General features: G+C 38.9%; 5 protein-coding genes across 7 annotated transcripts; 3 read left to right on the forward strand and 2 right to left on the reverse strand.

The window, feature by feature from the left end:
• Positions 1-2,377: 2,377 nt before the first annotated feature.
• LOC131426637 (putative vitellogenin receptor) lies at positions 2,378-11,665 on the reverse strand. The gene is made up of 6 exons (XM_058589497.1): positions 11,305-11,665; positions 10,989-11,245; positions 10,178-10,930; positions 9,368-10,114; positions 6,009-6,425; positions 2,378-5,948 (listed from the first exon to the last, which is right to left on the reverse strand). Exons 2-6 carry the CDS (start codon positions 11,212-11,214, stop codon positions 2,515-2,517), a joined length of 5,577 nt encoding a protein of 1,858 aa, XP_058445480.1. The 5' UTR covers positions 11,215-11,245; positions 11,305-11,665; the 3' UTR covers positions 2,378-2,514.
• Positions 11,666-29,431: 17,766 nt separating this feature from the next.
• Positions 29,432-41,689, reverse strand: LOC131426638 (ras-related protein Rab-40C). 3 transcript variants are annotated; one of them, XR_009229136.1, is made up of 5 exons: positions 41,241-41,689; positions 40,817-40,915; positions 40,544-40,738; positions 38,620-39,516; positions 29,432-30,837 (listed from the first exon to the last, which is right to left on the reverse strand). XR_009229136.1 is itself a non-coding variant. In XM_058589498.1 (4 exons), the coding sequence occupies exons 3-4, from the start codon at positions 40,665-40,667 to the stop codon at positions 38,816-38,818; spliced, it is 825 nt and encodes a 274-aa protein (XP_058445481.1). In that variant the 5' UTR covers positions 40,668-40,738; positions 40,817-40,915; positions 41,241-41,689; the 3' UTR covers positions 29,432-38,815. The 3 variants fall into 3 exon arrangements, 2 of the variants coding, with proteins under 2 accessions (XP_058445481.1, XP_058445482.1); XM_058589498.1 differs by having other exon boundaries at positions 29,432-39,516; XM_058589499.1 differs by lacking the exon at positions 41,241-41,689 and adding an exon at positions 41,052-41,186 and having other exon boundaries at positions 29,432-39,516.
• A 5,225-nt stretch (positions 41,690-46,914) lies between these two features.
• LOC131426639 (casein kinase I-like) lies at positions 46,915-91,802 on the forward strand. The gene is made up of 2 exons (XM_058589500.1): positions 46,915-48,458; positions 89,523-91,802. Exons 1-2 carry the CDS (start codon positions 47,635-47,637, stop codon positions 89,692-89,694), a joined length of 996 nt encoding a protein of 331 aa, XP_058445483.1. The 5' UTR covers positions 46,915-47,634; the 3' UTR covers positions 89,695-91,802.
• Positions 91,803-97,593: 5,791 nt separating this feature from the next.
• On the forward strand, positions 97,594-102,534 carry LOC131426640 (gastrula zinc finger protein XlCGF57.1-like). Its single transcript, XM_058589501.1, has 4 exons — positions 97,594-97,781; positions 97,846-98,535; positions 101,192-101,443; positions 101,507-102,534. Exons 1-4 carry the CDS (start codon positions 97,699-97,701, stop codon positions 102,426-102,428), a joined length of 1,947 nt encoding a protein of 648 aa, XP_058445484.1. The 5' UTR covers positions 97,594-97,698; the 3' UTR covers positions 102,429-102,534.
• Positions 102,535-106,208: 3,674 nt separating this feature from the next.
• On the forward strand, positions 106,209-108,858 carry LOC131426641 (zinc finger protein 436-like). Its single transcript, XM_058589502.1, has 3 exons — positions 106,209-107,376; positions 107,451-107,891; positions 107,957-108,858. The coding sequence occupies exons 1-3, from the start codon at positions 106,409-106,411 to the stop codon at positions 108,603-108,605; spliced, it is 2,058 nt and encodes a 685-aa protein (XP_058445485.1). The 5' UTR covers positions 106,209-106,408; the 3' UTR covers positions 108,606-108,858.
• Positions 108,859-110,777: the final 1,919 nt, after the last annotated feature.

The following is a 110,777-nucleotide window of genomic DNA, read 5'->3' on the forward strand; positions in this document are numbered from 1 at the left end:
TTTATAAAACTGTCCTAAACTGCCACTCTAATTTCTAGAATATAAACGCAATCTTCCGAAACCGAATGGTTCTTTTCAGGACTCCTAGTTGTTTACATAGCACAAAAATGATTTAAAATTGCTCAATTTCAGGACCGGAAGTGGTTTCGTGTGAAACGATTCATTATTGTAAGTGAACTTTCAAGACATGGTCTCCTTTCTCGGACTCCTTCATAGACATGTAGTTTCATTTATTATGCTGGCGTACGGAAATTGATGCTAAAATTCATGTACAAACAATTATATTGCCAAATAAATAACTAAATGAATAAATAACTAAACCTTATTTTCCAATTTCAACTTCGAATCAAAAGTAAACCTGATATAAACATTCGTTTTTAAGACTGTGAACTATTTCGCGGGTAATTTTAAATTTTGGTTAAAATCTGACACTTGAGCGGTTATTTTGTGCCGAGTAGTTAAATTTAACTAAAACTGCGGCCCATTTCAAAATTTGACGGACCGAAAGTTATTCGGGTTAAATTTCCACTAAAGAATTAGTATTGGAATTTTCATTGCAAGATTTTTTTCAGTGTCGGAAAATAACCATCGATTTGTCAAAAATAACCATGCTCTCGAGCAGGGTTATTTTTGACAACATGAAATTAACCGCTCGAGTGTCAGATTTTGACTAAAAGTAAAATTAACCGCAAAATGGTTCACAGCCTAAGGGCATATTCAGTAGTGTTCTAGTTCTAGATGCATAATTTATGTCAGTTACAAAATTTAAATCTTGATTTTATAACAGGAAAAACTGGCAGCCCCAGCAGTGTTTTACTCGTGTTTGAAATATACAAAAAACTAAGACAAGACCTGACAACTGGCTTCTTATTCTTCCTTCCGAATCATCCTTCTCGTCATTTTGGCCCTGTGGGATAAATACCAACGTATCGGCTACAGTGTAACCATATCTACAGATTTTTTTTTAATAATTTCATGCTGAGAAAAAAATATTTATTTAATTTAAATTTTTAGACTCGGTTTTTAATTTGCAAAAAACATGAAAAATGTTTTGGTGAATGCATTTTTTATTATATATTAACACTTAAAAACAATTAATTGAGCTTTGATGACAAAACACAAGATATTTCATGTTGAACGCATAACCGAATCAATTGGCGTGGAACACAACAGTTCATTCTACTTGTAAAACTAAACTCACTTTCGAGTTTACACTAATTTAACAAATCTTTTTTGGTTACACTTTAATTCACTAAAAAGAAAAACGGCTTGATGCTGATTTTTATTACACAGTTCTGCCACTATAAACATTTATTACAAATAAGACTGAAAAAAGTGAAACATTCTCTTGAAAATTTTCTGGTGAGGTCAAATTATACAATAAACTTGTTTTCTGATTTGCTGATTTGCTGATTTGATGATCATTGCTCGCGTACCCTACAAAAGTTTTTTCTTTTCACAATGTGCGGGTAGCAACATCAAAATCAGCCAATCGGAAACTGGTCCATTTTGGAACAAAAGCAGCCCCCCAGTTGTCAGGTCTTGTCTTAGACAAAAAATAGAACCGCACCGTAGACCAGAAAATGGTTTTAAATTTGACAGAAAAACTGGTCGAATAAATAAAACTAGAACGGCTTGCTGGGGATTCGTTCCAGCGCTGCCAACTATACCGATTTCTCGGTATTTATACCGATTTTTGGACTCGATACAGGAATACAGATATGCTCTCTCAAAATACCGATATTTCAATTTTCATACAGATAAATATCGATTTTCAGTTTTTGTGTTGGATTCCGTAGGGGTAAACCAGGTCGAGTGACCCTTTTTTTTTTTGGTCGCAAAATCAGTTTTCGCACTAAATCGATGTTTGATTTTTCGAGAAAGATATTGTACATATTGATATTATTCCGCCAAATACAGATTTTTGGAAAAAAAAACAGTTGACAGTACTGATTCGTTCGTTCCAGTTTCTGCTCTATTATTGATCTTCCATATAGAACTTCTAGCTGCTAAATTTACTCTTATCACTCTATATTTACGGACCCAAAAGTTGGATTTCGATAAAAAAAATGCCTCACAGAACAATAATACCTTTCATTTGAATATAAGTTCGTGAAAGCAATATCTCCATTCCGACCTTTTTGAGTGCCTTTTCCGTTGCTTCCGAAACTGGTGAAGTCAACTGGCTCTTTCCGAAACGGATTCCTGGGCTAGGCCTGTCCACAAGCCTCAGTAATTGGTAGAAGTTTCCATTTTGTACTATTCAGGAAACAGTTGATGAACAAGCATTATTTCGATATCATAGCTAGATTTGGAAAAGTTAAATATCTGAGATGATGATCACGAATAAATACTGTCATTAAAATAAAACGAACCGTTTCACATTGCACAATTAACAATTCTATTTGGCGTAATCAAATAACAAAACATCACTACACACTACAAAACTATCTACTAATAACTACAAAACCATTTGTACATAAACTAAATGACCTTTCTTCGAGGGGGCGGTCATCACATGATCAATCTCTGTTTGGGATCATCTTCGCAGGAGTACGCATCCTTCATCGAGTCGGCATCGGACATGGCCTCCAGTTCCATTGCCGTGGTGGTCACGTCGAACTGACGGGACGTAATTTCGGTGCTGTTCAAGCTGGGTTCGGTTCCAGCTGGGCTGATGAAGGTACCACCGCAACCACCGATCGCTCCGTGAAGCCGCGGTGGTGACGTTTCCAGTGTCAACTCCGTATGGGTTGCCGTTTCGTTTAGCTTCGGTGGAGCACCCTGGAACATTTTAACCTGCGCCGCATCCAGAGTACTCAGTTCCGGATTGTGAAAGTGCATACCGACGTTGAACTTCCGGCTGTAGCGACGCTTGTAGTAATATCCGGCGGAACCGACCAGTAGCGCTACCAGTATCAGTGTTACGAACACTTTGGCAAAAGACGAACCTGCTGACTGATCGCCGCCCGGATCCGACAGAGATTCGATGGGAGTTCGATGATGTGGATGGATCAGTGGCTTCAGGTCGGATGTTTGGGGACATTTTTCTCCCTCACGAACCTGCTCGCCGTTTTGGCAAATGCATTTGCCTCCATTTTCGGACGATATACATATAAGACTACAGTTAATTTTTTTTGCATCACAGACATTTTCAACCATCGGTTGGCGCGATTGTTGAACGATCAGCAGTTGGTTGGAGTTGTGTACGTTCAGTTCTAGAAGTTTGCACTCGTAATCACCGTACAGTTTGCATTGCCCTACGGTGGACGATGCCATGTTCAGAACCAAGGCTTGGTTTTCATACAGCGTTAATCCGATCGGTTGATTGATTGCTACGGTTTGCTTCTCGATCACCGTCCGGAGATTCTTTCCATCGTAATCGACCATTTTAATCGATTTTGTGTTCAAGTCGGCGATGTACAGTATCCGGTTTTCGGTGTCACATTCAAGTGCGGTTACGTGAGGTACATTCTTGGTGACAATTTGCTGATGAGATCCATCCAGATTGGCCCGATATATGATGGAGTGAGGTATCTCGAAGATCCAGAAATGCATCTGTGCGTAGAACAGAACATGGTTGATGGGATCGACGGTTAGTGCCTTGATCAGCACTTGAGCCGGGAACGTTATGATTCTGGCGCAAGTTTGCCGTTGAATGGAGCACAGCTTGATCGATGGTTCGGAATGGTCGAAGAAGTACAAATTTCCGGTGATCCAGTCGACCGCCAGATGATTCGGATGACCCACGTTACGCAGCGTTAGAGTGGTATTCCGGGCCAGGTCATATTCGTAGATTACTGGGTTATACTCGTCGGTATAGTAGAGCATCTGACGACGGACGTCTACATCCATATCGATAATACTGGATTCGTTGGTTTGCAGGAGAACCCGAATCGAAGGAGGTGTCACTTCAAGCTTCCGAATTTGATTGAACGAAGTGTACAGTACGTATCGATTTGGTCCAACGGCTTTGCAGGAAATTTTATCGGAACGAAGCATAAATCCTGGGTTACAAGAACAACGGAACGATCCCCGCGTGTTCCGACAAATCTGAGCACAAGGTTTGCCCTCTTTGCACTCGTCAACATCCAGACAAGATTTTCTATTTCCCGCCAAGGTAAAGCCCAGCCGACAATCACAAACCGGACCGCTCGGTGTTTTTATGCACTTCTGTTCGCAAGGATTTCTCAAACACGCATCCGCACAACCTTTTCCTTCGTCCTTTCCATCCGTACAATCCTTCTTTTCGTCGCAAACTTTGTTCATAGGAATACACACTCCCGGACTGCACTCAAACGAACCCTCACCACATGCGATGTAGAAATGTTTGTCCCTTCCGACGGTTCCGTTCACGCAGTCCACCTCGTCACTGCCGTCATCACAGTCCACTTCCTTGTCGCACTGCCATTCTTTTCGAATGCACGTTCCACTCTTGCACTGGAATTCATGTATGCCACAATTGGTACAATCGGCTTCATCCTCCCCATTCGGGCACTCCGAAGTTCCATTGCACCGAACCGCAATATCCAAACATTTCCCCGAACGGGAACAAAGAAACTTCGTAGGTTTTTCGTCGTCGAAGCCAAGGCACGGTTCCGCTTCAACTGTGCAGTTCCGTTCATCGGAATTATCTCCGCAATCATCGTTTCCATCGCACACGAACCGATCCTCAATGCAGTGGCCCAGAGCACACTTCGTGAATCCTTTCGCGCACTCAGCCTTCGTCGAACACTTCCCGTGTTCGTCGGAACCGTCGGTACAGTCCGGATGGCCATCGCATTCCCACCACTTCGGAATACACTGCCCAGAACTGCATCGGAACTGCAATGGTCCACAGGTAGTCGCATTGTGTTTCTCATTGTTCAAATTGGTACAATCCTTTTCGTCCGATCCGTCCGAACAATCGGGGAATCCATCGCACAATGCATTCAAATCAATACACAGCCCATCCGGACAGGCATGTTGATTCTCATGACATCCCTTACCAGCGTCGTAACCCTCGCAGTTCTTTTCGTCCGATCGATCCGGACAATCGTTATGCTTGTCACATCGAAACTTCTGATCGATACACTTACTCCGATCGGCACACATGAACTGATCAAATCTACACTCCAAACTGGCCGCTCTATCCCGTTCATCGCAGCCCTTCTCATCCGACCCATCCGCACAGTCCTTGTTCCCGTTGCACCGTTTACTGATGGTCAAACATTCGCCACTCGTGCACCGGAACTCACAATCGATCGCATCGATGCAGGTGGTGTTCTTCGGCGAATTAAACACCATCCCGGTTGGACAAATACACGCACTGGCGTACATCCCGGCGGCAATGCAAATGTGCGAACATCCGCCGTTCTGCTTCTGGCACGGGTGATCGTACCGTTGCAGTGTTTGACTAGCCAGCAGTACAACTTCATCCGGGAACATACCGAACGGTGGCTTTTCAATGTTAATTTTCTTCGTCAGGCCCAGATTGTGCTTGTCGGACCAGTACAGTCGCCGGGATCGGTAGCAGGTCCAAAACAGATTATCCTCCACGATTGCGATCGAGACGGGCATGCGAAGGAACTCCCGGAACAGATTGCGCGTGTCACCTTCGTAACTGGTGAACTCGATGCGGCTCAGTCCCATATCGTTCCAGTAGATCGACCGTAGATCGCGATCGACCACAAAATGGAGCGTTCCATTGCCGCTGAGTTTCTCTTCGATGATGTGATTGTGCAGACCACGTCCGGTCATATCCTGCCGGTCGATGTGGGTGTGCGGATCCGGTGGAGCCGAACGAAGGGCGATGAACATTTTACCGATTTCCGGCACGATGGCCAAGCCGACCGGAAACTCCGTACCGAGATAGTGCTGGATTATGGAACGATGATGGGTTTGCAGGGAGAAAACTTCGATCGTGCTACGCTCGCTGTCCGCCCAGTACAGGTTGTTGCCGAGATAATCTATGGTGAAAAGGTGAAGAAAAAATGTGAAAGAATACTAAAATAAACTCAAGCAAATACCGAAGGCTAGTGCCGATATGTTTCCGATTCCGGTGCTGATCAATTTGCGGGATGTTTTCGCTTTGATGTCCACGGTGAAGATCGCTTTCTGGGTGTTGTCGGCGACGAACAGTTCACCGGTGATCGAGTTGAACACCATTCGGCTGATCGTGAACTGGAAGGCGTCACTTTTACTGGTTTCGTGTCGACCAAATGCAGGAATATCCAAGCGAACTAGATAGTTTCCTATGCCCATGAGAAGATACTGTCGCTTGACCGTTTCCTGACAGGAATGTTTGTCCGGTTTCAAGGCCATTCCGTATGGACAGCCACAGCTGTAGCTGTTGTTCGGGGTCAATAGGCAAAGATGTGAGCAGGTGTGACCAAGGCAGGCATGTTCACCCTTCGGTTGGAAACTCGAATGATAAACATGCACATCTGAAACGATGGAAATGCGTTATTGTGAATCACCGGAACTCATTCTCTCAAGAGCATTTGGCCAGAACAGTTGTAAAACTACTAGCAAGTGTATCAGGGAATCCAATATAAATCGAAAAAAAACATCACAGTTACTCCATCTCGCAACGGAGAAGGTTACTAATTCAATATTTTTTTAATAGTTTGCGTTTAGCATGCAGCCAGAACCTGTCAGCTTGGAGCGAAATCAATCTTCAGTTTAGCAACGCCATCGCACGGTGTCACATTCAACTTATCATGTCAATTACACTCAGGCAAAAAATATATGGAATTTCATAATGATGTCGTATGGTTTTTAGCCACAAGAATATTATATGCGAATCATAAGATTGCCTTATGAAGTCACGAAAATTGGAATTCCAATAGAACGCCTTATGAAATTCATACGAAATTTTTAGGAACATTGTGCGAAATTTCAATGACAAACATAACTTCTCTCATATACTGTGGAATTCATAAGTTGTTCGTATGAAAACTATAATAGTGATAGATGAGATGTATACTGCAGAGGTATATTTTTCATATTAATCTTCTGAAATGGTGATTTTAGTGATTTTTGATGCATCATAAGATTTGCCTTATGATTTTCACTACTCAATTTGCCTGAGTGTATATGGGTGCGCAGTGCTGCTATTTTGGCGCACACGAGTTTGACATTTCTCTCCCCTACTTCTGTGTACAAGATTCGATGCGGACTCGCTTGAGGGCGCCATGCTCGCAAAAAATGTTGTTGCCAATAATTTGTTCGGGAAATGTGAGAGCTGGATATCTTGTTAATATGATGTCTTTGATGCAGCATAATCTAAAATGTCAAAACTAAATGAACATGATGCACACTTAGAGGTGAGAACTTTTCTATATTTTAAGTGTTGTTTTTTTCTGATGAAATGAAATATCGCCTATACACAATACTACAATCATTATAACAAAGCGTTCAAAGTTCTGTGCAGAACTGGAATTTAACTTATCGTCTTCACATTCAAAAGTGATGAAGTGGTGTTCAACTTTTCTGAAAACAAAACGACCTGATATAGTGTATTTATACCACTGAAATCGGAAATCATCATCATCATAAACCTGAATAAGTGGATTTATTTCTTAAATCAAGAAATTGTAATATTTTTTTCGAAAATGTTGGAGAAATTCTGGAATTATTATTACGATAAATTCGTTTTATTCCGTGTTAGCATTTAGAGTTTTACATAGATTTTAAATTAACTTCATAATGATATAAATACACTTATTTCAAAAGGGATGTTTGATTCAACTATGTACACGCAGAGAAATAGAACACATTCGATTCTAATGTATTGAGTCTTTAAGTCAATTTCAAACAATTGTTCGAATCAAATACAACTTTTTCTTAATTATAATTTGAATCAAATAAAACTCTTTTTGAATCAAATTTAGTGTGACAATGCATATTAGATTCAAATATATTGAGATATGAATTCAAATTTGAATCAAATCAAAAATTTATTTGATTCAAATGCTTGTTACAGTACATTGAATGTTTTTGAATCAAATATGTCGTTGGATAAATTCCAATAAAAAAAAATATTGACTCTTGAATTAAACTGAATCAAATATACTGAGTATTAGCTTCAAATTCTGTGATGTTTATTAAAATTTTCTTTCTATATGAATGTAACACACACTTTTCACACTATTTTTGCAAGAGAAAAAACAACAACCGTTCCAGCAAGTTGAACGAATATTTCGTGCAGTATGTCGTTCAACAAGCGCTCAAGGGCCAACAAAATAGAACGGCCTGCTGAGAGGGATGAATCAGTAGCAGAGTTGCCATTTCAACTTGAAAAATCTGTGTACCATCTGTGTTGTATATTTTCGGTCATAATCTGTGAAAAACGTTTTGAAAATCTGTCATTTTTATGAAATATTCATAAAAATCTGTAGAAATCCGTGAATTTTGAAAAAATCTGTGTTCTATGACACAGAATCTGTGTGGCAAAATAGGCAAAAATATCTATGGTTTTACAGAAAAATCTGTGAATATGGTAACTCTGATCAGTAGGTCTGAGCAATTTACCCATCAAGCAGGGGGCCTATTGAAGAATCCAACCAACTCTTTTGCGATCGCTGCGCTGCCCGAGTGGCGAGCTTTGAACTAAGCGATGGTGATAATTTTCAGATTTTGCTTGAAGATTCGAACAAAATGCAGGGTTTTTATTTTTTTTCCTATGAATCGAATACTAACATACAAAAACGTGTGAACATTTGGTAAAAAATCGATCAATAATGATTCAGTAACTTTCCGTGGTATGTTTGATTGATATTTATGGAGAAATCGTAAAGTGAGGTTGGGTACTGTTTTTATATCTGGGATATTCTTTGTATTTTTTAGGTTGGATTTTGAGATTAATTGATAAATTATGATCAAAAGTTTTATGACTAGTCTATTTACTCATGTTTTATCATCTAAATCAAATCTGTATGTGAACTGAAAATTTCAAATTTCATCCGAGATTGTCAAGAGTATAGGACAATTTGAAATCATATGTTTGATGACAACACGTGAATAATCGTTTTTCTTACCCACATTTGTAAGGTTTTGCCATCTGCATTCTTTCAAACTCAAGTAAATTGAAAAATTCGTCAAAAATTTTTCTAAATACATGGGATATGTCAAAACAATCACCATAACGCTATCTCGTGGTGACCACGCTGATTGGATTGAATAATAGGCCGCCTATTCGAATCGGATTACTATGATCGAATGTCAAAATTTGCATACTGTAATTCGATCGAGTGATGCTTTTGTATGGAAAACTAGAACTCGATCGAGATACAAAATGCAACATTTTGCATTCAATCGAAAGAATCCGATTTGAACGAAATTCAAAAACGGGATGATTAAAGAGAAAAAAATTATAGAAGCTCACCGAAAATCTGCCGATCGTGAACCAGCATCTTGCGATCCTTTCCGTTAAATTTGTCGCACGATTGAATGCTTTTGGTATCCCAATCGGACCAGTAGATCCGATCGTTGAAGATTGAAATCGAGAAGGGATGTTTGACCACGTCGCCGATTACTGTTTTCCGTTGACTACCGTCCAGCCGAACGCTTTCGATTTTCTTCAGTTTCGCATCAACCCAGTAGAGCCGTTCGTTCGGCCAGTCCAAACACAACCCGTTCGGCCAATGAATGTCCTTGTCGATCAGCGTCCGCTTGTTCGTACCGTCCATGCTGGCAGTCTCAATCATCGCTTTGACGCCCCAATCGGAATAAAACATGATACCTTTTTGTGGGAGCAGTGCAATCCCTCGAGGCTTATGAAGATTTTCCTGAATCAGCATCTTACAGTGGAATCCATTGTTCGAGCATACAGCTATCATCATGTGGCCACTGTCGCTGAAGTAGATGTTGCCGGTTAGCCAGTCCAAAGTCAAATCTTCCGGTGATGCGAGTCCAGAGGTTAGCAGAAGTTCTCGTTTACTTCCATCTTCCTCGGCACGCTCGATTGATTCAGTTTTAAAGGAGATATCCGTCCAGTACACGTGACTACCATCGTAACTAACGCCGATCACCTGGGACAGATCTTTTGCAACGTAATACTGATGTTTGGATGTTAGATATAAACCGCCAATGGATTTTTGCGTCGAGTACAGTAGCAGTGCTTCTGTGGCGTCTGAAAAGAATAAATACAGTTTGAATCTGACACAAACACTAACCACTTAGATAGAGCACTTACCAGTCAATTCACATGTCCGCCCATCTTTTCTCAGTTTAAACTTGTTCACACATGTGCAGTTAAAAGATCCCGGAGTATTTTCACAGCCCTGCGAGCACAGCCCATAACGATCGCATTCGTTGATATCTTCGCAAGTTTTGGTTAGCCTGTTAAAAACGAAGCCTTTTTCACACAGACAAACCGCTCCCTGCGGTGTATTCTGACAACCTCCCGAACATTTCAGTTCTTCGCAGCCCTTCGAGTTGCACAACGCACCCTCATCACTCCGATCGCCACAATCACCCGTCCCGTCGCAAACTTTCTTCAGATCGATACAGGTGCGATTATCCGAACACTCGTACTTCCCATGCTCCAAATCACATGCAGCGTAGCAATTCTCCTCGTCCGAGCCATCCCCACAGTCGTCAATTCCGTCGCAAACCCAATCATGGCTTTTGATGCAGTGCTTGTTTTTGCACAGAAATCCTTTGCACTTACTCTCGATATCCATGCAGCCGATTGTTTCGTCCGATCCGTCCAAACAATGCTCCACACCGTCACACACCAGATCCACCGGAATACACATCTTATCCGTACAGGTAAACTCAAACTTACTGCACGGGACCGGAACGTGCGGTACTTCAAAACCTTCGCAGTTTTCTTCGTCATCTCCTAGCGGACAATCGTCATGTTTGTCGCACAGGAACGACGCACTTATGCAGCTATTATCGTGCTTACACCGGTACCACATCGGCTCACGACACAGGAAATAATCTGCGAATCAATGGAAATCGAAGGAACCGTGGTTTTATTCGATGGTTTAGCTACTCACCACAGCCACGCTCGTCGCTGCCATCGGTACAATCCTTATTGCCGTTGCAGCGACTCGCCTTCGGAATGCACGTTCCGCTATCGCACTGAAACTCCTCCTTAGTGCAGGAGGCGGTAGTGACCTTGGAAGAAGACCCCTTGCGAGCCGCTTCGACGATCATCAACGCAAAACAAATCAATCCACCGACCGTGATCAATCGTACGATCACACTACTCGATCGTAACATGATCGTTTCCCGACAATAGCGGTTGTTTTTGCTGCAACAAAACAAAGTGAGGTTAGGCTGCTACTTCGACACGTGGTTTCATTCGACTACCTCTTAAAATATGTTATTGTCGTTTACTAGCAAATTTAAAGTTAGCTAAGTAAAACCAATTTATGCTTTCAAAGTCACTGTTCGAACATGCTTGTAATACACTAAACTAGTCATGCACAGCAAGCGGAACGGGCGGAAATACCGATCTTTCGATCGACCAACGAAAGCTGCAGTTGACGATCGGTACTTAACGACACAGAAACGATCAACACCGAGACCGTTCCATTGCAAAAAAAAACTAAGTCCAGCAAACAAAATTTAACAGCTAAATCTAAAGCAGCTGAACACTGCGGCTGGACTAGGAGGGGAAAAATACGCAATGGCGATTGCTTTCGATCGCAATTGTGGTTGATCGAACGAATCGAGTATAGAAAAACTGCTCGAAAAGTGAGCACCTGACGTTTCTGCGGTAATGCCCCGTTTACACTTCTGCTGGCTGCCAGCATGCTGGCGTCATTGTACTGCCCTCTTAGGAAAAAACGTTCAACTGTGGTCCAATGATCCAAAGTATTAGACCAACGAAGGACCATCGTTGAACGTTTTTTTCCTCAGAGGGCAGTACACTGACACCAGCATGCTGGCAGCCAGCAGAAGTGTAAACGGGGCATAAGCTCAAGTGCGGTCTCGATCAGCGATGTCAGATCGACAGATTGCACAGCTGGAGTTTTCGAGGAAAATGTCAATCTACACACTAAGAAAATTTCGCAGGGTTCGGTAATTTTTTATTTTTTATTCCTTGTTGATAGTTTAGTTGGTCAGAAGGAGTTCGGAGTGCACCTCGATAATCCAAGAAAATTTTCAACATTGCCGTCCTGAACGTGGTTCGTCGTCAACGCGTTCTCGACCCTCTTTGAACAACTTGTGCTAACCAAAAACGCTTGCTAGAGACATACAATTATCAATTTGTTACCGTACACAAAATTCAAAGGAACTTCTTTGTTGAATAAATTCACTCATTGTAAAAATCGCCGATTCAGTAAGACAAAAGTATACTAAAAACTAATGAATATTTTGACATGACACTTGACACAGATGTCACTGACAGTCAGTCTTACTACTTTTTGCCCACAGTAGTATGTCAAGTATGTTCTCTTTTTGCTGCACACCGTGTTCGTTTGGGTGTTCACTGAACTTCAGCTCGCTATTATTTTGGTTTACCGCGGTGAACGATGGGATTGCAGACAAACCTGTACAAACAAAGTAGACCCAAAATTACCGTAATTTTAAACGCAGGTTCGAAAACATTTAACTCAAACGAGCGTAGCTAAAGAATTAGTTATTTATAATAAGTACTTTTAAGAAATTAGATTGAATCTACTGATGTTTGTGATAGTCAACTAGGTTGAAATTTTTAAAATTTACCATATGGTAACTAAACTTTACCATAAACATAGATGTAATGTGAATGTTCCGAAAATTGATTTTATTAAATATAGCGATAACGTTATATTTGGCTCCGGTTAATCGATAATGTTTCAAAATTTCGCAGGATTCGGTAATTTTCTACTGAATTTTCAACAGCTGAACGTTCGGTAATTGAACTGACTACAGGCTTTCGGTAATGCATATTTTGATGACCTGCAAAGCACTACCGAACTCTTCGGTAAACTCAATGATATAAATTAACGCGGTTAGAACGGTAAATATAGTATTTATTTTTAATCAACAATGGAATGGTTTTTTGAATTTTTGAGAATTTGTTTACGCGATTGCTGAGAAGTTTCTTTAGCACGAATCTCGGTGATATTCTTAGCAAATTATTTTCTAAGAAGAAACCTGTTAATATTAATTATGCATTAGAACTAACTAATAATTCTAATAAAGCGTTCACCTCTTTCCTAAAGTTGATTGATGCTGTATTACTTATAAAACTTTAAACCTTCAAACAATTACTACAATAGCTCACTCGTAAATGACGTTTTTAAATCAACGCCGTGAATCACGTTAGAAAGCAATTTACCGAAGTTCAGCGATTAAAAGTTGATTTAACTATATCTTCGGTATTCTTTACCGTACTCGGCAACTATTAGGGTTTACGGTAGAAATTGTAGCTATCTACAGAACTCGACAAACGAACACCAACAACAGAATTACCAAAATTTAAAATTTCAAAACAAATTAAATTATGGGTATTTTGAAACAGTTTCTACGAGTGGGTTCCAAACATTGATGCTTCAAATCACTATTAAATCCAAAATGAGAGCTTCCACAATCAAGGTTATTGCAAATTTTTATTGGGAGTACAAATTAGTTCGGTCCGTTTTCAAAAGATGGCTCTGGCTGTTATGAATATTGAACCACAACAGCTGATGCTGATATTTTCAAGAGGTTAGACACTTGTTATTAGTATTCAGTTCGAGTTTTTCACTGTGTTATTTATGAGCAATTTTGTGATAACTAAGCAGTATTTGTGGGAGATTGTAGTTTTCTGTTTTAATTGGAAGAAATGTGCAACTGGAGCGCCTCAAATGCTTGTGGATGTTTAAGGTGATAATTTTTCAACCGATAAATCAAGCAGGCAATGGTTTCGACGTTTCAGGAATGGAAATTTCAGTGTCGAAGACAGGCCTTGTTCTGGACAACCAAAAAAATCGAAGACAAACAGTTGGAGGCATTACTCAGCCTTATGAACTCAAAAACCACAAAGCAAGGGTTTTTACATCGAATTGTTACTGGGAATGAAAAATGGATATTCTAAGAAAATAACACTACGCTATTTCCGGTCAGTTGTTACCATCGACCTCAACATCAAAGTCGAATTCGAAGGTCATGTTGTGCATGACCTTTCGGTGGAACCAAAAGGGTGTTGTGTACTAAATCAAGCTGACACTGGCGAACTGCACATAGTGCAAATCTGTTTAATGAACATGCCTCAGTGCAGCAACGCTTAAAATTGTCACACATTCTCAGTGAAATAATTCAAACCAACAGCCTGATACTTTTACTGTCTCATTTACATCGCATCCAAAACAAACAAAGAGAGACGAAGCATTTTCGTCTCTCACTGCAACAAAAGAGAGTTTCAATGACAACACGTGACTAGTTACCCTACGACAAGACGAAACCAAGATAGGAGGAAGCAGTCAAATATCAATTCGCATTCTTTCATCGCCATAATAAAAATCTGGTTAAGTATTGCTATAAAGTTTGGCTATAAAGAGTGTCTAGAATATGATAAATCGAAATAATTAACGCCTTTGGAGACCAAAACTATTATAGCTTCAAGCACCAACAGGTAAAGATCATTGTGAATCGTTTTCTGTCATTATCTATTCTCGAATCTTCCTGTTGAATATCGACACTGCAAAGCAAAGCAAAGCCTTGGTATTACATTCCTGTAGTGGAATTTGACCTTCTGTTTCAACAGACTTCGCAGCCAATTCAGAGTGTACAGAACCATTGCATGGCTGGTGCTACGATTCTACTGACACTACGAATCCTCCCAGGTCTGGGCTCGAACGTACGACAACTGGTTTGTAAGACCAGTGCCCTATGCAATGAACCGTCAACCACTGCACAGTATACAATTTTCACTGAGAACCGAAAATGACCGAAAAGGTAAACGAAAGAAATTGACACAATTTCGAAACTACTGTTCCGCTTAAGTCGTTGACTGGACATGGATCTCGTTCTCATAATTTGCAAGCGGAGCTGAGAGAGACATGTATTTCTCGTCATTTTTGTATGTTTAGTCAATGAAAACGACTTTTATTAACTCTGCTTGATAGTGTTTTTTTTTCAATTATCTGCTTACCATATACTGTTACCAAGAAAAGCGGAGCCAACGTGAGAAGAACGTGAAGTCTCCAATTATTTGGCGTTGATGGCGATTTTTTGTAGTTCTATGATTGTACATTTTTTTGCAGCTGTGACTATTTCTGATAGTTAGTGATGGTGATATAAACTAGAAAAATGAGCAGACTGAAAATTAAATTTATTTCGAAATCTACCTTACATAAAAATTTCATCAGAAACTGCTAAACATGTTTATAGTTGTAAATAGTCCGAAACCTATCATTTCACTATTTGTTTAAAGGTAATCTTCCAAAAAAAAAAAAAAAAAAGGTTAACTGTCCCTCGTAGTTTTAGGAAGAGGAAAAATATATCATCTCCTAAACTCCCTAGAAAGGGTTCGAAGATATCTCTTGAAGGCCCTCCAAAAGTAACAGCAGAAGGAAGTGTTGGTAAAAAAAACGAAAAGAAGAAGCCAAAAGCTCCTAGTTCCGGAGACTTGAAATCGGAGAAAGAATATCCAACACTTCCGGGGACACCCAAAACCCCGAAAGTCCCCAAGGAACCAGAAAACACATCAAGTGCTGGACTTGTAAAATTCAGTGACATTGTGGACTTTATATTTTCCGTCTTCAACATTTCTGACCCCCTAAAAGGTATTTTGATGACTTTCCTGCCAAAAGTTAAAATGTTTTTGATGCAGCTGACTGCAAAATGGCCCCTCCTCGCAGCAATCGTTTCCTTCGATGGCTAATTTTTCGAACGAGGTCAAGGATTCGATCACTGTTTTACAGTGGAACTGTAGAAGTATCATCCCGAAAATAGATCCTTTCAAATACTTAGTAAATAATCTGAAATGTGACGCATTTGCATTGTGCGAAACTTGGTTAACTTCTGATGTATCACTAAACTTCCACGATTTTAACATTATTCGCCTGGATCGAGATAATCCTTACGGAGGAGTACTTTTGGGGATCAAAAAGTGCTATTCCTTCTTTCGAATTAACCTCCCCTCGATATCAGGTATTGAAGTTGTCGCATGTCATGTCACAATTAAAGGCAAGGACATTTGTATTGCTTCCATCTATATTCCCCCTAGAGCCTCAGTTGGGTACCACTGGCTCAGCAGTATCATGCAACTTCTTCCCGCACCGACGTTAGTTTTAGGAGACTTTAACTCTCACGGTGCGGGATGGGGTTGTCTTCATGATGATAACAGATCAGCTATGATCCATGATATTTGCGACAACTTCAATATGACAATCTTGAATACGGGAGAAATGACACGAATTCCCGCACCACCAGCAAGACCAAGTGCGTTGGACTTATCCCTCTGCTCGACATCGCTACGGTTGGATTGCACGTGGAAGGTAATCCCTGATCCCCACGGTAGCGATCATCTGCCTATCGTAATTTCAATCGCCAGCGGATTAAGACCATCGGAAACAATCAATGTTTTGTATGACCTCACACGAAACATTGATTGGAAATGCTACGCAAATTTGATATCTGAGAATCTAGAAACAACACAAGAACTTCCTCCGGAGGAAGAGTACACGTTTTTGGCTGGCTTGATTCTCGACACCGCGACTCAAGCTCAGACGAAACGTGTACCCGGCGCGAAAACTAACATCCGTCCCCCCAACCCGTGGTGGGACAAAGAGTGCTCAGAATTAAACGCGGAGAGAACTTTATCATTTGTCGAGTTTAGGAAAAACGGAACACCTGATAATTTTAGAAACTACGCGGCATTAGACGCTAAAATGAAAAGCTTGATTAAAGCGAAGAAAAGCGGTTATTGGCGTCGATTCGTAGACGGATTATCGAGAGAAACATCAATGAGCACTCTTTGGAATACAGCCCGACGAATGCGCAACAAAAACACCACAAACGAAAGCGAGGAATATTCTAACCGCTGGATATTCGATTTCGCTAAAAAAGTATGTCCTGACTCTGTTCCGGAACAGGCAATCATGCGCGTCGCTTCATCAAACAGAAACGAAACACCTTTTTCGATGGTCGAGTTCTCACTTGCGCTTTTATCGTGTAACAATAAATCTCCGGGGTTAGACAAAATCAAATTCAACTTGTTGAAAAATTTGCCTGACTCTGCCAAAAGGCGCTTATTGAATTTATTCAATAGGCTTCTTGAGGATAATATTGTCCCACATGACTGGAGACAAGTAAGAGTTATTGCCATTCAAAAACCAGGGAAACCAGCCTCCGATCACAATTCGTATCGGCCGATTGCTATGCTTTCCTGTATCCGGAAATTGTTCGAAAAAATGATTCTGTTTCGTCTAGACAATTGGGTCGAGACTAATGGCTTACTTTCAGATACACAATTCGGCTTCCGCAGGGGCAAAGGAACGAACGATTGTCTTGCGTTGCTCTCAACCGAAATTCAAATGGCATTTGCTCGTAAAGAACAAATGGCATCAGTATTTCTAGATATCAAGGGGGCTTTTGATTCAGTTTCTATAAATATCCTATCTAAGAAGCTGCACCAGCATGGTCTTTCGCCGGTTTTGAACACCTTTTTACATAATCTATTGTCCGAGAAACACATGTATTTTGCACATGGTGATTTGTCGACAATACGATTCAGTTACATGGGTCTTCCTCAGGGCTCATGCTTAAGCCCCCTTTTATACAACTTTTACGTAAACAACATTGATGAATGTATCAACACATCTTGCACGCTAAGACAACTTGCCGACGACAGCGTTGTGTCCATTATAGGACCCAAAGCGGCCGATCTCCAAGGACCATTACAAGATACCCTCGACAACTTGTTGACATGGGCTCTTCAAATGGGTATCGAGTTCTCTACGGAGAAAACTGAGCTGGTCGTATTTTCAAGAAAGCGAGAACCAGCACAATTACAGCTTCAACTAGGGGGTGGAACCATAGCTCAGGTCTTCACATTCAAATATCTCGGGGTCTGGTTCGACTCCAAAGGCACCTGGGGATGTCACATTAGGTATCTGAAACAAAAATGCCAGCAGAGAATCAATTTTCTTCGCACAATAACCGGAACTTGGTGGGGTGCCCACCCAGGAGACTTGATCAGGCTTTACCAAACAACGATATTGTCCGTAATGGAATATGGATGCTTCTGCTTCCGATCCGCCGCGAACACCCATTTCATTAAACTGGAAAGAATTCAGTATCGTTGTTTGCGTATTGCCCTAGGTTGCATGCAATCGACTCATATGATGAGTCTCGAAGTGCTCGCGGGCGTCTTACCGTTGAAAAATCGATTCTGGGATCTCTCATACCGATTGCTTATCCGATGCGATATCTTGAATCCGATGGTGATTGAAAACTTCGAAAGGCTTGTCGAACTCAATTCTCAGACCCGTTTTATGTCCTTGTATTTTGATTACATGGCTCAGAATATTAATCCTTCTTCGTTTGTTTCCAACCGTGCTCATTTCTTGGATACTACTAATTCTACTGTGTTTTTCGACACATCCATGAGAGAAGAAATTCGTGGAATTCCGGATCACGTGCGCCCTCAAGTGGCCCCAAATATTTTTTATAATAAATTTAGAACAGTCAACTGTGAAAAGATGTTTTACACTGACGGATCAAACATCAACAGGTCCACAGGCTTCGGAATCTTCAATCAGAACATCACCGCTTCGTACAAACTCAGTGATCCGGCTTCAGTCTACGTCGCAGAATTAGCTGCTATTCAGTACACCCTTGAGATCATTGAAACCTTGCCCAAAGACCATTACTTCATAGTCACGGACAGTCTAAGCTCAACAGAAGCTCTCCGGGCAATGAAGCCAGGAAAGTATCCCCCATATTTCCTGGGGAAAATACGGGAACATTTGAGAACTTTATCTGAACGGTCTTATTTAATATCGTTAGTCTGGGTCCCTTCGCATTGTTCCATTCCAGGCAATGAAAAGGCAGACTCATTGGCTAAGGTGGGCGCATTAGAAGGTGATATTTATGAAAGACCAATCTGCTTCAATGAATTTTTCAGTATCTCTCGTCAGAAAACTCTCGAAAGTTGGCAAACTTCATGGAGCAATGGCGAACTGGGACGATGGCTGCATTCCATTATCCCTAGGGTATCGACGAAACCTTGGTTCAGGGGGATGAACGTGAGTCGTGACTTCATTCGTGTGATGTCTCGGCTCATGTCAAACCATTACACCTTCAACGCACATCTCCGGCGTATTGGAATCGTGGAGAGCGGTCTCTGCGCTTGTGGTGACGGTTATCAGGACATCGAGCATGTCGTATGGACGTGTACGGAGTATCGTGACGCCAGGTCTTTATTAAAGGACTCCCTAAGGGCCCGAGGTAGACCACCTGAAGTTCCGGTCCGAGATGTGTTGGCTAGTCGGGATATCTCTTATATGCTTCTTATATACCAGTACCTCAAACACATTAATATCCAAGTGTAATCTGTTATACCTCGCTCAGAAAGTATAATCTCCACCTACAGGTTCGACACTAACATCCGCTCGATTCTCTCGATCACCGTCCCTGTCCACCATCTTCATTGGAACTAACAAGATCTTTTTTTGTCACTAACTTTTCGTTCCCCCCTTCCATGTCTCTTCACCATCTCGATGGCAACTAATTAGATCTGTGTAGTTTTCAAACATTTTGTTTCCATACCCCCTATTTACCTCGGTTTTCACAATATTTACTTTTTTTATTTTCTCATCTCTTCGTAACATCACCATCACCGCCTACGGTCCTACGCTCCAGACGATGACCAGCATGCGGGCCACCCGCCGGGCCTTCGTAGCCTGGGGGTGTTTCCCGCGGACCCACACGAACCGAAAGGAAGCGGCCATATATAGCACCATTTGGAATTCATGCAATATTCAATTCACCGACACCTGCCGAATACCAGCTAAAAGCTTTTTTCAAAAATTCTAGACGACATAATCTAATGATACTATTCTAGTTTTAAGTTAGTCGTTAATTAAGATTAGGAAATACCCTTGGCATCTTAGAGCTTAAGCAGTGTGCCTGAAAATATATATTATACTATTGAAAAAAAAAAAAAAAAATCTTCCAAAATAACTTTGCTACCGAAACAGCGGCGATCTTCCATCTTCAGTTTTTCTTTTCACTCATCAGTTAATGACACGACTCGCAGCAAGCCTCCTCTTCACCGAAGATGCTTTCTTGTCCAATCGGTCAAGTAATTAGTGGTTATTTTTTCCCCATGAACAGCAGTAGGCTATGCAGTGCAAGAGTTTTATGGGCTTTTTTTTTCATCGCCGTTCATCTTATCCGGTTTCTTCCAAGGCTATTGCGATGGAAGTGAACGGGAAAAAAAGCAATACTAACTAACCATAAAACGTCACCAATTAGGACTCATTAAGTGTAGTTTGATACTAGGAATGAAGTTCTCGAAGAGATATCGTCTTTGACTGGTGGTCATTTGTCCGCTACTCCGGTGATTTCCTACTGTACAGCTTTTGTTTTTCTTTACCGTGGTATCTGCCAGAAGAAATTGTGTCATGCATAAAATTTGCATGGCTAATTACGACTCTGCACCGACCGAAACGCTGACGTCGTCGAGTGGCTACTCATTAGGCACTTGTTCTACCAGGCGACAAGGACTACCGAAGAGAGTAATCTCCTCCTAATCTCCTTCAAATCGAGCCACCAGAAAAAAAAGGTCCGCTCCGACACAGAAGCTGATGAAAAAAAGAAACAACGTCCCCCCTCGGACGATCGACGAACCGAAAACCATACCAGCGCACACATTCTAATTGAAGTAATTAAAATGGAGCTGACCATGCGCCTCCAGGAAAACATCCCCTCCGACATTCGATACGAGGTGGACGAAGCAGGAAGTGAAAGTATTTCCCGCTATCTTTGCAACAAGTAGCACAGGCACCGTAACATCGAAATAAAGAATACGAAAAACACTTCAAGGCCAACTTCCTGTTTCGTGCGATTTTTTTTTGGTCTGCTATTTCAGGTATTTCACCCTCTAACGGATTGATGGCCTTGACTACGGAACAAGTAGGAGGCTGGGTGTTTGGGGTGTGAATATTTTTATCATGGCCTACTATCCATTTCGACGTTATTTTTTTTGCTCTCGTATAGGCATAAATTGCTCGAGTTGAAGGATTTCCAAGCTGTTGTTGTTCGAATGTTGATTGATACAAGGTGATAAACCAAAACAGTTCGTTTTCAAGGAAAGGTCAGTTGCCGGTGTACACCTGTGCCGATACAGTGAAACATGAAACGGGTCATTCGCCTGATTGTATGCAATCGTGTCCTCACTTCACGCACGGTTCGTGAGAGTGTGTGAATACGACTGTTTTGGGTTATGACCAACAGGAACGGGTATTTACTATCCTTCGTTCCGAGCTCACGTCTTTCCTCAAACAGGGGAAAGTGTACATCCTTGATAACTTCCGCTCGTGAACCCTATTATGTCGGAAGGGGGCGGTATCTTTCGGGCGCAATCCAGTGGGTCGAATATTGGCGTGTCCGAAGGTAGTAACACTGGCAGCCTGGCGTGCGATGTTTACAAATGCGGACACGCCAGGATGTGAATTCAAGGAGCTTACCGGGTGAATGTAGTGTTGCAAATACATACGGTACGATGTGCCAATTCAGAACCGTGATCCGCCTGTCCAGCCGCGCAATCAACTTGAAACGAAACGCAACAAGCGTCTTCTGGTGACGTCAGGCTGGTAGTACAGGTAGTAAATTCTACTTCTTTTACATGATAATGAGGAACGATCTGGAATTACCGTAAGTTGAAAAGGTGTTTTACTGTAGCAAATTACGGTTATCCATAGGTTATAGATGCTAGTAAACCAAACGCTAAATTCAAAAACACCACTGTTTACCTTCAAAGTGCAGTCATTCATGCTTCCAACTAATGGCGTTGCCAACTTAAACAGTAAAAACTTCGTCACTTTTGCTGGTGACGTGAACCCACACTTCTACGTTGCCTACTTGGATAGAAAGAAAAATCAAAATGAATCTGAATCAAAGTAAGGGAGAGTGTTCGGTTACCGGCACCCTTTTCTTTTTAGCTCATAACTTCTAACTTAGTGCACATTATGCGGACATCTATACATCAATGGAAAGCTAAAGTCCCTGGCTAACAACTGATTAAGAAACTAAGTTGATTCAATTGATTGAAAAAAAGCGTAAAGCGATAAATTTTGGCCATTTTAAAAAAGGTGTTCGGTTACCGGCACCCCAAGAAAATCCGCTAAAAATGGAAAAATATAAGTAAAGACTGCAGCTCTTCAAGGAAAAAACATTTTTTGATTTTTTTTTTTGGATTGTGACTTTGCCTTGGCTCTCTTGGTCGAATATTTGGATGGTGACGCCTTTGGTATTAATTTGGCCGGTCTTCAACGTTTTTTCTTAGCCGGAGCATCTGCTGTATGAGCAGCTAGATGTTTACCTCGACAGCAGCCTGAATATCACTGACAATTTTTCACGATTTGCCGAAAAAAAAATGGGGTGGCGGTAACCGAAATTGGTAGACATTTTGAAAATGATAAAAAATCTTTGGTTGCGAAAATTTTGATAGCATCTGGTATTAAATCACGAAATAGATCTATTTCACCTCATAAATACTCAATCCACACACCTTTCCGATTGATGCTCTTCAATTCATGATACTCTAAAAAAAACCCAGAAAAAACTTTTGTGTTGATATTCACGTAATTAAAAGTTATTTTGAACGCAGCAAAAAGAACAAGTGAATGTTTGCTTCGCAATTCGGCACAAAAATAACGTGCTGCTATTACACACACATGACATTTGTCGGATTGACGCTATCTGCTTTCTGGTCAAAGTTACGGTGGGGTGCCGGCAACCGAACACCTTCCCCTATAAGAAATGGGTTCCTTCTCGAAAAAAGGCGAGTGAGTAATGTCACAGACATAACTTTTAGAGTTTCGCTGCCAGAATTGTAGCGGTACATTTATACTAAAGATTGAATTATCGGCGACAAATATTTTCTACCACACAAAGAAATAACGCGAAACAAATGAGAGTAAAAATAAAATTGCAGCTTACAGAATTTTGATGTCGATTATTACTTTTTGGATTTGCATATTTCAGTGAAAGAAATTATCAAAATGACAAAACAGCGATCGCTCGTAGACATCCAAAGTAAAAACATCGATGCTACATTTGTGAGCAAAATGTGGTCTATGCATTACAAGAAAATACATAGCTCCAATTTTCATTTTATATTTAAAACTAATGCATTGAAAATTTTAAAGCAATTATTTATGTATGTATGAAATAAAATGTGGAGACGAGTCGAGTACGGACACTTCATTTGTTTATTATAAACGTATTATTGAATAAATGAGATAAAATGTTTTCATTTACATAAACCAAGTAGCTGGACAGGTATTCTGGGATAATATCAGTTTAAATTTTTCAAAAGTTTCAATAAGTTTGCAGCACAATTTTTGTATTATACTTGTTGTTCGGCTTTCGAACGGGTAACCTGAAAATAAACAACTATTCTAGAAAGCTCTCGTAATGCATATTTTATGAATGCCTTACCTAGAACTGATAGTCATTTTTTCGGCTAGGATTATTTTTTTTTTCAACAGAACAACATTGGTAACTATGGTTCTGTTATTCGAAATAAACAATTTTTGGCTCTTGTTGCCAGTTTCAATATTTTTTCAAGCGATTTAATTTTGACATTATTAGTTACTGAGGGGTAGTTAAATTTGCGATACAGTTTTAATAGACGAGTGGCAGGTCGTGTCGTCGGTCAAAGTGTCTGTCAAATAAGATACTCGATAGTGCTATGACCAAGTAGAAGTGTATATTCAGTTAGAGACAGACGACTTTTTTGTTTTCTCTCTCATTCTCCTATTCCCTGTTGAAGTAAACAAATCCATGAGAGTACTAACATAAACATAAATCGATAAAGTTAATTGTTCTTTGAAAAAAGTCTTCGGACTTCGGAGTTTATTGGTGTAAATTAATTTAAGTCAATGTTTAGTTGATTAATATTTAGTCACATCGTAATCAAGCAGCGACAGGAAAAATGAAGATAATATCAATCGCATCGGCAATCAATGAGCGTCCTGGTGAGTGTAATATCAAGAGAATTTAAGTTATGACAGATTGGCTCTCAGACACTCAATATATGATGAATGGTAGAGTCTGATTGGCAGCAGTCCAGTGACATAAACTTTCCAATCTTCGTCGTGCAAAGTGACATTTAGCAGCTCTGGCCATTAGAAAGGCTGATTTTGCATAATGTTCTCCTTCGCTATCCACTTTTCGTTATATTTTGCTCCAATGCAAACGACCAGCAGCAGGATGACGCAATCGATCTTCTTCAGAGGGAAAACTGGCTCTGCGAACGTCCCACAATTGATTCAATACTGAACTGAGTTCTTGATACTGGACCTGAACCAACCGGAATGATGCACTTGCATTACTTTCTGCTCAATCATCTGCGCAGGCTAGAATAAACGAAATATATCAAGAGTTAACCTTTTTTTGATTTTTTTGAGGTTAGGATTTTCATGCATTAGTATTTGCTCAGATTTTTTGAGGTTATGATTTTCATGCATTATTATTTGCTCAGTATGCTCTGACATTTCATCATGAATAGACTTACTAACGAGCAACGCTTGCAAATCAGTGAATGGGCCCTAGACAAGTTGGCAGAAAATCCGCTTTTTTATCGACAAATTTTGTTCAGCGATGAGGCTCATTTCTGGTTGAATGGCTACGTAAATAAGCAAAATTGCCGCATTTGGAGTGAAGAGCAACCAGAAGCCGTTCAAGAACTGCCCATGCATCCCGAAAAATGCACTGTTTGGTGTGGTTTGTACGCTGGTGGAATCATTGGACCGTATTTTTTCAAAGATGCTGTTGGACGCAACGTTACAGTGAATGGCGATCGCTATCGTTCGATGCTAACAAACTTTTTGTTGCCAAAAATGGAAGAACTGAACTTGGTTGACATGTGGTTTCAACAAGATGGCGCTACATGCCACACAGCTCGCGATTCTATGGCCATTTTGAGGGAAAACTTCGGAGAACAATTCATCTCAAGAAATGGACCGGTAAGTTGGCCACCAAGATCATGCGATTTGACGCCTTTAGACTATTTTTTGTGGGGCTACGTCAAGTCTAAAGTCTACAGAAATAAGCCAGTAACTATTCCAGCTTTGGAAGACAACATTTCCGAAGAAATTCGGGCTATTCCGGCCGAAATGCTCGAAAAAGTTGCCCAAAATTGGACTTTCCGAATGGACCACCTAAGACGCAGCCGCGGTCAACATTTAAATGAAATTATCTTCAAAAAGTAAATGTCATGTACCAATCTAACGTTTAAAATAAAGAACCGATGAGATTTTGCAAATTTTATGCGTTTTATTGTTTAAAAAAGTTCTCAAGCTCTTAAAAAATCACCCTGTATTTTTTACAAAATTTTCTACTGTCCAACGAGTATAAAATAGAAGTTGGAAAGGCCGGGGCTGATTGACTAAAAGGGCAGGTTGGACGAGTTTTTTTTTATAAACAGGTTATTATGCAAGGTGTTTGTCCAGTAAGTTTGTTGTTTTTTCTTCTCCGGTTTCCCTAATTTTCAACCGACCTTTCAGCGGCTGCGTAAAAAACTGCTTCAATAATTCTCGATTGATTTTTCATTAGGGCGTATAAACAAGTGACAGTTTCTCTTTATTTACTTTCTCTTCTCTTACTTAATTATCAAGCAGTTTCCACGTTTTATCACTAATCTCTTTGCATAAAATGATACCCGAAACTTTCAAACAGAGTATTGAAATCAAAGAAAATCTTTTTAATCACATCACAATAATCGAAAGAGAGTGATTAAAGAGAAACTGTCAGTTGCTTATACGCCCTAATGAAAAATCAACCGAGAATTTCGATTCACAAAAATGGTAACATTTTGTATTCGCTAATCGGCGATAAGAGATCGTTCATAAACCACGAAGAATATGGAGATGTTGCATAGTTTACGTTGACTCTGTTTTTTTTAAAATGGGCTCAAGGAAAAATATATTCAAAAAAAAAATGCGGATCTACAATTTTACGAAAAATACACCAGACTGAACGTTAGCATGCAAACTATCTCTTTCCCGTTAAATTGTTTTTTTTTTTATATCATTTATTTATACCCGACTTTAACCTAATTTTGGTCGTTCGCCGGCCGTTAAATTGTTCATTTAATCTACTTTTCGAAGAAACCCAATTTCGTTTCCCAATTTTCTGTAATAAATAAGAATTCAAGGCACCACCGACTTTTTAAGCTGAGAACGCGCAAAATAAACGAAATAACTTACCTCTAAGACAAATAGTGATGGGCGAGCGCTCACGGCCCGTTCATTTAAACCGACTCGTAGCAATGAGCGAACGAACCACGGCTCTTCACAATTGAACCGCGGCTCTCAAGAAGAGCCTTGGCTCTCAACATGAAAAGATAGCCAAGCTGCGAACCGTGGTTCATCCGTGCTGCCGCCCAAATTTGACAACCGTGGCCTTCTAACAACGGTTCGACATGTAGCTTGCGTTATTGTGTAAACGATGATGTTTTCTAATGAAGCTGTTAAAAATACATAGGAACATTTATTCTCCAGTGAATTTCGGAAAAATTCTGTTGTAATAGGAGAAGAAACATAATTTTTTTTCCAAATGGAATGTGAAACACAACTTTAGATCGCTCAAATACCGCTCATGCATCTGATGTATCATGTATACCGTGGCTCTCACACTCACTCTCTCGAACTGCTTCTCCATATTGACGTTTATTGAAAAAGAGTCTTACGAAAGAGCGTTCGCCTCAGAGCCGCTCATTGAAATGAGCCGTATTGCCCATCACTAAAGATAAATAGTCTATTGTTGCACTCGTTATATGGCATGTAGTCTCATCTTGTCGAACAACAAAATTTGTCTAGACCACTTTTTAAGTATTTCTATCAGGTGTACAACTTTGCTTCCGCTGTTTTCCGATAGGTGGCTGTACCGGCTGAGGCTGGTCAAAATGCATAGATCATAATGCCTTTAAAGTGAGTGTGTACAGTGCCTAACGAATTGTCATCGCCGTTTCAGTGACAGTTGTTCTTGTTTTCGTATTATTCACGCTCGAAAATGTCTGTTTATGTGCCCAATTCTCGCCATTTGCGGGAAGTTTTACTTTTCTGTTACAATGGTGGAAGAGAAAAAACCTTCACAGATGAACAACTAGAAGCATTGCTTGATGAAGATTCGTGCCAAATCCGAGAAGAGCTTACCGAATCGTTGGGAGTGAGTCAGCAAGCCATTTTAAAACGTCTCAAGGCCCTGGGCATGATTCAGAAAGAAGGAAACTGGATGCCGTACGAGTTGAAACCGAGGGACATCGAGCGCCGTCTATTTGTATGTGAGCAATGCTGGGTTTAGTCAAGTGATGACACTTCACTAGAGTGATAAACCAGCATGTACGTTTTATACACTGAGGATGCAGCCGACGAACACCACACAAAAAGGATGGCGCACTACACTCAGTGTTGAACACACACTTTTAAAAAAAACCCTGTGATTTTACATCTTATTAGATGCACATAAATGGAGGAGCGTCGCATTTCACGCAAATTTACGTCGAAGAACATTTAACATTGTGTCTAAGACTTCATGAAATGAAATTCATTGAAATAAAAAAAAAGAATACTGATAGCAACCGCCGCGACTTGAAGCAAGAATCATTGGATCGCAAGTACGTCTGTTAATCGACTGAGCCACAGAAGCAAGCATCTTTGAGTGCGCGCTTTAAACAAGCTGTTGCGAGAGAGCCACATTATCCTAACATGAATCGCTCTCACATGTTCTCGCCTTAATACACCCAAGTGTGCACTGGTGAATGAACACTTCTGTGATTTTTATTAATTTACAGAAGGAATCCAACGATAAATTCTATTTTGCTGAATATGCTTGCCTCACGTTACTTTTATGCGAACTGTGCACCAAAGTGCAAACCGGCGTGTACACTATGGTAGAAATATTTGCGTCCATCTCCGAGAATTTGAGAGTACCGCTCTAGCACTTTGGTGTGATCCGGTGCTAGAGGTGAAAGAAAATTAACATGAAGCGTGTACACCAGGGTGCCCATTTTTTTCGGTAATCTCTAATTTCGGAAAGCGGTAGTGCTCAAAAGTTTAAGCACCTCAAAAAAGTCTCTATGCAAATTTTGAGCAAAATTAGATACGGGTAAGGGCTGCCGCCCGGTGATTAAAGTTTGATTTTTTTATCTTGACAAATACATGAAATTTCTGCAGTCGAAAATTTGTTCTCCACATTTGACATTTCTAAACGTGTTTTTGAATTCCAATTGTTTTTAATTACTGTTTAAACAATGTTTAAAAATTATCCTTTTTACAAATAAAAGCACATATATTGGGCTTCATGGAAATTTTATATTTTTCTCGATTTTTTCATTATGGCGTCTTTAAAATCAGCTGCTGAAATTAATTCTATTTATTGGTGGGTGTCATCATTTCTTGGAAACCAATCATCGGAAAGTAAAACAGTTTCATTTTCTGTATCGAATTGGCTATGGTCGAAACTAGAAATAGAATTAAAAATTTCCACCGAGAAAAAACAAAATGGCGGCACTTTTTCGATTTTCTACCCATTTGTTGCACTTTGAATTGGTTATAACTTTTTTAAATAGCAATGAATATTTTCGGTTATACGTCCGACGAAAGAGAGAGTTCTATCGAATAAAATGCCGCTTGGTTCATTTTGATACGGGCTATAGTTTTGGAATACGAATCGAAAAAACGTGAATTCGAGAAAAAACCGAACGAAGTCTTATCTGACAACTTCTCGGTCGCGCGTAGCTTCGGGGTGAATTCTATATCATTTTCAAGAGTATTTTCTAGCAATCCATGGGAAAAAAATTGTTCGATTTTTTTTAAATTGTTTGAAGAAATTCTGATAGCAAAACTCGGCCCATCAGCTCCGATCTCCCCTAGAGTTTTGGTAGAATTCTATTATGATCTTCTGATCGAATTCTCTTGAGAAAACTCCCGAACCCGATTTGAATAACAAATTTGGAGAGGTTTTCGCTAAGGGTCTCAGTCGAAGTCGAACGTGCACCGAACCATTGAGACGTACTAGAAACAGTAGATCCATGAATGTCAGCTGCTGGTGATCCTAGCTTACCTGAGTGCTTCCGGATTTATCTACTTTGACACAAAAACAACAACGTTGGCTTCGTACCACTCCCTCGCCGAACTCGAGTAACGGCACGATGCCAGATCTTACCAAAACAGTTTATCACCTTCTTGGGCAGAAGGTCCTTTTGAAGGTGCAGGTGTTTTCCTTATAAATACGGCCATTGCCAGTTGGGAAAATTTCGGATATGAAAAAAAATTGAAACAGCGCACGCTTTGAGAATACTTGCTTTGTTCAATATTTTCTGTCATTTTACATAGTATATATGTACAAAGTAAACTGTACTCAGTTCAATGCGTATATATTACAAAATATATACGGGTTGGGTTCGTTTGTTCCAACAATTTGAACAAAACAAAAACTGTTATTGTTTAGTTATAGCGTTATGCAAAATGGGATTAAGTATGTGAGTTTTGCCTTCGTTTGAATGAATATACGTGTTTCAGTGTATGTGTGAATTCGTGGCTTAAATTTAACATTACATCAGTACCGGATAGGGGGGCGGGATGGGGGGAATGAAGAATATATATACCAACTATCGAATAAGATTGTTGCACAACTCTGCGTTTTGTTCTGTGTTTTCCTGAAACTGGAATAACTCATTTCATTCTCAATTGATGCACTGTGAGTGAATAGCGCACATATTGATAAAAAAAATATGTTCCGAACGCACGCATGTGAATATGATGATAGATAGTAGTAGTAGGCTATGAAGTCGACTATGATGTAAGTGCTTGCACATTTTCTAAATGTTTCTTTGTATATAAATTGTTGAATTTCATTCCTTGGGACAGGTTTCATCTTCCAGACTTATTTTTTTTCGTTTATTTTGAGATTGCGAACCATTAACTCCTAACGCAACAGAAATCAGTTTGCAGTTGATTTTTTTTCTCTCTCTATAATCAACTTCGTCTCTCTAGTATGGCAACACTGGATGAGTGGATAAGCAGCAAGCCTTGGCTGCGATCTAAACGTTTCAATTTTTTCATTCTTGCACAATAAAGTGTAGAGATTAGATGGTTTGAAAAAACTACTTGAGGTTTAGTTGGACGTGTTTTTGATAGTATTTTTTTGTTGTTGTTTCGGTGAAATGTTTAACTTTTCGAACAGTGATCGGTGGAAATCAGTAGATCCCAAACTTACCCGAAGGTTGTTCAATAGTTTCACTACTACAATTTAGGAATAACGTTTTCCCCACGAAACCGTCCGAAAAGCATAACATTACGCGGTTGTGTCGTTTTGCTTTCAACGGTTTTGTTTTCTAACGGAAATCCTATCATACCTTAAATTAACTTAAATTATTTTCATGATATTAGTACTGTTAACGAAATGTAAACGTTTTTTTTTTGTTCGTTTTCAATCTTTATGTGCTTCACGATTGTGGCATAATTTATAATAAATGTATAAAATTAGTATTTGGTATATTTATCGATATATAATCAGAATAAGTTACTTTATTTTTGTGTTCGATATTTCCAATGAGTTTTTTAAAGGTTTTTTTTATCCTTTTTTTTCTTACAAAACGAAATGCTTCGAAGTGCCACGTTGAACAGGCGATTATTTTAATTCTTTTACCCTTAATTAACCCTCGTTGTTGGACGCCAACGAGTTTTGCACAACCTAGTAGGGAAAAAATAAACGGAACAAATCTGTATCAAGTAGTTTTGAGGTTGCACCAAATTGGACTTCGATAGAATTCGTGTTCATAGTTTAAGTGAAATTTGCTCGTTCCGGAGAGAATTCTCTTTCAGCGTGTTATGCCACCTGTCTAACAAAACTGTCGAGTTGCAAATATGATTTATTTGTTTATTTAAAGGTGACCAGTGAAGCACAACAAAATAAGCAATGCTAGCTAGAATTGAATGATCGACCACAACTCTCTCGTCAGTACTAAACTGGATCCAATAATAAAGCCGATCCAATAATACAGGGAGAAGTGTGTTTAAAATTGAAACTGTAAAAAAAATCAACTTATTTTGGCTTGAAACTATTTTGAAATCAATTTAATCAATGAGCAGTTTTTTCAAGAATAATACAGTATTATTGCTGAGAATACAAATCTCATGAGAAAGGCATCATCACAGGTAAGCGGGACATTTTACCGAAAGCCGTTTCGTCGAAAGCCGTTTCGTCGGAAGAGGCGGTCTCTTGCATACAAACCTGTAACCGCCAAGTTTGTCCGGTCAACCCAAAACTGGGTTTCTTCTAGTGGCTAATTGTCAACAAGTTTCCTTGAGAACTCCGTTCTGAGGTTCATGAATCAATCTTTATTCAAGAAGTACAATTGTAGGTCAACAAAACGGACGTTAACGTATTATCATTCATTTGTGTTCATTTTAAATCAATTCCATTTATAATACTAAGGCAATTGCAGAAATCGGCGAAATGACATTCGGAGGTATCTGCGAGGTAGTGAAGGAGTTTGCTTACCTCGGATCCTTATTAACGACTGACAAAAATGTGAGTCGTGAAATACGAAAACGCATCATCAGTGGAAGTCGTTTCTTCTATGGGCTCCAAAAGAAACTGAGGTGCAAAATCCCGAGTCTGAGTTCAAATCCAGGTTCAGAGTCCAGGTCTAGAATTCGAGTCTAGACTCATTGTTCATGTTTAGGCGCAGAATTCAGGTTCTGAAACCAGGGGTGGAAACATGTAAGGTGATAAGTGACTATCACCTCCTGGTGATAAAGAGGTGATCACCAGAATGTTTGGAATCACCGAAGGTGATCACTTTTACTATCACCATCACCGGTGATTGAGCCAACTTCACTCCATTTATCACCTGTCAAGAAACGTCAATTTTTCAGGAGTAAAATATGAATGTGGCGTATACCCATATAATATTTCAAAATCTAAATTTTTATTCATATAGTTTTCAATCCTTTTCATTAAAAATGATTCTCTTCCGTCTAGACAATTGGGTCGAGACTAATGGCTTACTTTCAGATACACAATTTGGTTTCCGCAGGGGCAAAGGAACGAACGATTGTCTAGCGTTGCTCTCAACAGAAATTCAAATGGCATTTGCTCGTGAAGAACAAATGGCATCAGTTTTCTTCGACAACAAGGGGGCATTCGATTCAATTTCCATTAAAGTTCTATCGGAGAAGTTGCATCAGCATGGTCTTTAACGCTGAGTCTTGAAGTGCTGGCGCTGAAAACAGATTCCGGGATCTCTCATATCGACTGCTAATCCGATGCGACATCTTGAATCCGATGATGATAAAAAACTTTGAAAAGCTTGTCGAGCTTAATTCACAGACCCGTTTTATGTCCTTGTATTTTGACTACATGGCTCAGAATATAAATCCTTCTTCGTTTGTTCCCAATCGTGTTCATTTTGTGGATACTTCTAATTCTACTGTGTTTTTCGACACATCCATGAAAGAAGAAATTCGTGGAATCCCGGATCCTGTACGCCCTCAAGAGATCCCAAAAATTTTTAATAATAAATTTAAAGAAGTCGACTGTAATAAAATGTTTTACACTGACCGATCATATCTCGACGGGTCCACTGGCTTCGGTATATTCAATGTAAATTTCACCGCTTCCTATAAACTCAGTGATCCAGCTTCAGTTTACGTCGCAAAACTAGCTGCAATTCAGTGTACCCTGGAGATCATTGACACTCTGCCCACAGATCACTACTTCATTGTATCGGACAGTCTCAGTTCCATTGAGGCTCTTCGTTCAGCGAAGCCTGGAAAGCACTCACCGTATTTCCTGGGGAAAATACGGGAACAATTGAGTGCTTTATCTGCAAAATCATGCCAGATTACCTTGGCTTGGGTCCCCTCACATTGTTCCATACGGGGCAATGAGAGGGCGGACTCGTTAGCCAAGGTGGGCGCACTAGAAGGTGTTTGCGGTGAGGGTTATCATGACATCGAGCATGTTGTTTGGAGGTGTGTCGAGTATTGTGATGCCAGGTCCCAACTCATAGGTTCCCGTCGGGCCCGAGGTATACCACCAATTCGTACCAATCCGCGACGTCTTGGCAACTCGGAATCTTCCTTATATGACTTTCATCTACAACTTCTTGAAAACTATCAATGCTCAACTTTAGTTCTCTCCCTATTTCTTTCTCGTCTACAGCTCTATCACACTCTTCTCTACGCTGCTGAAAGTATGACCTGAAAACTACCCAAAAACGCCACATCAACGTCAGAGCACACTAACAACGCATCCCAGCCAAGGATAATCTCTCTCGTTACAATCTGAAGAACGCGAAGTTCCAGAAAACTCTAAAAAAATTGTGCCACAAACTGCGCATAAACAAATAAAAAAATTCACTTGTTGGTTTTATTTAGTGCCGATTTTTATTTTTCAATGGAAATCAATGTCACAGTCGGTTATTTGGGATAAATTTGCTAGCTTTGAAATGACACGAATTGGTAGATTTTCTTGATGTTTCACAACGGATGGCATTCCTCTCGAATGAGAAAGATCCGTTAAATAATTTCTTGTATAGTTTTCATTCACTTTACGATTATGGCATTTCACAGAGCTTTCAAATGCTAGTTCCATTTTGGAAATTTTACCCACCGGTACTACGAATATCCACTATGATTAGCAGCAACTAATTGTCCAAAAATATTGCCTTATTTAGTTCAACTCACAAGAAGAAAATTAAGAACGCAGTTTAATCTTTTTTACTCGTTCAGTTGAACGAGACTGATATGTCGCCCACTAAGTCACGGCCATCTAATTCTACTGAAAATGTTAGCATAGATTTTTTATGTTGTTATAAACTTTGTCTACATTTCACTTTTCCAGAAAGCAATTTATCTTTGACTCTACGAATACCCCAATGATATTCCTTCAAGTAATAATTACAACATAAATGAATTGATTTAATTGATAAATACTACCGTTCATTCTATGAATTCTTTAAACAATACAAACTAAGTTACTTTTCATTTTGGTATTTAATTTTTACACACAGAATCAGTGCGAATTTTATTAAAAAATCATTCACTCCGACCAATTTTGGTAGGTTATGTTTATATCAGTGGCTTAAAATTTACCTAACATACAATAATTTATAAAGCCACTTTTCAAAAAATCAAATCACTACTAAAAGTAATAACTAAATTACTATCACCTCCATTTTGCCATGAAGGTGATTAAATCGTGGTGACTATCACCTTACGTAATGCCAACATTTGATAGACATGATTCCAAATTTTCAAAAGTGATAATCACTTGGTGATAATCACCTTAAATGATTCCATCCCAGGTCTCCAATTTAGGTCCAGAATCCCTGTATAGAGCTCAAGTACATTGTCCAATCCAGAATTCAGTTTTAGTACAGAGGTCCAGAATCCTGGCCTAGAGTTTAGGTCCTGAATCCCGTTCAGAATTCAGATCCAAGTCCAGAATTCAGGTCCAGAATCCTGACTCAATTCCAGAATCCAGGTCTAGAACCCTAGTACAGATTCAGATCCAAAATTCAGGTTCAGAATCCATTTCTGTATTCAGGGTCTTCAGATCCAGATCTAGAACCATGATTCTGGCATACATTCCTGAATTCAGATTCAGGATCCAGGCCTAGAAGTCGGGTCTAGGTCCATTATTTATGTTTGAATGCAGAATTCGGGATTTGAAACCAGAATCCTGTCTCAAGTCTCGACCAGAACTCAAGTCCAGGTTTAGTTTAGGGGTCTAAAATCCTAGTCTAGAATCCAGATCCAGAACTCAGATCCAGAATCAAGGTCCTGGTCCAGAATCCCAATCAGAATTTGAATCCGGGTCTAGAATTCAAGTACAGGTCCGAAATCTCGAATTCAAATTCATGATGCTGGTATAGAAACGAGGTCCAAAAATCCCGTTCAGAATTCAGGCTCTGAGTTCAGATCCAGGCTCAGAATCCAGATCTGAAATTCGTGTCTTGGTTCATTGTTCATGTTTAGGTTTAGGATCTGAAACCAAATTTAGGATCTGAAACCAGAATCCTGACTCAAGTCTAGACCAGAGTTTAGTTTAGAGGTCCAAAATCCTAGTCTAGAATCCAGATCCAGAATTAAGATTCTGGCCCAGAATCCCATTCAGAATTCAGGCCCAGAATTTAGAATCTAGATTTAGGGTCTAGAATTCATGTACAAGTTCTGAATCTAGAATTCAAATTTAGTTGAAAGATCCAGAATCCTGGTCGAGAAACGAGGTCCATAATCCCGGCTCTGAATTCAGATCCAGGTTCAGAGTCCCGGTCTAGAATTCGAGTCTAGACTCATTGTTTATGTTTAGGCGCAGAATTCAGGTTCTGAAACCAGGTCTCCAATTTAGGTCCAGAATCCCGGTATAGAGCTCAAGTACAGTGTGCAATCCAGAATTCAGTTTTAGTACAGAGGTCCAGAATCCTGGCCTAGAGTTTAGGTCCTGAATCCCGTTCAGAATTCAGATCCAAATCCAGAATTCTGGCTCAATTCCAGAATCCAGGTCTAGAACCCTAGTACAGATTCAGATCCAGATTTCAGGTTTAGAATCATGATTCTGGTGTACATTTGAGAGTCCGAATCCGGTCTAGAATTCAGGCCCAGAATTCAGATTCAGGATCCAGGCCTAGAGGTCGGGTCTAGGTCCATTATTTATGTTTGAATGCAGAATTCAGGATCTGAAACCAGAATCCTGACTCAAGTCTAGACTTTAAGTCCAGGTCTAGAAACCAGATCTGGAACTCCAAATTCAGGTTTAGTTTAGAGGTCCAAAACCCTGGTCTAGAATCCAAATGAGAAATGCCATTCAGAATTCAGGCCCAGAATTTAGAATCCGGGTCTAGAATTCAAGTACAGGGAATTCAAATTCATGATCCTGGTCTAGAAACGAGGTCCAAAATCCCGTTCAGAATTCAGGCTCCGAGTTCAGATCCAGGTCTAGAATTCGGGTCTAGGTTCATTGTTCATGTTTAAGTTCAGAATTTAGGATCTGAAACCAGAATCCTGACTCAAGTCTAGACCAGAGTTTAGTTTAGAGGTCCAAAATCCTAGTCTAGAATCCAGATCCAGAATCAAGATTCTGGCACAGAATCCCATTCAGAATTCAGGCCCAGAATTTAGAATCTAGATTTAAGGTCTAGAATTCAAGTACAGGTTCAGAATCTAGAATTTATTTATTTATTTATTTTGTTAAATTCCGTCCATCTGACCAACATGGCCTTAATGGAACTGTCTAATTCTAAAAACGAACAAACAAGAATAAATATATAGTGGTCAAGTAATAAATTACGGACGGACTGATAGTAGACGCCGACGGAAGCTGTTAGAAGTCGATTGAAGTCGAAGTGCTCGGAGACCTCGTTGAAGTAGCGAATTGAATCAGCTAGAGAGCTATTTGTAGCGTTGTTTTGTGAACTGCGGAGTCTCAAACAGTAGAGTCCTCGGTCGAAGTGAGCGGGCAGGAGCATATAGGTTGAAGGTAGCATTTGATGCATTCCTTCTATCAGTTAGGGTACCGAGACCCAGTAAACGACAGCGGTCGGCGTACAGTGGCAGGTTGCGTGGATCACTCCATGGCAGGTATCGCAGTACATATCCACACATCCTGATAGGGACTCCAGACAACAGAAGCAAATTCAAGCAACGAGCGAACCAAGGAACAATACAAGGCCTTGAAACAAAGCGGATCACGGAACTCACTCGATATCTTGAACATGAATCCAAGTTGACGATTCGCTTTGTCGATCGTAGTTAAGAAGTGCCGAACGTATGTAAGCCTTTCATCCAACACGTTACCAAGGTCCTTGACGTGGTCGACACGTTGAAGCGGGGTCCCAGCAATATTATAATCAAATGGAACTGCAGTCCTGGTCCCTCGAAAGCTGATTCCAGAACATTTGGCGACACACAAGACCATCATATTACGTTCGCACCAGTCGTTGAAGATGTACAGGAGGTTCTGCAGTTCTCGGCAATCAGCTTGGTTACGAACGACGTGATAAATTTTGACATCATCTGCGAAAAACAGTTGATGAATAGTGAGAAGAGTAATGGACCCAGTGTGCTGCCCTGCGGAACTCCTGAACAGTTGGACAAGCAGTCAGAAGAACTTTAGTTGAAAGATCCAGAATCCTGGTCTAGAAACGAGAATTCAGATTTAGTACAGAGGTCCAGTATGCTGGTTTATAGAATTCTGGCTCAATTCCAGAATCCAGGTCTAGAATCCTAGTACAGATTCAGATCCAAAATTCAGGTTCAGAATCCCTTTCTGAATTCAGGGTCTAAAATGCAGGTTCAGAAATCAGATCCCTTTGGTAATATGGTATCTTGTCCAGGTTCCAGATTTTAGTCCTAGGCCTGGATCTCGGCTTAGTTTCGGACCAGTAATATGGTAAGTCCAACTGCTCATTTGCATTTTAGAAAAAGGCCCTCTACATCGTTAAACATCGAAGAACGACCCTTTGCACGAATTCACATCACTCGGTTATGTCTCTGATATTACTCATCCGCCTTTCCTGTTTCGAAGAAAGTACTGAACATTCGGGAGAGCACTCAAATGATTCCAAAGCAGGAAAATTAGCCTTTTTAACGATTACAGGCCACTAATCTATGCGTATGCTTTAGGATCCGCCTGAAAATCATGTTAGTGGTAGTTGGTTGAATTTTGAAAAAAGCGGCTGTATAATTCTTCAATGAAGCAACGACAGGCCAAACTTGAAACCTTGAGTACCCGTATTTGAAACAGGTTTTCGCTGCATTTTTTTCCACTCCTACCTTCGATTATGCATTGATTTGCATCATTGAAACACAAGATTGCAAAATTGTTGCCTAATAAAAGTCTAGAATAAAATCACCGAGAAACTTATGATCTGGCAAGGAATTTTTAGCTTCGGCTTCAAATACAGACGATGGATTTTAGAATCTGCAAAAGTGAGTAGTATGATGCATTTGAGTCTTTGATTCGGCAACCAGAAACCAGCCCCCGGAACTTACTGAGGGATCGTTCCATGGAGCTTGGCGTCAACGCTAATGCATTTTTAATAGAAAACCATGTTTTGCAGGTTACATAAGGAAATCGAGATTTTGAATAAACAGATCGAACTTTTGTTACATTCTGACGGTGATAAGATTAACTCGAAAATCATCCGAAAAATAACTTCCACTGAAATAATTGTACTCAGTTGATACAAGATAAACTATTCAAAGAGAAAAATATGATATTTCAAAAGCGAATTACTTGATGAAAACGAATTCTATCAATTGCGGTTGGAACCCAATTGGCACCCTCAAAATATTCCTGACTATAATCGAACTCCAAATAAAAAAATAATAATAATAAACAAAAATCGAGAAATATTCCTAGCACGATATCAATGTCATAACACTTTCCATACAGATCATGAAACAAGAGAAACCCAAAAAATAACATTCAAAGAAAAAAAAACTTAAAAACAGCAACCACTCTTACCACCACGGCCACTAAGGAAGGTTGCACCTCCTCCTACTCCTCCTCCGACACCGGCAGCAGTCCCGATAATGGCAGCGGTGCTTCGACTGCTTCGTCTGCTGCTGTTACTGCTGTTGTTGTTGTTGTTGTTGCTATTACGGGACCGTCGCCGGCGTGGAATAAAAATCCGCCTGAACGACGCAACGATCGACCCTAATCATGATATTACGCAGCTATTTCGCATGCTGCCACCCACACTGCTGATGGCGCTACTCCGGTGCAGCTTCAGGTGACCGGCGGGTGTTTTACATTTGAGGTTCTTTGCGTTGGACGCCGGTGCCGTGTTGTGATGCAGAACCGTGCTGAGACACTGGGACGACGTCAGAGCGTACGATTTCAGGTAGGACTTTACCGACGGGGGCAACGGAAGTGTATCGATGGCATACACGCTGGTCCGGCGAACGATTGTTCGACAGCAAAGCTCCTGAAGTGACAGAACCTTGTTCGAGCGCCAGATCCGCTCCATACCATTCCGATGGAGAGCCATTCGAGCTAGTTCGGAAAACGATTCTCGTATGTTGAAATCGCAGAGCGGGGAAATCTCAAAACACGCCATCTTGTTACGGGAGGCGTACAATTCCGCTTGTTTGGCTGCTACTTGTCGTTTAAAGGCCAAATGCAATCTATTTCCAACCAGCACTTTCGGGACGCCCGGAGCGTGTTCTTCGACCTCCTTCAACCAACGACTCAATCCATCGAAGCTCCATTTGTTGGTTATGTCGTACACCAGAACGATACCCTGAGCTCCCCGCGAATAGGACCGGATAATGGTACAGAATCGACCTTGACCAGATGTGTCCCAGACTTGCAACTTCACTCGCTTTCCGTCTAGTAAAATTGTAGTGGTTTTATAAGCGGCTGCAATCGAAGAAGAAATCAAAACAAAAGTTATTAAACAAGAACCTTACCATGATTTTCAAGCATAAAAATTTAATTCAAAATTGTGACGCATTTTATATTGCATCACAGTAGTCTCTGCCAAATTATTTGACATTCCTCAGATATGCAAATGAAAGGTAATCTTATGGCGTTTTCGTTTTTAATTTGCACTACACCGGTGCAGTGCTACACTGAGGCATGAATAAACCCTATGAAATTTGTCGACCCGTATCGGTCCGATCATCGGCCCGATTATCGGACCGATTGAGCACGATATGAGGCCGATCGTAGCGCTTCCATCGGCCCGTCATCGGACAATTCTGCACCATTTGCATCAACCGCGTCGTCCTAAGAAAGCTTTATTTTTACATTATGTATCGCTAGAGAAACAGAGCGAAGGAATATCAAACAAGGCATTTTCAAGCCGACGTCTTCCCGATAGGGTGTGAAATAGTGTTAAACATTCTTTTGTTTCGATCATAGAGGCTTTAACCTTAAGGTCATTCGCCTCTTAGGGCCAGAAAAACTCTGGCCCTATGTTCGGAGTTGAAAATCCAACCCTGATATATCCCATCCTCTGTGTATAAGACATCCGCTCTCTGCTTTGGTATTTCTTCACTCTTTTGTTCTATCGATACACTATGTAAGCTTGAAACGCAGTCAAAAGCTTTCTTGCACGATGCGTCCGATGCTCGGATTTACTGGGAACGAACAAAAATGACGAAAACATAAACAGTAACCATTGACTACAATTAACGATTCCATTGCACAGAGCTACACCAAACTTTTGATGAGTGCTACACCAGTGGTATCGGTGCAGAAACAGTGTAGCACTGGTGTAGTGCAATTGGTAAAAACGAACGGTTTAGGTGCAGCTTTCGCTACACCGGTGTAGTGCAATTTAAAAACGAAAACGACATTAGTAACCCGAGTATACTGTATTGATTGTAAAAAATTCTTTCCCAATAATCATAAGTGGTTCCAGTTTTACCGAACCGATACTCACTACTTCCACTGCAGAATGGGCTCTCCGACGAGCCATCGTCCAGTCCGGAAAGAATCTCATGCTTCCCAACGTCACTGTCGCCAACGAGCAGCACCTTCAGCAGATAGTCGTATTCTTTTGCCATCGCACCAATTGACAGTTCTGGTGTCCTACCGTGTTCCGCGTTCACTTGCTTGCCGTTCTGTTGCACAGAAGCTACCAGGAAACGAAACGATAGCGATAATCAAATGAACGAACGTGACAGTTGCATCATTTGCACCCGCTGTTACGTACCTTTGATAAGGCCTCCAGTCGGCCTCCCGTAGCCATAGAAACGGGTCCCTTATTCACTGTCCAGAACGCTCCGAAGCACAATTCCGCCTTCGAATTTTACTGCAAAAAACAGTAATCATCAGTAATCAACACGAAACAAAAAATGAATGACAGAGGAAAAGGAAGAAAAGGTACGCTCTAAGCAAAAATTTAACTTTGTGAATAAATTAAAATGCAAGGTCACAAGAAGAGTTACGTTTGCTCGCTGCAAAGACTGCGACCGAAGAATGTCGGCTTTTCGATGAGTACTGCCGAACGACAAAATATAATGATCAAATAAAATAACAAACACACAAAGGCGAATTGATCGGACCGAAGCAGTTTACCGTGTGGGACGGCGTGTGGGTGGGTGGTTAAGGGTTGGAAGGCGGCTCTTGTCATATACCTGTAGCGAAACCAAAAACCCGTTTTCCTGTTCTTCCTTACTATGTGCGTGTGGTGAATAGATCAGTGTTCGACGAGACGATAGTTTGCGAAATAGTTTCAGATCCTAACAAGCTAGAGAAGCCGCCGAAATTTCGGCAAATATCCTTCCGCTGTCAGTCACTAGACAAAATTTTCTGGCTTCGCAGGGGCACCTGCAGACACCACAAAATGATTGCTTTCACTTTTACCACTCGACTGACAACTTCGAACTATTAGTTTTTGTAATAAAAAAAACTGTTTGTATGATTTGTGATAAGTTAAAACACACGTTCAGAGATAGAATACATAAAACAACTTTGATTGAACTTTTGTTTCCGTCACTATGGCTCAAAACTTTCGAAGATTGATTGTTGAATGTTTTTTCCTCCTGCTGCAAGATCCGTTCGTTCTCGTATTGCGTTCTTCGCTTCACACCTTCCAAGAGACTCTCTTGACAGCAGGGATACCAGATATTTTCATAGAAAATCTGTATTCTTTGTATAAAAAATCTGTATTAATCTGTATTCAGTAATAAAATGAAATTCTTACAACAAAATGATGATAAAAGATGTTTTTCCAATAGATTGTGGTTGTAGGATGGTAAATGCGATTCCATATATTTATCTAGTTTGAAATTGATGACTTTATAACTTGACATGGAATTTCAACGCCCAATATGCAACGTCAAGTCGGTTCATACAACTCTCAGTTTGACAGTAAAGTTTCATGAAGCCATTACTTCCTTAAATAAAATACTGTCTCTGAGCGTATCTGAAAAATCATCTTTTCTGTTAGTTTTTCATTCATTTGGCTTCTCCAATATATGTTTTCACTCAGTCATTGAAAGAAATTGAATATCAGTTCAAATTGGTTTCAAATTATAATATAAATGGATTTTACAGATTTTCATATTAATTTGTGATTTGTCCGTTGATTGATAGACTTTTATATCGTCACTGGAATCAAATACTAAAAGATAGCTCAGACAGAAAAGTTAAATTTGTTCTTTCTTACTTTTTGTGACATCTGTATAAATCTGAATAAAATTTAGAAAATCTGTATAAAATCTGTACTCTGTATTAAATCTGTATGCGTATGTATAAATCTGTATAATACAGATAAATCTGTATAAATGGCATCTCTGCTTGACAGCTGTCCGTAATGGATTGTCAATATGAAACGTCAGGGTCAGTGGTATCACGATATACACGCTTAGATATACTGACTCAAATAATACAAACCGCAGATACTCAACAAATTGAGTAATGAATCCGAAAGTTTGTACGAAGTTTGATCAGTGTCGCTGATCAGTAAACAAAACATTTGACGAATTTCAGTGATTGTTTCATTAATTTGATAACAACTTTTTTCAATTCACCAAGAGTCCAAAATACAAAATACCAATTTATAAAATATCAATGTTTTTAAAGAGCCACAACTATTATATTACCGTCTCAAACCTTTTACTTCATCTAATAAATTAATAAAATTAGCTTATAGAGCTGTCCTTTACAGTAGCCTTACATCCAAAAAGCCTATGGTCTTGGCGGATTACACACTGACAGCATCATGTATTCTGTTAACTGACTCATAAGATTTGCTTAGGAAATAGTTTTTGGAATTGAAACCATTCCAGCTCAAACTGATCATCTCAACAACATGGTAGCCATCATTGCCGGCACATCAGGGAAGAATAGAGCATAAGGAGAAGAGAAAATGTCTATGGTTTACCTACTTTCCGGAAGGACGACGACTCATCATTCTCTTTCATTGATGTCACTGAGTTCACTAGGGACCCTTGCACGATCACTAAAAGTGTAAGGGTCGCTTTATCATTATTACTAGAAAATAATGTCATTTTTAATGAACTTGTAAAGGTAGTAATAAATAATTCTCCATACAAATTGGGAATATCATTACTTAGTCATCATTTAAAATGACATTCATAATCCTCATCCGCTACTAGTTCCATGTAGTCACCAATTTAACACACGGATTCAACAACGGTAATGATGAACAGTGTTCATTGGATTACATTCTCACTGAGAGAAAAATTGATGGTTCTAAAGTACATTTATGACCCATTTGTTGTTTGGCGATTTGAATTATGTTCTATATCATCTATACATAAATACGATAGACTTTTATTACTCATTTTCAGATCGTACACACTAAGATTTAATTCATTTGTTCGGTAATATTTTTGACGAGAACTTTCGGTAATCTATAGAAATGACAGATATTTTGGTATATAAGTTTGATTTTACAATAATTATGAAAAAAATTTTACCGGACGATCAGTTTTACGTAAATTTTCATTCCAGAATTATGTAAATATATATACAATTGATACGGTAAATCTGAATAGTTGCCGAGTACGGTAAAAATCATACTGTCCGTTTGGTAAAGTTATCTTCTAACAACCGAACTTCTGTGAAAACTGATTGTCATGAAACTAACTGTCAAACAGTTAAATATTCAGTAAGCGTCTTTTTATTAATCAAACGAATTTTTTTTTTGAAGAATGGATCGAATGGATTGAGGTACAGGTGCTAAAGTTTTTAAAACTTTAGAGCCATTAAAAACTTTTTTTCTACTTATAGGCAGAAAATAATTTTGTATCACTTGTCCACTTGCTGCCAACACAAATCGTTCAAGGGTAATTTCTGGTGGACTCGACGGATTGTGCAGTGTTTAGAAAGGCGCTCATAATTCCGGTCAGCCCGGACATTCGACACTTTTTAAATTTTTCGTGTAATCAAATCATTTTCTTCATTCGTTTTTGTGAATTTGTGTTGGTTTTTGAAATCCGAAAGTTACCGAACTGATTACCGTACGTTCAGCTGTCGATAATTCGATAAAAAAAATTACCGAATACTGCAAAATTTTCTAAGTTTGTATGCACAAGTTTTGAAGCAACAAAACAGAATTGATGAATAAATTTTCTTCGCAATATAAATAAATAATAATAAATTTTATGCTGATTCTTCACTATGCTTTATGAACCTAATGAAAAACAATGTACTTGGCAGGAATATGCGCTTATAGTGGTTTTCAGAACGCTTTCGTGAAGTTAAAGTTTTATTGCAAGATTTATTATGCAGAATTGAAGACCGCTACAAGTATTTATTATTAATAAAAATGTTACTTGGGATATCTCGGTTTCATTTTCAAAGGGCTGTAGATTTTACAATTCTGTTTGGAAATCGAAGGTTTCGGGTATCATTTCATACAAAGAGTTGCACGATAAGAAATTATTCAAAGAGAAACTGTCACTTGCTCTTATGGCCATTTTAAATATCAACCGAGATATTTCTCTAGGTATTACTTTATACAGCACTCAAATAAAAATTCACGTTCAATTTACTTTAAAAATCACGTTAAACAGTTTCAAATGTCAAATTGAATATTTTACGTCCCGAAAACGTATGTTATGCGAGCATCCTCTTGAAATAATAGATAGTTTGTCCTCTAAAATGAATAGATATTAGATAGTTTGAAAACTCGCGAGAAATTTTTTAGTTAACATTTTTACTACGAAATAAACAAAATTACAATTTTGATTTTAATTAATATGTCAACTACACCGGTTTTGTCAACCTTACAAATCCACTCCCACGATGTTATCGGTTGCTGGTTGCTTAACTTCTATGCTTTTTTTCAGAATTAAATGTTTTTTTTATGATAAGAATCCTATTAATTTAAATGAAAAACTGAGAAAATCTTCATGTGACTTCAACCAATATTTACAATAACAATTCTCTGATCTCTAAATGTTATATGAACTGGTAGGTGAATGTGATATGAACACGACACTACATTTTATTTATCAATCACGTAACTCTTACTGGATTGTGCATCAAACAGGTTCTAAATCATTATAATAAATTCATTTCAATCAACTGCTTAAAATCTCGGCCTATAATTTCTTTCCAAAAGCGACGAAGACTCAGTAATTATTACTCTTCTCGAAATTGGAAATCTCGGAAAATAAAAAGTTTTGATATTTGCCAAGCACTCGTCTGTTCAAATCTCGGCAAAGTATTGCCGAGATTCGGGAAAAAATCTAAGTGATATGTTGCACAGATTTTAAAAACGGCACAGATTTCCGAAATCGATGACAGACAGGCAGTGAGCTACTAAAAATCTTCAAATTGCTAGAGAAAACGCAGTGAAAACGTCCTATAGAGGGTTTGAAAGTGGTAAGACCACTTTCTTGTCACCAAAATGATTCCGAACTGCTATGTTTTGCTATGAGTAGAATGCACAGACTAATTTTTTATTAGAACACAGATTTTAGAAAAAAAATGTCATTGCATCCTCACCTGCAGTACAGATCGAAAGATAATAATCACATCCATCATTCTTTGTGAAGAGGTTGGGAAGTCGAGAGTGTCATAATTAAGTAAATGTGCCCGACGAACGATCGAAACTTAGTTGTAGCCAGATATAAATAAACGACATGATAAAAAAAAGTAAATGCAATTTACATATAACATCTTTTCAAATGTTTGTCTTCATGTCTACTCAATATTTGGTTTTCCACCCAATTTAATGCTGAATGCGTTTTGCTAACTTTTGGTTTATTTAATTGGAACTGAGCTGTTTTTCCAAAAAAGGAGAATTTTGCAATAGAAAAGAAATTGAGTTTCTCATTCCATTGTATAAATCACGCCTTTTTTTGAGAACGGCCAATAAGCCATCCATCAACATTCATTTTGAAGAGTAATTTCGAATGACTCGGCACTCGCTGAGAGTAAGTCATAATAGTAAACGACAGAGAAAAATTTTCTCTTTCGTCTGGTGTTAAATTTAATACTCTATCTTTCATAGCTCGCTTGCAATTTCTTTCGAAAGTGGAAGTGACAGGTGGCTTATAGGCCGTTCTAAAAAATGTTTTAAAAATAAACAGTTTAATCTTGAAATTTTGATTAAGTGAAAATCTCAATCTTTAGAACTATTTAATTGGTAGGAGAAAAGGGCTACACATATTTTTCATATTTTTATTGTTTCCAATTTTTTACTACTGGAAGTGGTATATGAAAGGATTGATTATTCTATTGATTTTAATAAAACAGGAACAGGAGAAAGGTGGAAAAATTTGCATACGTTTAAAAACTAATCAAAATTCATCGAATCATCAAATATTGATAGGAAAATATATGATAATTCGTAAATAGGAATTAAAACCCAATTCAAAATATACATCGCAGTTTTTCAATGATTTAAAATTAAGTAAAACATTACTTTTCCTGCTTTTCGCAGTTTTATTATCTCAAATAAAAATTGTCCCCCGTTAACCGTTAGTTGTCCTAATGCCAAAGTTGACCTAACAGTAAACTGTCGCTCCGTAACATTATTCAGCAGCTCTCTCACTTTTAATCGCAGCTAGCTTGATTGCTAATCCGTAAACGAAGATTTTCTTGACAGCAATCTTTGGAAGCCATCTTGGGTCAAGGGGGTCGATATAGCGCACGGTCACCCCGAACAAGCTACAAACACTAAACAAATGCGGACAGTTTTCTTGTACATACCTGCTGTATAATGACGTAAGTGTACCTCAACACAACCAAGCATTGTCTTTCGGTGCACAGTACCTGCAGTTACCCTGACGATTGACCTGATCAATTCTCTCCCGTCGCCGTCGTCAGCGAGAGAGATTTTGGATTGCAGAAGAAAGAAAACGACGACGATTTGTGAGCTGTACTGAACAGTCTGAATACTAGAGTGAGCACACGGCGAAGAAAGAAAAAACGCGAGTGTGGAGAGTGCGTGTGTGCTTTTCGAACGAAAATTTTCGGTTTTCCGTGGTGGAAAAGTGCAATTTTCCATCGTTCCCACTCGCGAAAAGTAATTCCGTTGTCGAGCACGGTGGCCACGTCGTCCGTTTCGGGAGTGCAATCGGGCCGGAAAGGGCGAGAATTACGGATTTCGGTTCCGAACCTTCCTCCTCCCTCTCTGTCTCACTCACGCCAACGTAGTCAAGAAGCAGCAGCCAACGGTGCAAGCAAGCTAGCAAGTGTTGACCAGGAAGGAGGAGAAGGGCAGAAGTGCTCTGCCGTTTGAAGGTTTTTTTTTTCGTTTCGTTTTTTCTTCCTCTTAAGATTTTCTCTGCCCCGTCCTCGATTGCCTGACGGAGTTTCTGGTGAAAAAAAAATCGCTGAAACACGACAAGGGGAAGAAAATTTTTGATATTTTGTGCCTGAATGCAGTGAATACGCAAAAGAGGAAGAATTGAAAAGTTTTCGAAGCATTTTTGTGGTTTGTTTCGGTGGAGGATCCTCCGGATTAAAAAGGCCACCAAACAAAAATTGGTGCATCCTCTGTAAGAGAAGTAGTAAATAAACGTCGAGTTGGAAAAAAAGTGATTCAAAATGAACGAGTTCATTGTGGCTGGAAAGTACCGGATCATTCGGAAAATTGGATCCGGCTCATTCGGTGACATTTACCTCGGAATCAACATAACCAATGGAGAAGAAGTGGCACTCAAGATGGAAAGTCTGACAGCACGGCATCCACAGCTAATGTACGAATACAAGCTGTACAAGGTACTGATGGGTGGTATCGGTATTCCACACATCCGTTACTTTGGCCAAGAACGGAATTACAATGTGCTGGTGATGGATTTACTAGGGCCCTCGCTGGAAGACTTGTTCAACTTCTGTAGTCGCCATTTCACGATCAAAACGGTACTCATGCTGGTCGATCAGATGATTGGTCGTCTAGAATTCCTCCATATGAAAAACTTCATCCACCGGGACATCAAACCGGACAACTTTCTGATGGGTATCGGTCGACACTGTAATAAACTGTTCATGATCGATTTCGGACTAGCGAAAAAGTATCGAGATTTCCGGTCGCGTGTTCACATCTTGTATCGGGAAGACAAAAACCTAACGGGTACGGCTCGTTACGCCTCGATCAATGCCCACCTCGGAATCGAACAGAGTCGTCGGGACGACATGGAATCGCTCGGTTACGTGATGATGTACTTCAACCGGGGCTCGCTACCGTGGCAGGGACTGAAGGCGACCAACAAGAAACAGAAGTATGAAAAGATCTCCGAGAAGAAGATGTCCACCCCGATCGAGCTGCTCTGCAAGGGTTTCCCGGCGGAGTTTGCGATGTATCTCAACTACTGTCGCAGTTTGCGGTTCGACGAAGGACCGGACTATATGTATCTGAGACAATTGTTTAGGTAAGTACCCGATACGGAGCAGATTGATCCATTTTATTAGGCCTACTTTTGTGGGAGCGCCACGATTTTTGTTTCTCTTATTTTTCAATGGTCCAGAATAAATTAGAATAAAATAATGTTTATGAGAAATTTGGACAAGAATTTACAAATCTATCAATTTTTGATTGAGTCGAATCTAAAGTTTCTAAGCTCTTTGCGAACAAGTTGAGTATAATGACTTTGGAATACATTTATATCAAATGGTCTTTTGAACAATTTTTCCTGTGTGTGTTAGTTTGAGCCCCCACTGACTGGCAGTGGTTTACAGAAAAAAAAAGTTTCCATGTGTTTTGTTTATACATGTAAATAACTTTAGTTCAGGACTCAGAAATGTGTTGATTCAATCGAATTCCAATGAACCATTTCGTATACAGAACGAATCTTGTTCCGATGTCACCGTTCCAACGACCAGCCCCGCCTGAAAGCAATGTTTGTATCAAATGGATTCAAACATTACAGACAAACTTTTGATCCCTTACAATGAAAAGATGGAAAGTCTGACTGCACGAATACAAGCAATCGCGTATTTAGTTTATGTTTTTCAGTTTTGTTTATACGATCAACATTTGCCGATCTTGCCAATAATTCAGTTTTTTGAATAAAACAAGTGGACTAAATTGTGGATAAATTAATAATTTAAAATCATATTAAGGGGTTAATGAGTGATTACATACAAACCACTTCGCACCCTCTCATTCTACTGTTAACGCCTCACGGGGTGGCATGAGATAGGAATTTGTGGGCAGTTAACTATATCGGCTTCTCCATTTCTCGGTTTGCGCTAGACTAGCCTGCTCCAAAACATTTGAAGAACCTCAAAGTCCTTTCATTTCATATCTCAAAATTGATCATTGATTACCTCCAATATACCTGACGAGTCGGCACATTTGTTGTTCAATCGTCCGGCTCGGACCAAACGCTGTATTGAGCCTCTCGGGGCATTGTTGAACTGTATCCAATGGAACTTCGGGTTTGTGTGTGCGTTTGTTCTATCTCAATCGATCTGCCCCGCTACAATGCGGTTTTTGCATCAAATGGATTCAAATATCACGGAGAATTCTTCTATGACTAAAATAAGCAATGTAATTTCCGATAAAAACAAATCGTAATCGTGAGTCTTATGGAACAGAAAAGCCATAGCCGGACGAACATTGGATCGAACCAGATACTTCTTCATACCCTGTTCAAACATGGATCGAACTTATGGTTCTACTTGCAATCTCAGAGGACAACAGCCATTGTTGAAAAACGCTAAAGCAGTTTCCTCCGTTACTGTTTGATGAATCTTCAAGAAAAAAAAATCAGTTGGTTTAGAAATATGTTCCAAACAAACTGATATTTCTTTTTTGAATTTCCGCTCAACGACTGCGAAGAAAACTGCTTTTGCGTTTTGCAACAATAGTCGTATTTCTAAGATTGAAAATTGCCCATTAAATTTGCGAGTGTAACAAGAATGCTCATCTGATTTCTTGTTATAGCGCAAAGAAGGCTTGGATGATGCGAGTTCTGTTTCGAAAGTGGTTTGAATAATTTAGATGCCTAGAAGTTCTATTTTTGCTGCTGCTAGTTGAAGGCGACTGATCGCCACGACGTCCGAAAAGCGAAAGAGAGCATAACATGAGCGTTTGAGACTTTGCATCACGCAGAAGGTCTGTGGCTTAGAGATGGGCAATTCGTTCGCAAACGTTCCGAAAGAATTAGTTCTTTTGAATGAATGAATGAATGATCAATAGTTCTGTTTTGAGAAGGATAGTTCTCTTATGAGAAAGCTTCATAACGAAACCTCAGTTCAAATTCAAGAGACCGCTCGCTTAACCTTACAAAACTAATACCAAACATACCAACTATCGAAAGAACGAACGAACGACCCTAAATTAAGAGTTTCAATAGAACTCAGCAGTACTGAACGGTTCTTTGAAATGTTCTTCGATACGACTAGTTTCAGCTTTCAGTCCAATGTATACTTTCATCGTCTGTTCAAAGTTACGTGTCACAATATCAACGTCGTTCGTGAAGCCGAAAAACTGTGCGGACTTTCGGAAGATCGTACTACTGGTGTCGATCATCGCTCTTCAAATCACACCTTCCAAGGCAATGTTGAACAAGATACAAGAGAGTTCATCACCTTGCCGTTGACCTCTGCGAGATTCTCGAGGGACTCGAGTGTGTCCCAGATACTCGGACGTAGCACATTACTCTATCCATCGTTGCTTTGACCAATCGCGTCAGTTTATCCGGTCAGCTGTTCTTGATCGATTGTGTCGTATGTCACTTTGAAGTCAATGAATAGGTGATACGTTGGTACGCTGTATTCACGACACTTCTGGAGTACTTGTTATATTGCGAATAGGTGATCGGTAGTGGTACAGGCCGCAGTAAATCCCGTTTGATTCGAACCAACGAATTCCTTAACTATTGGTGATAGACGACGGCAAAAGATTTGAGAGAGTACCTTGTCGGCGGCGTCCAGCAATGTGATTGCGCGGTAGTTGCAACAGTCAAGCTTATTACCCTTTTTGTAGATCGGACACACTTCCATCCATTCCTGGAGTAGAATCTCACCACTACCATTCTTCGGGAAGCTGCAAAGTTCACGTATCGTTGACGTCAATAAGTCAATAAATCACGAACAGTGTCTAATTCCACACTTTCATGAAATTATTTTCGACAGTAGGTTTCGGGAACTTCTCGGATCTCCGAATCTGCGAATAGATTTGTATTTTGACTAAATTATCATTGATGAAGTGTTGCTCAGACAGACCAACCTGCATCGACCGGAACAAATAGTAATCGGAAGGAGCAATATCTGCGCTATACGGCGGGTGAGGTAGGACTTCCCATTTGAGCGATTCTAAGTATGTTTTTATCGGTTGTGCAGTTTGTGGGAAAGCATTGTCATGTTGCAAATTACTTTTTCCGTGTCTATCGGTGTATTGTGACCGTTTTTCTTGCAATGCTCAACTCAAACGCATCAATTGCCGCTGGTAGACCTCTCCCGTGATTCTGTCACTCGCTTGCAGCAGTTCAGCATGGCCCATTATATACAGATAACCTTCAAACCATGAATACTGTGAACGACCGGGGTATCCTTACGTTGTCCAAAATTTCGGATTGTCACTTTTCATCGCCAGTAACAGTTCGATTCACAAAACTTGTGCTGTTGCGCCATTAGAGCAGTTGTTCACACTTGAAGAAATGGCATACGACGTTCATTGGCTTCAACTCATACGGCACCCAATTACCCACCTTTCCGATCATTACCATTGCTGGTAATCGTTGGCGAATAGCTGGCTGAGTAACGGGTCTTGATCGAGCAATACCTTCAATACTTCGTTTTCAAATTTGGGTGGCGCTCCGGTTCGTTTTTCGTTTTCCGAATCTTCTGAACCGTGCATATCACGTCCGACACTAGAGCTCAGCTTGAGCATGCTCACCATACGCTTCCAGTAAAAAACGATGACGGTTTTTTTTCATGTTAAAATAATATGGAAGTTCATAATACCTGTTTTAATCAACCTAGTAGCGTAATGATGCCTTTCTCAATAAACTCTGGTTCTCATATATATTACTAACGTATTCTTCAAATAATTTCTTTGAATTTTGAATAAGAACATGAACTTTTGGGCATACACTAGCATAAACTTTTCTATTAATAAATATTTTTGAACCAAGCTTATAGCAATTTTTCGTTTTATGTATTTTCGCTTCAAATGAAGGTTTAAAATTTTAAACACATTTCACCCTGTTGTTCCGGAATCGGAAGTCAGATATGAACAAAAGTCTATTGGAGTCTAAGTTTGTGAAACTTGATTTAGTTTTCTCTGAGAAAATGAAGAGAGTTCCGATTTATAGTTTTTGATCATTTCCGAAACTGGGAACCGGTATAGCTGAAATCGGTTCGTGTGGTCAGCAACTATCATAACTTAAGAATTGCAACAGTTTTGAGCACAAATTTAGAACAATGTTTCCGTTTTTTAAATTATCGCTAATTGACGGATTGCAATTTCATACACTGGCATTCAAGTAATCAAGTTCGAAGGTCAAATGGTTTGGGAGCTATTATCGTAAAAGTTACGTAACCGACAAATCTATGTTTTTTCTATCTGCACAATTATTTCAGATATATTTGTGGCTGATACAATTGGTTTAATGATCCGTGGCCGACACAATTGGCCGAATCCGTGACATAAACGCTGAAGTATGCTTTTGTAAACTACTCGAATGAGTTCAAATTCGTATCAGAAATTATCTTTGTTCAATTGTTTTTATTTAGGAGTAGGGAAAAGTCCACTGGAGTTAATTTCCATCAAACTTGCTCTCCTACAGGCATAAAACCTCCTCATCTTTTGCGTCAACAGATAACGATTGTCCAAATGACCCATTTTTCTTATACTTATTTCAATATTTTCAATACTAATTAGACTGAAACTATATTAATACTGATTAGACTAGAACTAATTATCAATCTGAGAAACAGTTTTTTTCAGTGGCGTCTCGTGACAAAATATACGGATTGTGCACTGATTATGTGGTATGATATCAGATGTAACAGTTCGTTGTAAGTGAAAACTAAAGATTGAGGAATTAATTTTCGCTAAAATAACGATACACTTTTGGATAGAATTGTTTATTAAACTTATTTCGACGCTCTGCACGTCAATAAAATCTGTCAATAACTTCATCAACAAAACCACTTCGACGTTGAAACTAAGACAGCAATCTGTTTTCAACTGCCTTAAGCATAAGCTACTGAAGCCTCTTCTGAAGGTGTTCATAGTAGTTCTCGAAGAACCAAACATGACCGAGAGAACAACAAATCTCAGTACCTTGCTGAGTAATTCCTTCTCTTCAATTTGACCGGTTGTGCAGTGCAAGAGGTGTACATGAGGACGAGACGCCACTGAGTTTCTTAATAACAAAACGTAATAGGTGGAAGTCAAAAGTACTAAAACAGTGACTGAACACGCGGCACATGCTGGCAAAGGGTCCGTTGAATCCGTAATTAATTCTAACACATGGACTGAAAAATCCCGGGCCTAGCAAAGAGAACACTTCTTTTTTGGTTCAAAATTACCTTTATTCATCTACGTAATCTCTAGCAAGAGCAACGCAATCATTCCAGTGCTGCTCGAACTTTCCAATAGCACTTTTGTAGAACGATTTATATTTTGGCTCAGTTTCAGCATGAGAAATTTCTTACCGGCGAGCATTTTTTCAAGTCTGCGAACAACCAGTAGTCGCTGGGAGCCAAATCTGGCGAATACGGTGGATGTGGAAGCAATTCGAAGCTCAATTCATGTAGTTTTGCCATTGTTTTGATTGACTTTTGATACGGTGCGTTATCTTGATGAAACAACATTTTTTCTTTGTCATATGCGGTCGTTCCTCTGGAATTTCAAACCCTCTAATAACGCTATATAATACTCACTGTTAATAGTATTTTCTTTCTCAAGATAATCGATGAACATTACACCACGCACATCCAAAAATACCGAGGCCGATTTGTGCTTTCGGGTGCTTTGGACGAGATTCACCAATTGCTGTCCACTCAGATAACGATCGTTTTGATTCCGGAGTGAAATGATGAATCCATGTTTCATCCATTGTCACATATCGATGCACAAATTCCGGTTTGCTGAGTTTAAACATGGCCAAACACTGTTCAGAATCATCAACACGTTCTCGTTTTTGGTCAGCAGTTAGCAAACGCGGCATCCGATTTAAACATGTTATTTTGATATCTTTACGATGTCAGCTAACTCACGAAATTTCACTTTCTGATTATTCAGAACCGATTTTGTGGATATTTTTTTTATGTTTTCTGGTGTTACCGCCTCATTTGGACGTCCACTGCGTTCTGCATCATCGGTGTATCTACGATCACGTTTGAAGTCAGCAAACCAACGTTTTATTGTTGTTTCTGATGGAGCGGAGTCTCCATAACACTTTTTAAGTCATTGAAGAGTTTGAGACCGCGTAACTACGAAAATCCGCTTAGAAAAAAACCGCAAAACAAATTTATTTTTGATGATATATGTTTTAGAAATGCATGAACTGTTGAGATATGGTGTGATAAAAAAATTTTTTTTTTGGAAAAAAACGACTTTTGAACAGATTTCTTTTTCCAAAAAAATTTGAAAAATGGAAAATAAAACGTATTTAGGAGTTGAGACTACGAAACTTCAGCAATCCGCGTTATAAAAAACCGCGTAACTTTGGTGATTTGCTTTAAAAAACCGGATAACTTTTTAAATCTGCGTAAAAAACCGCATGAAAATAACCTCAATGTATTACCGTTTGAACGACTTGCATTTTTTATCATTTTATAAATGCATGATCATTTTAGAATATTTTAAATACATTTTTTTCTAGATTTGTTAGTTTCACTAAAATATTTTTTTTTCTTTAACAACATATTTGAAAAAATTGTAGAAATTTGTAAGCATGTCTGAAAATAATCTAATGCACATTTTAAACAGCATTCCGATGATTCCCATGATAGCCTGTTATTCACAGAATAAAAATATGACTTATACAGGTTCATTACGTAATTCTACAAACGACACAATACCAGAACATTTCCGAAATCGAAAAAAAATTTGTTGATGCCAAAAGTCTTAGAATTGCATGAAACGTCGAGATTTAGTGTCAACTTTGAAAAAAAAATGTTTTTTTTATCTTTCTGGGACTCAAAATCTCCCAGAAAGTCGATTTTTTTTAAAATTCGTTTGTGATGACACCAAATTCCGACGTTTTATGCAATTCTCATGTACTATGGTGATTTTTCAAGATCGAAAATTTTCAAACCGTGATCGCCGAGTAGCACCCATTGCTCATATCCGATTAAGCTCAAATTTTGCATGGGGACTTTATCTGAGGTGCTTAAACTTTTGAGCTCTACCGCTTTACGAAATTATAGGTGATCCCAGAATATTGGCACCCTTATATGCATTAGAGTGATAAAAATGATGTGTTTTGTCGGATACGTCACTTATACCATCATATTTCCGGAGCCAAAAGTCACACCCATTTGATTTTCGAACTTGATCAATGGCCCAATAGTAGCTTTCAAACGAGCCTAAGCTCGTTAAAATCGGTTTAGCCATCTCCTTGAAACTTGCGCGGACATTTTCCGATCTCGTCGAGCGGAGTCGATTGATATATAACACTATGGGTCTCCGAGGCTTCGTTCGAAAATCGGGTATTCCAACAATTCTAATACCTTTCTATAGAGAAAGACAAAAACCATTCTGTTGATATAAAGCTTGCTTCAGATAGAATTGGAACAAAGACAATTGCCTGTATTTCGGTTATTTATTATTGAATTCAAGATCTTTTTTATACAAATGTAGCGTTTTCTTCATACTTTTAAGAAAAAATGCGGATAAAATTATTCGTCACGGTTTCGAAGGAATTCTCGAATTTTTCCTGTAACACGGCTCATTAGGCGGCGCACACCTTCTTCGTCCATCGTTTTAGCTATCTTATTCCACCAAGTCGTCATCTGATTGATGCCTTTGAGAACCTTTCCCTTTGCCTTGAGTCTCCTCTTCATGATTGCCCAGTATTTCTCAATAGGGCGGAACTGGGGGCAATTGGGTGGGTTAAGGTTTTTCGGAACAAACTGGACTCCTTTCTCTGCATACCATTCTTGAACGACTTTGCTGTAATGACAGCTTGCCAAATCTGGCCAAAACATTACGGGATGGTCGTGGGATCGAATGAACGGCAAAATTCGTTTTTAGAGACACTCTTTTTGGTATAGTTTCGTTTTTTTTGCCACAGCTGCAAATGCCCTGCCAAACTATAAATTTTGTCGGCAAAAAGAAATTTAAATTTGGCTGGAACATCCCCCCGAGCCGTTACCAAGTAAAATTTTTGACCTGGGATTTGCCCGAAGTCAGCCTTGACATAGGTTTCATCGTCCATCAGAAGACACCCGTCGAACTTGGTCAGCACCGAATTTTCTGGCCAAATCACGGTCCGACAGATTAGGATTCCTCTTAATCGTCTTCAAAATCTTACCAAGCAGTTTCCGGTCGACAGTTCCACTCCGACGATTGGCTTGAGTCTTCCGAATCGTCGTCAATGTTTCCTTATGCCGTTTGAAAACGCGCCATATTGTTTACAAAGTACAGTAGATTTGCGGAATGTCAAAAATCATACGTGAAGCTGACAAAATTCCCGACAGGTGGGCGCCAAGAACTTCCGAATCCGTCCACCAGGAGCGCCACAATATGAGCAAAAGTTTGTTCCAATTCTAAATGAAACAAGCTTTAACACCAATTCGTCAACTTATTCAATTTTTCCTGTAAGAACTGAATGAGTTGTAGATTTAATAATATGAAATAGTTCGGAGTCATCAGCGAAAGATAGATTACAATTTAAATCGTTGAGATAAAGTAAAAATATTAACGGTCCAAGATGATTTCCTTGAGGAACTCTAGAGTTAACAGCTAATACCAGATTTTTGATAAAAAGGCAAAAAATGTGTCAATGACAAGTGAAAGAAAGTTGAAAAACCCTTCTTAATCCACCTAGTGGTGGGATAATGCCTTTCTCTTCTTTCATAACAGTCTCATGAAAATATGTTTCATACTTTTATTAGATAATTTTGGACACTAATTTTGACAACAATTGATTCAGATTGATTCGAGTAGTTCACAAAAGCATGCTTCAGTGTTTATGTCACACAGTCAGCATCATTTTTCCAAACTAGTGCTTGACATTTGCGTTGCCTATTTGTAATCAGTGATGCTAATCTAAAATAAAAAAAAAGCCTTCTTAGTCCACTTAGTGGAATTTTCATATATCTTGAAAAATCACCCCCCTATGGTGAAAATAGTACATGAAATTTTCGAAATCGAAAAAAAATTTTTGATGCCAAAAGGCTTAGCATTGCATGAAACGTCGAAATTTAGTGTCATCTCGAAAAAAAAAAATTTTGAAAAAATCGACTTTTTGGGACTTAGAAAATATATGAAAATTTTTCTAAGTCCCAAAAGGTTGATTTTTTCAAAAAAAAATTTTTTTTAGATGACACTAAATTTCGATGTTTTATGCAGTTTTAAGAGTTTTGGCATCAAAAAAAATTTTCGATTTTGGAAATTTCATGTACTCCCTCCTATGGTGCTTTTTCAAGATCGAAAATTGTCAAACCTTTACCACCGGGCAGCACCCCTTAAGCATGTCCGATTTAGGTCAAATTTTGCATGAAGGCTTTTTTCGAGGTGCTTAAACTTTTGAGCACTAGAGTTTAACGAAAATAGAGATGATCCCAAAATTTTGGCACCCTTATATATAAGAGCGGTAAAAATCAATGTGTTTTGTCGGTTACGTCACTTATACCATCATATATCTGGAACCAAAAGTCACAACCATTTGATCTTCGAACTTGATCAATGGCCCGACAGTAGCTTTCAAACGAGCCCAAGTTTGTTAAAATCGGTTCAGCCATCTCTGAGAAAATTGAGCGCGTTCAAATATCTTCTAAAAGTGCACACACACACACACACACACACACACACACACACACACACACACACACACACACACACACACACACACACACACACACACACACACACACACACACACATACACACAGACATTTTCCGATCTCGTCGAACTGAGTCGAATGGTATATAACACTATGGGTCTCCGAGGCTCCGTTCGAAAGTCGGTTTTTCCAGCAATTCTAATACCTTTCTATAGAGAAAGGCAAAAAAATCAACACCCTTCATTTCAGTTCCGAAACCGGAACTCTCCTTCTCTTACTTTTTCCCGAATATACAATCAAAGCTACATTTAATTGAAACTACGATACTGCATCCTAAACTCCAGACCTGCAACGGACATGACATTCTAGTCTTTCCTATTAACTAACGGCTTGTCGGCTCATTAGTGTTGGTACCCAGCAGAGGACCAAAACAAAATTTATAAATAACTTATTTTTTACTGCCAGCCAATGCCCATCAACTTGTCGTCACTGCATTCGATTTTTCGTTGATTTACTAGGTGACCTTTTGTAATAGCCACGGCAAAATATGAGCATTTTGTGACTTTCAGTTGTGTTCGCTGTTCGAAACCCTTGCAAATGGAAAATGTGCTGAAACTTTACATGAATGAATTCTAAAGTATATTGTGGAACGAAAGTTTGTTTTGGATTGGCCGACCATCACTACAACGTTGTGCTGATCCGATCCCAACACAGTGACACGAGTGAAATACGGCAACTACCGTACCAGAGGTGGAAGAAGGTATTTATATCGTTTCTTCCAGTTTTGTTTGCACCCGCATTTCCAATATGCGATAACCGTGCGCGTCTGTGTGTGTGTGTGTAGTAGTGCGTGTAGTCACAGGCTGGTGTAATCGTATCGCAAATAGTAGGTAACCGCTCTACAACAACTCGTATAGTAACACACCGAGGAGAATTGCGAAAAAGGGGAACTATGTCAAGGATAATTCACTGCCAGAAAGTAGTGACCGGTTGCTAGATTTAATTCGATAGACTAATATTCGAGAATGATTTATTGGAACAAGTTTTTTTTTGTGTTACCTCCCGATCAGTGCTGGCAACTTATTGAACGGCCCGATCCGATCCGAAGAAAATCCCGGAAGCAAACAGACTGATCTACAGCAACATAGAGCTATTTGCTTGGACGTCCTTCTTATCGGCAAATTGGTTGACGAAGCAAACTGAACTGTAAACTGTAAACATCTCATATTTTTCTACTTTGAAATTCACCAGATCTGAATCATCAACAAAAAGGCAGGCGACGATAAGATTGCTTTGATTGGTTTCAAACAAGAAACCGGCCTACTGCTTGCAAGTGACGAAATGACTGACGTTTAGCTGACACTTCAACTACAACTCAAAAGTTGGTGTAAATTTCAACAAAACAATTTTCTCATTTTTGCCAACAAACAATTCAGTTGAAGTTATTGGCATTGCACATCTCGGTTGTGTAATCCGAATTTTGGAAATGCATTTGTGGGACCTGTCGAATGATGCAACCAACCAATAGCAGCGCGCACATTATCCAATATAACCAGTTCGTTCCGTTTTTTTCTTCTTCTGCCGAACAGACCTGACATGCATAAGTAAACGGATACTGCTCAGACTAATGACCTCCGCAAAACGGTTCTACTGCGACCTTTCTGCAGTAGTCCGGCAGCAGGCGAAAAGTTCTATACCTGGCAAACACACAAAGCAACCGCAGATATTTCGCAACAGTTTCCAATGTGCTTCGAATTATTCGGCTTCTCGAAAGTGTCTAATTTTCCTCAATAACACAACAAAGAAACCTGAAAGTCACCCACCACCACCACTACAAATGCTCATCGGATCTTTTGCGCCGGTTTGTTGTCATGTCAGTACGGAATCAGCAGCGGCTCAGCCGGGAAAAGAAAAGACCAAAACTGAGCTACGTGACGGAACACGTCGCTCCTCTATCACAAAACATACACGAACACAGTGTAATGAGGAAGTGCGGTCGGCCGTTCATAAATGACTCACTAAGCTCACCCCGTCATTGGCTGGCTATCTGCACCCGTCGTCTTCGTTGGTGACGATTTGTGTGCTGACGTTTTTTTCCCCTTTGGTGACCTGTCCTGCCGGACACTTCCAGTCAGCTGGTGCCGTCCATTATGTGCGCTACCTGCCTGCGTAGACACGATCCAGTAGCAGTGATGCCGGTGGCCCGATACGAGAATTCAAATGCTAGTTGCTGTAAATTCTAGCAAGGAATCTCTAATATATGCTTAATACCGAGGAAGGTCAATGTGTACATAAACAATTCGGAATAGGCTACAGACAGCGCCAGTTGTTTGTCTCACTTCATATGTCAATTATCAAAGTTACGAAATATGGGAAACTAAATCCCTAGTCGGAATGTCGTAGCGTTCTACCTTGATTTTTAAAACGGGTAGCTTTGTAATTTGGTGTACAAAGTAAAATTAACCAATTCTGTAACTCAAATTGAAACCTTACATATTGGTTCGTCATGGTATAATACTGAGACCTTTGTATTGAGTGTTGCACCCAGAACACATTAATTACGTTTCAAAGGTGTGGTAATTGCACACTTGCATTGCATCTTTTTACATGGATTTCCGAATTGCGTTTTTTTACGTGTTATCTAAATTTTTTTATGTTAACTTTCTGACAGAAAAACCATTCTTGGGAATACTCCATATCTCGACGGTTCATGCATTTATTAGACATTTGGCATAAAAAAATTCGAATTCGGAAATCTCAAAACTCCAAGCTCCAAAGTCGATATTTTAAAACAAATTTTTATCGAGATAACACCAGATCTAGATGTTTCATGAACTTTGGAAGACATTTGGCAACAACTAAAAAAATTACACGTTTTTTTGTGCGGTGCATATCCCCCATAGACCTCAGTGTTTATCTTTCGAATAATGAGAAGAGCTGCAATGAAAAATAGTTTCGATAGCATTACGTTTTTAAGATACACAGTGAAAATATTTGAAAAATAATCATAGAAGAAATATAGATATATATGACAAATTTGGAAAATAACAATCTACATATGACATAATGTTTGATTCATATGGATTTTATATCGCATTAGAATTTTTCAGGTTTCAACTGCAACTTGCACTTCATTAATGCAAGTCTATGCATTTATACGGGTTATTTATCTGTTAAGAAAATATGAGCTTCCGTAACTAAACGAACGTATTTTGTTGTCTAATGATTCTTCGTTCAAATCTAGTTACTAGCGTTATTTTCTAGATTTTTGTACCACGGAGAGGCTACTTAAAAGTCTTAGTTAGTCTCCAAAGTGAAACTTTTTGCCTTTCTTTATAGAAAGGTAATACGAGTTGCTGAAAAACCGACTTTTGACCGAAGCTCCGGAAACCCCTAGTGTTATATACCGTTTGACTCAGCTCGACAAGATTGGAAAATGTCTGTGTTTGCCTATGTGTGCACCTTTCGAAGATTTGTTTTTATCGTTCATTTTTTTAAAAGATGGTCGAACCGATTTCAACAGCCTTAAGCTACTAAAGACTGTCCCAGAAAGTATGGACGCACTTTGATTTCGCTGTAAATAATTCACAAGTGTTAGATATTCAAATTTTATTCGATATACTGATAATATTAGACTACAACAACAGAATATTATTCTCAGCATTTGCTACTTACGAACGTTCCTCATTAAATTTCGTATAGACTTCTTGGTGACAAGTTTTGACATCTTTTTCGAACTGTGCCTTTGTTAATGCCCAAAATACCTCAATTGGTCGAAGTTGTGGGCAATTTGGTGGATTCATGTCTTTTTTGGGACGAAAGTGACATTTTTGGTAGTATACCATTCTACCGTTGATTTCGAGTAGTGGCGAGAAGCAAGATCTGGCCAGAAGACAACAAGTTCCTTGTGGCTTAGAATCATGGGTAGAAGTCGTTTTTGTAAACATTCCTTGATGTATATTTCGCTGTTCATTGAAGCAGTGGTGATGAAGGGTTTCGAAATCTTACCGCAGCTACAAATTGCTTGCCAGACCATAACTTTCTAACCAAATTTTTCGACTTCAGTCGATGTCTCGGACTGGTTTAACACTTGCCCTTCTCGCACCGTATCATATTGTGGTCCCGGCAAGGATTTGTAATCGATTTTCACGTAGGTTTCGTCGTCCATGGTTATGCAGTTCAAATTTTCAGCAAGAATCGTATTGTACAGCCTTCGAACCCTCGGCCTGATCGATGCTTCTTGTTTCGAACTCCGGTTTGGTTGTTTCTGCTTCTTATAGGTTCGAAGATTCAAACGTTCTTTAGCACGAAGAACATTTGACTTGGAAGTGCCCACTTTTTTGGCCACATTTCGAACTGAAACCTCCTTCTTTTGCTCGAACGCCTTCAGCATACTTTTATCCAACTGAGGGTTAGCAGGACCTTTTTTTTCGATCCGTTGTCGGTTTATCCTCAAAGGTGCTATCCTCACCGAACTTCCTGATTGCATTTCGCACGGCTTTTTCACTTACTCCTTCCATTGTTGCTATCTTTCTCAGTGACAGTCCGCGTTCTGTGCACCATTTGTACACAATTTTCGACGTTGTTCTGCTGAAAGTTCACGCATTTCGAAACAAACTAATGAAAACGAGCAAACAACTGCACAAGTGGTTAGAGAAGAGTGTAAACAACAGGACGCAGCTATAAAAGTTGACAGATTCTGAACTATTGCGAAATGGCAGCGGTATTTGGTTGCGTCCATACTTTCTGGGACAGTCTTTATTTGAACATTGTTCAATCCCGAAGATCAAATGGCTGTGATATCTGGTTCTGGAGATATGATGGTATAAGTGACGTAACCGACAAAACGCATTCTCAGATGGCTGAATCGGTTTTTAAGCTCGTTCGATACTAAAATTTGACTGTAGGTCGATTTCGAAGATCAAATGGCTGTCACTTCTGGTTCCGGAGATTTGATGGTATAAGCGACGTAAGCGACAAAACGCGTTGTTTTTGTACCGCTTAATTTTCTTAGAGACGCCTTTGGAGATTTAAACTAGTCTAGGTTAATCCTCATCAAAGGTACGTATGGTTTAATAGCAACAATTTAGTTGGTGTGTTGCTTGAATGTTAACTGTTCGTCAAGATAAACATCAAGATCCTTGGTGCACTTAATCTAGGGTAACAGAGGTATTTTGGACACTTCATATATTTTGGCCCACCTAACAAACTTTATGGATTTAATCAATGTTAAGTAACATATGTTGCATCAGTTTGAAGCTAATCACATTAAATTACCTATTGCGGAAGGGTTTTTCAAAGATATTACAACATTTGGTGGATATTTTTACAAAGTGGGCCAAAATAAAATCAATCCTAAAGTGGGCCAAAATACCTCTGTTACCCTACTATTCGAATTTGAAAGGCACTCATTTCCTCCGTAACGTAATGACCGAGCATGTGTCTAGATTTACGGTCATGTGATACATTTTGCAGCAACCTGTAAAGATTACCAGTTGTCGCTCAACAATTATCACATCCTCTGAGCTGCGAATAACATGCTAGATCTTGAGGTCTTCTGAGAAAGATATCCTTCCAGAGAAAAAATAACAGTTAAAGTACAACGAGAAGATCAAAAGGCCGAGATGCCTTCCCTGAGGAATTCCGAATGTCGCAAAAAAAATCCGAAAAATAATCCTCAACTTAAACCACAAAATGACGATTCCAGATATGTTACTGTATCCATCGGAGGATGTTTGTACCAAAACCAAGTTGACCCAATTTGGCAAGTGTAGGGTTGTTACGGTCGCGCAGATTTCGCGATTTTCGCGGATTTGGCGCGATTTCTGTTCAGATTTTGATGCGATGGCGCGGTTTTCGCGCGAATTTCAAGAAACATAATTTCACATTTTTGAATCATTCGTTTGAGAAAAAAGTTCTTTACAAATTTTTGAAGCTTGGGAGTTTTATGAAACCCCAAAAATTAAGGATGGGCGAACGTTTCAGCAATTGGTCGAGCTGGCCGAATTGGTGAATTTTCATCATGATAAAATCAAAATTTACGAGAATGCGATTCTAGCAAATGCTTTCCTGAAGTGGACAAAATTTCGATTTGTTTTCTCCGATCTCGAGTGGTGCAAATTACTATTTCAGCAGAGCTGTTTCCAGGAATTACACAAACTTTTCGATATATGTGATTGCGTTTCCCCATTCTAATGCGGAAATCGAAAGAGTTTTTTCGCACTCAAAAATATTGATGTCTGATGGATGATGTATTATTCGATATTATGGTAACAAATTTTGTGTGTGATAAAAATGACATTCTTAAAAGGAAGAAGAAGAAGAAATTAAAACGTTCATCTAGTGTTGGACCCGTGGTGAAAAGAAATTGTTCTAATAGTTTGTTAATTCCACTATCCAACATTTGCAATTGTTGTTTGCGTTATGGAATGTTTCCTAAAATATGGAGGAAATCCTATGTGAACAAGGGTATAGTATCTAACTAACGTGGAATTGCAGCTTTGTGCGCTGTATCGAAGCTGTTTGGAATTATAGTTCTGGATTTTATAACTCATAGTTGCTGCCAAAGCGTTCCACTTCCACAAATTTAGTAACCTACACTTCTTTCATCATACGTTCTTTACAAACACGACTACAAGTAGATTCTATATTCACCGAATTCTCTGCTGCGTTGGACTAAATCAATCATTACATAACGATCTCAAAGTTAAGTAGTCTGGGATTTAACCGATAATTTTGAAAATGGCTTCGATCATATCATCGTGAAATGACAGTGATCATAGGAGACTGTACAACTTCACCATTTGCTGTTACCTCTGGAGTACCTCAAGGAAATCACCTTGGACCGCTTATATTTTAATTGTATCTCAACGATCTTAATTTTTCGATCAAAGGTATGAAACAATTGTTCGCCGATGATTTTAAAATATTTCATATAATCAGACCTGCAGCTGACTCAGAGTTCCTATAATAACAGTGGGATAATTTAACTAATTCGCGTAACATTAACAAAATGGTTTTAAATGCTACTAAATGCTCCGTCATCTCTTTCAGTCGCAAAAATTCTGTATTCAAGTTCGACTATAATATTTCACAAACTGTTCTCGAACGCGCATCGTCTGTTAAGGGCATGGGAGTTCTTTTGGATTCCAAGGTAAATTTTAAGGAGCACATAGAGTTTACTATCTCCAAAGCCTCTTGGCTCTTAGGATTTATTTTTCGTGTTACTAAAGAATTTTTTGATGTACATTGCTTGAAGGCTCTGTATTGCCACTTAGTTCGCTCAATTCTCGAATATACTGCTGTTATATGGCTACCTTATTACCAAAACGATATTCAACGCTTGATTAACCTCGGTTTGTTATATGTCCTTCACGATGTTTGTAAGGCTAGTTTTGTGGCAGACCTACTTCAGTCGCGAATTAATTACTAGCATGTGTGGCATATTTAACAAATATTTCCATTCATTCGGCTTTCATTTATCACGTAATGTTATCAAGAAATCGTTCCTCATGTTATTGTCTCATTAGATTTAGTTACTATATAAGCACTAGATTGAAGGAAATGTATCATTTGGATGATTGCAACCTGTTGATGCAAAAGTTGAGGAAGTTTTATGCCTACTTGAAAGCAAGTTTGACAGAAACTAACTCCAGTGGACTTTTCCCTGCTCCAAATAAAAGAATAAAAGATGAGGAGGAAAAAAAGACATTCAGAGTAAAATCCGACAACAAGAGAAGACACTGTCTCAGAAAACAAAAGCTAATCAAGAGGCAGAAAATAATTGAAACTGAAATTAAAAAAAGTAATTCAGATCATCCTGATGTGGTCTACTGTAAAATTCTTCTAACCGAGAAGGAAAAGCTTGCCGAACAAGAAAATTTTGAAACAAAAAAAAAGTCTTCGCTGAAATCTGTTTAACTTCTTTCAAAATCACAATTGTAAGCAATTTTATTTTACCTTTAACATTTTCCGTACATCAGAGAGTATAAATAAACTAAGGGCATCGAAAAAGGTGTAGAATAAAAATGAAATCGTGTTCATGGGGTTTCTCAAAATTACATGCTGCATGCGAACTTATTTAATGTGTTTATATGACAAACGTTTCAGTTTTCATCTTTGCGCGGATTTTGCGTGTTTTTATTTTTTTTCGTAACAATTCTGCAAGTGTGATGTCGTGGTCAATTTTCTCGAAAAAAGAGGAAAGATCGGTGTAGATGACGACAGTCTGATTACTTCCTGATTAGCCTTTTGCTATTCAAAAAGTCTCATTTTTTGCATTAAGATAAAAGTATCAGCGATAATACATTGGAAAACTTGTGTGGATAAAAAACAATCCGTTTTGTTGGGTACGTCATATAATTATAATGGCAGCCAATTGATCTTCGAACTTGATCCACAACCAAAAAATAGCTTTCAAACAAACCTAGGTTTGTTACAATTGGTTCAGAGACGTTTTCCAATCTCGTCGAGCTGAGTCGAACTGTATATAACACTAGTTAACTCCGGAGCTTCGATCGATAGTCGGTTTCTCCAGCAATTGCTATAGAAAAAGGCAAGATAATATAAAAATAATAATAAAAAATATTACATTGCGTAATTTTACTTGTATTCATTGGTAACAGCCTACTTTGATAATTGAATCAGTAAACTCTAACAAAACAATGCGTATCTCTGCAACCATAACAAATTAGTTTATCGCTTCCTCCTTTTTCACAGTCAGTGCGTGTCACATTAACCGTTAGCAATTTTGTTTTTTCAATATGCTATTCAGATTTATCCCTAATTAGCCGTAAAAAAAGTTCCTTTTGTGGAATTTGGCCTTTCTGATTCAACTGGCTTAGCAGCCGATTCATAGCGTACAGAATCATTACATGGCTGATGCTACGATCCTACTGACACTAAAAAATCCTTCCCAGTCGGGACTCCCACATACGACAACTGGCTTGTAGAACCGGTGCCCTATGCATTGAACCGCCAACCCGGGCTAATTAGAAGTATCATTACAGGAAAAAAAGTTTATGAAATGTCGATCAAAACCACCTGCCACAGAAGATGCTGATTCAAGCTAGAAGGTTAGAACGTACGTGACGTGACATCAGTTGAGAGCGCGCTGCTCATGTGGTCGAACGGCGGCCAACCTTCGCCTTCAGCGGGGCTTGGTTTTAGAGCTCAATGCAGCCTAATAAAGAAGCGACCAGCCTTCAGTGTAGAGAAGAGCTTCGCAGTTTTTCTACCATCGGCAGAAAGCAAATGGTAGTGCGAGAAAGAGAGCACAGAGAGAGGGAGGCCAATAAAAAGAAACCGTTACATATATTTAGTCATTATCATCAGCCATGATGCACAGTGCGGTCTTGCTTTACGGCGGGATCGTCCATCATCCGCGGGGACTGCCCATGGCTGCTGCTGCTGCTGCGGAGAGTTTGGTCTGGTGGCTTTTCTCATCGTTCGTCACACTCGTACGTACGTGCATACATAAATAAATTGAATGATAATACACCGAGAGAGAGAGAGAGAGAGAGAGAGAGAGAGAGAGAGAGAGAGTGAGGTGGATGGATCAGTTCAACCGAACCAGCTGACTGCAAGATCCATCTCGACGCAAGCATTATGTGACAATGATGATTGCAGAAATTGGAGCTCGCAGTGATAACGCTGTCCGGTGGGTGGGTGGTGCGGTGCGATGGGATGCCTGGGGGCGTGAATCTCTGAAAGAGTTTGTTTTGACACAACGCCTGACGGGCATTTCGCGACTGCAATCCGTCGTGCGATTATTACCATTAACGCTACAATAACAAAACGATGAAGCGCGAGGGTGTGTGGTGGAGATGGAGGCACAATTCGCCGTCATAACTAGTTTATGAAAAGTAGCTAATATATACACTGAAAAGCAGTGAGGCATCTCAAGTAGTAGGCAGACATCGCTTGTTTTGGAAGAGGAGAAAAACTTGTTTTTTTTTCTCCTTAATCGCGCGAAGCATGAAGGAAGAGAGCACCAACTTGATTGTACTTGCCATTGTCGGACTCGAGGAACTGACTTTACTTTGCTTTGCAGCAGCTAAGCGCCGTGAGGTAGCGTCTGAGTGGGTCTCTCCATGTGCTGAACACTGGCGTATTTTTCTTCACTACCAACACCAATAAGTGTACTGTTATTACATGTTATTATTTACGAGAAACAGCACAAGCTCCAATGGAAATCGGTCTACTTTGTGGCTGTTGGAGTGATTTTCCCTAAGCTCCCCGACGGAAAATTGAACCTGCCAAACAGGAAGACGAACAACAGTGCAGATTGAATTTCCTATTTTTTTTTTTCTTTTCTCGAATATAAGATCGTACATATGTAGAAGGCACATCGCGTTCGATAGAATCCGGAAGTAATTGCGCTTCCATCGCGCGCCAGCAAAGAAAGAGACACTCCACTTCTGGCCGCGGGTGGGTGGTGGCAGGATAAGTTTCTATTCTGCCACCCATCTATCAGTGAAGAGTGTTAGATCGATACTCTTTGGCAGGTTCCTTTTCCAATTTTCTTTTCAATAACAAGTGATGGGGTAATAAAACCTAGGCCACGAGTCAACCACAGAAATAACATCGTCTAACCTAAGTTCGGTTAGGTGTTTATTTTTTTTTACAATTATCAGAAACCGGTTAAATCCGCGTGAATATTCGGTTTTCTCGTTTTTGATTCTAATAAGGATCCAGCGCGCTTTATTGCATGGGAGTGGAAATGCCAAACTAATTTTTGAGTTTTTTTTTCTCCATAGCACCATAACACCTTTCAATTAAATCTGAAATCTTGGTGAAAATCGATTCAGTCATCAATGAGAGAATAAAATGATCTGTTTTATACAATTTTACCACTATTTTCGGTACATCCGGAACCGGAAATTGAAAACCGGTGCGATAGAATTCAATTCATTTGTCATATGAACTACAAATTGAATCCGTTTGAGAGCAATTTAGAAGAATTTTTAATCATCACTCTGTAATTCCTCAACGGGAAGTCGAATTCTGATAAAATTCAACAATTTTGTATAGATTTTTAAGTACTTTTATTTAAATATGGAGTATTTACCCCTATTTCCGGTACATCCGGAATTTATATCCGGATACCAGAGCAGCTGAAGTCGGTTAAAATTTAACAGTCACCTAAGCGATCACAAGATCCTTTATTTGATACCAAGTGTTTGAGAAAACGGAATAACTCATACGAGATTATTTGGTATTTGACCCTCAAGATCTGAAAACTAAAGCTATTTATTATCCAACTTAAAGGAATTCTCATGATCACTTAAAAAAAAAACTCCTGAATACTCCTTTTACACTAATTGCCCTGTATCTTCGGAACCGGTAGTTGGATCCGAATAAAAATCAGGAATTTCTTATGACATCTTGAGACCTTTCATTTGAATCTAAGATGATAAAAATCGATTCATCCATCTATGAGAAAATTGAGTTTTTTTCACTTTTTTTTTTGGTGCATATCATCCTGTAATTCCAGAATCGAAAGTCGGATCCAAATGAAATTCAGGAACTTCGTGTTGTACCATAATCATTGATTCAACGGTGGTGATAATCAATTCAGTCATTTCCGAGATAATTGAGCATGACCTACAAATTAAAATAGTTTTAAATCAAACGTAAATAACTCCGGAACCAAAACTCGGATCCGAACAAAATTCAGGAATCCCGTATGTGATCGTAGAACCTCTCGTCTGAGTAGATATTTTCAATCATACGTTTGATATTATTTCCATTTCGATGTGCTTCGTGAAAGTCTCAGAACGTTATTCAAACAAGATTTGAAGCCAATCGAACCTCAACTCGCGATGCTCGAGAAATTATTCGTTTTCCTACGAGAATGAACATGATAATTATTGGTAAATAGCTTAAAAATGTAATTTGTCTAAGTAATAAAAAGTTTTTTATCCATAGTCTCTGGGCAACCGTCTTCCGATAGAGTAGTATAGGGTAGATGAAAACAATATAACAAGTCGATCAATAAGTCCCCGGTCTGACAGACAGATGGCATCACTAGTTAAAAATCCCTTTAGTATTCAATAAACACTTCCTTCAAATGTCATCTATCCGGGGACGGGTAAAGTGTGATGGGTAGGTCGATGCCTTCCACGCAACCCCTTTCCGCCTGGGTTCGATTCCCAACCCCGCACATAGGGTAAGAAAGTCAGAAGTGAATAACCTTTAAGGTTAAAACCTCTATAATCCAAACAAAAATGTCATCCAAATTTTATCACTTTCGTCTCTTTCGATTCATTAGTGTGTTATATTGTGCATTCAGCGACGTCCATAATTTTAAGGAGTGTATCGATAAGTAGTTAGCAACATTCAAACAGTTATTACTCTGAAATGGCTTAATTTTTTGCAGCGTGTTTTGCGGTGACATGTTTGTTTACATGTCAATAACAGCTGCGCAATCGATTGGTTTCGGTACGGTTTATCGTTTCAATGATGAGTCGAATTGATCCGGAAACGCGAAAGAAAATTCTGCACACTTGGTGCTCAGAAAGTGGTGTCACGTACAACGAAATTGCAACACGGGTGAAAGTGCACCACACCAGTGTCGAAAATATTATCGAGAAGTTCGGTAAGACCCTTTCCATGAAGGATTTGCCCCGATCCGGTAGGAAAACGAGTCCCAGCCAGCCCGGCCGGGACTTAAAAATGGTTGAGTAAATCAGGAAAAACCCATCGGTGTCGACGCGGGATTTGGCCAAGCAGTTCAACACCAGCATCGGGATGATTCAACGGATCAAAGTTCGGAACTCCCTGAAAACGTACAAGAGACAGAAGGTGCCGAAAAAGTCCCTGGTACAGCAAGTTCAGGCCAAAACAAGAGCGCGAAAACTGTATAACCGGATTCTACAGAATAAAGATGCATCCCGATCGACGACGAAACCTACGCCAAGGAAGACTCTCGAGTGCTGACACCACGGTGACGATGGAAAAGTTTGGGCAGAAGGTGTTGGTCTGGCAAACAATTTGTACCTGTGGTTTGCGGTCGTCGATTTTCTTCACGAAGGGCACAATTAACGCCAAGGTGTGCGAGGAAGAATGTTTCAAGAAGAGAATGCTGCCACTGTACAGAAAGCACAAGGCTCCTCCTCTCTTCTGGCCGGATTTGGCTTCAGCCCATTACGCCAATTCCGTTCTACAGTGGTTGTCAAAAAATAATTCAAGCGTCAAGCGGCCATTGTCCCAAAACATGCAGGAGTTCAAAAAAAAACTTGGCAGCTGCCACCAGGAAAGTCACAAAAGTAACTGTGCAGAATTTAATGAAGAATGTCAAGTCCAAAGTGCGAGCGTTTCAAAGAAACTAGAATTTTCTTCAATATAATCAGTGAAATGCATAAAAATTTAATTTTTCTACAATGTACCAAAAATTGATGTCAAAATATGTTTTTTTTTCACTTTTTTATTCAATAATCAATGTTGCTAACTACTTTTCGATACACTCCTTATCATCCTGAAATGAAATTGAAATTCAGGAACTTCGTATGGAACCAGAAGACCTTTCATTCAAATCTAAAATGGTGATAATCGGTTCAGTTATCCCCGAGAAAATTGTGCATGACTCACAAATTACAAAAGTTTTAAGTCGAATTTAAGTAACTCCGGAACCACAACTCGGATCCGAACAAAATTTAATGTTAATCCCGTATGTGATCGTAGGACCTTTCGTGTGAGCGGATATATTTAATCATACGTTTGACATTTTCATTTCGATCACAATCTCAGCACGTTATTCAAACAAGATTTGAAGCCAATCGACCCTCAACCCGCGATGCTAGGAGAAATTATTCATTTTCCTAGAATAACCTACGAGAATGAACATGATTATTATTGGTAAATAGCTAAAGAAATGTAATTTGTTCGAGTAATAAATAGTTTTTTTTCCTTAGTCTCTGGGCAATCGGCTTCCGATAGAATAGTATAGAGTAAATGAAGACAATGTAACAAGTCGATCAATAAGTCCCCGGTCTGACAAACAGGTAGCATCACTTATTTGAAAATTCCTCTAGTAATCAATAAAAACTTCCTTCAAATTTCATCTATCCAAATTTTATCACTTTCAATTAGTGTGTGTGTTAGTTATTGTGCGTTCAGTGACGCTACTTTTAGAAAATTTGAAACGATAGAGAAAAATGAATTTCGCGTGTTAAAAAGAAAATGCTACTTCTTATAAAAGATATTATGCTAAAGCAAAGAAATCGCTTGATAAGTTGGCTGCGAACAAAAAAGCGTATTTGGCACGGTTCGCTTAGTCAGATGCAATTATTCTGTCCAGTCCTCTTGAGTTTAGAAGAGGTTTATGGTCGAAAAAGGCTTTCAATTAGACATCTTCGTCCACTACTTTCGACGTTAAAATCGCCGTTCTTGAAATATTGAAACCACTCGAGACACGCTCGTCCTAGAGTATTCGATGAACTCCAACGGCTCTTTGCTTCCTGCTGATTAAAAAAAATGAAAAAACTTCCCGCAAACAACAAGACTTCGGCTCCGAAACGATGAAAGCATAATTTTACCAAAGTCAATATTGAATTGTAATAAATTCTTTTCTAGATACGAGTTATAAAAATGCTAGCAATGATGGATAAGTTCACTATAGAGAACTAGTTCTCGAGTCGCGATTCACTCCTTTGGCAACCAGAATCATCTGCAAGAGACTGAAAAAGCTCTAAACGAAATCCTCGTTTACTAGCTCACGGAATTATTTGAGCATATGTTCTAGTAAACTGAGATTTCCGTAGGCTCGACGTAAGCTAAAAATCTCGCGGCAGATATTTAGTTGATTTTGGTACGTTAACAAAGTTTTGTACGGAATCGTTATTGTCTTGCTCCAATGCAACGCATGGAGGAAAATGCTTGGCAATCCGCGGACGCAAGACAAGTACATTTTAGATTCCAGAAAAAATAGTCCTTCTCCGTGTTGCGTATTTTCGAATGTATTTTCGAATCATAAAACTAGGTAATTTTCGAAAGAAGATCATTACTTCCACTTCCGTGGCCAAATTTCCTACGCACACAACTGTTTCACGGAAAGCAAATTTCGTTGAATAGACGACAAAACGGGTTGTTTTTTACCGCTCAATTGTCTAAGAAATTGCTGAGTTAACTTTAACACTATTAAGCTCGTTTGAAAGCTTATACAGAATTGTTGGTCAAGTTTGAAGTTCAAATGGCTGTCACTTTCGGTTACGGAGATATGATGGTATAAGTGCCGTAATCGACTAAACGCATTGTTTTTGTATCCCTCAATTTTCTAAGAGATGATTGAGCCGATTTCAGCAAGTCTAGGGTCATTTGAAAGCAACTGTTAAATTTTTTTATGAATATCAAATGGCTGTCACTTCCGGTTCTAAATATATAAAATAAGGGACGTAACCGACAGAGCACAGATTTTTGATTGGCTGAATTTTCTCAAAAATAATCCAACCAAATCCGATGAAAGTTGGCTTATATAGAAGGTAACAAAGTGAATCAAATTTGTAAAGGCTAAGGCGAACATTTCCGGTTCGAGATATGTAATCTGATATGTGACGTAACCGACAATACCAAAATTTCTCGTAGATGAAAGAATCGATTTCGAAAGACTTAGACTTGTTTGAAAGCTACCCTTAGGTTATTTGATAGGCTCACAATATCAATAATCTTACCAATATTTTAATAGACCTTACCAATATTTTTTAATTAGACTATTTAAATGGCAAAAGAAAGACATTATCACGCCATTAGCTGGATAAAGAAGGGTGTTTTTTTTTTGTTGTAAAAATGAAACTAGTCTTGAATGGGAAAATTTAAAAAATATATTCAGTTTTGACCTTTGCTTTCAACACATCTCGACAACCTTTTCGCTAATTTATGGAACCAAACAGATATTCGACTTCTTCGTATGAATCGAAGTGCTGCCCAGCCTTTTAGACATACGTGGCCCAAATATGAAAACTATTCATAGTCGGAAGGGGCCAAGTCTGGTGAATACGGTGGGTGGAGTAACAGCTCCCAGCCAAGTGCTTCGATTGAATCCTGAATCGATTTTGCACTGATGCATCGTCGTGTTTTTTTTTGGGTCCATTCTGGTCAATTTTCGATTAATTTAAAGTTCAAATTGATCATTTGTTGGCTGTAGTGATTGGATTAGTTTCATCATTGGACATTTTCATCAGTTTTAAGAAGCTCATGATACACCACACCTTTCTGATCCCACCGAACAAAGGCCATTACCTTCTTGCCGAATCGATCTGATTTTCGATGTTGATGGTTGTTTTGGATTTTTTCCGTTTAAAGTTCTTAAAATAATGCCAATTTTTAATCGACTATGACAATCAGATGCAAAACTGATTTCATTTAGTGTATTTGAAGCAATATTTTACAGGTGTTTCCAAATGTCATTTATTCAGTTCATGTGGTACCCATTTTTCAAACGTTTAAACTTTTCCTATAGGTTTTGAATGGTCAAAAATTACTGGTTGTGCATTATTTAACATTGCTGCCATTCGCTTTTGACTAGAAGTATCATCTTCATCAAATGAAAACAAAAAAAGTATTGTTTTATGAAAATCATTACTTTTTGGTACAAAATTCAACATTTTCAACGCGACGCAAAAATATGATATAAATTAAACATGTTTGGCTCGTTCACACCAAATATTGATTCGACACATCTGTATCTTAACGCTCATTTCATACCGGTATTCCTAGCATTTAACTCATTCATATGAACAAACTGAGTTTGCGCTTTAGACAAGCAATACATTTTACCAGAAACTCTCGATTTCAATGACTATTTTATTTTGAGATATTCTATTTTGTATGGGCATGCCGATACCGCAGAGAACGTTCCATCGACCAGCCCCGCCTTATTTCATTGCATGCATCAAATGGATACAAACATGATATTCGTTGTCTTGTAGCACGCATGTAACTCCGAATCGTACCTACCGCGTTCCTTCTAAAACCTCACTCAGTGTTCTGCTGTTTCAAAATGTTTGATTTAGGCAACTTTTCTTGGCAATAGTAAAACTTATTGGTATTTGTGCATTCTTTCGATGGATAATGATGACGATGGTGTCAAATCTTTGCCTATTAAGCAAAGTCGTCAAGTCGCTTTGGAGGGCAGGTTAATTCAATAGATTTGAAGATAAACCTACTACCAAAATATTTTTTTTATCATTTTTTGAGTAGTAGATTTTTTTCTAAACGCGATTAGTATTTTAAAATGTTAAGTCATCGGTTCTTGTTTCATTTAATTTCTGGCATCGGTAAGACGTTTCTTGCCTTTGTTGAAAGTCGATAAATCTTGTGATGCCCAATTTTCAAGAAGGTAACAACACTTTTCGTAAACACTTGAATGATTGTGTGGGAAGCAAATGATTTCATCTGACAAGACTTTCTAGCTTGCATGAATGTTTCAAGTAGCCACGAAAAGTTGTGAGATCGATATCGCTCGCAAAAAGGGGTTTACACTACTAGAATATAACTCTTTCCCTCACATCGACGATCGACCGGGGATGTGAGTAAATTATATAGGTCACTCTCTTACGTCACGACCGTGCTCCGTCATCAAAACCGCTAATACTTTACATAAGTCTGCCACGATCGTCACGAATCGAGTGCCATCGACTGAATCCGAAAGGCAAGAATCAACAAAACGAAACACGAAAAAGAAAAACACAGATACTGACATATTGTTGCGCGGTTTCAGCAAAAAAAAAACAACAACGAAGGGACAAACGAGCAAAGAGGACTAAGTCAAAACTATCGGATCAGTTTTCGTTTATCATCAAGCGCGGTCTGGTGCTCAATGGTTTCGTTATTTTGTCTGTGGTTTTCAGTCCTTCATCCAATTCTGAAACACTGACAACACTAGTGTGAAACGGAGAAAGACCGATTCGATTCTGTGCTGCGCTCTTTTAGCACAAATCGAACGTTCGAAAGGGACAGGACGGGCGACCTTTTGCAGACTGCAGACGACACTACACTGCAACTGAGAACACAGAATCGCAGTAAGACCAAGTAGGCGCTGACAAATCACAACAGTGTCCTAATCAAATTTTTATTTTTATCGATTGAACTTTGGTTTTGAAAATTTTACTCAACTGCAATTTACAGCCTATCAAAGATACAGTTGAAATTATGATGAAAAGTCCGTCCGGTAAACCGTCTTCGGAGGTTTATCACTTCTTAGAATACGAATACACAATTCTCTACCAGTCTAAGCCTTGCATTGAATTCGCTAGAAAATGACACTATCAAGAAAAACTAGTTACTATCACTAAAACAAGTGCAACGTTACTTCGTTCGATTTGCAAATCAAATCTCGTCTCGTCTTCTCTCAAGCTCAAGGAGGAAAAGAAAGTTCTACGGTGTCTTCGGTTCATTTGCTTTTGCGTTGTTTTTTTTTTGTACAATCTGAGCACCGGCTGAACTTTTATCAGTACACAGAAATGGCAATTCCTCGCAGCCTCTCTAGTCTGGTGGCTTTTCGACGATCGCTTGGTCCCAACCAACCCGCCAACCGTTTTCCCTCTCACATTGAGCCCAACAGCCTGGGTACATTCTCAATCAGAATCAGAAGATTCGCACCATCAACAACGGCAACAAATGCGAGATTGTTCGCGTGTGAGGGGGCGCCAAGTAGTATTCAATGCTGTGCTGTGACCTATTTGTGGCGTCGTTGCACATTGCGTTGCCCTTTCATGCTTCACCCGTAGCCCAAGTTTATTGTATCAGCCCAAGTACAGACTTGTCTATGTCTGTATCGTATCTGGTTGTGGTGTTCACAGCGCAGCAGCGACTGTTGATGTGTAGCAGCAGAGCCTACTGTGGCCACTTGCTTGCACAACGGTATGTTTGTTTCGTTTTTCTTATTTTTTTTTACGTGGCTCGCGTTTATTTCTTTGACTGCCTTTCCGATGGCGATGTGGCTGAATGGTGGGTCTCAGTTTCAACCAGCACAATACCAATAGAGAATGGGGTAATGGGCGTGGGTGATCTTGGAGACGACAGCAAACTGTTGCTATTGTTATGGTTATTAAGAACCCATTAATATAAATCTCGTATTATGTATTTTCAATTTTGACCAAAGGATGAGCTTTTGGTTGTGGCTCATAAATCGCCTCGTGAAATACACTTATTTTGCATCCATCGAATCATTGATTGGATGCAAAATGTTCGTTTTAAGATAACCTAACCCGCAATTTTGTCATTTCGTTTCGGACTTCCCGGAAATGCAATAAAAAAAATTGTCTGCTTTTCATTGTGAGGCCAGTGCCGACCTGGGACCAAAGTTGAAATGCAGAGGTTCCATTTCCCGAAGAAAGTGTAGACTAATAATCTACTGTAGTCTGTTTGAATATAGCATTAAGACTGTCCCAGAAAGTACGCACTTTGATTTCGCTGTAAATAATTCACAAGTGTTTTACTCGATATACTGATAATATTAGACGACAATAACAACAGAATATTATTCTCAACATTTGCTACTTGGCTATTGTAGACTAGATGGCGCACCTTCTTGCGAATTAAATTCCGTACAGACTTCTTGGCGACAAGTTTTGACACTTTTTCCCAATCTTTTTCGAACTGTTGAACTGTTGTTCGGCTGCCGAGACATGTTTCCTAAGATGTGCCTTCGTTAATGCCCAAAATTCCTCAATTGGTCGAAATTGTGGGCAATTTGGTGGATTCATGTCTTTTGGGACGAAAGTGACATTTTTGGTAGTGTACCATTCTACCGTTGATTTCGAGTAGTGGCTAGAAGCAGGATCTGGCCAGAAGACAACAGGATCCTTCTGGCTTCGAATCATGGGTAGAAGTCGTTTTTGTAAACATGTATATTTGATGTATATTTCGCTGTTCATTGAACCAGTGATGATGAAGGGTTTCGAAATCTTACCGCAGCTACAAATTGCTTGCCAGACCATAGCTTTCTTATCAAATTTTTGTAATCGAGTTTCACGTAGGTTTCGTCGTCCATGTTATGCAGTTCAAATTTCCAGCAAGAATAGTATTGTACAGCTTTCGAACCCTCGGCCTGATCGATGCTTCTTGTTTTGGACTACGTTTTGGTTGTTTCTGCTTCTTATAGGTTCGAAGATTCAAACGTTCTTTAGCACGAAGAACATTTGACTTCGAAGTGCCCACTTTTTTGGCCACATCCCGAACTGAAACCTCCTTCTTTTGTTCGAACGCCTTCAGTATACGGACCTTTTTTTCGACCCGTTTTCGGTTTATCCTCACCGAACTTCCTGATTGCATTTCGCACGGCTTTTTCACTTACTCCTTCCATTTTTGCTATCTTTCTCAGTAACAGTCCGCGTACTGTGCACCATTCGTACACAATTTTTCGACGTCTGAAAGTCTACGCATTTCGAAATAAACTAATGAAAACGAATAAACAACTGCACAAGTGGTTAGAGAAGAGTGAAAACAACAGGACGCAGCCATAAAAATTGGCAGATTCTGAACCATTGCGAAATAGCAGCGGTTTTTGGTTGCGTCCATACTTTCTGGGACAGTCTTCACATTCGAGTGTATTAAGGTTCTACTTACCTTCGTTACTGCTTGAAGAATCTATAAGAAAAATACATCAGTTTGTTCACAAAAATTGTTCCAAACAAACTGATATTTCTGTTTTGAATTTGGTTTCAACTACAGCGAAGAAAACTACTTTTGCGTTTCGAAGCAAAGGCCGTTTTTCTGAGATTGTAAATTGCCCCTTAAAATGGTGTAATTTAGCTCGAAGGGCAAACCTGTCGTTCTTCCGATTCCGTAGATATGAACTCTTTAGTGACATAACCGACAAACTGTCTTTTCTTTTTGGTCGGCCAGTGTCTTCCAAGATGGGTGAACAGTGGTGTGAACCTTTCTCTTGTCATTCAAACAGTTTCATTAAAACTTTTTTTTCGATAGGATAATTTCTGACTCGAATTTGAGATGATTTTTAAATTCATACAGATTGTTGCGGTTAGTACAAAAAAGCGTGACTATATCGCATATTCGATAACATTTTCGTAATCAAAAGTATCAGTAAAAACCCTTTTTAATCCACCTAGTGGTGTAATGATGCCTTTCTCATATCAATCCTATTATCATATATTGATTTAGAATTTTTTACGTATTTTGTTTCCGCCCTTTAAGTGATGGTATAAAATTTTTAACACATTTTACCTTACAATTCCGAAACCGGAGTTTTGTATAGAATCATGAAACCTTTAGTTTGAACCTAAGTTTGTAAAAATCGGTCACAAAATAGCACACATATTTTCATTTTTTGCACATTTCACCCCAAAACTCCGGAACCGGAAGTTCTGTCCTAACAAAATTGAAAAATTTTGTTTAGGATCACAAGACCTTTCATTTGGATCTAAGCTTCTAAAAATAAGTTCAGCCATTTCCGAGAAAAGTTAGTGCAAAAAAAAATCGTTACTATAACACACAGACATTTTGCTACTCGAACTGAGTCGAATAGTTTATAACACTCGGCCCTACGGGCCTCAGTTGAAAAGTCGGTTTACACAATGATTGCATAACTTTTCGGTATGAGAAAGGTAAAAATGATGTGTATACGTTATATACAACAATAGATATTCACGGTCAAATATTTAACACTCTATTAGAGGGTAAATCTTGAAAAGGCGCCCCGGTTATTCACGACAAAATCGGTTGACCGGTCGCCTAGAAATTCGAGTGCGCTTTTTTGCCCATTTTACCCTGTTACCCCGAGCCGAAAGTTCGATCTGGATAATATTCAATAACAGACTATGGGCCCAAGAGACTCTTCATTCGAATCTGAGATTATGAAAACCGGTTCAGCCGTTTCTAAGAAATTGGAGTGATTTCAGATTTGTTGGAGTACACGATAACTTTTTTTCGGTACTTCCGGAATCTGGAACGAAGATCCGGTATACACAAAATCAATGTATTCGGTCATCAACTAACCAAACCTGTACAATTCAAGAATTATAAGGCTATTTGAATGTATTTGATTGAATTTTCCGTGTCATACACAAAATACGCCCTGAAAATAAAATTTTTACACCAATCAGTCTGTAATTCCGGAACCATAACCGTATCCGGATGAAATTTGGTAGGATTATATGGGGTTGTAAAACCATTCATTTTAAAATTGAACGCTTGTAAAAATTGGATAAGCATTCTCTGAGCAAATCGATTCCACGTTTTTTAGTTCATTTTACACATTTTACTCCGTTACTCCCGAGCTGAGTCGAATGGTATACGACATTCGGCTTTCAGGGCCTCGGTTAAAAAGTCGATTTTCACAGTGATAGCATAACCTTTCTAAATGACATTTGCAAAGTACATTTGTACGTGATCTTTGATTTGTTTTCTGAAAAAAGTACGGACAGATAAAGTGTCAGCCATTTGATCTTCGAACTTTATCCACAATCAAATAGTAGCTCTTAAATGAGCCTAATCTTATATATCGTAAAGAATAGATATTCGGTACCGTACGTCTATGTATGTGACACACATATATTTCGACCTCGTCGAGCTGAGTTGAATTGTATATTATATAACACTAGGAGTCTTCGTAGCTTCGATCAAAAGTCGATTTCTCCAGAAATTGTATTACTTTCCCATAGAGAGAGGCAAAAATGCGGGTGGGTAATGCCACTGCCATAACTGGTAGACGTAAATAGGAATAAATCTGACACAATTCTTTCACACTTCCAAGTGTGATAATCGTTCGTATTGGTTGATTGTGTAATTTTTTCAACTTTTACTGCTTCGATTCCAGTATGACAAATTGACAACAAATGAGAGTAGAAAATACAACAATGTTACAGTAGTTTAGGCACATTTAGGTGGATCACCAGAAGAATCTAGATTTTTTTAGAGCTGCCCAAATTTGTATAAAACGTTCAGCTCAATGAAAAAAATGTTATAATAAGACTATTTGAATGACAATGACATTATCACATCACTAGATTTTCGTGTTACTTTGCTTATTTATCGTACTGTCATGTTGGCGTAGTCATATTTCTTATTTTTTTAATCTTTCAAACGAAATACTGACTATAATTGAGAGTAGTACCAACAGCGTTTTCAATGTTTGATGAATATGATTCGGAAAGAAGCTTGTTCGCGATAAAATTTGGAGTAAAACGAAATTTACTTTCAGTTTAATCCAAAATGCATTTTTGTTCTGAGTCTATGCAGACTTTTCTGTATCAGATTCAGTTGCTTTTGTCTAAGATTTCTAAGAATAGCAAAGGAGCGTCGTGGCTGCATAGGAACGGCAACAATTGCTTCTTTGGGAATTCTTCACGGCATGTTCTTGTCTACCGTTCCGGTCGTGATGAAGCTTTGGTTTGCTCGACCACAGCTGCGTATTGCCTGCCAAACCAAATATTTTTTGAAAAATTGAAATGCTTATCTGTGCCATTCCATTGCATGGCAGTTTCAAAAATAAATTCCAGGAAGCAGCTTAAAGTCTTTCAGCACATGAGCTCATCGTTCATTATCTTGCACTTCAAAACTTCATCAAATTTTCGCAATACAATTTTCGAGTCCGGAATTTAGCCACGTTCAGCATTCTGTTTATCATTACGCTTCGGTACATTTTTCACCTTGAACGATTCCATACCTTGCCAATACTTCAAAGCAGGGGTTCCCAAACTATTTTGGGTCATGCACCCCTTTACCAAAATTAACTTAGGCCTCAGACTTACCAATTTCTGAGAATGGTCGAATAAACACTACTTATCTAGGATGAATTTTTAAAATAACAACTTATATCAAACAATATGGGGTCGATTTCTAGGCTTCGCCGACCCCCATAGTCAGTTTTCGTTTACGTCGACCCCCGCAAAAAGGATATCGACCCCAAGGCGTCTATATCGACCACTTTGGGAACCCCTGCTTTAAAGTATGCTTTTTCTAGTCACAGTAAGTACCGAAAGATCTGGCCTGCTCTGCAATATTTGCTTCACCTTCGCGTCCTTCTGGTGATTCCTGAGATCCGTTTTTGTTTCGGTTCCAGCCTTCCTGGCTGTTGTCAAACGTGTATCGAAATATTATGTACAGTGCTTACAGGAAAACCATGTTGTATAAGAGCTCTCATTTGAACCTAAGCTTGTGAAAATTGATCCAGCGGTTTCAGAGAAAATCCAGTGCCCTTTTTCATTCTCTTGCACATTTACCCCGTTACTCCGGAACATGAAGTCAGATCCGGATAAAGTTCAATGTGGTTATAGGATCTTTTATTTTGATCTAAGTTTGAGAAAATGATCTCTAAGAAAATCGAGTGAACTTCGGTTCAAAAAGCTCATACGTCACAATGAATCAAATTAAATATGAATCATCAATCGTTCATGCTTTGGAAACCTTGGTCCTACGTTGCCTAGTTTATATGATATTGTATGTTTGTAACACGGAAGCTTACAAAGTGTTATTCAAATACCGTTCTACTCATACACAACAATGCGTATTTCCAACTAATACCAATAAAAAATTAATTAAGTTCGAGTGATAACCAAAGCAATGAAAATGAGTTTTTGTGATTTGAATTTATTTCTTCAAAACGTGAATGTTCCTTCAAAACGAAATGATTTACAACGATAGCGTAATTGAGTTTTGATTCGAAATCAAACCTAATACAAAGTCAATTATTACCCTGAGCATTCGATTTAGTCGCAAAAACAGTCAGTATCGAAGGGTGTCTTGGATTCTTCTTACCAACACTGCCACGAAGAGTTTTTAGCTGAACAGATTTCAACTCATTAGCGGTCACCCTGCGCATCTCCGGTACATGGATCAAATTGCATCGGCTTATATACCAACCTGGTCCGGCTGACAACGGCCGTCTCGCAGATGAAGCTGCGCATGAAGAACATGAAGCTACACATAAAGCAAAGCGGTCCAAATAATGGAACAATCGCTTCTTGCTTCGAGGTCATCTTCCGTCAGTAGGTGCCGGCCTCCGCAACACATATGCTGTTGTTTTTCCTACTTTCATCGCTTCTCGCATCGGAGGCATTTCTAAGCGGGCCAGCAATGGCGGCGGTTGACCAGTTGCGAAAAAATCCATCACATCAATTTTGCACACTATCCCGTCTTAGGTCGTTCGAATTATCCGACAATACGAGGCTCAAATCTCGGTACTAGCTTAGGTATCTTGTTCTTCCAAAACAAAACTCATTTTTTCATGCAGATTCACTCCATTTGGTGCTGGTGGTTTTGGCTCATTCCGCCACAATCGTATGATCGTCAGTTGATCTTGATTCATCCGGGTAATTGGCTCAAACCAATACCATATTTCTCCAATTCACGCTTTCCATGGCACCACTCACCGCAGGCAAATGTGAAGGGTGTTTTTATTTTGGCTCTTGAACACACATGAGTTTATTTATATTTCTGCAAAACAAGTAGCAAATTACACGTCGACGTCAGAGCTCGATTATCGACATGACATTGAAATACTGTCGGCGACGAAAATGACCAAAGATGTTGTTCGTAATGTTTCCGTGTTACTTTTCCTCTGCTTTGCTGACCGTGGTGGGTACTCTTAGAATCGAAACGCGATGCTCAAAGCTTTCGGGAAGATACATCTTCTAGTGCTGACTATTGCAAAGTTGATTCTTTAGCAAGAATTCAAAAATGTCTGTTCGATTAAAATACAGCTTATTTTTTTTTCGAAATTTGAAAATTTTGTTGACATAAATTTGTTACATATTTAATATTCAAAGTATTGTCTATCGCAAGCCATTTCTTTTTCCCATCTCTCTGGCAATTCACACGGATACCGGGACCAATAGTAATCGGAAGGAGCATTGGCATGTTGCAAAAATTACTTTGTCGTGTCGATCAATATTCAGTTAGCTCTATAGATATTCAATATACATCACTAAAGGAAATTGTACACCAAGAAAGACTAGAGCTTAGGATAACTATCAAATGTGTTCTCAAGAAAGTTGTATAATAATAAATCATATCAAACAGTTCTTATTGTATCAAACAACGGTTTGCGGTAAAAATTTCTGATATATTAACTCTGGTAAGAAGAACCAACTTTGTCTCATACCCTTTCAACATGACTAGGGTATACATACGTTTTGGATAATCGTAAAGCATCCACTTTTCCAGCAGTTGTGCGCAAACGAATAATGGGAGTTTAACGTCCCTGGGCTTCAATTCATACGGCACCAAATTGTCGACCTTTCAGACTATTTTCATTAGAGCTTAAAATTGGCACGCATTCTCAATTAATGAATCCAATTCAACATCCTCACAGGTGTTTTTTACTGTCTCATTCGTAAATAATTACATCTAAAACAAACGGAGAGCAACGAAACATCTCTTATTGAACTAAAAGAAAGTATCAGTGCCAACGTCAAAACCCGTCGCAAATGCAAGAAGAACTTGCAAAATCAGTCGAAGATTTACAGTTAGCCATTTGCCAGCTTTTGAAAGCAATGGGAATGATCCGTAAGGTAGACCATTTGGTGCCGCATAAATTGAAGCCAAGGGATGTCGAACTCAGTTTATTGACGTGCGTACAGCTGCTTAAACGGTATAACAGAAAAGGTTTTTTTGTTGCCACGTATCTGTTCCTGGGCTAGAAAGGCGACGTTTACATCGCGACTGAGACCGTTAACCAGAACATTTATGTACTGGAAATCCTAAAAAAAAGTTAGTTTCCTTTCATCAAGCAAAACAAATTGTTTAGCCTCATGCCATAATGAATAAAGGTCATAGAATGGGTTTCCGCTGTTGACGCACGGCTAGAAAACTATTGTCAAAATACACTTATTTGTATATATAAGAAAAGGACCGTTTGGTTTGTTGGTGTTGAGAGGTGCTAATCGAAATTATTCATAATTTTCTTCGAAAGCGTAGAATCAATAGAATTCAGCCAATTGCAGTTGATGCATTTGAACCGAGCATTGCAAGAAAAACGGCCACTGATAAACACGATAAAGTAGTTTTGTAATATTACAATGCTCGCCCACATGTTGCATAGCCGGTAAGACATACTCAGAATCGCTCAAATGGGATATCTTACCGCACTCGCCGTATCGCCCAGAAATTGCTCCTTCCGATTACTGTTTGTTCTAGTCGATGCAGCTTGGCCTGGCTGACCAGTACTTCTTCAATGATGACGAAGTCATAGTTCGTGGATTGCCGCCAAACCGGTCGAATTTCGAAAAAAGAATATCCCAAAGAGATGGAAAAAAGTTGTCCATTTTTTTGTCAATAAAGTTTCAATTTTCGAAAAAAAGCCCTAAGCCGAATAAACGGCTTTAAATTTGTTTATTTGTTAAAACAAGAAATTTATGGACTGTCCAACCCTGCCAATTGTTACAATTGTGAAAACTTACGATGAGCATGCTCTTGGTGAAAAACAGTACACAGAGTTGTTTCGAAAATCCAGAAATCTATTTCCATGACGTTTGAAAGCCACGGAAAAGATTTTGAAGGTCAGAAGATGGGTGCCGCATGAATTGACTGATAAGCAGAAAGAAAACCAAAATGTTCTGATTGTTGGACTGTGCAATAAATGATCAGATTTCTAAAGAAAAGGGTGTCGATATCTAGCCTAATTAAAATCGAATAGAATTTCTTAGAACTTAAAAACAATACGGATACAGAATATTGTGGCTGATGGTCGAAATTAAGATTCGAAAAACTTTGTTTTTTAAATTTTGTCTTCATAAAAAGGATATAGAATTCAAGAAAAAGCATTCGACTCAACTCGACGACAAAACCGCTCAGTTTTCTCGAAGATGACTGAACCGATTCCAAAAAGCTTAGCCTCGTTTGAAAGCAACAATTGGATCATTGATTAGGTTCGAAGTTCAAATGGTGATGACTTCTGGTTCCGGAGATATAATGGAGTAAGTGACGTAACCGACAAAATATACATTTTTTTCGTACCGCGCATTTTTCTTAGTGATGCCTAAATCAATTTCAACAAGTTTGGGTTCGTTTGAAAGCTACTATTGGTTCAATGATCGAAACGGAAGGTCTAATTCCTGAAACTCGCGATTCCGAAGATGTAATGGTATAAGTAGCGTAACCGACATTTACTTGTCTCCGCACAATTCGCTCGGAAATGACTAAACCGATTTCAACAAGCTTAGGGCCATTTGAAAACTACGATTGATTTATTGAGTAAGTTATAAGATCAAATCGCTGTCATTTTTGATTACGAAGATATATTGGTATAAGTGACATAATCGCTCGAGTCAAAAAAAAATTTAATGAGACTGTTTTGATGGAAGAGAAAGGCAATATTACACCACTAGGTGGATTAGGAAGTGGCTTTTAACATTCTTGACATCTGGATTAGTGCGACTTTTTTTCGGTAATGATTCTCCGGAAGCCCCACTAGCACACGCCTGTAATCCGAAAGAACTTCCCCATCGGTTGTGAATCGGATCGATGGAAACAGAACAGCATAGAAGTCTTTGTGGAATGGAACCCAGCAGGTAGTAGCAACAATTGGTAGCGTGTTTATCTGATTCATCCTATGCCAGTCAATCGGAAAGATAGAGAAAAAGCTTAAGCTAATGGCCGATGGCAAAGTGTGGGTCGTTCCGCTAAGGTGGATTACAAAATTAGGTCCCATGGAGCTAATGTTGCTGACCCAATCGGCTATAAACGAAGTGAGGGCAGCTGCAGTAGCAGAGACCGTCACTCGTGCATGTATGTATTGGCTCATTTGGTTGTATTCTGGTGTCACTGTAATGCGATGCAGCTACACAGAGGACAACAATAGAAACATTACCAGCAATACCTAATGCAGCATAACGTAACGGTTGCCATGACAGGAGGAAAGAGTCAGTGCCAACTGAGAACATATACTCTTGAAAAAAAGTGTTAGTCAACAACAAAAACAATGACAACAACCCTTGAGCGCGCGTGTCTATTGATTTATCGACCTGCGCTCGGGAAGCTCTATCGGTTCTCCAAACAACCAATCTTTTCTACTGATTGATGCACAGCTTGATTGCAGATCGAATTGCACAAGGACCACAGTAGGCAGGGAGAAAAGTTTACTTCTAGCGTAACCTTCAAAATTGAATCGAACACTGAGCGTCGAAAACATCAGCAAGCGCATCATCGTTCTAGAATCAACTGGTCACTATGGCAGCACAGTTTTCACTTGCAGAGCAAAGTAAAATCAGATTGGCAGTAGTTGACCGGAACTTTGGTTACGAAACGGGAAATCAATCATGGCGTTTGGGATTTTGCTACATCGCATCGACGCTACGTTATGTTAGAGTCCTATGAAAATGTTCAAATTTCAATCGTCAAATCGCGAGTGCCAATTGAATGGAAAATTGACGCTTCCAGTAGTACCGGTAGCGGTAATAAACCTAGGCACGTTTTCTTGCACTAGTTTCAGGACACGTATTGCTAATCAATTCGTAATGATGAACGTAGGACGTAGGTGACTTATTTTTAGACTGTGAAAGATCAAATCCGATTGCCGGCGTGTTTGCCAAATTATGGTCTAAATTTATGTTAATTTCTATGAAACATAAAAATCGAAGAATCAATCGAATTTCGAGTTGATGATACTATATATTTTAGATAATTGATCGACGAAACGCCAACATTATGGTTTTTCCAAAAAAGACGACAGTTCAAGCTTGCAGCCCTAGAATTCGGTTGGAAGATTCAGGAACGGGATATTAAAGTTTTTCGAACGAAATTCTGGAACTGGATCCCAGAACTGAGTTTCTTTTGGGTCGGCGTTTTATAACTAAGATTCATCTTCAGACCAGAATCCAAGTCCAGAGTTCAGTGCTAGGGTTCAAGTTCAGAACTCAGTACCGAACCAGAATCCTGTTCCCGAATTCGTTTCCAAAATGCAGGTTCAGTGAACAGTTTAACAATCCAAACCCATTCTAGATCCAAACACAGTTCTAGAATTTAGTTCCCGTGTTCAGATTCAAAATTGAAAATTGAGTTTAAGAATTCAGTTCCAGATTTTAGTTCTGCATTTCGCTCTAAAATTCGATTTCAGTAGTTTGGGTCCAAAGTTCAGATTCTTTAACATCAAAACAACTGAACTATCCGTTTTATTCGTTTTCACGTCATCCGGTTGTGTCTCTGACACTACCCACCCGCCTTTTTTTATTAACTCCCATTCCCGTATAGTGAAGAAGAGTAAGGGATTTTCACTATCAAAATATCCGGTTTACAGCGTTAGATCGGATCGGGATAAAATCACTGAATTTCTCTGAATATATCAAGACAATCAAGTGATAATAAAGACACTCATACAGCCATTTTTTTCGGTAATTCGAATCGACACTTTGCTCCCGTACCTTGAAAAAGGAAATGCTTTGCATCGATCGAACCGATTAGTAGTCGGGTGGCGGGTGAGGAAAATATTTCTGATCCACTAATATCCACCTAATTTGCACCGAATCCTGTGGCCGAGCGTTGTCGTTACAAATTATTTGGATTCGATACAGTAGTTTGACCGTTTGTTTGACTTTTTGTGGTACAAAATAACTGAGTGATTCCATCATGCGAAGCACATAATCTTATACTCGATTTGATAAGGCGTATGATATCAAGCTTTTATGATGATCCATTTTGTCTTAGAAGCATTTCGGACAAATAACATTACCATCGTTCGGTTTCTCTTGACTTCAACAAGTGCGGCTCTCAGTTTTCAACCTTTTCGATGAGTTACGATGCTAATGTTCTTTAGGTAGATCATCTCAAATCGAAAAATGTTTGAATGTTTTTTACAGTAAATTTTAGGTCGTTTGAGAGTAAAAGTCCGAAATACAGATTGCACTTTATCGAGGGCATATTAAAGACTGTCCCAGAAAGTATGGAATCAACCAAAAATCGGTTCAGCCATCTCGCCATGGTCCAGAATCGGAATATTATACGGTGCGAGAAGGGCAAGTGTTAAACCAGTCCGAGACATCGATTGAAGTCGAAAATTTTGGTAAGAAAGCTATGGTCTGGCAAGCAATTTGAAGCTGCGGTAACCCTTCATCACCACTGCTTCAGAGAACAGCGAAATATACATCAAGGAATGTTTACAAAAACGACTTCTACCCACTTCTTCCCACTACTCGAAATCAACGGTAGAATGGTATACTACCAAAAATGTCACTTTCGTCCCAAAAGACATGAATCCACCAAATTACCCACAACTTCGACCAATTGAGGAAATTTGGGCATTAACGAAGGTACATCTTAGGAAACATATCTCGGCAGCCGAAACCATTCAACAGTTCGAAAAAGATATTTACAGCGAAATCAAAGTGCGTCCATACTTTCTGGGAGAGTCTTTAGTATGTCGTTTTGAAAAATTGTCTTAAAATATTCCAATTTAAGAAATGACAAATACTGTGCGCTCTCAGTACTAGGTGTCACATGCATGCAGATCGTATTTGAAAGGAAGAATTTTTTTTTCGCCCTTTGGAGAATTATTATTTTTGCGGCCTTTGCTACTCATAAATTACCATAATGATTCACAATGGACTAATGCCATTTCTTTTTCTCGCTCTTTGTAGAATCCTGTTCCGTACGCTCAATCATCAGTACGACTACACCTTTGACTGGACGATGCTGAAACAGCGAGGGATCCTGAAAAGTGGCACCAATGCATTGCCTCATGCAACTGGCGAAGGCAATCGCGAAGAACGGCGTGATAAGGATAAGCAACCTACTGAAACTGAGAAATAGAAATTTTAAAATTCTTTTTTTATGTGTAAAATATATAATATTACTAAACTTGAGTAAACTTGAGGAAGCAAGAAAGGAAGAAACCGAAACGAAGCAAAACATGAATAATGTAGCCGCAAATCAGTGGACAAAAGGAAAGGAAAGAGTAAGAAGAGTCAGCCAGCAAACACATGCTAGTGATCGCAGCGCAATGCAGAGTAAGTGAACGATGAGAAGGCATCGTATTGAAGGAAGGATTCTGTAAACCTTTGGTACAGCTAGACAGACACACTTGGATTACACACCGAGTGAAATGGGAATTTGTGTTGATGAAAAAATAAAACAAAAAAGGAAGAAAACAAAACATTAGCGAACTCTAACTTTAATTAAACAAAAGTATGTATAATTAATAATAATATTAGTAATTTAAATACTGATTAGAAGAAAGCGCCGAGATTTGTGAGCTGCGAATGCAGGACCGTGCGAATACTAATAAAAAAAAACAAAAGAACTGCACTTCCCAGTCGGGCGTTCTTGCATTCGCGGTAGGCACTACAGTTTCTCACAAACAAATGACACGAAACGCGTGCAAAACCCACGGTCGTAAAGGACGATAACTGTTTTTTTGTTTGTCACGGTATTCCCTTCGGCTCCCTTTTCTAAATATTCGTAGCCATGCATACTGAGGCATACTGAAGAAGCACTCACACATACACACAAAACAGACACACCAACACATCGATCAATATACCACACAATAGGAGCGTTTCTCTCGTGTGTTGGACATCACAGCCGACGAGAATGTTTCTTTGGAACACAGGTGGGCTGTCCTGTGCCAATAATGCGAGACTCAACTCAACCCGGAAACGATGTGGGACCGAGACAAATGTTGCGTATTCATTAATTATTCAGTTAGTTTTTAGTAGAAAACACTCATTTTCATATTTCTCTTCCTTCGAACTCTTGGTAGCAACAAAGAAATGAATGAAAATACTGAAACAATAATAAGTGGTAAATGATCACAGCCAATACAACAAATAAAGAAAAAGAAAAATGAAACAATGTTCGATTGTAGGAAAAAATAAAACAGTCCCTCATTCATTAAATTAAAAAACAAACACGAGAACGAAATGCCGTTACTATCTAATAACCCCACAACAAAATAGCACATCCATGGTCGTTCCTGAATCACTATCATTATTGTCCTTTGCCGACATTACTTTCATGTTTTGTTAGTTACTGTTTTCACCACTGCTAGAGTTTAGTTTACCCACACTGCGTGGATGTGCCGCAGTAGCAGCTTTTCGCATATGATTCAACCCACTCTTTCTGATTGAGTAAAGCAAAACAAAAAAAAATCATGAAGTCAAAATATGTTAGATTAACAAACAAAAAAATACGAGAAAATTATAAACTAATCGAATATATTATCAGCAAAAAACAAATTAAGTGTAAATATAATGAAGAATGAAATGAACAAACAAAATAAAGAAACGACAAAATGCAAGAAAAACATGTTGGAAAGCAAAAAAACATAAAACGTTCAGGAACTTCGCAACGGTTAGAAATCCCGACCGAATGAACCCCCTAACTGTAACAAAACAACAACAACAAAAAAAAAGAAAATAATACAATAAAAATTGGAAGCTGCACACTTTTTTTAAAAATAATTATAACCCAAATCGCAACCAATAGCTCTACCGACTATGATATTGTTTATTGAATTGGGGCTGCAAAATGACCGAGTCTGAGCTTTGAAACTCCAAACTGACTTTTGGAAAATCGGGGCTTCCGCGAGGGTTGGCTCTGGAGAATTGAAACTTTTCCCACAAACACAATACAAAATCTAATGAAATGATGAACAATTGACAAGACACGAAAAAGGTAAACAATATGCGGTAACAGCGAAGACTATGAGCAAACAAAAAAAAAATGATACAAGTAGTCGGAGTCGGGTGAGAAGAAAAGGATGTAAGAGAAACTAATGCATCCGAAGTAGAAATGGATTAATTACACTAGGAAATAATGATTATTTTTTTCTTGAATGAAGAATAAAATGATAGGTCGATGCAGAAGCAAACAGTTATGAAATAAAGAGAACTAAACAAAACAAACAAAAAACCCCGCTAGATTGTGAATTATTGATCACGTTCGGTAAATATTGAGAAATTCACCTAAAAATGGCAGACATGGTTTCGATCTACTGTTTGAAGAATTCGCCATTTACGAACTCGAACTCAGATGTGGGATTTAGGATGCAACTTGCTTTAGTTAACTTACCTTACCTATACCAACCTAGTCCAGCAAGGTCTGTTGCTGTATCGAGTATGTGTCTTCGGATATCTCAATTCATGGGCGACATCAATTTCTTTTCTCCTTCCCTCTAGTATCGATCGATGGAATCAATCCACCTTATTTGCTGCAGCTTTCTTCGTTCTATACCGACAGGATCAGATTCAAGAACCATTTGCACGATTTTGCTGTCGCATTTTGAATGACATGCCTTAGCCATCCAAGTTTTGCTAAAACATGAGTTATTTAATATTATTTACTATTATCATTCTCCGGACAGGACCAGCCTAGAGGCCGTGTGGAGTCCAAAATCAACCAAGAGTAGATCCATTGGGTTCCTGCTTACATGTCGCAAAAGGCCACAGCTGCAGGAAGCTCTCTTTTCATAGTTTCAGTTAATCATTTTTTTAACTAAACTAAAACAAAAGTTAAACTCCAGATTACAATGCCCCATACGATCCATTGAAAAAGATTGGGTAATCGTAAACCAGTTGGCTCAGTAATAATGGGATTTTATTGACCCTTCGTTAATAAGCGTCGACTAGTTCCGTCAGAATCTCATGGAAACAATACAAGTTAGGAAGGAAGCAAACATATGTTTACATTCAGCGCATAATGATTTCTTGCTTCAATTGACTTTAATGCTTCGTTCGACGAGGCAATAACAAACTAAATAAATTCTAAGTAGTTTTTACTTTCTTTAAGAATCACAGGATATGAAGCAAAATTGCTCAATATCGTTCATACGGTAACTTATGGCGTTTTCGTTTTTAATTTGCACTACACCGGTGCAGTGCTACACTGAGGCATGAATAAACGAACAAAAATGACGAAAACATAAACAGTAACCATTGACTACAATGAACGATTCCATTGCACAGAGCTACACCAAACTTTTGATGAGTGCTACACCAGTGGTATCGGTGCAGAAAAAGTGTAGCACTGGTGTAGTGCAATTGGTAAAAACGAACGGTTTAGGTGCAGCTTTCGCTACACCGGTGTAGTGCAATTTAAAAACGAAAACGACATTACTATTGTCTCAAACATAAACAATCATTGAACGAGATGGATCAACTATGGTCTTAGCCAGTCAAGCGACAATACAAACGAAAAAAAAACAATCATTGTCATAGTTACGACGCATCTAGCAATCAGACACTTGTTGTTTTGCTTCAAAAGACTGAAACTGACAGTGAACCGAGTTGCCTTCCGGCGAATGACTAATTATTTCTCTAATTTACATTCTAACCGCCTTAATGGTGGTGAGCACAGTTTGTCCGCGCCCCTTGCCTCTATGTCGAATATGACGATTCGTCAGCAAAATAAAAATTCCAGTAGAATAATGTGCGTAATCGAAAACACATATCGTCTTACCAAAGAAACTGCTTCAGTGCTTTGTTTAGTATTTGTATGGTCAGGAAAAAAACGGAAGAAACACCAAATCTGATTTTTTTTTGGCTCAGACGCCTTCGTTGTATTAGAAATACACAAAGTTGAACATTTTGGACGTTCACTATAATAGCCGGGTATGAGATCAGGACACGAAAAGTTCAAAACTAACATTAAAACTGTTAGGACGAGAGTAACAACAGAACATAAAGACACAGCGAGACGAACCGAGGATCATTTGAAAAATAAAATCAAATAGAAATTCAAATAAACTTTCGACTTCTTTTATCATGATAATAAATGGTAGCTCTTTAGTTTAGAGCTATTTGTGGTCAAAATGACTGCATATTTTACTCTCGGTAACTGGCTGCCTAGAGATTGTGAAAAAATATAAGTTTGATAAAAACAGCATTTCGTTAGAAATTTACCAATGCGTTTCGGCTATTACAAATCAGACCACTATTATACAAAAGTTGTTTTTCTTTCATTTCTGTATTTTACTTATAAATTAATTGTCCCTAATATCGCGCTTCGGGGTACGATTGGGGATTCGTTTGGTTTCAAATCAATTAACTTCCGTTCTGCGAATTTGAACTTTATTTGACGTTTGTCACTTCTAAATTCTACAACATTAAATACGAAATATCGACGTAGGCGCAAATTGTTTGTATATTCTATTGATTTTGAGGTCGGTAACACATGCACGTTCGGCTTACGAACCCCGCGTGTGGGTTTTCCAATAATTAGATCGTATTATCTACCAATATAAACGCCCTGATCATTTCCTCACCCTACTAAGACTTCTCGTTTCTGGTGACACTTGTGGTGGTGCAGAGAATTCCTACATCACTGATAGTAACAGTGCTCAATGAGTTGGCGGTTCAATGCATGGAACGCTAGTCTTTCAAAACAATTGTCGTATGTTCGAGCCCCGATATGGGAAGATTCTTGGGATGTGAGCCATTTCGTGGTTAATTTTAACTTTTGTTTGCAATCTGACATTCGAGTGGTTATTTTGATGTTGTCAAAAATAACCCTGCTCGAGAGCATGGTATTTTTGACAAATCGATGATTATTTTCCGACACTGAAAAAAATCTTGCAATGGAAATTCTAATATTAATTTTGAGTTGAAATTATTGCCAGTGGAAAATAAACCCAAATAACTTTCCGTCCGTCAAATTTGGATATGGGCCGCAGTTTTAGTTAAATTCAACTACTCGACACAAAATAACCACTCAAGTGTCAGATTTTAACCAAAAGTTAAAATTAATAGCGAAAAGGTCTAAATGATGAAAAAACATCTTTTTTACGATTTTTTTCTCATAACTATCGTTCAACAAAATAAATTTAAATGTTTTGCATGATAAAAAGCATCATTCGAATAACATTTTGTAATTTTTCCGAGGAAAAATATTGAGAAATAAGTCGGTGAAGAGGTATTTTTAAGGACGCTTCTTAAAAATCATGATTTGCGGTGTCCACTGTATCTCAGCGCAGAACAATCAGAAGTCAACAAATCAAAGCAGCATAGGTAGAGTAGAAGTCTGTCTAGACCCCAACGTTTCTGTTTGATTTCTTTTTTAATTTTTGGTGGTTGTTAAAAGTGAAAACTATGATTTTTCACGAAAAAATCTGCCCTTTTGTAGCTGTAAAACCTCCCCAAAATAAAAAGAAACAACAAAAAGGAAAACATTGGGGTCTGGTTTTTGCCTTTCTCATATAGAAAGGTTATGCAATCACTATGAAAACCGACTTTTGAACCGAGGCCTGGAGTTCGTCGAGTACGCAAAATGCCTGTGTGTGTGTGTGTGTGTGTGTTTTTACAAGGTGAAATACCTTATGTACTTTCCCAGCTCACGCGCTTGATAGTTGTCAAGCTACCGCTATTGTGAACCAGCGAGTGGGACTGGCTGATCCTTACCCGCTAAAACACCTTGGACATCTTGCCTCGATCCCCCGGAACTAAGCTTAGCTCAATACTTCGGGGGAGGCTGTGCTCATGCACTTCTTCGTTTGGGAGAAAATGAGCTCCTGAGTTTCTCTCTTTATCCACCTCGATCCACCTTCGGCGCCTCGACAACCCAATGCCGCTACGTCGCGCCACACTACTCGACTGATCCCCGACGATGGATCTAGCCTACACCGACTGAGAGTTTCCCCTTTTACGCCACGCGGGACACCCGAAGGAGTGCCGAGGTCTGCTCTGCGATTCCGGTTGGAGCATGGCGTCCGGTTCGCTGATGCCCGACGACTCGAATCGGTGTTGTGGCGTCTACTCGGCTAGTCCCCGGTGATGGATCTAGCCTACACCGACAAAGAGTTCCCCGACGATGGAAGTTCTCCCGAAACCGACGTTTTCGATCCTCGTCCACGGCCCGACCGTAAGGATGCCTGGGTCGATCCAATGATGCCGGTTGGAGGATGGCTTCCGGTTCACTGGTGCCCCAACTGTCTTAACGGTGCTACGCCACGATCTACTCGTCTAATCCCCGATGAAAGATCTAGACTACACCGACGGAGAGTTCCCCGGCGAAAGAGGCTCTCCCGACACCGAGTCCCCTGTTGCACCACACGGGACACACGAGAGAGTGCCGAGGTCGGTCCGGCGATTCCAGTTGGAGCATAGCTTCTGGTTGGCTGGCGCCCCGACGACACAAGTCGGTGTTGTGGTGGCTACTCGACTAGTCCCCGCCGAAGGATCTAGCCTACCGCGACAGAGAGTTCCCCGACGCTGGAAGTTCTCTCGAAACCGACGTTCCAAAACCGGTTTACGACGCGCCTACTCAACTAGCCCACGATGGTGGGTCTAGCCTACCCGACGGAGAGTTTCCCGGCGACTAAACCTATCCCGAAAACCGAGCAGCATTCCACACGCTTCGTCCATCTTCTTAGGGTGCCGAAAACAGTCCGGCATTTTTCGTCTTTGGACCTAGGTCATTTGACGCTGCTCTTCTCGCCAACTCCTCTGCAGTGTGGACATAATCTGAACAACTGTCCGGTTCACCGCGTTCCATTTTCCTTCGTCACTGCACATCCTTTGAACGATGTTCTCCACGCTGACATCGGCGCCAACGATGGCAGTCATTTCGCTACGCGGTTGGATAAACCGTGGGCAACTGAATATTACGTGCTCCGGCGTTTCTTCTGTTTCCTGGCACTCAACACACAACGGCGACCTTGCGTGGCCAAATCTGTGCAAATATTGCTTAAAACAGCCATGTCCAGACAGGAATTGCGTCAGTTGAAAGTTTACCTCGCCGTGCACTCGAGTTGTCCAAACCGACAGGTTAGGAATTTATCGATGCGTCCACCTTCCCTTCTCCGCGTTGTCCCACTGCGTTGTGTGTGTGTGTGTGTGTGTGTGTGTGTGTGTGTGTGTGTGTGTGTGTGTGTGTAACGTTTTTTTACATTAACTTTTCTCAAAGATGACTTAACCGATTTTCACAAACTTAGATTCAAATGAAAGTTCTTGAGGTCCCATAACAATTCCTGAATATTATTTAGATCCGATGCGTAATTCCATTTCATGCGGATCCGACTTCCGGATCCGGAAATATAGGGTAAAGTGGGTTAAAAATTGTATACCATCACTGAAAATAAGGGAAAACCTTTAAAAAAATTCTAAATCGACCTCAAATCTTTTCCAAATGATAGTTTTTATCAGTAGACGGTCGAACAAACCGATTTCGGTTATTCTTTTAAGAATCGAAGAAAATTATTTTAGAGAATACAACAGTATGATAGTATGATTGATATGAGAAAGGCATCATTACACCACTAGGTGGATTAAAACAGGTTTTTATATGTAGAAAGAGTGTGCAAAATTTAAAAAAAATGGTGCAGTAGTTGGAAACAATTTATTATTCGAGGAAGCCTCTAACATTTTCAAAAAATCATATTTTTTCTATTATAATTTGTTATAATGAAACATTTCATGAATGTTTTGTTACGCAAAATATGAGATAAGCAGTATGTGATAAGCAAAGATAAAGGCCCGTAACTGGCTGAGTTTTGTTCCGATAGGCTCGAAAATTTCACATAGTATTCTTGAAATGTTTTATTATTAGAAAATACAAAGAAAAAAGAAATGATTTTTCAAAAGTGTTAGACCCTACCCGCCCTTTAATAATTGTTTGTCGCGTGTACACTTTTTAATCTGGCATCACTGACGGTAACAGCTGACGTATATACCAAACAGTGAATGTACACCGAGCTGAATATTATTGTCCAACTTCAAAATAACAGTAAAAAGCTGATAATTCTGTTGGGCTTCGTGATGTGCTGTAGTTCCTCCTTGTAGGGTGTATAATCCTAAAAATTAGCAGAAGAATCTTATACAATATATGGACAGTCAACTCTTCAAAGATTCGTGTAAACATGAGCAACAACGGATCGATTCTAGAAGCTACAATGAATCCGAGCAAAGGTAAGTTACTTTTGCCTAGTTGATTGTTTCAGTTGATTACAACTCATACCAACTTAATTCGTAGCGAGAAAAGTCCGCCAATCTACAACGCAGAGGGGAATACTCAAAACAACGACAATCCTTCGGTAGAAACGCAAGCGACAATTGATTCTGATGGTCCTTGCAAATGCGAAACTTGTGGCAGAAAATTCATCCTTAAGAGAAATCTTGTTCAGCACGTGCGAATGCATAAGGTGGAGCGACGTTTCAGTTGCGATGTCTGTGGCAAGGCATTCAAAAGAAATGGTGACCTTTCACGTCATCGATACTTACATACCGGGGAGCGGCCATTCGTATGCACCGTGTGCGGTAAGGATTTTGCAAACAAAACTGGTCTTACAACGCACATGATACGTCATACGGGCAATTACCGGCACAAGTGCAACGTGTGTGGCAAAGGATTTAATGGTGGAACACGTTTGGAGGTACATATGCGTATTCATACCGGTGAGCGACCGCACAAGTGCGAAATATGCGGGAAAGGATTCGCCAGAACAAATCAAGTAACGGCGCACATGCGAATTCACACGAACATAAGACCATATCAATGTGAGATTTGTGGAAAAAAATACATCGATCATTACGAACTCGTCTATCATAAAGGCATTCATGACGGCAATTACCGCTTCGAATGTAGTATCTGTGGAAAAGGTTTAACGAAAAAATCATATCTAAGAGCCCATATGCTAACTCACAGCGGAGAACGACCGTTCAAGTGCGAAGTATGTGGCAAAAATTTTCCGGTGGCTGGAAGATTAAATTGGCATATGCGATTACACGGTATCAAACCGCATTCAGGTTGTGAAGTATGCAACCAACAATTCGCCACCCGACGAGAACTGAAACAGCATAAGTGTGAGCCTGTGGACAACCTACAGCATCGGTGCGAGACTTGCGGTGAAGAATTCTTATTCCGTTATCATCTCGATTTACATGTTCGTACACACACCGATTAGCAGTAAACGGAAGCGCATCAATGCCGACATCAACAATTGTATATTCCACCGATTTTGTACTTCACATAAACAGTTAAATGCACGATATTCTGATAACAATCAACATTATTTAAATTATTTGTGAATTTATTTAATATTTTACATCGAATTACAAAGAGCCGATGAAAAAAATGGTTAAGCGTAATGAGTTTTTGTCGCCTTTTTAAATGCATAATTTTTCATCTTATACAAATACTACTTATTACTAAACAAAATAATTTCTTCATAGTCATTAATTTGAAGAAGAATCTTTGATCGATTTTGGGATTACTATTCAAACAAAACTAATTATGTTGCTCTTCCGGCTCATCGGTGCATAACAATTCAACATGAGCTGTTATGCACTGATGAATCGAAGACGAAACGTACTGAATAATATGTTTGGTTATGTACGCTTCACACGAAACATGCCCCGGATTGGCGGGTAAAAAAACGTTCACAAGGGGTGTACCGATAGTAAATAGTTCTCGCAGTTCAATATAGATTGAACTAGTGCCCCACGAAAATTTATTTTTAGAAGAATTTACTCATAGTGTCATGTCTGTGGATTGATTTCTACATCGAAACATTTTATTTTAACTAAATCCATATGCAATACACAAGAGTTTGCTACACAACTTCAGAACTCGGCTACTATCAAAGATAATGCAAAATGATTAAAGAGAAACTGTCACTTGCTTATACGCCCTAATGAAAAATCAACCGAGATTTATGAGGAATAAGTGTCTGATTGGTGCCTAAACATCAAATGTGTATTAAGGTGCGATTGATACACTACTCCAAGCGACCGCCACTTGATATGATGTCTTGAAGTTAGAAATCAATTGAAGAACTCAACCAATTCTTCTGCGATCGCTGCGCTGCTCGAGTTACGAGCTTTGAACTAAGCGATGGTGATAATTTTCAGATTTTGCTTGAAGATTCGAAAAAATTACCGGGTTTTTATTTATTTTCTTATGAATCGAATACTCATTAATGATTCAGTAACTTTTTATTGATATTTATGGAGAAATCGTAAGATGTAATATCAAATTCGAAGAAGTGAGGTTGGGTACTGCTTTCATATCTATGATATTCTTTGTTTTTATGGTTGGATTTTTGAATAAATTGATAAATTATTATCAAAAGATGTTTCACTCGTCTATTTACATATGTTTTATCATCTAAATCAAATCTGTATGTGAGCTGGATACGTTCAAACTCAAGTAAATTGAAAGATTCGTCCAAAATTTTTGTCTAAGGCTGTGAAACATTTCGCGGGTAATTTTAACTTTTGGTTGAAATCTGACACTGAGTGGTTATTTTGTGTCGAGTAGTTGAATTTAACTAAAACTGCAGCCCATTTCAAAATTTGACAGACGGAAAGTTGTTTGGGTTTATTTTTCACTGGAAATAGTTTCAACTAAAGAATTCATATTAGAATATTCATTGCAAGATTTTTTGCAGTGTCGGAAAATAACCATCGGTCTGCCAAAAATAACCATGCTCTCGAGTAGGGTTATTTGTGACAACATCAAATTAACCGCTCGAGTGTCAGATATTAACCAAAAGCTAAAATTATCCGCGAAATGGTTTACAGCCTAAATAGATGTCAAAAGAATCATCATCACGCTACCTCGTGGTGGATTCTTCAATTGTAAACGGAGTAATAAATTAACACAGTAGCGTTATTTTAAGTATTGAGTGTCAATTACTTAATATTTAAATTGAAAAATTATAAAATAAATATAAAGTGAAACAAAATTTCACTCGAAATTTGAATGCTTATTACTAAATTTTTGACGTATGTACAAATAAAGCATTACTCAGTGAATGAGTAGATTTTCTATAATCATCGTTTTCAATGGAAGAACTCAAGTTTTAGTAACTAAGGAGCTCCTCTAAATTAAAGTTGTTTAACTTTTCCTGTAGATGAGTGGGATCTTACTCATTTTTGAGTAACTATTTTAAGCGTGTAGACAAAAGATATTTTGACATTTCCAGTGTTTTGTTTATTACTGAACCATACTCACCAAAACTAATCTACTAAATTGTTTAAGTATCCAAGGTATTTATTATTTGTTCCGAAGTAAACAAGCATAAATTTGGCAAAGTTCACCTATTAGGTGTTGAACCGATTCATTTTATAACCACATAGAATAAACATATGCTGCTGAGGTTCAATTATTTCAACATTTGGACATTCTAGAAATGGATTATGCTCACGCATCGAATAATGGCTGATAATAATACGAAATCATCTGAAAGCTTCCCGACCGTTCCTTCCATATCGACAATCGGTTCCGCACACGAATGCGTGCTTTGTAGTAGGACATTTCTCACGAAACAGCAGCTGATCAAACACAAACGCGCCCATGGCGAGAAATTATCGTCAAGCTGCGAAGTATGCGGTAAAACTTTTTCCAGTAGGAATAGCTTACTTGGCCATCGGTATGTCCATACCAGTGAACGTCCGCACAAGTGCACATATTGTAATAAGGATTTTACCGTCAAAGCCAGACTAACCAAACACATATTGATACATACGGATGAATATCCATTCCGATGTGATGTATGTGGCAAAGGATTTATGAATAATAATCAACTTGAAAGACACAAACGAGTTCATACTGGTGAGCCAACGACCGGGTGAGTGAAACTTGTCAATATTTTCAAACGTTTTTAATTCATTGAGAACTTGTGTATTTTCAGTGAAGATAAACTGCCAACTAACAATGAAGAGAGCAACGTAAACACAACATGCGGATTTGTGTACGATTGTGAGCTTTGCGGCAAACAATTTAGTACCAAAAAGCGCCTCGCTGCACACGGCCGGATACATAGAGGCAAACCTTTCGTGTGTAATATTTGTGACAGAGCATTCTACAAGAGTAACAACCTAATCCGTCATCAATTCACCCACACTGGAGATCGTCCCTACAAGTGCAATTTGTGCGATAAAGAATACATATGCAACAGTAACCTGGTCGCGCATATGTCTGTTCATACAGGAGACTATCGGCTGAAGTGCGATGTGTGTGGCAAAGGATTCAATTTTGGTTCTCTTCTCAAGGAGCACTTACGTACACACTCGAGTGAACAATCAAATGACAATCAACCAAACGACCAACAGCCGTACATATGTAGTGTATGTGGCAAAAGATTAGCCAGTAAAAGAAGCCTAAATTTACACATGTCGCTTCATACGGGAAATTTTCCCTATAGATGTGAAGTGTGTGGTCAAGGATTCTATGCCGGTAATACTTTAAGGGAACACACGCGGCTTCATACTGGCGAATCGATGTTCATGTGCACCATGTGCGGTAAAGATTTAGCCAGCAAGAGGAACCTCAAAAATCACATGTCGGTTCATACAAATGTCTATCAGCATAGATGTGATATGTGTGACAAAGGATTTAACACGCTCCATAATTTGAAGTTGCACAGAGTTCTTCACACCGGTGAAGCGAAAACAAAGTGCACTGTGTGCGGCAAAGAGTTTAACAAAGAAAGATACCTCGTCCGTCACATGACGATGCATACAAAGGATTATCCCCATACATGTGATGTTTGTGGGAAAGGATTTAATTTCAAATATCGCTTAAAGGAACATATACTTAGTCATATTGTTTAGAATATGAAACAAAACGAACTGTGAATGGGTATTGTTAAAAAAAATGAACTTTGAAAGAAGCTAAATAAATAAATATAGTCGATTTGTTGTCAGACTCTTTGTTGAATTCCTGGCTTACTTTTCCAAGAAAAAATGCATTTTTTTTATTTTTGTGGAACCCTGTTGTGAGTTTGAAAAGTCTCTTGGCCAATAGCGGCCCTTAAGCGGCCCTTACACGTGACAATATTATTGTCAATCCAAAGTATTGTCAATACCATCAATCTCCGAGTCCGAGTTTTTCGAGAAATTCTAGCGTTTGGCGTTTTAAATATTGCAAATGAATATAAAAATATTGAGAGAAGAGGTTGTTGCACATATTTGACAGTTTCTTCTCTGGAGAGAAAGTATTGTCGGATTGATGAGCAGTTTTGATTTTTTGACAATATTTTCGTCAATCCAATGAAGTTTCCATTACACGATCAAAAGTATTGTCAATACTCCTTGTATTGACAATAATATTGTCTCGTGTAAAGCGGCCGCTAATGTTGGTGGAGTGAAGTTTGACCTTCAACAGATTTCGCAGCCGATTCATAGCATATAGAACCATTGCCTAGCTGATGCTACGGTCCCACTGACATTATTGACGTTTTCGCTTGAAGAAAACTCCAACTGTTGTCGAATGTTTAGCGGCCCTTACACGAGACCATATTATTGTCAATATAAGGAGTACTGACAATACTTTTGATCGTGTCATGAAAACTTCATTGGATTGACGAAAATATCAAAAAATCAAAACTGCTCATCAATCATGGATTGACAATAATATTGTCTCGTGTAAGGGCCGCTTATGGATTTGACAGTAGTTAGAGTTGGAACTGGGTTGGCTTCAAGCGAAAACGGCATAAGAATTCTTCCAGGTCGGAACTTGAACAAACAAACAGAACAGAACGAAAGATGATAAATATTCAGTTACAATTCTTATCGGCTGTTTTGTCAGAGAAGAGCGAAATTAACATTGACAGCAAATTGGGAAAAACAGTGATGAATATTTTAACTTCGGTTTCAATTTTTATTTGGGAAGTATCGTGAATTTTCGGATCAATGTTTGGGTAGTTGATAAATTGTTAATTAATCTTTAAAACGTATTCAAATTTTTTTACATGCCTTTCTTGATTTGATTACCCCCATCAACATTTTTGTGAAATTGGCTAGTTTTTGCGATTCCTGAAAACAATTTTAAATTAAAACAAAATGTTCCATGAATTGCTTATAGAAAAAACTCTTAGAAATGATATAGAATCAGTCCCAACCGCGTCCGAGAAGTTAAGAGAAAAAAGGGAAGGGGTGATGCGATTAGTCGCGGATAAAAACTTTGATCGGCTTTTTCTCGAAACCATGTTTTTTTACAATCGGTTGTCATTCGTATTCCGAAAACTATTGCACGTATCGGCATGAACCAAACGGCATTTCACTCGTTAGATGTTTCTCTATGGTCGGAACTACAACCAAAAATATTCATTGTTGTTTAAAAAAGTTATTAACAATTAAAGTGCCAGAATAGCGTCGTTTTGTTTTTTTTTCTCGGTGGATTTTTTTCTTCTGGGTCCGATCATGACCAATTCTATACAGAAAATGAAACTGTTTTGTTTTTCGATGATTGGTATACAAGAAATTTTAAGCCCCAAACACTGCGATGATTTGATACACCGTGAGAACTCAAATTGTGAAAATTATACTTCTACTCGATCTACCAGATCACCCCGTAAAAAAATAAACCATTGATTTTACAGCATGAACAATTGATTTACAATTAGATCTATGGGTTTACAATTAGATCTATGGGTTACAATACATTTATTGTATCTTGACAAGATTTCCAACCATTCAATATATTGTATCTACGATTCACACTTGAATTTATTGTACACGTGGTGTTTTAAACAATATGCAAACTGTACATTTGATTGTTTTCCAAGAAAACACGTGTGAGAAAATTTTATGATTTGAATTGTTACGATACTTTTTTCCAGTTACGATTTTGTTTTTTCCAGAATTATCGCTTAACAAAATAAATTCCAATGTTTTGCATGATAAAAAGCATCATTCGAACAATATTTTGTAATTTTTTCGTAGAAAAATATTGAAGAAGATATTTTTGAGGACGCTTCTTAAAAATCATGATTTGCGGTGCCCACTGTATCCCAGCGCAGAATAATCAGAAGTGAAAAAATGAACGCAGCATAGTTAGAGTAGAAGTTTCTCTAGGCCCCAACGTTTCTGTTTGATTTTTTTAATTTTTTTTTTAATTTTTGGTGGTTATTCAAAGTGAGAACTACGATTTTTCACAAAAAAAATCCGCCATTTTGTAGCTATTAAACCTCCCCAAAGTAACAAACAACAAAGAGAAAAATGTTGAGGTTTGTTTTTTTTATGTAGAAAGTGTGTGCAAAATTTGAGAAAAATATTGGTGCAGTAGATATTGAATGACGATGGACACGGACTTTCAAAACCTGCTTTCGAGTAAAACGCGTTCAAAGTTTTTTATCTATAAAATCAATGGAAATAATTTATTACTCCAAAGAGCCTGTATGTTCTAATATTTTCAAAAAAAAATATACTTTTTCTTTTATAATTTATTATAATGGAACATTTCAACAATGTTTTGTCAAGCTTTGAAGTCAATCGAAGTAGAAATCTTGGGCATGTGCGTCAAGCTCTTGCTTTTTCACAGAATGAGATAGCCATAGGTCCATAACTTCCAGAGTCTCGTTCCAATAGGCTTGAAATTTTCACAGAATATTCTTAAAATGTTTCACTATAGGAAAATATAAACAAAATATTTTGATTTTTCAAAAGTGTTAAACCCTAAAATTATTAGCGGCTGGTAAGAGTGTTTTTTGCTCACTAAAACCTAGGACAGGACCAGACAACTGGCTTCTTTTTCCAGAAAAATATTTCTCTTCTTATTCCGGTTGCTCCCTGCTGTAAATAATAAATGCCTCGGGATCACTGTTGCCAGTAGAGATAATTATTCATTCTGAAAACTTTCTTCCCTTAAAACATGCAATTATTTATCATTTGAAAACACTTAGACAAATGTTATATCGGTTAAAAATATAGCTCTGGATTCATTTTGATCAGATGTTTGTTTTGAAGAAAACGTTTAGTTGAAACAGCTTAATAAAATTTTTCTAAAACACTCAATTTTGGGTAATTAATTTTTGCAGCTTTATTAACTAAAGTAGGTATTCAACATATTCTATTTGAGCAAAATAATAACATACAGAAGTATCCAAAGATTCGGTGCTATTCTCAACCAACATAATCAATATTCTCATCCATATCACACTTCGTGATTTCAGGCTTTCTCTTTGTATCATCCAGTGATTGTTAAATGTACTCGTATACTTTCCGCATTGACAGGACTTAAAAACAAATTGAACCTAAATCCTATTGAAATGATTAATTTTGAAAAGATGACCCGAAAAATAAAATATCCAATATCAAGCTACATTGTTACCGACGATACTGACAACACTTTTTCTACCACCCTGCAGTAATATTGATTTCAACAACTGGTACTTGCTTATGTCAATTTCAACCAATCACGAGCTGGTCCGAAATTGGTCATAAAAGTGGATTAACAATTGTCAGGTCCTGTCCTAGACTAAAACAGGCCCGATCACAAATTTTCTAGTACTAATGTAACACAGATTTAGTACAGATAGATTTTTGCAACTGATAGATTATTGAAAAACTGCTGACCTGGCAACTCTGGCTTCACTCTTTGTGCGACTCTCATAACATAGACTCTGCTTCAATGGAGAAACTGTCATAAAAAAAGAAACTGTAAATTTGTTGAACAAATTAGTTTAATGGAGAATCCTTAACACTAAACAAGAGAGGAATAGAATGAATCGACGGAACAATGTCACTTGAAGTTAATGAACCTAAGCATTATTGGAGATAATATTGTGTCCGGCAAGGGCCACTGAAGTGAAATGGAGGAGAATTCACAGATCGATTTTAAGGTGAAGAAATTCGACCAACCAGAGCTCAATTTTTCTATTGTCGATAAAACATTAAGTAATACAATGTTGTATGATACTAAAATAAATGAATTACTTGACATCAAAGTGCAAGAACTTCCAAATACCAGTCGTTATGTTGGAAATGAGATGGTTCTACGGACCGATTCTAAGGTGAAGAAATTCGAACTACCAGAACCTCAATTCTCCAATAACGACGAAATAGATAGCATGAAGCTGTACAATGCAAAAATAAATGAATTACTTGACATCAAAGTGGAAGAACTTTCCAATACAAATCGTGTTTCTGGAAACGGAAATATTTTACAGATCGATTCTAAGGTAAAGAACTTTGATCTACCAGAACCTCACTTCCCCAGTTTAAACGCTGGAACCGATAATATGAAACTGTATGATACGAAAATAAATGAATTACTAGACATCAAAGTTCAAGAAGTTTCGAATACAAATCGTGGTTCTGAAAATGAAAACAATCTCGTTCCCGAAGGATCAAATTTTGAGCAACCCATGATCGATTCCGGGGTGTTTAGCAGCATTGGAACAACGTCTTCAACGTCTCCCGATACTTCCACACGACCTCATGAATGCGAGTATTGTGGTAAACGATTTGGCTCGAAGAGCAATCTTGCCCGACACGAACGTGGCCATCGGGGAGAAAAACCGTTCAGTTGCGATATCTGCCACAAGGGGTTTGCAGAAAAACGCTCGGTTCAACGTCATCAATCTGCACACACCGGTGTGCGACCATTTAAATGCAATATGTGTGGCAAAAATTTCGCTCAGAAAAGGAACCTGAGCGACCATATGTCTGTTCATACGAATGAATATAGGCATCAATGTGATGTTTGTGGCAAAGGGTTCAACGCAATTTATCTACTAGAGGAACACAAACGCCGGCATAATACCGTGCCGACGAAGAAGTGAGTTTGTTTTTTTTTGTGATTATTCACTAAATGTTTGAAATTCTAATCACTTTTTTGGGTTACATTTGCAGGAAGAATATTGGGATAGTCTACTACTTGCAAGGTAAAGAGAATTCATCGGTTACGCCGCCGACCACACCCGACACTGCCACCGACTCCATACGGCGATACGAGTGCGATTTTTGTGGTAAACGGTATGTGAAACGGTATCAGCTTGCTGAACATTTCCGCTCACACAGCGGTGAACGTCCTTTTACTTGCGATGTCTGTGGCAAGACATTCTCGGGGAGTGGTTCGCTGTCGCGCCATCGAAAAAATTCCCATGCTACCGAGCGGCCGTACAAATGCACCGTGTGCGATAGAGCGTTTGTAGTTAAAAGTAATTTAACTAAACATATGCCCCTTCATACGGGCGATTATCCACTTACATGTGATGTTTGTGGAAAGGGATTCAATACAGCCTTCCGACTTGGAAAACATAAGCTTGCTCATATTAGTGATCCGACACTCGGGTAAGCATAACTAGTCGAGTTTCCAAGTTATCAGTGTAATTACAATCGCATTCTTTTTTTTTCAGAACGGAAAAAAGGATCAGAAAACCAAGAAAGAGGAAGGCAGTTACCGTACATAAATGCGAAACATGTGGCAAGGTACTCACCAATAAATGGTCACTTGTCCTGCACCTTCGAGCGCATAATGGAGAGAGACCCTACAGTTGCGAAATCTGTGGTATGAAATTCAGTAGTAGTAGCGCTGTTGGGCGCCATCGATTTACCCATACCGGAAATCGACCGCACAAGTGCACAATTTGTGGCAAGGAATTCACTCAACGGTATACTTTTGCCGTGCACATGTCGCGCCACACGGGAGAGCGGCCGCACAAGTGTACCGTTTGTAATAAGGCCTTCGTTTTGAAACACAATCTTAAAGTTCACATGGCGATCCATACGGGCGAACGACCATACAAATGTAACGTATGTGGCAAAGATTATGCTTACAGAGCGGCCTTACAGGATCACAAATTCCTGCATACCGGCGAGCGTCCGTACAAATGTACACTATGTGAAAAGGATTTCACCACAAGAAGTATTCTAGCTAACCATATGGCTCTGCATACCGGCAATTATCGACTGAAGTGTAATATTTGTGGCAAAGGATTTTTTGCCACATATCGCTTGGAGAAGCATAAACTCATTCATGCTGACACGTTTTCCTGGTTGAATTGAAAGGCACCGTTTGAATATTTCCATTGACCGTACATCTTATTTATAGCGACCCATCGCAATCGCAGAATTATTATATTGAGGACCAACGAGTATTCCTCTGTTACTCGAATTTCTAGTTTTTCATCGCAATTTCTCATGAACTAATCGTACGCTATCCTTTAAGTTGTTCAAATGAATATCAAAAATCGTTAAGTAATATCTGAAGATTTAGCAATGAATTATATTTTTTGTCAGCTTCAAGTAAGTTTTTCAATAAAAAAAAACGTAAAACAAAGTTTGGTTTTCCATATAAAGGGTGATTTTTTAAGAGCTTGAGAACTTTTTTAAACAATAAAACGCATAAAATTTGCAAAATCTCATCGGTTCTTTATTTTAAACGTTAGATTGGTACATGACATTTACTTTTTGAAGATAATTTCATTTAAATGTTGACCGCGGCTGCGTCTTAGGTGGTCCATTCGGAAAGTCCAATTTTGGGCAACTTTTTCGAGCATTTCGGCCGGAATAGCCCGAATTTCTTCGGAAATGTTGTCTTCCAAAGCTGGAATAGTTACTGGCTTATTTCTGTAGACTTTAGACTTGACGTAGCCCCACAAAAAATAGTCTAAAGGCGTCAAATCGCATGATCTTGGTGGCCAACTTACCGGTCCATTTCTTGAGATGAATTGTTCTCCGAAGTTTTCCCTCAAAATGGCCATAGAATCGCGAGCTGTGTGGCATGTAGCGCCATCTTGTTGAAACCACATGTCAACCAAGTTCAGTTCTTCCATTTTTGGCAACAAAAAGTTTGTTAGCATCGAACGATAGCGATCGCCATTCACTGTAACGTTGCGTCCAACAGCATCTTTGAAAAAATACGGTCCAATGATTCCACCAGCGTACAAACCACACCAAACAGTGCATTTTTCGGGATGCATGGGCAGTTCTTGAACGGCTTCTGGTTGCTCTTCACTCCAAATGCGGCAATTTTGCTTATTTACGTAGCCATTCAACCAGAAATGAGCCTCATCGCTGAACAAAATTTGTCGATAAAAAAGCGGATTTTCCGAATGGACCACCTAAGACGTAGCCGCGGTCAACATTTAAATGAAATTATCTTCAAAAAGTAAATGTCATGTACCAATCTAACGTTTAAAATAAAGAACCGATGAGATTTTGCAAATTTTATGCGTTTTATTGTTTAAAAAAGTTCTCAAGCTCTTAAAAAATCACCTTATATAAATCGTCGCTAACCGCGATTTGACAGTTACGTCACTTCTGTGATCATATCTTCGAAACCGAAAGTGTCAGCCACTTTATATTCGAACTTGATTCACAATTCAAAAGTTGCCTACAAATGCGTCTAAGCTTGTTGACCGTATAGAACGAATCTTCACACTTTGATTTTTTTCCCCGAACCTCGGCGAAACCTTTCCGAGATTTGAACAACTGAGTGCTCGGGATACGTTAAGACAACTGATATTTTCGGTAATTTTCATTTGACAGGTAATTTGCATTCACCGAGATTATCGGTTTCGGAGAATATAAATTTCCGAGATCATCGTCTCTTCTGGAAAGAAATTACCGAAACTATCGATGTTCATACATGTGACCAATTGCCGAGATTTTACGCAATTAATTAAAATGCAATTGAAAATACAAAATACACTTTCCAATTAAAACTCGTCATCATAAAAAGACAACTTAGAATTTTTTCCCAAATCTCCGTAAAATTTCGCCTAGATTAGTACAGCTGAATGCTCAGCAATCATCTCGGCAAACAGTAAAACAACTGAGATTTTCGATATTACCCAGTTGACAGGTCATTTTTATTTACCGAGATTTTCGGTTTGGGGAAGACTATAAATTACTGAGATCTTCGTCGCGTTTGGAAAGAAATTACCGAAGTTATCGGTGTTCATGCATGCGAGTTATTGCCGAGATTTTAAGCAATTAATATAAATTATACACACTACACATCAAAATTCGTTCGGTAATTTTTCCATCTTCAAAACGAACTACCGAACATTTTCATTCTACTGATATACCAGCACAAATAAACATATGTTGACAGCAGTACCTTAAGGTAAAGCTGTGATGAAACGTTATTTTTACTGAAAAAATCACCTACCGAGATTTGAACAGCTGAGGTCGGTAATCCAAATTAAGTGTGTAAGATTTGATTCCGCTGTT

Source organism: Malaya genurostris, chromosome 1 (genome assembly GCF_030247185.1).
Source record: "Malaya genurostris strain Urasoe2022 chromosome 1, Malgen_1.1, whole genome shotgun sequence".
Classification (NCBI taxonomy): Eukaryota; Metazoa; Arthropoda; class Insecta; order Diptera; family Culicidae; genus Malaya; species Malaya genurostris.

What these genes read in the sequence shown, in the direction of transcription:
- LOC131426639 (XM_058589500.1), top strand. Translation starts at nt 47,635, where the DNA reads ATGAACGAGTTCATTGTGGCTGGAAAGTACCGGATCATTCGGAAAATT. An exon ending in TATCTGAGACAATTGTTTAG is followed by an intron (nt 48,459 to 89,522) that starts GTAAGTACCCGA and finishes CGCTCTTTGTAG; the next exon opens with AATCCTGTTCCGTACGCTCA.
- LOC131426640 (XM_058589501.1), top strand. Translation starts at nt 97,699, where the DNA reads ATGGACAGTCAACTCTTCAAAGATTCGTGTAAACATGAGCAACAACGG. An exon ending in TACAATGAATCCGAGCAAAG is followed by an intron (nt 97,782 to 97,845) that starts GTAAGTTACTTT and finishes CTTAATTCGTAG; the next exon opens with CGAGAAAAGTCCGCCAATCT. An exon ending in AGCGGAGAACGACCGTTCAA is followed by an intron (nt 98,536 to 101,191) that starts GTGCGAAGTATG and finishes ATTATCGTCAAG; the next exon opens with CTGCGAAGTATGCGGTAAAA.
- LOC131426638 (XM_058589498.1), bottom strand. Translation starts at nt 40,667, where the DNA reads ATGGCAAAAGAATACGACTATCTGCTGAAGGTGCTGCTCGTTGGCGAC. An exon ending in CCCATTCTGCAGTGGAAGTA is followed by an intron (nt 39,517 to 40,543) that starts GTGAGTATCGGT and finishes CTTCGATTGCAG; the next exon opens with CCGCTTATAAAACCACTACA.
- LOC131426641 (XM_058589502.1), top strand. Translation starts at nt 106,409, where the DNA reads ATGGAGGAGAATTCACAGATCGATTTTAAGGTGAAGAAATTCGACCAA. An exon ending in AATACCGTGCCGACGAAGAA is followed by an intron (nt 107,377 to 107,450) that starts GTGAGTTTGTTT and finishes TTACATTTGCAG; the next exon opens with GAAGAATATTGGGATAGTCT. An exon ending in ATTAGTGATCCGACACTCGG is followed by an intron (nt 107,892 to 107,956) that starts GTAAGCATAACT and finishes TTTTTTTTTCAG; the next exon opens with AACGGAAAAAAGGATCAGAA.
- LOC131426637 (XM_058589497.1), bottom strand. Translation starts at nt 11,214, where the DNA reads ATGTTACGATCGAGTAGTGTGATCGTACGATTGATCACGGTCGGTGGA. An exon ending in CAGCGACGAGCGTGGCTGTG is followed by an intron (nt 10,931 to 10,988) that starts GTGAGTAGCTAA and finishes ATTGATTCGCAG; the next exon opens with ATTATTTCCTGTGTCGTGAG. An exon ending in CATATCGGCACTAGCCTTCG is followed by an intron (nt 5,949 to 6,008) that starts GTATTTGCTTGA and finishes TTTTCACCATAG; the next exon opens with ATTATCTCGGCAACAACCTG.